Source organism: Hemitrygon akajei, unplaced genomic scaffold (genome assembly GCF_048418815.1).
Source record: "Hemitrygon akajei unplaced genomic scaffold, sHemAka1.3 Scf000065, whole genome shotgun sequence".
Classification (NCBI taxonomy): Eukaryota; Metazoa; Chordata; class Chondrichthyes; order Myliobatiformes; family Dasyatidae; genus Hemitrygon; species Hemitrygon akajei.
This window is the reverse complement of record NW_027331951.1, coordinates 2457920-2584600: the sequence shown is the minus strand read 5'-3', so window position 1 is coordinate 2584600 and position 126681 is coordinate 2457920. Positions and strand designations below refer to the sequence as shown.

General features: G+C 47.5%; 3 protein-coding genes across 3 annotated transcripts; 2 read left to right on the top strand and 1 right to left on the bottom strand.

Moving 5' to 3' along the window:
• Positions 1–27303: 27303 nt before the first annotated feature.
• LOC140721949 (uncharacterized) lies at positions 27304–87484 on the top strand. The gene is made up of 7 exons (XM_073036774.1): positions 27304–27372; positions 34247–34501; positions 41805–42052; positions 85002–85115; positions 85772–85870; positions 87118–87260; positions 87464–87484. The coding sequence occupies exons 2-7, from the start codon at positions 34428–34430 to the stop codon at positions 87482–87484; spliced, it is 699 nt and encodes a 232-aa protein (XP_072892875.1). The 5' UTR covers positions 27304–27372; positions 34247–34427.
• LOC140721938 (uncharacterized) lies at positions 52444–62942 on the top strand. Its single transcript, XM_073036760.1, has 9 exons — positions 52444–52557; positions 53793–53922; positions 54144–54215; positions 55435–55554; positions 59602–59718; positions 60277–60354; positions 61044–61186; positions 62095–62159; positions 62482–62942. The coding sequence occupies exons 1-9, from the start codon at positions 52444–52446 to the stop codon at positions 62669–62671; spliced, it is 1029 nt and encodes a 342-aa protein (XP_072892861.1). The 3' UTR covers positions 62672–62942.
• An 18996-nt stretch (positions 87485–106480) lies between the features above and the next one.
• LOC140721958 (C-type lectin domain family 9 member A-like) lies at positions 106481–117605 on the bottom strand. Its single transcript, XM_073036783.1, has 6 exons — positions 117499–117605; positions 110795–110962; positions 108883–109025; positions 108388–108452; positions 107184–107378; positions 106481–106538 (listed from the first exon to the last, which is right to left on the bottom strand). Exons 2-5 carry the CDS (start codon positions 110895–110897, stop codon positions 107189–107191), a joined length of 501 nt encoding a protein of 166 aa, XP_072892884.1. The 5' UTR covers positions 110898–110962; positions 117499–117605; the 3' UTR covers positions 106481–106538; positions 107184–107188.
• Between the last annotated feature and the right edge of the window lie 9076 nt (positions 117606–126681).

The window sequence follows — 126681 nt, the reverse complement described above, 5'->3', positions numbered from 1 at the left end:
AATAACACGTGACCCATTCAGACTGACGTCTCTCTGACCTGTTTGCGAAGTGGTTGACAACCCCGCCGGGTCCCGAGGAAATGGGAGGATCTTCGTTTCATCGATGCGGGGTTCCTCTTTCCGAAAGTTCAGCTCTGAGTAGGTGGAGTTCAGACCGTCTGGAAGAGAGAGAGAGAGAGTGAGAGAGAGAGAGAGAGGGAAGAGGAGAGAGAGAGAGAGAGAGGAGAGAGAGAGAGAGAGAGAGAGAGAGAGAGAGAGAGAGAGAGAGAGAAGAGAGAGAGAGAGAGAGAGAGAGAGAGAGAGAGACGAGGAGAGAGAGAGAGAGAGAGAGAGAGAGAGAGAGAGAGAGCCCAGATAAGAAAGTGTGCGAGGGGTAGAGAAAGGGGGAGCCAGTCGGGGAGAAAGAAAAGCGAGGGGGTTAGGGAAGAGAGAGAGATTAGTGACGGGGACAGAATGGGTAAGACAGCGAGAGAGGTGAGGAAGAAGAGGAGGGGAGAGAGGACAGAGACGTGGAGACTCAGAGAGGCCGAAAATGATGGACAGGGAGATGAGACTGCGATGTGTGCAGGAAAATGAGAGAGAGAAATGGGGAGAGAGAACTGGGGGAGAGAAGGGACAGAGTGGGAGAAGGGTGGGGGAGGGGGGAGAGAGTATTGCGAGGTGTGAGAGATGAATGTACAATGTACAGGGAGGAGGTCAGACACCTAGAGAGTTGGTGCAGTGACAACTACTTGATGCTTAACGTCACCAAAACCAAGGAGATGATCGTCCCTCTTAGTCGGTCTCAGCCTGAGCACACACCCCTCAGCATCAGCGGCTCCACAGTGCAGAGAGTGGAAAACATCAAGTTCCTAGGGGTGCAGATCTCGGACAATCTCACCTGGTCCAGGAACACCACTGGGATTGTGAAACGGGGCCCAGCAGAGATTGCACTTTCTGAGGAAACTTAAACAAGCATCAGTCCCCACTAACATCTTAACTACATTCTACAGAGGCGTGGTTGAGAGTGTGCTGACCTTTTGCATCACAACCCGGTACTCCAGCTGCAGTGCTGCCGACAAAAAATCCTTGCAGAGGGTGGTTAGGGGAGCAGAGAAGGTTATTGGGTTCTCCCTACTTTCTGTCCATGACCTCTTTCAGAGTCGATGCCTCCAGAAGGCACGGTACATCAGTAAAGACCCCTCACACCCCTCTCCATGAACTGATTGATCTGCTGCCATCAGGTAAACGTTACAGGAACATCAAACAAAACCCACAAGGCTACTGAAACAGCTTCCTCCCACAGGCAGTCAGACTGCTAAATAGCTGCTCTACCGGACTCTGCTTTGGACTCTTATAACTTGAGTTTAACCGATATGTAGCTGTTGTGTTTTACTATTTGTTGTTGCGTTTGTTAGGTTATGATTACACTTGCCCCTGAGAAACGCTGTCTCATTCTGCTCTGCAGAGCTGATGCACGGTTAGAATTACAATAAAGATTTTGAATCTTGAATCTTGAATGGAGGGGAATGAGAAGAGAAAGGGAGGGAGGGTGGAAGTGGGAGAGGGATGGCGAAGCGAGAACAAGAGGATTTCAGAGAGAGGGGAAAGAGCGAGGGGGGAGAGCGTCGGGGAGCGGAAGAGAGGGTGGATAGAGAGAAAGAGAACACGTGGAGGGGAGATGAGCGGGAACCCCAACGACTGAGAGAGGTGGCAAGTACGCGCGGGGGTTCGGGGGTATGAGAGTGAAAAGAGAGAGAGCGACAGAGTGCCGGTGGAGACTGTGATTGTGATAGATAAATGGGACACAGAGGTGGCAATGAGATAGGGCGAAAAGAAGGATACAGAGGGAGATTGCAGGGGAAATAGTGTGAGGGAGGGACAGGGGAGGGAGCGGGAGGGGGGACGGGGTGAGAAGGAGAAAGGGGAAAAGAGAGTGGAGTTAGAAAAGAGAAAGAGCGGTTAAAGATTTAAACCGCAGTCCCTACTCGCCGTCTCTCCAAATGTACTCCTCCTCACGTCACCAACATGGCGCTAACTCATCTCCAATAACCCTACCCCACAGCGTTCGCTCCTCATCGCCCCTTACCATGCCATCTTCTCACAGCACTCCCTCCACACTCCATCCCACGGCGCTCCCTCTATTCCGCCCCCTCCCCAGGGCGAAAACACTCCGCATCGACCACCAAAGAGAATTCCCTCCTCTTCGCATCTCTCACGTGTTCCCTCCGAGTTATTCCCAAACAGGGAATCATTAGGGTCAACTCTACGTTTGCCCAGAGATCTCCCAACAGGATTGGAGACGTCAACTAAACAGGGACAAAACAACAAAGATGAAACTGACCTCGGTCTGTCCGGACCCGGGGCGCCGAGAGGGTCTTGAAATTAACTTCAGCGTACGGTACATCAGGATCAGCTGGGGACAGAAGACGGAGGGTCAAACACAGAGTGAAGCTCCCACCACACCGCCCCAATAGACACTCCCGGGGTCAGGCAGAGTCTGAAGATCCCATCACACACTACCGGGGGTCAGACACAGAGTGAATCTCCTCCACACAGTCCCATCACACACTCCCGGGGTCAGACACAGAGTGTATCTCCCTCCACAGCGTCCCGTCACACACCTCCCGGGGTCAGACACAGAGTGAATCTCCTCCACACCGTCCCGTCACACACTCCTGGGGTCAGACACAAGAGTGAATCTTCCTCCACACCGTCTCATCACACACTCCCGGAGTCAGACACATAGTGAATCTCCACTCACACCGTCTCATCACACACTCCCGGGGTGTGACTCGTAGTGACTCTCCCTCAAAAACTCCCCAGCAGTGATCCTGGAGTCAGACACAGATTGAATCTCTCTCCCACGTGTTTCTGCCCCCTTACATCGGGAGGAAGACCGTGAGTCAGTTTTAGTAAACACATTCATGTAGTCCCGCTGTCGTCCATGCTGTCGAGCATCCTCTGCGTCTCTGAGCTCAGAAAGGGGAAGTAACCGTTGTCAAAGGAAGCCTTTCTTGATAGGGGAGTTAGAACGACAGCAACAAGCACGATAGAAAGGGAAGAGAGGGAGAGATGAGTGGAAGAAGGAGATTTGAGAGGGATGCAATGAGTGAAGAAGGAGTGAAAGACTGAGGGATATGTGACACTGATGCAGAGCCTCTATTGTTCGAGAGAATTGTATCCCCACCACCACTTCCCCACCCCCACCAGCGGTTGGTTCCTGGTTTGACCGTCTGACCCTCCCACTTCTCTGCTCATCGCCGGGGATTCAGACCCTCTGTGCGCGGGAAACCACGACCCCAGGGACAAACACCCAACACCCACTGAAGCAATAGAGCCCCCCTCTCTCCGAGTGAAATGAACAACTCCTCACAGTCTCTCCCTCAGTCTCTCAAATCTACACGAGATTCACAGCGGAAGATAACGCTAACAACAGATTGCCATTTTGGACTCTGTAGTGCTTATCACAGAAAATGGACGTGTGGATATTGAAGTTTACAGGAAACCAGCGCACGCTGATCGGTATCCGCGGTTTGACTCGCCTCTCCAATTAGAACACAAGTTGGGGGTTATCAGTTTTTATTTCAGAGAAGTCATGAACGCGTTCAGCTACACTGACTGGGCCTTCGTCAAAACCACTGTCCCCTAATTATCTCCACAAATGTATCCAACCCGGTTCAATTTCGCTCCACTTTCCCGCTCCCTTCCTCTCTCTCCCCTCTCTCCGTGTGCCTTTCTGTCTCACTTTCCTCCTCACTAAGCCTCCTCTTACAGTCTGCCGACATTCTCTACCCCTACTTTCATTCTTCCCAATCTCTCCCGCTCATACTGAATGATCACCTTCACGGAAATATAGCCGGGATGTCTCCAGGAAAGGTGCCGCCCGCTGGGCACCGGATTGGTTACATTCTCTCCGGAAAGTAAGGGGCGGAGGCGAAAGGAGAAGGGGCGGCTTTGGAAATGAGGAGGGAAGGGGGAGAAGAGAATGGTGCTATGGGTGGCGATGTGCAGGAGCGGCTGAGTGTGTGTGTGTGTGTGTGTGTGTGTGTGTGTGTGTGTGTGTGTGTGTGTGTGTGTGGGTGTGTGTGTGTGTGTGTGTGTGTGTGGGTGTGTGTGTGTGTGTGAGTGAGAGAGAAATAGAAAGAGAAAGGGAGGAGAGCGAGAGATGAGGGGGAGAGAGAGAGAGGGGGGAGAGAGGGAGAAGGTCCCCACCGTCACATTCCGGGGAGAGACACATTGAAGCTCCTTCCACACCACCACATCACACATTTATTTTCGGAGTCAGACACAGACTGAAGCACCACCCACAGAGCCCAATCGCAGACGCAAGGAGTCAGACAAAGAGTGAAGCTCACTTAACACCACCCCAACACACACTCCAGGGGTTAGACACAGAGTGAATCTCCCTCCACACCATCCGATCACAAACTCCCGCGGTCATTCACAGAGTCAGGCTCCCTCCACACGGTCCTAACAGACAGTCCCAATGCCAGACAAAGAGTGGAAGCTCCCTACAGTTAGTCCCATCACTGATCCCGGGGTTAAACACAATGCAAATCTCCCTCCACACCCTCACATCACACACTCCCGGGGGTCAGACACAGAGTGAATCTGCCTCCACTCCGTCCTATCGCACACTCCTGGGGTCGGGACACAGAGTGAATCTCCACTCACTCCGTCCCATCACACACTCTCAGGGTCAGACACAGAGTGAATCTCCCTCCACACCGTCCCATCACACAATGCCGGGATCAGACAAAGAGTGAATCTCCCTCCACTCCGTCTCATGACACACTCCCGGGGTCTGACACGAAGTGACTCTCCCTCAAACTCCCCAGCGGAGATCCTGGAGTAAGACACAGATTGAATCTCTCTCCCCACGTGTTTCTGCCCCCTTACATCGGGAGGAAGACCGTGAGGTCAGTTTTAGTAAACACATTCATGTTGGTCCCACTGTCGTCCATGCTGTCGAGCATCCTCTGCGTCTCTGAGCTCAGAACGGGGAAGTAACCGTTGTCAAAGGAAGACTTTCTTGATAGGGGAGTTAGAACGACAGCAACAAGCACGATAGAAAGGGAAGAGAGGGAGAGATGAGTGGAAGAAGGAGATTTGAGAGGGATGCAATGAGTGAAGAAGGAGTGAAAGACTGAGGGATATGTGACACTGATGCAGAGCCTCTATTGTTCGAGAGAATTCTATCCCCTCCACCACTTCCCCAACCCCACCAGCGGTTGGTTCATTGTTTTGACCGTCTGACCCCTCCCACTGCTCTGCTCATCACCGGGGATTCAGACCCTCTGTGCGCGGGGAAACCACGGCCCCAGGGACAAACACCCAACACCCACCGAAGTAAGCGAGCCTCCCTCTCTCCGAGTGAAATGAACAACTCCTCACAGTCCTCTCCCTCAGTCTCTCAAATCTACACGAGATTCACAGCGGAAGATAACGCTAACAACAGATTGCCATTTTTGGACTCTGTAGTGCTTATCACAGAAAATGGACGTGTGGATATTGAAGTTTACAGGAAACCAGCGCACGCTGACCGGCATCCGCGGTTTGACACGCCTCTCCAATTAGAACACAAGTTGGGGGTTATCAGTTTTTTTTTCAGAGAAGTCATGAACGCGTTCAGCCGCACTGACTGGGCCTTCGTCAAACCACTGTCCCCTGATTATCTCCCAGAAATATATCCGACCCCGGTTCAATTTCGCTCCACTTTCCCGCTCCCTTCCTCTCTCCCCCCCTCTCTCCCGTGTGCCTTTCTGTCTCACTTTCCTCCTCACTAGCCTTCTCTTACAGTCTGCCGACATTCTCTACCCCTACTTTCATTCTTCCCAATCTCTCCCGCTCAGACTGAATTATCACCTTCACGGAAATATAGTCCGGATGTCTCCAGGAAAAGCGCCTCCCGCTGGGCACCGGGATTGGTTACATTCTCTCCGGAAAGTAAGGGCGGAGGCGAAAGGAGAAGGCGGCTTTGGAAATGAGGAGGGAAGGGGGAGAAGAGAATGGTGCTATGGGTGGCGATGTGCAGGAGCGGCTGAGTGTGTGTGTGTGTGTGTGTGTGTGTGTGTGTGTGAGTGAGAGAGAAATAGAAAGAGAAAGGGAGAGAGCGAGAGAGAGGGGAGAGAGAGAGAGGGGGAGAGAGGGAGAAGGTCCCCACCGTCACATTCCGGGGAGAGACACATTGAAGCTCCTTCCACACCACCACATCACACATTTATTTTCGGAGTCAGACACAGACTGAAGCACCACCCACACAGCCCAATCGCAGACGCAAGGAGTCAGACAAAGAGTGAAGCTCACTTAACACCACCCCAACACACACTCCAGGGGTTAGACACAGAGTGTATCTCCCTCCACACCATCCGATCACAAACTCCCGCGGTCATTCAGAGTCAGGCTCCCTCCACACGGTCCTAACACACACTCCCAGGGCCAGACAAAGAGTGAAGCTCCCTACAGTTAGTCCCATCACTGATCCCGGGGTTAAACACAATGCAAATCTCCCTCCACACCCTCACATCACACACTCCCAGGATCAGATACAGTGTGAATCTCCCTCCACACCGTCCCATCACAGATTCCCGGGGTCAGAGACAGAGTTAATCTCGCTCCACACTTACCCCTCACACACTCCCGGGGTTAGACAGAGTGAATCCCCCTCCAGACCGTCCCATCACACACTCCCGGGGTCAGACACAGAGTTAATCTCCCTCCACACCGTCCCATCACAGAATCCCGGGGTCAGTCACAAGAGTGAAGCTCCCTCCACACCGACCTATCACACTTCCCATGTCATAAAGTGGGCGTTGGGAATGGACTCAAAAGTAAGACACAGACACTGAACGACCAGGAACAGGACTAGGCGTGAGGAGGTAGCAAGGGAATTAAGGAAGAAAGGACGCTGGACATGACACAGGCCCCGGACGAGACAAGGATTCCGGGCCTGGGCTAGGACTTGACGAGGATAGCGGAACCAGGACATGGAACTGGGAACTAGGAGCCTGGGCTTGGACTCCGAGCCAGAGACTGAACAAGGACCCAGAACCTGAGTCTTGACTCGGGTTCGGAATCCAGAACCAGGCGAGGGCAAGTCCTGGGTCCAGGACGAGGAGAGGCAACAGGACTGGACGTGAGACAGGACAAGGGAACCCCAGCACAGGACAAGGGAATCCCGGCACCGGGCTGGGCATGGTAATCCTGGGCTGGGTGAGAAGTGGCTACAGGACAGTGACCTTGGACGGAACTATGACTGGACGAGACCCCGAGGCCTAGACCTGGTCGAGGAAGAGACAGGAACGTAGAGCCCTGATCGAGGGAGAGCAGTAACGCAGAACAAAGAGCCTGGGTCGAGGGAGAGACAGGAAAATGGAACAACTAGCGGGGACCCCTCCGTGGGTACAGGACGTAGGGCCGGGACTCCTGACACAGAACGCTGAACACGACGAGACGGTTCCCAACGCTAGGGAGCGGAAAAACAGCCGGCCCTACCGAGCGAAGGCGTGGACACAGACAGACAGTTCCAAACAGGGCGAGGCTCCAGACAGAGGCAAAGCGAGGCAAGTCTCCCGGCAGGAAGGTGAAGGGAGGGATACAGATGGGGGGGGGTGGGTGACGTTATGGACAGGAGCAATCGGACATCCAGAGGCTGAATCCTGAAGCTATTTCTGAAGCCAGCCCCAAACAAGAATCACCTTCCTCAACAGAAACTGGTGAAACCCGGAAAACCTGGAATGCGCATTTTACGGACCGGACCATAATATGCCGGGGTCAGACACACAGATAATCTCCCTCCACACCGCCCATCACACGCACTCGGGAACAGACACAGAGTGAATCTCCCTCCACACCGTCCCATCACACACTCCCGGGGTCAGACACAGAGATAATCTCGCAACACACAGCCCATCACACGCACCCGGGAACAGACACAGAGTGAAACTCCCTCCACACCGTCCCATCACACACTCCCGGGTCAGACACAGAGTGAATCTCCCTCCACACCGTCCCATCACACACTCCCGGGTCAGACACAGAGTGAATCTCCCTCCAGAACGTCCCATCACACACTCCCGGGTCAGACACAGAGTGAATCTCCCTCCACACCGTCCCATCACACACTCCCGGGTCAGACACAGAGTGAATCTCCCTCCACACCGTCCCATCACACACTCCCGGGTCAGACACAGAGTGAATCTCCATCCACACCGTCCCATCACACACTCCCGGGGTCAGACACAGAGTGAATCTCCCTCCACACCGTCACACCACACACTCCCGGGGTCAGACACAGAATGAAGCTCCCTCCACACTATCCGATCAACCGCTCCTGGGGTCAGACACAGAGTGAAACTCCCTGCACACCATCCTATTACCCATTCTCGGGATCAGACACAGAGTGAAACTCCCTGCACACCATCCTATTACCCATTCTCGGGATCAGACACAGAGTGAAACTCCCTGCACACCGTCCAGCACACAGTTCCGTGGTCGTACACAGAGTGAAACTCCCTCCACACCGTCCCATTACCCACTCCCGGGGTCAGAAAGAAATTGAAGCTCCCTCCCTCCGTCTGTGCCCCACTCACTTCCCGATGGAGACCGTGAGTCCGGTTTTTACGAGCTTCACATTCACGTAAGTCTCGTTGTCGTCCATCCTGTCGAGGATCCTCTGCGTCTCTGAGCTCAGCGAGACAAACAAACACCAGATGAGAAGCTGATAAAGAGAGGAGCCGAGAGCAGAAACCTTGACATTTAGATATTGAAGTTCACAGGAAACCAACACACGCTGCGCGGTGTCTGAGATTGGACTCTATTCACCCATTGGAACATAAGCTGGGGGTTGTCAGTGCTTCAGAGAAGTATTGAAAGCGTGCGGCTACACTGACTGGGCCATCATAAAGACAGCAAAAAATAAAAATAGCAGGGACTACAGCCCGACAGACGGAGTTCTGGAGCTCTCTGAAAAACACTCCATCACCTGTCTATCACTTTCTCTCTCTGCATCCCTCACTCTCCCCTCACTATCTCCCTATTTCTCTCCCAGGAATGCCTTTAAACCGCAACAATTTCGCCCCTGTCTCCAGCTCTCTCCTTTTTTCTCCGCTCCCTCTCTTTCTGCCTTCCTATTTCACTGCCCACCCTCACCAAGCATTCTCTTTTTGTCTCCCCACCCTCTATACCCCACTTTCCCTCTTTCTACTCTCTCCCCCTCACAGTGAACGTTCATCGGACTGAAATGTGATCGGGCCGTCTGTACCGTTCCCGGGAAATGGACAATGGGGATTAGTTACATCCTCCACAGTAAGCAAGGTGACAGGCGACAGGAAATATTGGGGGGGACAGTGGCTAAGGGAGTAGTGGTGCGGGATGCGTTGTGCTTGTGCGGCTCTGCGTTTGTGGTGTGTGTGTGTGTGTGTGAGAGATAGAGAGAAAGAGAGACAAAGCACAAAAATACAACTGCAGATACTGTGAATCAAAGAATACGAACACAACGCTGGAAGAACTCAGCAGGTTCAGGCAGCATTCGGGAGAAAAGAGTAGCCAACGTTTCGGGCCGAGACACTTCATCAGGAATAGTAGGGAAGAGAGGGCCGAAGCACAGTAATAGAGATAAGGGAGGGGGAAGGGGTAGTGGCGCAAGGTGGAAAACAAATCAGAGGAATGATAAAGGGGGAGGGGGAGGGTATAAGCATGAAAGAACTGTAGAGATAAAGGAGGAGGAAGTAGAAAAGGGAGAGAGGCAGAGAGGGACTGGGATGGGGGAGGGGGAGGGAATGACCGGAAATTGGAGAATTCAATGTTCATACCACCAGGCTGGAGGCTACACAGACGGTAGATGAGGTGTTGCTCCTCTAACCTGAGTTTGGCCTCATCATGGCAGTAAAGGAGGCAATTTATGGACATACCTAGATGGGAATGAGAGGCAGAGTTGAAGTGGGTGGCAACGACGGAAGTCCTGCCTATTGTGACGGACACACCCGGGGTCAGACACAGAGTGAATCTCCCACCACACCGTCCCATCACACACTCCCGGGGGTCAGACGCAGAGTGATGCTCCCTCCACACTGTCACATCACACACTCGATAGGGTCAGAAGCAGAGAGAAGCTCCCACGCATTTTCCAATCACACACTCCCGGGGTGAGGCACAGAGTGAATCTGACGCCTCACTGTCCGATAACACAACAAAGATTCAGAGACAGACAGAATCTCCCTCTTGACTCCCCCTCTCACCAATCACCAGAACTTTAGCGTTCCTGTAGTCTGTAACAGTGTCTGGGAGGCAAACGTTTGTGTGAGACCAGAAGTAGAACTAAGGAGGGAGGGGGAGGAGCCAGAGGACTGTGGTGGGGTGTTGAGTTTGCAGTCACAGGGCGGAAGTGGTGTGGAACCACACGACTGGCCTGTACAGACAGAGACGCAGAGAAGCTGTGAACCGAGAGATCGATATCCTGTGGAAGTGACCAGAAATAGCAACAACGGTGTGGAGGGTGCTGCACTCTGTGTCTGACCCCGGGAGTGTGTGATGGGACGGTGTGGAGGGAGATTCACTCTGTGTCTGACCCCGGGAGTGTGTGATGGGACGGTGTGGAGGGTGCTGCACTCTGTGTCTGATACCGGGAGTGTGTGATGTGACGATGTGGAGGGAGATTCACTCTGTGTCTGACCCCGGGAGTGTGTATGATGAGACGGTGTGGTTGGAGCGTCAGTTTATGTCTGACCCCTGGGAGTGTAATAACCCCCAACTTGTGTTCTAATTGGAGAGGAGAGTCAAACCGTAGATACCGATCAGCGTGCGGTGGTTTCCTGTAAACTTCAATATCGAGACACCCATTTTGTTTGCTAAATACCGCACAGTCTAAACATGACATTCTTGTTTTCGCGACTTCTGCTGGTGTAAATTTGGTGTAGATTTGACAGAGATAGAGAGAGACTGTGAGGAGTTGTTCATTTCACTCGGAGGGAGGGGGCTCTCTTGCTTCGGTGGGTGTTGGGTGTTTGTCCCTGGGGCCGTGGTTTCCCGCGCACAGAGGGTCTGAAGCCCAGGCGATGAGCAGAGAAGTGGGAGGGTCCGACGGTCAAACCAGGAACCAACCGCGGGTTGGTGGGTGGCAAGGGGATACAATTCCCCCGGACAACAAGGCTCAGCATGAGTAACACATACCCCTCCGTCTTTCTCCCCTTCTCGACTCATTGTATCCCACTCTAATCCCCTTCTTCCACTCCTTTCTCCCTCCCTTCTATTTCTATCACCCTCCATCATCCCTCCACTGCATCCCTCCTCCCTGTCTGTAGAACACTCTGTTCTCCCTCTAATACTCTTCCCTCCTCCATGTCCCTCTCTCTCGCTTTCTATCTCATATTCCGTTATCATCTCGCCCTCTGCTTTTTCCCTCTCACTCCTAAATTTTCTTTAAATATCCCCCACCGTTTCCCTCTCTGTATATCCATTCTCCTCTACATCTGACGTACCCCCTTTTGATCTCCACTCTTCCCTCTCTGCCCGTCACCCAGGTCTCCCTCTCCGAACTCCCCCATACTTCCCCTATTCTCCGCTTCCCCTCCTTCTCCCCACTCTCACAACTCCTCTCCCCCGCCACTCTGACCTATCGAAAACACGCACTTTCACAAGCTCATTCCCCCTCAGGCCCGGCACCTCCTCACCCTGCTCTCGGCCTCTCCCTTTATCGGCCCTTGATCGGCTGTTTGTTTGTGTCGGTCCAACTCCCCTGTAAACACAGACTTCCTTTAATAACGGCTGCTTCCCCTTTCTGAGATCAGAGACGCAGAGAATCCTTCACAGAATGGACGACAGCGCGACTTACATGAATGTGAAGTTTACAAAAACGGATTCACCGTCTCCTTCCCGAGGTAAGGAGGTAGAAAGATGGGCGGAGAGAGATTCAAGTTGTGTCTCACCCCGGGAGTTTTTGATGGGACGGTGTGGAGGGAGGTTCGCTCTGTGTCTGACGGCGGGAGTGTGTGATGGGACGGGTTGGAGTGAGATTCACTCTGTGTCTGACACCAGGAGTGTGTGATGGGACAATGTGGAGGGAGATTCACTCTGTGCCTGACACCGGGAGTGTGTGATGGGACGGTGTGGAGGGAGATTCACTCGGTGTCTGACCCCGGGAGTGTGTGATGGGACGGTGTGGAGGGAGATTCACTCTGTGTCTGACCCCGGGAGTGTGTGATGGGACGGTGTGGCGGGAGATTCACTATGTGTCTGACCCCGGGAGTGTGTGATCGGACGGTGTGGAGGGAGATTCACTCGGTGTCTGACCCCGGGAGTGTGTGATGGGACGGTGTGGAGGGAGATTCACTCGGTGACTGACCCCGGGAGTGTGTGATGGGACGGTGTGGAGTGAGATTCACTCGGTGTCTGACCCCGGGAGTGTGTGATGGGACGGTGTGGACGGAGATTCAATCTGTGTCTGGGAGGGACGGATTAGAAGGAGCGGTGGGATGGTAGGGAGGTAGTGTTGTGTGAAAGATCGGCGAGTAGAGATTGCATGGGTTGGGCCGTGTGGAGGAGTGGGTGATGAGGAGCGAGCGCCGTGCGGCTGGGGTAATGGGGATGTTAGCGCTGTATAGTCGTGGTTAGGAAGGAGGACAGTGGGAGAGACGGTGAATAGGGAGCGCGTTATAAAACCTTTACCCTCTCCCGTTTCTAACCCCACTTTCTTTTCCCTTTTCCCCTTCTCTCACGCCGTCTCCCCTCTCCCTCGCTCCCCGTCCCTCCCTCACAATATTTCACCTGCTGTCTCCCACTGTCTCGTTCTCTTCGCCCTCTCTTATTGCTCCTGTCTCCCCGCTATTACAGTCACCGTCTCTACAATTCTCGGTCTCCCACTCGCTATTTCCCTCTCTCTCTGCTCACACTTATACCCCACCCCCGTCGACTACCCTTCCCGCTCTTCCCACCTCTCTCTGTCCCTCAGTTTGCCGCTTATCTCCCCTCCACGCCTTCTCCTCCTCTATCCACCCTCTCTCTCGCTCCGAGAGGCTCTGCCCCCTCGCTCTTTCCCCTCTCTCTCTGAAATTCTCTTGTTCCCTCTTTCCCAACCCTCTTCCACTTCTCCCCTCCCTCCCTTTCCCTCCTCAATCCCCTCTCCTCCCTCTCTCACTCCTCTCACTCGTTTCTCTCCCGACACAGTCTGCCCCCTGTCCCCATTCCCAGTTCTCTCTCCCCATTCTTTTTCTCACATTTTCCTTCCCAATGCCCACATCACTCTCTCCCCTCTGTCCATTATTATGACCTTCTCTCGGTCTGCGCGTCTCTGTCATCTCCCCCTTCTTCTCCATCACTCTCTCTCTTGCTGTGTCACCCCTTCTCTCCCCCTCACTTATGCCATTCTTTCTCTTCCCTCTCCCCCCTCTCTCTTCTCTCTCTCCCTGACTCCCTCCCCCATTCCCCACCGTTCTCACTGGACAAACAGGTCAGAGTTCACAGTGATGACATCATTCTGGAAAGGTCACATGTGATGCTCCCAAGTGTCTAGGTTTAAAATGCATCTGTCTCGACCACTTCCTCTGTCAGCTCGTCCCATAGACTGACCACAATCTGGGTAAAGAAAGCTTGTCACTCGCTCCCCTATTAAATCCCTTGCCCCTCTCACCTTGGACCTCTGTTCTCTGCTCCTCAGTTCTCAAAGTCTAGGGACAATAACTGTACGCATTCACCGCTCGTGATTTTATACGCCGTTGCAAGTCACCCCTCCGCTCCAAGGAACAATGTCCCAACCTGCCTGAATTCTCTCTGTAAATTAGTCACGAAACAGTGTCGATGAGCAGAAGATCTTGCAGTCTACGTTCATAGCTCCCTGAACGTGGCTGTAGAGTTTGGTGGGATGGTTAAGCAGGTATTTGGCATTCTTGCCTTTATTATTCGGGGCATTGAGTACAAATGTCATGGAGTTATGTTACAATTTCATAAAAATCACTAGTTAGGCTGTATCAGGCGTATTGTATACAGTTCTGGTCACCCCATTATCGGAAGGATGTCGGGGCGTTGGGGAGCTTCCGGAGAGGTTTAACAGGACTCTGCCGGGATTCAGTGGCATGTGTTACAACGAGAGGTCAGACACCTGGGTCGCTTCCTCTGGAGCGGAGGAGGCTTAGGGAAGATCTGACTGATCTCTGGAATCCGTCAGACACCTGCCAGCCTTTGCCAAGTCAAGGAATTTGGACTCTCGGCGATGACGGCTGAAAGTAGATGAGATTGAGAGAGGGAGGGGGTGATCGTGGTAGAAGGAGAGAGCACGGATGGTGGGTGGGAGGGAGACTCAGTGGGTCACGGCTGAATTCACGCACACGCTGAATGGTCTCTCTTTAGGTCAGGATAAACAGGAACCGAAGCAGAACATCGGAAATAGATCGTGCTGTAAGATCTGCCTACTCTGCCTGGTTATGTTCGCCCTCGTCGCGATAGTGGCCGGGCTTTCGATCTATGGTGAGTCGAACGGGCTCCGGGTGGAGTCAGGTCAAGAACAAGCAGAGTGGAATGAAATATTAGCGCAAAACCTCAGCGTGACACGGACTCGCCCTTCACTGTGACACCGATACACTCTCGCCGTGACATCGAAACGCCCCTCATGGTGACACAGACGCGACCCTCAACGGAGCGTAGATAATACCCTTACCGTTACAATGTCAGTACCCTCACACCGTGCACGACAATGCAGTCACATTGCACTGATACACCTTTCATTGTGACACCGACACTCCTCTCACCTTGACACTGACACTGCCTTTATCGAGACAGTTACACACCCCTCACTGTGACAACGACACTGCCCTCTCCGTGATATTAACACTCAACCTCCTGTGACACCAACATTCCCCACACTGTATGACCGACACTCCCAGCACCAAGACACCGTCCAGCCCACACCACTACAGCAACATTACACTCACCCTGACACTTACACAACTCACATCGTAAGACTGAAAGTGCCCTCACAGTGACGCTGTCACGCCCCTCACCGTGACACCGTCTGTCCCCAGACCGCGACATCGTCACGCCCCTCACTGTGACACTGACCCGCCCCGTCACGGTGACATGGACGCTCCCCCTCCCACTGACACCGACGCTGCTCTCTCCTTGACACTTACACTCCTCACACCGTGACATCACGCCCTTCACCGTGACCGACACCTCACTCACTATGACCACGACACAACCCTCTCTGTCATACTGATACGAGGCTCACTGTGACACTGACACACCCTTCACTGTAACACTGAACCATCCCTCTGCGTGACACCTACACTCGCAGCACTGTGACACCGGCAAATCCCCCTCCGTGACACCAACACACCCCTCACTTTGACACTGACACTCCAAACACCGTGAGGGCTGTCATGCCCTCTCTATTATACCGGCACTCCCCTTACCGTGACACTTACACACGCAACACCGTAACACTGACACTAATCACATAGTGACAACGTCACGCCCATCACCGTGACCCCGGCACGCTCCACACTGTGGCATCATCACACCCATCACCGTAACACCGACACTCCCATCACTGTGAGACCGAGGCTCTCCTGACCGTGACACTTATACACCCGACCCCATAATATCAACACTCCCTTCACCGTGACTCCAAAACTTCCCTTACTTTAACAGCGACACAACCCTCTCCGTTACACTGATACAGCCCTCTGCGTGACACCAACAAGCCCCACATTGTGAAACCGACAGACGCCACACCGTATCACTGACACACCCCTTATTATCACTCCCAGTATCACAGACACGTCGGTCTCTAACCACCTCCGAACAAAACTATCAGAGACTTTGGGAAGAACATCAGGAGAAGAACAGGACCCAGCACCAATGTCAACAGCAAGTCCATGATTTGAACTCAACCCTTGAATCCAGGACACCTGAGAATTCCCGCCTGGAGATCTCCCAGCTAACCTGTCGGAAGAATCTTTCCGCCCTCAACAACAACGTATCCAATCTTGAAAACAACATTTCCGTCCTCAACTACAATCTCTCAGAGCTGAATAAAACGCACACCGATCTCCGCCATCAATTCAAACAGCTCGAAATGAAGGAGAGAATCATCACCGAAAGACAAGCTCAGTTGTGCCAATACCTCACCAGCAGAAGAGGTGAAACAATATCTCCTGCTTCTTATCACGGGGGGGAGGGGGGGTGGTTTGAGAGAGGGGGAGGGAGGAGGTGGAGACTTACGCCGCGACTCTTACGCCGCGAGTGTGTGTTTGGACAGGCTGTGGGGAGTCACTCTGTGTTTTCCCCCCGGAGTGTGTTTTGGGAAGGTGAGGAGGAAGGTTCACTCCGTGTCTGGCTGTACGAGTGCGTGATGGGATGGTGTGATAGCAGCGACACCTGCTGTCTGAATCCGGGTTGTGGAGGGAGGTTGACTTTTTTCTGATACCAGTCGGCGCAATGGGGGTTCTGGAGGGAGATTCACTGTTTGTTTGTTCCTGATTTGCAGTGCAAACGTGCCCTCAGAACTGGATGGAAAACGAAGATCGGTGTTACTTCATATCCAACTTGGAGAAACCTTACGATGGAGCGAGTGAACATTGTTCAAACTTTAATTCAAGGCTTCTCGAAATAAATTCAAGCGAGGAAGAGGTAAGTGACTCCCGGAGTCTAACAGAGATTGAACCATTCCACACCTTCCCATCACACAATCCCGGTTGTAGACACAGAGTGAAACTCCCACTAGAAGCAGAATCTCAACCAGGTTTATCACTGGCATGTGACGTGAATTTTTTAACTTAGAAGCAGCAATTCAATGCCATACATAAACTAGCAGGGAGAGAGAAAAAAATAATAATACATAAAATAAAACATAATAAAAAAATAAACAAGTAAAGCAATCACGTTTACTGAATAGATTATTTAAAATGTGTAAAAAACATTGTGTGCATTATAATAAGTGACGTAGTGTCAAAAGCTTCACAATCCATTCAGGAATCGAATGGCAGAGGGGAAGAAGCTGTTCCTGAATCGCTGAGTGTGTGTCTTCAGGCTCCTGTACCCCCTCCCTGATGGCAGAGGGGAAGCTGTTCCTGAATCGCTGAGTGTGTGCCTTCAGGCTTCAGTATCTCCTCCCTGGTGGTAACAGTGAGAAAAAGGGCATGCCCTGGGTGCTGGAGGTCTTTAATAATGGACGCTGCCTTTCTGAGATATTGCTCCCTGAAGATATCCTGGGTACTTTGTAGACTCGTGCCCAAGGTGGAACTGACTAGATTTACAAACTTCCGCAGTTTATTTCGGTCCTGTGCAGTAGCTCCTCCATAGCAGGCAGTGATGCAGCCTGTCAGAATGCTCTCCACGGTGCAACTATAGAACTATTTGAGTGTGACGGAATTAAGTCCCTCCACACCGTCCTGTCAAAAACTCCCGGGAACAGGCAGAGAGTGACACTCCATCTACACCGTCCCATCACACTTCACTGGGAGCAGGTACTGGGTGATTCCATCTCTGTGCCATCTCTTCACATTTTCCCGCGGGCAGGTATGGAGAGAGGCTAAATGTAACCCTCACGTTCGACCAACATGCATTTCTCTGGGGGTCGGTGGCGGGGTCGATTCTGCCTCCGGCCCGGCCAAACTGAGAAATCTCGCTTGACTGGATGTGTTGGCCGTTTACAAATCGATCCCACGAAATAACGAGCAGTACACCAAATGCAATTAAACGATTGGGCTTATGATTCTTCATTTGACTACAGGGTTAGTACAGAAAACAAAGAGAAAAAGGGCCCATTTTAACGAAATAGTCTAATGTGCTCCTTGGAGCTCACTGTTTTCCCGTCAGTCCGTTCTCCATCGATTTCCCCCGGGCGTGGTCGACTCCCGACCCCATTCCAAGTCCACTCAAGCCTGTAGTCTCCGATTTCCCCATTCTGGCATCTTCTGTCTCCATCTACTGCCGAAAAAAATCCCGCGAATCCCTCGCTCTCGGGATGACAGGAAGGAGAACCCCTCCCGTCATTGGACGCCACCCATTCCTAAAGCCCCCGTTATTTCAAACACACTTCTGCAACAGAGAAACCATTGCATTAGCAGAGAAACATTTCCTAGGGCGTTGCTTGTACATTAATCAAAGGGATTTAATTTCACAGGAATTTCTTTCCATCTCTATCGGCGATGTATACAGAACTTACTGGATTGGAAAATGCAGAGACGGGTGAGGTTTGGACTGTTACAGGTCGGTGGTGTGGGAGGGACACGAGGCCGTGGAGAGAGAGTAGGGCAGTGGGATTAGTTTGCGTACTGACATTGATCTGTGGGGAGAGAGTGGGGCAGTGGGATAAGTTTGGAGACTGAGACAGGGCCGTGGGGAGAGACTGGGGCTGTGGGATTAGTTTGAGTACTGACAGAGGGCCGTGGGGAGAGAGTGGGACAGTGGGATTAGTTTGGAGACTGAGACAGGGCCGTGGGGAGAGAGTGGGACAGTGGGATTAGTTTGGGTACAGACAGAGGGTCGTGGTGAGAGAGTGGGACAGTAGGATTAGTTTGGAGACTGAGACAGGGCCGTGGGGAGAGAGTGGGTCAGTGGGATAAGTTTGGAGACTGAGATAGGGCCGTGTAGAGAGACTGGGGCTGTGGGATTAGGTTGGGTACTGACAGAGGGCCGTGGGGAGAGAGTACATCAGTGGGATAATTTTGGAGGGCGGTTAGCAGAGTGGGACAGTGAGATTATTTTGTTGTCTCATGCAGGGTCGTCGAGAGACGGTGGGGAAGTGTGATTAATTTGGGAACTGACACGGTATTGTAGGGGAGAACGGTGTAGTGGGATTCGTACGGCCCGGAGGTGCGAGGAGAGCGCGGTATCATGGGATAAGTTCAGAGTCTGACAAGGGGCTGTGGGGAGAGCGCAGATTAGTGGGATGAGTTTGGCGACGGTCTCCGGTTGTCTGCTGGATCTGTTTTGTCTCTATTGAAATTGTCTAACCCTCTTTGATAGGAATGTGGCCTCTTATCTTCTGTACAAGATGTACTATGGATCGCCCACCTGCAGTAAGTGTGACTCGTACAGTTACAATGACAATTGCAAAAGGAAACACAGATTCATCTGCGAGAAAAGGGCTCATTTATACCCGGATATTCCAGAAGATATCCGAGGTCTCTGTCAACAGCCTCTCGGGCCGACTTCAGTCAAGTGACTACTCCCCACTTCTCCCCATTCAATCTACCCCACTCTCACTCCTCCATCATTTCACCCCTTAACACCCTCATCCCTTCTTTCCTACCCCAATTTCCTCCTCTAATCGCATCCCCATTCTCCCCCACTACTCTCCCTCTCCCCCTCTGATCCATACCTCCCTCCCCTGCCCTGCTCTCCCCTCTCGCTCCCAGTTACTCCCTCTTTCTACTCCTTTTCTCTTTTCTCCATTCTTCTCCCTAACCCATTCCTTTTCCACCCCACCTCTCCCCCTTGGACCACATTTTGTGCCTCTCCTCTCTCCCATCTCTCCACACACTCTCAACTCAATTCTGTGCACTCTGGCTTTCAATTCCCCAAACCAGGGGAAAAGATAATGCACATTCACCCTATCTGTGCCTCTCCTGGCTTCATACCCACGCTCCAAGGAACAAAGTCCCATTCTTCTTGCCTTCTCTCCATAACTCAGACACTCGAGTCACGCGACATCCTCGTAAATCTCCCCCCGCACTCTTTCCAGCTCCACGGCATCTTTCATTGAGCAGGGCGACCAGAACCGAACACCGCCCTCCAAGCGCGGCCTCACCGACGCCTTCTACAACTTCCAGATAACGTCAACACGGTGCAAGATGTAAAATTAACGTAAATTGTGAGATTTAATAAATACTGCAAAAAAGGTGAATACCGACGGAGTGTTTAAGTGTTCAGGGAGCTTTCGCAATATGATCGTGGAGGGGAAGCAAGTGCTCGTAAATTGTTGAGGTTACGGGCTCCTGTACCCACTCCCCGATGGTAACGATGAGCACAGGGAATTTCCAGGCTGGAGGGGTTCCTCACTGATGGATGCGGTCTTCCCGAGGCATTCCTGCTTGAACATGTCCCCGATGGAGGGGAGGGTTGTGCCGGTGATGGGGTTGGCTGTGTCTAGAACCCTCTGCAGCCTCTGGCGACCCTCTGCGTTGCAGCCCCCACACCAGGCGGCGATGCGACAAGTCAGAACGCTCCCCACAGTACATCCGGAGAAATTCGCCAGTCCTCAGTGACAGACCACATCCCCTCAAACCCCTAACCTTGCAATCCCCTCTGTACCGACAGAGATATGGATGGTGGAGAAGGCAGGGGCCGAATAGAGTCTAGAATACACTCCGGCTCAGACTCGAAATAAACAAGACCACAGTGATGGAATCCAAAGATAAAGTCACAAATTGCAGTACAAGAAATGGATCCCGTACGGTTGAGCATTGAGTGCTCGGCGCGAGGCCTTCACCGACAGACATTCCATGAGGAACATTGTCAGACAAGGCATTTTGTGCCTTAAACGGAAGGTGACAGCCAACCACACCGGGGAAATGGGAGTGCCGAAACTTGGATTCCTGCCGCTGTCCAGTCGGCAACATGGCACATTCCTAGTGTTTGAATGAATGTGTTATCTCCACACAGATGTATTGAACATTCTGCCCTTAGATCTGATATTAACCCCCACTATCACTCTGATCTCATCCTTAATTAAGAGTGCTATCCCAGCTCTGTGACCTTCTTGCTTATCTTTCCGTGTTACCCGATATCGTTGGATTGTCACGGTCCGGTCCGGTGACTCCGCACTTCAGTTAATTTCCGTTTTCCCCGTGTTGCACTGGGCTCCTTGATGAGGGCACCTTATCCTCATTCGAACCGGCAGCATAAAAAATCCAGATTACATCTACTCGCTGCTGGTTGGTCACTTCAGCAGGGAGTCTATGCTCGCACTGGTCCGCAGAGAACGAGTCTTGTGGAGACCTGTTATCCGCGGTTCCTGGGTCCAGTCCAGAACCTGCCGTCCGCGGTTCCTGGGTCCAGTCCAGAGCCAGCCGTCCGCGGGCCCTGGGTCCAGTCGATAGCCTGCCGTCCGCTGTTCCTGGGTCCAGTCGAGAGCCTGCCGTCCGCGGTTCCTGGGCCAGTCCAGAGCCTGCCGTCCGCGGTTCCTGGGTCCAGTCGAGAACCTGCCGTCCGCGGTTCCTGGGTCCAGTCGAGAGCCTGCCGTCCCCGGTTCCTGTGTCCAGTCCAGAGCCGGCCGTCCGCGGTTCCTGAGTCCAGTCCAGAGCCTGCCGCCCGCGGTTCCTGGGTCCAGTCCAGAGCCTGCCGTCCGCGGTTCCTGGGTCCAGTCGATAGCCTGTCGTCCGCGGTTCCTGGGTCAGTCCAGAGTCTGCCGTCCGCGGTTCCTGGGTCCAGTCGAGAGCCTGCCGTCCGCGGTTCCTGGGCCAGTCCAGAGCCTGCCGTCCGCGGTTCCTGGGTCCAGTCGAGAACCTGCCGTCCGCGGTTCCTGGGTCCAGTCGAGAGCCTGCCGTCCCCGGTTCCTGTGTCCAGTCCAGAGCCGGCCGTCCGCGGTTCCTGAGTCCAGTCCAGAGCCTGCCGCCCGCGGTTCCTGGGTCCAGTCCAGAGCCTGCCGTCCGCGGTTCCTGGGTCCAGTCGATAGCCTGTCGTCCGCGGTTCCTGGGTCAGTCCAGAGTCTGCCGTCCGCGGTTCCTGGGTCCAGTCGTGAGCCTGTCGTTCGGGGGCCCAGGGTCCAGTCGAGAGCCGGCCGTCCAGCTGAGTTTTGCCGGACGTTTGCCGCTATTCCAATACGCCAAACGAATTGTCTGCCGTTGTTTGTTTCGTCGTCTTGTGTCCGGCAGAGTATAGCAGACCGTATGCGGCTGCTCCGAGACGCGGTCCGACTGAAACATAGAAACACAGAAACCCTAGAGCACAGTACAGGACCTTCGGCCTACGAAGTTGTGCCGAACGTATCCCTGCCTCAGAAATTACTAGACTGACCTATAGCCCACTATTTTACTAAGCTCCGTGTACCTATCTAAAAGCCCCTTAAAAGAACCTGTCGAATCTGCCCCCACCACCATTGCCGGCAGCCCATTCCACGCACTCACCACTCTGAGTAAAAGAAAAACTTAACCCCTGACATCTCCTCTGTAACTACTCCCCAACACCTTAAATCTCTGTCATCTTATGGCAACCATGTCAGTCCTGGGAAATAGACTCTGACTGTGCACACGATCAATAACTCGCATCATCTTGTACACCTCTATCAGGTCACCTCTCATCCTCCGTCGGTCCCAGGAGAAAAGGCCGAGTTCACTCAACCTGGTACCACAAGACATGTTTCCCAATCCAGGCAACATGTTTGTAAGTCTCCTCTGCACCATTTCTATGGCTTCCAGATCCTTCCTGTAGTGAGGCGTCCAGACCTGACCACAGTCCTTCAAGTGGGATTTGCCCAGGGTCCTATAGAGCTGCAACATTACCTCTCGGCTCCTAAAATCAATTCCCCTATTGATGAAAGCCAATACACCACCTGCCCGCTTCATCACAGTCAACCTGCGCAGCTGCTTTGAGCGACCTATGGCCTCAGACACCAAGATCCCTCTGATCCTCCACACTGCCAAGAGTCTTACCATTAATACTATATTCTGCCATCATATTTGACTTACCAAAATGAACCACTTTACACTTATCTGGATTGGTATCCATCTGCCACTTCTTAGCCCAGTTTTGCATCCTATCAATGTCAAGCTGTGAACTTTAACAGCCCTCCACACTATCCACAACACCCCTAACCAGTTGTGGATCCACAACGCAATGTCCCCTTGGATCCCATCCTCTTCCCTTTCTCGTTAATCCTTGAATTGGGTAACTGTATCAAATGCCTTGCTGAAATCAATACAAACTACATCTACAGCTCTTCCTTTATCAATGTGTTTAGAAACATCTTCAAAGAATTTAATCAGGCTTGTAAGGTACGACCTACCCTTGACAAAACCATGCTAACTACTCCTAATCAAGTCTTCATAAATCCTGCCTTCAGGACCTTCTCCATCAACTTACCCACCACTGATGTAAGACTCACTGGTCTATAATTTCCTGGGCTATCTCTGTTCCATTTATTGAATTAAGGAATAATATTCGCAACTCTCCAATCCTCCGGAACCTCTCCCGTCTCCATCGATTATACAAAAAGCATCGCTAGAGGCTCAGCGATCTCCTCCCTCACCTCCCACAGTAGCCTTGGGTACATCTCATCTGGTCCCGGCGACTTATCTAACTTGGTGCTTTCCTAAAGCTCCAGCACATCCTCTTTCTTAATATCTAAATACACAAGCTTTTCAGTCTGCTGCAAGTCATCACTACAATCACTAAGATCCTTTACTGAAGTAAAGTGTTCATTAAGTACCTCTGCTATATCATCCTGTTCCATACACACTTTCCCAATGTCATACTTGATGGGTCCAATTCTTTCACGTCTTATCGTCTTGCTCTACACATACTTGTAGAATGCCTTGGGTTTCTCCTTAATTCTGGCCGTTAAGGCCCTTTCATGGCCCGTTTTCGCTCTCCTAATTTCCTTCTTAAGCTCCTTCTTAGTAGCGTTATAATCTTTTAGATCAATAACATTCCCTAGCTCTCTGAGCCTTCTGTAAGCTCTTATTTTCTTCTTGACTATTGTTTACAGCCTTTGTACACCACGGTTCCTGTACCCTACCATAAATTCCCTGTCTCATTGGAACGTACCTGTGCAGTCTCTACACGAATATCCCCTGAATTTTTACCACATTTATTCCGTACTTTTCCCTGCATACACCGGTTTCAAACTTCAGGTTTCTATTTCCTCCCTGATAAGCTCATCATTCACCTTACGCCAATTAAACTCTTTTCTAAATTGTCTGTTCCTATCTCTCTCCAATGCGTTTGTATAGGAGTTAGAATTATGATCACTATTTCCAAAATGCTCTCCCACTGGGAGATCTGACACCTGACCAAGTTCATTTCCAAATACCAAATAAAGTACAGCCTCTTCTCTTGTAGGCCTATCTACATATTGTGTCAGGAAACCTTCCTGAACACACCTAACAAAGTCCACCCCATCTAAAGCCTTTACTCGAGAGAGATGCCAGTCGATATTTGGGAAATTAAAATCTCCCATCACGAAAACGTTTATAATTACATCTTTCCCGGATGTGTTTCCCTATTGGCATTAGTAGGCGGTCTATATAAATACACGCAGTAAAATTATTGACCCCTTCCTGATCCTAACCTGCACCCACAAAGACTCCGTAGGCAATCCCTCCACGGCGTCCACCTTTTCTGCAACAGTAACACAATCTCTGATCAACTGTGCGACGCCCTCATCTATTTGCCTCCCTGCCTGTCCTTTCTGAAGCATCTAAAACCCAGCTCTTGAAGTAACCATTCGTGTCCCTGAGCCATCCAAGTCTCTGTAATGACCTCCACGTCATATCTCCAAGTACTGATCCACGCTCTAAGCTCATGCACTTTATTCACAACACTCCTTGCATCAAAATAGCCGCATCTCAAACATTCGGTCAGAGCGTATCTGCCCTCTCGCACTGCCTCCAAGCTTTCTCTGTTTGTGAGCCAACCGCCTCTTCCTCGGTGTCTTCAGTTCGGTTCCCACCCCCCAATAATTCTATCATGTAGAGAGGTACTTACACCCAAGGTAAACTGGATGACAATCACGAAGGTGAAACGGGTTAAACTGCCAGAGCCAGTGCAGAGACCTCTTGTGGCCAAACCGCTCAATAACAGGTAGACCACTTCGGGCACTTATGGATGGGAGGAGACAGGTACAAATGACCAATCAGGGGAAAGTCTCACCGTTCAGGGTTCTGGCACTGATTATGGTTCTGTGGATCAGAAAGCAATAGAGGGTGGGAAGGTGGAAGTTTGGTGAGTCGTTGCGATAGGATTTCCTTTTGTTAGAGGTACGGAATAAAAGAGTTTCTGTGAACGGGAACGAGACTCCTCGGTGGTATGTGGTCCTTATGGGTACCACTAATATTGGTAGGAAGAGGAAGGCGGGTGTGAAAAATTATATATGTGCAGGTGTGGCCAGAAAGGAAAATAAAAGCAACATTCAGTTTAACACGTGACAGGGAGTTGGGGTCGGAACAAGGGCTGCAGATATGTGGATCACGGGGCTCTCTTACAAAGAATGGACGGCCTTTACAGACGAGACAGTTTCAGTTCATTTCAATTCAATTCAAGTTCAGCTTCATTGTAATTCCATCGTTCTTGAATACAGCCAGGACCAAGCTGAAAAAGACAATACCAGTAGTCACACACGGCAGAAAGCACAAACAATATGCACAGGAGAGAAAGGTAGCAAGCACATGCTGAACATCAATAAAACATTTACACAATAGGTCTACACACAAGCTCACACACACGCGCACGCGCACACAGACCCACACACACACACACACAGACACAGACACACACACACACACACACACACGCACGCGCACACACACACACACACACACACACACACACACACAGACACACACGCACACACACACACACAGAGGAATGTAACGGTCAGTGAGGTTTCACTGCTAATGTGCTGTGAGAGAATTCTTGTTTCTTTCCTGTGTGCATGAGAGGAAATATTCGCTGGCTTTTAGGTGAGAGATGACGAGAGAAGACATGAGAGGAGTGAGCTGGGAGAGCGCAGGACGGAGTGGACTTGGAGTGCGGGTGCGGGAGTTGACGACGATCGGAGGAAATTGATGTGGAATTCAAGGACGGAGAACCGTAAAAGGGGAAGATATCACGCAGTACCCACGCAAACGAGACTTCATCAGCTTGGCTTGTGGTGGGTGGAGGGTGAGGCGACTGTCTTCCGCTAGTCTAACGCAGCCCGCCGAACCTGGGGTTACACATATATCCCCACTGACATCCAAAATTGACCAGAACAGAGTTGTATTCTGCTGAGCAAACACTAGGGGGCACCGCAGACGCCTGCCTGGAGACCGCGCCACACCGCCCTCACGATGCTCAGCTCCTTCATTTCCTCTCCTATGAGCAACTCTCAGTTTACACCTGAATTTGAGTGGAACTTGTATCCCAGCGGGAAGTTTTGCCATCAGAAAGGGGGAGTGTTGGGACTTAAACAAGAGTTGCAGGGGGATGAAGACCAGAACGCCTGAACAGATAGTGGAGTGGTTGTTGGAACAGATGTTGTTCCGACCTCAGATAATGTTGAGTAGCAGAATGTTGAGTCTGCTGGGACTCATGTCTGAGCAGCGTCCGTTTCAATGCAGGAAGTATTGTACAGAAGGTTGACCAGCTCAGGGCAGGGGCCAACGCCTGGAAGCATGATATTTCAGCCAGGCGTGAGAGTCGGTTGCAGGACGGGCAGGACCGTTCACTCAGTATTCCCCGGTATCGACTCTTTTAGTCGTACTAATGCGGGAATAATTGAAGGGCGGTGGAGTTTCTTTTCTCCAGAGCGGGGGAGTCTGAGGGTACACCTGACAGCTGTTTTCGTCATTAAGAGAGACACAGACTGACCAGACAGCGGGTGTTTTTACCCTCAGAGTGGGAATCCCTAATACCGGAGGGCCCGCTTTAAAGTGAGAGGGGGTAAGCTGAAGGGAGATGTGTTTGGTACGTTTCTGTTGTCAAAGGGTTTGGTGAGTGATTGGAACGTGCTGCCAGCGCTGGTGGTGGAGGGAGATCCACAGAGGCGTTTAAGGCTGTTTAACAGGCTCGTTGGTGTGCAGGGAATGGAGGGAGACTGACATGGTGTCTGCAGAAGGGATTTAGTTCATTTGGTATATCACAAACTTTTGGTCCGAAGGGTCTGTTCTGCTCTGTTACTGACGTTCTCTGCTCTGTAGAAAATAGCAGAGAGCTGTTTATATTCATCCGGTGGGAAGAGATCAAAGAATCTGGGGAATCTCCGTCAAACAGACCCTCTCCTACACTGCACCCGTCTCCGTCACCCCTCCATCCCTTGCAAGCTCCCCCGTCACCGTGAACCATTCCCTCACTTCGCCGTGTCCCTCATCCTCTACCTTCCCTATGGCTCACCCACTCTCTGTGACACGCTCTATCCTCTAAAACCCTCACAATCTCCGTCGCCCCCTCCCCTCTCTGTGCTCACAGGCAACTGTGGTGACTATGAGTGAGAGAAGGCGTCTGGTGCTACACCTCCCTCCCCCCTTCCACCGGATATCTGTCACCAGTTTCTGAGCCTCTCCACAGCTCTACATGCACAGACCGGTCACGTGGTTCCACCATCAGTGGCTGTAGCCCCACCACCCTTTCACTGGCCTCCTCTCTCCTCCCCTTCCTTCCTTTTCTGGCAGCATGCCATCCGGTCACACAGACACACACAGCATCTGCGAGAGACACACACAGTTCGAGTCTGCTGGAACGCCGAAGTGCTCGGTATTGGTGAGTGGGGAGACCGGGGGAGAGAGGGAGCTGCGCACATTTTCTGACTCCAGTAGACTGCGCTGCGATGGTGCGGGGGGTTGTTCACATGTCTGACACCAGGCGTGTGATGGGTCGGTGTAGGGTCAGTTTCTGTCTGTGTCAGACGCCGGGACTGTGTGATGCGAAGGTGTGGAAGGGGTTTCTGTCTGTGTCTGAACCCGGGGGTGCATAATGGGAGCAGTGTGGAGGGAGATTCACACTGTGTCTGACCCCGATAGTGTGTGATGGATCCTTGCGGAGGGAGCATTACTCAGTGTATGTTTCCAGGAGTGTGCGATGGGATTGTATGGAGGGATTCTCGCTCTGCCTCTGACTCTTAGTCATGGGTCGGTGGATTCCAACGTTTAAGCTGACTCCAATTAGAGATAGGGAGCAAGAAAATGGTAGCTCACACGTTCTGCTCTAACGGCTGCAATCTGAACACCCTTTCTGTGGCCCCACTCTCCGCCCCTTCCTTCCTCTTTTCTCAGCACACCATTTCTTCTCTTTGATTCTTAAGAGGCTGAGTGAGCAGCATAAATGTACAAATAAAATCGGTATGTATGTGAAGGTGGTTTTGCAAAATGAGGTCAGGGATTTAGCTATTAAATTAAAGGACAGGACCACCACCCGTCCCAGTGTTTCCAGACCGAGGAAGGCCAGACAGTTTAGCACGTAGCTCAAGTGCTGGTGTCGGTGGGAGGGCTCCAAAAACTTCGGAATCACTGTATTTTTTCCAAGGAAGGTGGGACGTGTACAAAATAGATAAACTGGCGGGGAACTGATATCCTGGCGGGAAGGTTTGTCAGCACTGTAGATGAGAGTTTTTGGGAGAGCTGTTGAACTGGATTTGCAGGGGGATGGGATTCAGAGTTCGAGAGCAGACAGCGGAGTCAATATGGAGACAGATGTTGTTGAGACCTCAGAAAAAGTCAGGAATCGAAAGGCTGTGCATCAAGCGACTGGTGCCCTGAGCTCCGTATATTTCAATGCAGGAAGATTTAACGAATGGCGGGCGAGCTCAGGGCAGGAATCAACACAGTGGATTATGATATTGTAGCCGTTATTGAGAATTGGGTGTAGGAGGAGCAAGCAGGACAGCACGATTTTTCGGGGGTCCCTATTTTTAGACGTGAGAAAGCGAAATGAGTTACAGGGGGAGGGGTGACATTACAGGGCTGAGAAAATGTCACCGCAGAGCACAGTCAGAACAGACAAGCGAGCTCGTCAAACTGAGCCTTTATGGATGGAAACATAGAAACATAGAAAACATACAGCACAACACAGGCCCTTCCGTCTACAAAGTTGTGCCGAACATGCCCCTGTCTTACAAATTACTAGGTTTACCCATAGCCCTCTATTTTTTCTAAGCTCCGTGTACCTATCAAAACGTCAATAGACAATTGACAAAAGGTGCAGGCGTAGGCCATTTGGCCCTTCGAGACAGCACGGCCATTCAATTTGATCATGGCTGATTATTCACAATCAGTACCCCGTTCCTGCCTTCTCCCCATTTCTCTTGACTCCGCTATCGTTAAGAGTTCTATCTAAAAAATCATGAAAGAATCCTGAGAATTGGCCGCCACTGCCTTCTGAGGCAGAGAATTCCATAGATCGACAACTCCCTGGATGAAAAATGTTTTTGTTCAACTCTGTTCTAAATAGCCTACCCCTTATTCTTAAACCGTGGCCTTTGGTTCTGGACTCCCCGAACATCGGGAATATTTTTCCTGCCTCTAGCCTGTCCGATCCCTTAATAATCTTATATGTTTCAATCAGTTCCCCTCTCATTCTTCTATATTCCGGTGTATACAAGCACAGTCACTCCAATCTTTCAACATATGACAGTCACGCCTTTCCGGGAAAGAACCTCGTGAACCTACGCTGCACTCCCACAATAGCAAGAATGTCTTTCCTCAAATTTGGAGACCAAAACCGCACACAATACTCCAGGTGTGGTCTCACCAGGGCCCTGTACAACTGCAGAAGGACCTCTTTCCTCCTATACTCAACTCCCCTTGTTATGAAAGCCAACATGCAATTAGAGTTCTTCACTGCCTGCTGTACCTGCATGCTTACTTTCAGTGACTGATTAACAAGGACACATAGATCTCGTTGTACTTCCCCTTTTCCTAACTTGACACCATTCTGACTTCCAGTTCTTGCCACCAAAGTGGATAACCTCACATTTATCCACATCAAACTGCATCTGCCATGAATCTGTCCAATCTCTCAGCCTGTCCAAGTCACCCTGCATTCTCCTGACACCCTCCTCATATTTCACACTACTACCAAGCTTTGTGTCATCTGCAAATTTGCTAATGTTACTTTTAATCCCTTCATCTAAATCATTAATGTATATTTTAAGTAGCTTCTGTCCCAGCACCGAGCCTTGCGGTACCCCACTAGTCACTGCGTGCCATTCTGAAAAGGACCCATTAATGCCTACTCTTTGTTTCCTGTCAGCGAACCAATTTTCTATACATGTGAGTACCCTACCCTCCGTACCGTGTGCTTTAATTTTGCCCACTAATATTCTGTGTGGGACCTTATCAAAGGCTTTCTGAAAGTCTCTTAAACTGAACCACTTCAAATTTATCTGAGTTGAAGATAATCTCAACTCAATTATCTACTTGACAGATAGACCTCAGTATGTGCGGTTGGGAGGCTGTAGGTCTGACACGGTGGTCAGCAGCACAGGAGCGCCGCAGGGGACCGTGCTCTCTCCGGTTCTGTTCACCCTGTACACATCAGATTTCCAATATAACTCGGAGTCCTGCCATGTGCAGAAGTTCGCTGATGACAGGGCCATAGTGGGGTGTGTCAGGAATGGACAGGAGGAGGAGTATAGGACACTGATACAGGACTTTGTGATATGGTGCAACTCAAACTACCTGCGTCTCAATATCACCAAGGCCAATGAGGTGGTGGAGGACTTTAGGAGACCTAGGCCTCATATAGAGCCAGTGATCATTAATGGAGAATGTGTGGAGCAGGTTAAGACCTACAAGTATCTGGGAGTGCAGTTAGACGAGAAGCTAGACTGGACTGCCAACACAGATGCCTTGTGCAGGAAGGCACAGAGTCGACTGTACTTCCTTAGAAGATTGGCGTCATTCAATTTTTGTAGTTAGATGCTGAAGATGTTCTATAGGTCAGTTATGGAGAGCGCCCTCTTCTTTGTGGTGGCGTGTTGGGGAGGCAGCATTAAGAAGAGGGACGCCTCACGTCTTAATAAGCTGGTAAGGAAGGCGGGATCTGTCGTGGGCACAGAACTGGAGAGTATGACATCGGTAGCAGAGCGAAGGGCGCTGAGTAGGCTACGGTCAATCATGGAAAACCCTGAACATCCACTGCATAGCACCATCCAGAGACAGAGAAGCAGCTTCAGCGACAGGTTGCTATCGATGCAATGCTCCTCAGACAGGATGAAGAGATCAATACTCCACAATGCCATTCGAGCTTTACAATTCAACCGCCAGGGGTAAGATATGTTAACGTGCCGGGGTTAGGACTCAGCTTAAGTTACCATTCAATGTATTTTAGTAAACTATTTAAGAACTTTTTAAAAGCTATTTATTAATGCTTTTTGAGAGGGTGATTTTAGATGCATATCATATTTATACTGAGTTAATTATTGTATGTAATTAGTTTTGCTACAATAAGTGTATGGGACATTGGAAAAAATGTTGAATTTCCCCATGGGGATGAATAAACTATCTATCTATCTATATATCTATCTATCTGCATCTGCCACTTTTCAGCCTGGTTTTGCATTCTATCATTGTTTCGCTGTAACCTCTGACAGCCCTCCACACTATCCAGCAAACCTCCATCCTTTGTGTGATCAGCAAACTTATTAACCCAGCACTCCACTTCCTCACTCAGGTTATTTATAAAGGTCACACACAGTTAGGGTCGGAGAACAGATCCCTGAGGCACAGCACTGGTGAACGACCTCCACGCAGATTATGACCCGTCTACAAACACTCTTTGCCTTCTGTGGGTAGGTTAGTTCTACATACACAAAGGAATGTCCCCTTTAACCCATGCCTCCTTACTTTCTCAATAAGCCTTCCATGGGGTACCTTATCCAATGCCTTGCTGAAATCGATGTACACTACATCTACTGTTCTTCCTTCATCAATGGAAATGAGGAAATGAGGAACAAGAAATTAATGGCCATGAGATTGGCACTACATTGTAGAACAGCCAACGGTCCTTTGGATTAGGAAGAACAAATCTGTAGAGAGATCGTAGACTGTTGCAGGAAATATAAGATTGTGATAGCAGGTCATTTCAGCTTTCCACCTTTTGACTGAGACGCATACAGCAAAAGGACCTGTGGGATAGAGTTTGTCAAAAATGTTCAGTTCAGGTAAGATTCCTCAATCAGTACGAAGAGAGAGAGAAGGAGAGAGGAAGAGAGAGGGAGAGTGGGAGAGAGAGAGAGAGGGAGAGAGAGATAGAGAGAGAGAGAGGGAGAGAGAGAGAGAGAGAGAGAGAGAGATAGAGAGAGAGAGAGGGAGGGAGAGAGATAGAGAGAGAGAGAGAGAGAGAGAGAGAGAGAGAGAGAGAGAGAGAGAGAGAGAGAGAGAGAGAGAGAGAGAGAGAGAGGAGAGAGAGAGAGAGAGAGAGAGAGATCTGCTACTGTGGCATGAGATAAGGCGGGTGTCAGAGTTTTGTTCAGGGGCACACTTTGCATCTAGTGATCAGGAAGTCATTAGTTTCAAGTAAAATGTCGGAAACGGCAGGACGTTCCTCAGGTTTAGATACTAAATTGGAGCAAAGCCAAGTTTGCCTTGGATGAGAAAGGATCTGGAATGTGTGGATTTGGACAAGATGTTCTGCGGCAAAGGTGCTCTTGGTAACTTGGAATCGAAGCGCTTTTTAATTTGCTGCAGCAGGGATCGACCTGGACTGTGAACAGTGGGAAGTGTTGAAGGAGAGAGGGATTTTGCTGTGCAAGGCTGGGGAATACACAGCGTGAATAGAGGGACCCCTCCCGTCACCTTCACTCTTCCCGCCCTTACAAAATTCCATGCCTCCGTACCCAGTTCCCTACACCACGCTCTTCTTCCTATGCAGCACACCGCACTCCCCTGCACCCCTCCCCATGTCCGTCTTCCCATACCTCCCCTACTCCCCACAGTATATCTGTACCTCACTCCGCCACACACCATCATCTCTGTGATCAGAGGGATGTGTGAGGAGGAAGGGGAATACTGATGCCTCTTGTCACATCTCCCCCTTCCCACAGAATATTGACCTCTCGGTTCGGAATCTCTCCACAGCTCTCCCTCTGGTACCCTCCATATCACCAGCAGTATATTCCCATTTCGGCTTCTACCCCCACACACCCCTTACACACTTACTCAACCACACATTTCGGATGCAGTTTTGTGTGTGTGTGTGTGTGTGTGTGTGTGTGTGTGTGTGGTGTGTGTGTGTGTGTGTGTGTGTGTGTGTGTGTGTGTGTGTGTGTGTGTGTGTGTGTGTGTGTGTGAGAGAGAGAGAGAGAGAGAGAGAGAGAGAGAGAGAGGGTAATATGGGTAACAGACGGAGACACTGTGGAGAGAAGGAGAGTCCTGGATGGTATGTTGCTGGGACCCATGTTCCGAGTTGTGTAGTTTTCATAGAAACTTAGAAAACCTACTGCACAATACAGGCTCTTCTGCCTACAAAGTTGTGGCGAACATGTCTCTCTATTAGAAATGAATAGGCTTACCTATAGCCCTTCACTAAGCTCCATCTACCTATCTAAAAGTCTCTTAAAAGACCCGATGGTATCCGCCTCCACGACGGTTGCCGGCAGCCATTTCCACACACTTACCACTCTCTGTCTAACCCACAGACAAATCCTTTGTATTTGCTCCCCACTTCCTTAAACATGTGTTCTCTTGTGGCAACCATTTCAGCCCTGGGGAAAAAAGCCTCTGACTATCCACGCGATTAATGCCTCTTATCTTATTTTCCAACTCTGTCAGGTCACCTCTAATCCTCCGTCGCCCCAAGGAGAAAAGGCCGATTTCACTCAACCTATTCTCAAAAGGCATGCTCCCCCATCCAGGCAACATCCTTGTAAGTCTCCTCTGCACCCTTTCTATGGCTTCCACATCCTTCCCGTAGTGAGGCGACCAGAACTAAGCACAGTACTCCAAGTGGTGTCTGGTCAGGGGAATATATAGCTGCAACATTGCCTCTCAGCTCTAATTTGAATTCCAACACTGATGAAGGCAAATACACCGTACTCCTTCTTAACCACAGATTCGATCTGTGCAGCTGCTTTGATCGTCATTTGGATCGGATCCCAAGATCCATCTGATTCTCCGCACTGCCAAGAGTCTTAAAAACACTGCTATATTCTGCCATATTAATGGTGTATCAAACTAAAGCACGTCACACGTATCTGGGTTGAACTCCATCTGCTACTTCTCAATCCAGTTTTGCATCCAATCAATGTCCCGCTGTAACCTCTGACAACACTCTACACTGCCCGCAAAACTTCCAAACTTTGAGTCATCATCACACTTACTAACCCGTCCCTCCACTTCCTCATCCAGGTCATTTATTAAAATTGTGAACGGTGAGAGTCCCAGAACAGATCCCTCAGGTAGGCCACTTGTCACCGACCTACATGCAGAATATGACACATCCACACCCACTCTTTGCCTCCTGTGGGCAAGCCAGTTTTGGCTACAAAAGGCAATGCCCCCTTGTATCCCATGCCTCTTTACTTCCTCAATAAGCCACCCACGGGGTACCTTAACAATTACCCTTATAATCCTCGAGATCTCTAACATTACCAAACTCTATGAAACTCTTTCGTAAGCTTTTCTTTTCTTCTTGACAGAGATTCGTCACTCTCCGATCGCTTCCGACCGAGACTAGAAGACTCTTTGGGATCAATATCAGGAGATGGACAGGAACCCGCTGCCAATATCGTCGAAATGTCCATGAGTTGCATTCGATCGTTGATTCCAGGATAACCGCGAATAACCTTCTGGTCATCTGGCAGACCAACTGTCTCAAGTATGCTGACAGCCTTAAAAAATTCTCTCTATCCTCGAAAGCAAATTCTTCTGCCAACTGTTGTCCAGCAGGAAAGGTGAGGTAAAATCCTGCGTCCCCCGCTCCTAATCTTAAAGGGAGGGAGGGAGAGAGAGAGAGAGAGAGAGAGAGAGAGAGAGAGAGAGAGAGAGAGAGAGAGAGAGAGAGAGAGATCGAACCCCGGGTGATGTGTGGGGGAAGGGAGTTTCACTCTGTCTTAATGTCTGTTTCCCGAACACTCTCCCTCTCTCCCCTTGTATTCCGACTCTCTTGTCTTTTGCCCTGCCGCCTCTGTTTCACACACTCCCTCTACCCCCTGTCATATGCCGTATTTTCCCTCCGCCTCTCTGCGTCTCAGTGAAGCTGTCCTGCCACTAAACCATTACAACACGGAAAAAGGCCATCTTGGCCCTTCTCTTCCGTGCCGAACGTTTATTTCACCTGGTAATTGATTCCATATCCTCCCTACTTGTTTCCGTTATCTTACACAATTCAAGATACATAGAGCATAGAATAGTACAGCACATTACAGGCGCTTCGGCCCACAATGTTGTGCCGACCCCCAAACCCTGCCTCCCATATAACTCCCCACCTTATATTCCTGCATATACCTGTCTAGAAGTCTCTTAAACTTCATTAGTGTATCTGCCTCCACCATTGACTCAGGCAGTGCATTCCATGCACCAACCACTCACTGATTGAAAACCCTCCCTCTGATATCCGCCTTCAACATCCCACCCCTTACCTGAAAGACATGTCCTCTGGTACTTAGCAGTAGTGTTCTGTGGAAGAGGCACAGGCTGTCCACTCTGTTTATTCCTCTTAATATCTTGTGCACCTCTATCATGTCTCCTCTCATCCTCCTTCTCTCCAAAGTGTAAAGCCCAAGCTCCCTTAATCTCTGAGCATAATCCATACTCCCTAAACCAGGCAGCAACCTGGTAAATCTCCTCTGTACCCTTTCCAATTCTTCCACATCCTTCCTATAGTAAGGCGACAGAACTGGACACATTACTCCAAGTGTGGCCTAACTAGAGCTTTATAGAGCAGCATCATTACATCGCGTCTCTTAAACAAGGGAACAACATTCGCCTCACTGCAATCCTCCGGTACCATTTCCCTGGTCATCGAGGACATAACGATCCAAGCCAGTGGCTTGGCAATCTCTTCCCTCGCCTCATGGAGCAGCCTAGGGAATATTCCTTCAGGTCCCGGGGACTAATCCATCCGAATGAATTTTAACAACTGTAACACCTCCTCTCCCTTAATATCTACATGCTCCAGAATATTAATCTCACTCATATTGCCCTCACTGTCATCAATTTCCAAGGCCTTCTCATGTCCCCTTTTTGCTCTTCTCAGCTCCTTCTTAAGCTCCTTTCTTGCTACCCAATATTCCTCAATAAAGCCATCTGACACTTGATTCCTAAACCTCATGTATGCTGCCTTCTTCCACCTGACTAGATTTTCCACTTCACTTGTCACCCTTGGTTCTTTCACTCTACCATTCCTTATCTTCCTCACCGGGACAAATTTAACCCTAACATCCTGCAACAGCTCCTTAAACAGCGACCACATGTTCATAGTACATTTCCCTGCATAAACATCATCCCAATTCACACCCGCAAGTTCTAGCCTTACAGACTCATAATTTGCCCTTCCCCAATTATTTTTTTCTCTCCTCTCTGATTCCATCTTTTTCCATGTTAATACTAAAGGCCAGGGAGCGGTGGTCACCGTTCCCCAGATGCTCACCCACTGACAGATCTGTGACCTGACCCAGTTTATTACCTAATACTAGATCTAGTATGGCATTCCCCCTAGTCAGCTTGTCAACATACTGTGACAGGAATCCATCCTGGACACACTTAACAAAATTTGTCCCATCTAAACCCTTAGAAGTAATCAAGTGTCAGTCAATATTCGGAAAGCTAAAATCACCCATGATAACAACCCTGTTATTTTTGCACCTTTCTAAATCTGCCTCCCAATCTGCTCCTCGGTATCTCTGCTGCTGCCAGAGGCCCTATAGCATACTCCCAGGAGAGTAACTGCTCCTTTCCTGTTCCTGACTTCTAACAATACTGACTCAAAAGAGGATCCTGCAACATTATCCACAGTTTCTGCAACTGTAATACTATCCTAATCCAGTAATGCCACCCCTCTTCTGTATCCCTTTTAAAGCACTGAATTCCAGGAATATTGAGAATCCATTCCTGCAATGGTGCCAACCAAGTTCTGTAATGGCCACTACATCATAATTCTATGTATGTATCCAAGCTCTCAGTTCATCACATTTGTACCTGATGAATCAAGCATTGAAAAAACACACACTTTAGCCCTTCTACCTTACTATCTTTACACCCTTTATTCTGCTTCTCTTTCCTCAAAGCCTTTCTATATGTTAGATCTGGCTATACTCCATGCACTTCTTTCACTGCTTCTCCTTAGTGAATATCCTTCTCCTCAGTGAATGCCGAAGAAAGCTCTCCAAATCTCGGTCTCTCCCCACCCCCCAGCTCTCCCGACTCTCCTCACTCTCTGAGTCACAGGCAATTGTGGGGAGTATGAGGGAGAAATGACGTCTTGTATTACACCTCCCCCCTTCCACTGGATAACTATCAAAAGTTCTGAGTCTGTTCACACCTCTGCGAGCACAGGCCGGTTGTATGTTTCCAGACCACTTGCTTCAGTGTCTGCAATCTTAACACCCTTTCTCTCGCCTCTACTCTCGTCCTCCTATTTCCTCTAACCGCAGCGCACCATCCGCTCACACAAACACACGCCATCTCTGAGAGGCACACTCAATTTGAGTCAACAGGAGTGTCGACATACTGGGTTTGGTGAGTGGGGAGATCGGAGGAGGGGTTGCGCACTTTTTCTGACTCCATTAGAGTGTGTTGTGATGATGCGTGAGCTGATTCTCTGACCCTAGAAATGTGTTCGTTCTGTGTGGAGGAAGTCAGCGGGACTGTGTGATGTGACGATGTGGATGCAGATTCACACTGTGTGTATCCCCGGGACAGTGTGACGGGGCGATGTGGAGGGAGATTCACCCTGTGTCTAGCCCCGAGAGTGTGTGATGGGACGATGTTGAGGGAGATTCACTCTGTGTCTGACACCGGGAGTGTGTGATGGGACGGTGTGGACGGAGCTTCACTCTGTGTGTGACCCCGGAGTGTGTGTTGAAACAATATGGAGGGAGTTGCACTCTGTGTATGATCCCAGGGCTGTGTGATGGGTCTTTGTGGAGGGAGCGTTACACATTGAATGTTTCTAGGGGTGTGTGATGGGATTGTATGGAGGGATTCTCTCTCTGTCTGTGACTCCTGACCCTGGGTCAGTGGATTTCGGCGTTTAAACAGACTCCAAACAAAGACAGGGAACAAGAAAATGGTGCCTCACACGTTCTGCTCTACCGGTTGAATCTGAACACCCTTTCTGTGCCCCCACTCTCCTTCCCTTCCTTCCTCTTGTCAAAGCACACCATTCCTTCTCTATGATTTTTTAATAATATATTTTGCTGAAGGAACGACACAATATAGAAAACATAATGGATTACATCTTCCTCCATTTTGCTTTTGTATCTTATACCTAAACAAATCTCTCACCCGCCCACCCCGAACATACAATGACAGCTAATGTATTTACAATACAACACTTCAGAAATACAAGTACGGACATTTCCCAGCCATACCCCCACACTACTTCAAGACGAATTCCCACACACATCTACAACATCTCAGATGATCCAGAATACACTCATATTACAATTCACCAAGCGCCCTGTGAGTTAAACCATATGCGTGTTAAAAGGGAAACAAATTCCCAAGTACAATCAAATGCCCTCAACTAGCAGGTAATTCCTTAACACTCCCAAAATATGACAAGAATGGCCCCCATTCCGAATAGAACTTTCTCACCGACGCCCTCAGAGTGAATTTAATCTTTTATAATTTCAGAAAAAAAACATTACGTCTTCTAACCAAGCAGCAGCAGATGGGGTGTGGCAGATTTCCGGACCAGCAAGATTGTCCTACGGGCCAAAAGCGATGTTAGTGAAATGATATCCGACTGGTTTGCATTTAAACCCTAAACATCATGTGCCACAGCAAATACAGATATAAGCGGGCAATTCTCAGTGTCACCCCCCGAAACCTCACTGATAATTTTGAAAACCTGGCCGAGGGCAGGACCAAAATGCATGCACTAAACCAACCGGAGAGAAGGAACACCTGTCACAGCCAGCGTCTGTCCCAGGATATATGTCAGCACGCCCGGCTTTACTTAAATGTACAGTGTAAAACTTTAAATTGTATGAGCCCGAGTCTAGCACATGATGACGAGGAATGAACCCTATTGAGTGTTTTTGCCCAATATTCCTCAGCCAGATCCACACCAAGGTCATCCTCCCAGCTAGTCGTAGTTTTGTTTAGATCTTGAACTCCCAAATACATCAGCTGCGAGTATAGCACAGAGATCAGCCTTTTATTACTAAAGCTAAGTGTGAGTTTGTCAAACAACATAGCAGGTGGTAGTTCAGGAAAAGAGGGAAGTTTTTCCTTGACAAAGTGGAGAATTTGCAGGTATTGAAAAAAATCATTATACGGAAGGCCATATTTACTGCACAAGTTATCAAAACTATTAAATATATTATCAGTGCACAAATCCTTAATGCGCATAAGACCATTCAAACCACATTGTCTAAAAACTAAATCGAGTGTGGAGGGAAGAAATTGGTGGTTTCTATGAATGGAACCCAAAACCGAACTGATGAGAACCTATAATGGCAGCGAAATTGATGAAAATTTTTGAGAGTGGAGAGCACAACAGGGTTAGGTGTGAATTGAGAGGATTGCAATGGTAATTTTCTGCGACCCCTCTCCTAACACCTTGAAATAATGTAGTTGACTTAAGTGCAATAGAAAGAGGCTCAACTGCAAATGCAAATGATTCTATGATCCTTAAGTGAGTGAGTGAGCAGCTCGACGTATGGGTCCATATATGTACGAATGAAATCGGCATGTTTGGGCAGGTGGTTCTGCAAAATGAGGTAATCAATTTAGTTATTTAACTAAAAGACAGGACCACCACCCGTCCCAGTGTGCCCAGACACAGGAAGACCATACAGTTCAGCACGTGGCTCAAGCTACGGTGCAAGTGGGAGGGTTTCAGAATTCATTGTGTTTATTCCAAGGAACGAGGGATGTCTACAGAAGAGATGGAAGACGGTTTACACATAAACTGGAGGGGAACTGATATCCTAGCGGGAAGGTTAGGCAGTACTAGGGTTGAGAGTTTTCGAACTCGATTTGCAGGGGGATGGGATTCAGAGTTCATGAGCAGATAGCGGAGTGGACATTGAGACATGTTGTTCAGACTTAAGAAAAAGCCAGGAAACAACAATTTGTATATGATGCGACTGATGCCCTGAGCTCCATATATTTCAATGCAGGAAACTTCTCAGAAGCGCAGTTGAGCTCAGGGCATGAATCAACACAGTGAATATGATAGTGCACCCATTATTTGGAATAGAGTAAAAGAGGAACAAGCAGGAATTCACGATTTTTCGGCAAGCAATCTCTTCCCTCCCCTCCCATGTTAGCCTGTAGTACATCTCATCCGGTCCCGGCGACTTCTCCAACTTGATCTTTTCAAAAGCTCCAGCACATCCACTTTCTTAATATCCACATGCTCAAGATTTCCTGCTGCAAATCGTCACTAATATCACCAAGATCCTCTTCCATAGGGAATACTGAAGCAAAGTTCCATTGCACTTTCCCATTGTCACACTGGATACGTCCTATTCTTTCACGTCTTATCCTCCTACTCTTTACATACTTGTAGAAAGCCCTGGGGTTTTCCTTAAACCTGCCCGCCAAGAATTTCTCATTACACTTTCTGGCTCTCCTAATTTCCTTCTTAAGCTCATTCCTGTCAGCTTTATAAGCTTCTAGATCTCTAATATTACCTATCTTTCTCAACCTTTTGTAAGCTTTTCTTCTCTTCTTGACTAGATTTATTACAGCCTTTGTACACACGGTTCCTGTACCCTACCATAACATCTCTGTCTTATTGGAATGTACCTCCGTACTTTCCCCTGAGAACATCTGTTTCCAAATTGAGATTTCAGTCTCCTGCCTGATAGGTTCATAATTCCCCTTACTCCAATTAAACGTTTTTCTAACTTGTCTGTTCCTTTCTCTCCAATGCTTGTAAAAGTGATAGAATTATGTTCACTATCTCCAAAAAGCTCTCCCAGTGAGCGATCTGACTCCTGACCAGGTTCATTTCCCAATACCAAATGAAGTGCAGCCTCTCCTGTCATAGGCTTATCTACAAATGGTCAAGAAACCTTCCTGAACACACCTAACAAATTCCACCACATCTAAACCCCTTGCGCTACAGAGGTGGAATATCTAATCTCCCATCACGACATCTTCGTTATTATTACACCTTTCTATGATCTTTTCCCCTATCTTCTCCTCGATATCCCTGTTACTACTGGGCGGCCTATAAATAAGCACCCAGTAAAGTTATTGACTCCTTCCTGTTCCTAATCTACACCCACAGAGACACCGTAGAAAAATCCTCCATGGCGTCCACCTTTTCTGCAGTTGTGTCACTATCTTTAATCAACAGTGCCACGCCCACAGCTCTTTTACCTCCATCCCTGTCCTTTCTGACACATTAAAAACCGGCAGTTGAAGTAACCACTCTTCTCCCTGAGCCATCCAAGTCTCGGTACCGACAACCACATCATACCTCCAAACGAGACAGTGATCACAATCCTATATCCTGTACCATAGCATTGGAGAGGGATAGGAGCAGATAAGTTAGCAAAGCGTTTAATTGGAGTATTGGAAAATATGAGGGTATCAGGCAGGAAGTTGAAAGCATAAATTGGTGATGGGCAATAGACAACAGGTGCAGGAGTAGGCCATTCGGCCCTTCCATCTAGCACCCCCATTCACTGTAATCATGGAGCAATTATTAATCCCCACATGCTCAGGCTTTCCAGTCTGCTGCAAGTCATCACTACTATCACCAAGATGCTCTTCCATAGGGAATACTGAAGCAAAGTATTCATTAAGTACCTCTGCTAATTCAACCGGTTGAATACTCAATTTCCCACTGTCATCCTTGATGGGTCCGATTCTTTTAGTATTATCCTCTTGCTTTTCACATACTTGTAGAATCCTTTGGGAAATTCCTTAATCTGCCGGACAAGGTTTTACATGGCCCTTCTGGCTCTCCTTATTTCCAACTTAAGCTCCTTCCTATTCGCCTTATAATCTTCAAGATCTCTAACATTACTCGCTCTATGAACCCTTCGTAAGCATTTCTTTGTTTCTTGACAGAGATTCTTCACTCTCCGATCACTTCCGACCGAGACAGAAGACTCTTTGGGATCAATATCAGAAGATGAACACGGACTGGTCACAGTATCGTCTAAATGTCCAGGAGTTGCATTGGAACGTTGAATCAAGGATAAACGCGAATTCCCTTCTGGTCATGAGCCAGACCACCTGTCTCAAGAACGCTTACACCCTCAACAAAATCCTCCCTATCCCCGAATTCTTCTGCCAGCTGTTGACCAGCAGGAAAGGTGAGGTAAAATCCCCCATCCCTCGGTCCAAAACTTAAGGACTGAGAAAGAGAGAGAGAAAGAGAGAGAGAGAGAGAGAGAGAGAGAGAGAGAGAGAGAGAGAGAGAGAGAGAGAGAGAGAGAGAGAGAGAGAGAGAGAGAGAGAGAGAGAGAGAGAGAGAGAGAGAGAGAGAGAGAGAGAGAGAGAGATGGAGAGCGAAAGTCTCTGTGTCTGACCCCGGGAGTGTGTGATGGGACGCTCTTAATACAACCCCTATGGAATGTGATGAGGATGGGGGGTGGGAGATGGACTTTCCTCAGCCTTCGTAAAAAGTAGAGACGCTGCAGGGCTTTCTTTGCTATGGAGCTGGTGTTGAGGGATCACGTGAGATTCTCCGTCAGGTGAACAGCAAGAAATTTGGTGCTCTTGACAATCTCTACCGAGGAGCTGTCGATGCTCAGCTGGGAGTGGTCGCTCCGTGCCCTCCTGAAGTCAACAACCATCTCTTTTGATTTGTTCGCATTAAGAGACAGGTTGATTGCTCTGCACCAGTCTGTTAATTGAAGAATATCTTGGGGTTTACCTTTAACCTGCTCGCCAATGCTTTTTCATGTCCCCTTTCTGCTCTTCTCAGCTCCTTCTTAAACTCCTTTCCTGGTACCCTATATTGCTCAATAGAGCCATCTGACCCTTGTTTCCTAAACCTCATGTGTGCTCTTTTCTTCCACCTGACTAGATTTTCCACTTCACTTGTCCCACATGGTTCCTTCACCCTACCATTCTTTATCTTCCTCACCGGGATAAATTTACCCCTAACATCCTGCAAGAGATCCTTAAACATCGACACATTTCCGTAGTACATTTCCCTGCAAAAACATCATCCCAATTCACACCCGCGTTCTAGCCTTAAAGCCTCATAATTTGCCCTTCCCCAATTAAAAAATGTCCTCTCCTCTCTGATTCTATCATTTTCCATGTTAATACTAAAGGCCAGGGAGCAGTAATCACTGTCCCACAGATGCTCACCCACTGACAGTTCTGTGACCTGACCCGCTTCGCTACCTAATACTAGATCTAGTCTGGCATTATCCCTAGTCGGGGCCTGTCAACATACTGTGACAGGAATCCATCCTCGACACACTTCACAAAATCTGTCCCACCTAAACCTTTGGGACTAATCAAGTGTCAATCAATATTCGGGAAGTTAAAATCACCTATGATAACAACCCTGTTATTTTTGCACCTTTCAAAAATCTGCCTCCCAATCTGTTCCTTGGTATCTCTGCTGCTGCCAGGTGTCCTATAGAATACCACCGGACAGTAACAGCTCCTTTCCTGTTCCTGACGTCCAACCATACTGACTCAAAAGAGGATCGTGCTACATTCCCCACCATTTCTGCAGCTGTAATATTATCCTTGACCAGTAATGCCACTCCTCCTCCCCTTTTTCCCTCTCTGTATCCCTTTTAAAGCACTAAAATCCAGGAATATTGGAGAATCCGTTCCTGCCTGGTTTCAGCCAAGTCTCCGTAATAACCAGTACATTATAATTCCATGTAGGTATCCAACCTCTCAGTTTCCCACCTTTGTTCCTGATGCTTCTTGCATTGAACTACACACACTTTAACCCTTTTACCTTACTACCTTTACACCCTTTCTTCTGCTTCTCTTTCCTCAAAGCCTTTCTATATGTTAGATCTGGCTATACTCCATGCACTTCTTTCACTGCTTCTCCTTAGTGAATATCCTTCTCCTCAGTGAATGCCGAAGAAAACTCTCCAAATCTCGGTCTCTCCCCACCCCCCCACCTCTCCCCAAGTCTCCTCACTCTCTGTGTCACAGGCAATTGTGGGGGGAGTATGAGGGAGAAATGAAGTCTTATATTACACCATCCCCCCTTCCACTGGATATCTATCAAGAGTTCTGAGTCTGTTCACACCTCTGCGTGCACAGGCTGGTTGTATGTTTCCAGACCACTTGCTTCAGTGTCTGCAATCTTAACACCCTTTCTCTCGCCACTATTCTCCTCCTCCTATTTCCTCTACCCGCAGCGCACTATCCGCTCACACAAACACACGCCATCTCTGAGAGGCACACTCAATTTGAGTCAACAGGAGTGTTGAAATACTGGGTATTGGTGAGTGGGGAGAACGGAGGAGGGGTTGCGCACTTTTTCTGACTCCATTAGAGTGTGTTGTGATGATGCGGGAGCTGATTCTCTGACCCTAAAAATGTGTACGTACTATGTGGAGGAAGCCTCACTCTGTGACTGACCGCGGGATTGTGTGATGGGACGGTGTGGAGGGAAATTCAATCTGTTTCTGAACCCGGAGCTGGGAGATGGGACGGTGCGGAGGGAGATTCACACTGTGTCTGATCCCGGGACTGTGTGACGGGGCGGTGTGCAGGGAGATTCGCTCTCTATCTGACACTGAGAGTGTGTGATGGGACGGTGCTGAGGGATATTCACTCGGTATCTAACATCGGCAGTGTGTGATCTGACGGGGTAGAGGGAGCTTATCTCTGTGTCTGACACCGGGAGTGTATGGACGGAGCTTGACTCTGTGCGTGTTGAAACAATATGGAGGGAGTTGCACTCTGTGTTTGATCCCGGGGGTGTGTGATGGATCGTTGCGGAGGGAGTGTTACTCAGTGTTTGTTTCAAGGAGTGTGTGATGGGATTGTATGGAGGGATTCTCTCTCTGTGACTCCTGGCCATGGGTCAGTGTATTTCGGCGTTTAAACAGATTGCCATCAGAAATAGGTAGCAAGAAAATGGTGCCTCAAAGTTCTGCTCTAACGGCTGAATCTGAACACCCTCTCTGTGGCCTCCACTCACCTCCACTTCCTTCCTCTTGTCACAGCACACCATTTCTTCTCTATGATTCTTTTTTCATAATATATTTTGCTGAAGGAACGGCACAATATAGAATACACAATGGATTACAATTTTCGTCCATTTTGCTTCTGAGTCTTACCCATAAACAAACCTCCCCTCACCCGCCCTCCCCGAACATACAATGACAGCTAATGTATTTACAATACAACATTTCACAAATACAAGTACGGACATTTCACAGCCATACCCCCACACTACTTCAAGACGAAGTCCCACGCACATTTTCAACATCTCAGATGATCCAGAATACACTCATATTACCATTCATCAACCACCCTTGTGAGGTAAACCATATGCGTGTTAAAAGGGAAGCAACTTCCCAAGTACAATCAAATGCCCTCAACTAGTAGGTAATTCCTTAAGACTCCAAAATACGACAAGGAAGGTCCCCATTTCGAATAGAACTTTCTCACAGAGTGAATTTAATCTTTTCTAATTTCAGAAAAAATAAACACATTACGTCTTCTAACCAAGCAGCAGCAGATGTGTGAGTGGCAGATTTCCAGACCAGCTAGATTCCCCTACGGGCCAAAAGCGATATAAGTGAAATGATATCCGACTGGTTTGCATTTAAACCCAAAACATCATCTGTCACAGCAAATACAGATATAAGCGGCAAGGTCTCAGTGTCACCCCCGAAACCTCACTGATAATTTTGAAAATCAGGCCGAAGGCAAGACCAAAATGCATGCACTAAACCAACTGGAGAGAAGGAACACCCACACACAGCCAGCGTCTGTCCCAGGATATATGTCAGCACGCCTGGCTTCACTTAAATGAACCATGTAAAACTTTAAATTGTATGAGTCCGAGTCTAGCACATAATGACAAGGAATGAACCCTATTCAGTGCTTTTGCCCAATATCCCTCAGCCAGATCGACACCAAGGTCATCCTCCCAGCTAGTCGTAGTTTTGTTTAGATCTTGAACTCCCAAATACATCAGCTGCGAGTATAGTACAGAGATCAGCCCTTTATTATTAAAGCTAAGTGTGAGTTTGTCCCACAGCATAGCAGTTGGTCGTTCAGGAAAAGAGGAAACATTTTGCTTGACAAAGTGGAGAATCTGCAGGTATTGAAAAAAAATATGATGCCGAAGGCCATATTTACTGCACAGGTTATCAAAACTAATTAATATATTATCACTGCACAAATCCTTAATGCGCATAAAACTGTTCAAACCCCATTGTCTAAAAACTGAATCGAGTGTGGAGGAAAGAAATAGATGGCTTCTATGAATAGAACCCAAACCTGAACTGATGTGAACGCATAGTGGCAGCGAAATTGATGAAACATTTTGAGGGTGGAGAGCACGACAGGGTTAGATGTGAATTGAGAGGATTTCAATGGAAATGTTCTATGACCCCTCTCCTAACACCTTGAAATAATGTAGTTGACTTAAGTGCAATAGAAGGAGGCTGAACTGCAATTACAAAAAGATTCCATGATTCTGAATTGGGTGAGAGAGCGGCTCGACGCCCTGGTCCATATACGTACCAATGAAATCGAAGATGTATGTATGGGAAGGTGTTTCTGCACAGTGAGGTCAGGGATTTAGCTATTAAATTAAAGGACAGTATCACCACCCGTCCCAGTGTGCCCAAGACCTAGGAAGATCGTACAGTTCAGCACGTGGCTGAAGCTACGGTGCAGATGGGATTACTTCAGAATTCATTGTGCTTATTCCAAGGAATGTGAAATGTCTACAGAAGAGATGGAAGACGGTTTACACATAAAGTGAAGGGGAGCTGATATCCTAGCGGAAGTTTTCTCAGTACTGTAATTGAGAGTTCTTAGGAGAGTAGTTGAACTCGATTTGCAAGGGGATGGGATTTAGAGTTTGAGAGCAGATAGCGGAGTCGATATGGAGACAGATATTGTTAAGACCTCCGAAAGATGCAAGAATCAAACGGTTGTGCATCAAGCGATTGGTGCCCTGAGCTCCGTATATTTTAATGCAGGAAGTTTCTAAGAAGCGCAGTCGAGCTCAGGGCATGAATCAACACAGTGGATAAGATATTGCAGACATTATTGAGAATGGGGTGTAGGAGGAGCAAGCAGGACAGCACGATATTTCGGGTTTCCCTATATTTAGACGTGAGAAAACGGCAGAATTACAGGAGGAGGGGTGACATTACAGTGCTGAGGCAAATGTCACAGCAAAACACAGTCAGAACAGACAAGACAACTTTTCTAAGTGAGGCTTTATGGATGGAAATACAGAAACATAGAAAACTTATAGCAAAATACAGACCCTTCGGCCCCCAAAGTTGCGCCGAACATGTCCCTACCTTAGAAATTACTAGGCTTACACATAGCTCTCTATTTTTCTAAGCTCCAGGTACTTATACAAAAGTCTCTTACAAGAACTTATTGTATCCGCCTCCACCACCGTTGCCGGCAGCCCATCCCATGCACTCACCAGTCTCTGCGTCTAACGCTTACCCCGACATCTTCTGTGATCCTACTCCCCAGCACCTTAAACCCGTGTCCTCTTGTGGCAAACATTTCAGCCCTGGAAAAAGCCTAATGATTATCCACACTATCAATGCCTCTCATCATTTTATACACCTCTATCAGGTGACCTCTGATCATCCGTCGGAGAAAAGGAGAAAAAGGAGAAGGAGAAAAGGCCGACTTTACTGAACTTATTCTCATCGGGCATGCTCCCCAATCCAGGTAACATCTTTGTAAATCTCCTCTGTAATCTTTCTGTGGCTGCCACATCCTTTCTTCGGTGAGGAGACAACAACTGAGCACCGTACTCCAAGTGGGGTCTGACCACGGTCCTATATAGCTGTAACATTACCTTTCGGCGTCTAAATTTAGTTCCACGATTGATGAAACCCAATACGCCATGCGCCTTCTTAACCACAGAGTCAACCTGCGCAGTTGCTTTGAGCGTCCTATGGACTCGGACCCCAAGATCCCTCTGATCCTCCACACTGCCAAGATTCTTACCATTAATGTCATATTCTGCCATCGTATTTGACCTAGCAAAATGAACCACTTTGGGTTGATATCCATCTGCCACTTCTCAGCCCAATTTTGCATCCTATAAATGTCCCGCAGTAACCTCTGACAGCCGTCCACGCTATCTACAACACCTCCAACCTTTGTGTCAGCAGCAAACTTACTAACCCTACCCTCCATTTCTTCATCCAGGTCATTAAAAAAAAAATCACTAAGAGTTAGGGTCCCAGAACAGATCCCTGAGGCACTCCACTGGTGACCGACTTCCATGCAGAATATGCCACGTCTAAAACCACTCATTGCCTTCTGTGGGCAAGCCAGTTTTGGATGCACAAAACAATGCCTCATTGAATCCCATGCCTCCTTACTTTCTCAATAATCATTGCCTGGGGTAAGTTATCAAATGCCTTGCTGAAATCCATATACACTACATCTACTGCTCTTCCTTCCTCAATGTGTTTAATCACATTCTCATCAAATTCAATCAGGCTCGTACGGCACAACCTGCCCTTGACAAAGCCATGCTGACTATTCCTAGCCATATCATACCTCTCCAAATGTTCATAAATCTTGTCTCTCAGAATCTTCTCCATCAACTTACCAACCACTGAGTTAAGACTCACTGGTCTATAATTTCCTCGGCTATCTCTGCTCCCTTTCTTAAATCAAGGAACAATATTCGCAACTCTCCAATCGTTCGGAAACTCCGTCGTCTCCATTGATGATGCAAATATCATCACAAGAGGCTTAGAAAGCCGATCCCTCGCCTGCCATTGTAGTTTGGGGATAATCTCATCCGGGCCCGGAGACTTATCCAACTTGATGATTTCCAAAATCTCTAGCACATCCAGATCAAAGCCTCTCATCATCTGATACACATTATCAGGTCGTTTCTCATCCTCTGACTCTCCATGGAAAAATGGCCGAATTCAGTTAACCTATTCTCATAAGGCATGCTCCCGAAACCAGGGAACACCGTTGCAAATCTCCTCTGCATCCTTTCCATCGTTTCCACATCCTTCCCTTAGAGAGGCGACCAGATCTGAACAAAGTCCTCCAGGTAGCGCCCTATAAATTAGTAACATTGCCTCTCTGCTTGTAAACTCAGTCTCACGGTTTATGAAGGCCAATACACCGTATGCTTTCTTAACCACAGAGTCAACCTGTGCAGATGCCTTGAGTGTCCTATGGACTCGAACCCAAACATCTCTCTGATCCTCCACACTGCCAAGAGTCTGACCATTAATACCATAATACCATATTCTGTCATCATATTTGACCTACAAATGTAAAAGCCTGACGCTTACCTGAGTTGAATTTCAACTCCCACTTCTCAGCCCAGATTTGCATCCTATGAATGCCCCGCTGTAAGCTCTGACAGACCTAATAATTGGGGGTATCTACAACACCACGAACCTTTGTATCATCCGCAAATTTAAGAACCACAGCTCCAGATCCCGATCCAGATCATTCATGCAATCACGTAGAGTTGAGGTCCAAGAACAGATCGCTGAGGAACTCCACTGTTCACGGGCTCCCATGCAGAATATGACACGACTGTAACCTCTCTTTGCCTTCAGTGGGCAAGCCAATTCTGGATCCACAAAGCAATGTCTCTGTGGGCCACGTGTCTCCTTACACGGGATACATCATCAAATGCTGGGTGAAATCAAAATGCAGTACAACTATTGCGCTACCTTCATCAATTCGTTCAGTCCCATCCTCGAAAAAAAATCAGGCTGGTAAGACACGACCTGCCTTTGACAATTCCATGCTGAGTATTACCAATCATATTATGCCTCTACAAATGTTCATAAATCCTGCCTCTCAGGGACTTCTCCATCAACTTACCAACCACTGCAGTAAGACTCAATGGTCTATAATTTTCTGGTCTATCTCTACTCCCTTTCTTTAATAAGGGAACAACATCCAGAAACCTCCATTCCTCCGGAATCTCTGCCATCTTCATTGATGATACAAACATCATCGCCAGAGGCTCAGCAATCTCCTCCGTCGGTTCGCACAGTAGTCTGGTCTTCCTTTCCCCGCGACTTTTGCAGATTGATGCTTTCTAAATGCTCCAGCATATCATCGTTATTAATATCTACATGCTCAAGCATTTCAGTCCGCTCTGTCATCCTTACAATCGCCAGAATCTTTTATTCAGGTGTATACAGAAGCAAAGTATTCATTATGTACCTCTGCTTTCTCTTCCTGCTCCATACACACTTTTGCACTGTCACACTTGATTCGTCCTAAACTCTCCAGTCTTATCCACTTGTTCTTCTCATACCTACAGGGTGTCCTGCAGTCTACCTTCATCCTGTCCTGCCAGGCCTTCTTATGGCCCATTCTGGCTCTCCTAATTTCTTTCTTAGGCTCCCCCTGTTAGCTTTATAATCTTCTAGATCTCTGTCATCAACTAGTCTTTTGAAACTTTCGTAAGGTCTTCCTTTATTCTTGACTAGATTTACAACAGCCTTTGTACAGCACGGGTCCTGTACCCTACCCGCTTCTCCCTTTCTCATTGGAACATACATAAGCAGAACTGCACGCAAATATCCTTTGAACATTGCCACATTTATTTCGAACATTTTTGAGAGCAATTGATCACAATTGAGCCATAACCACAGTGAATGGCGTTGCTGGCTCGAACGGCCGAATGGCCTACTCCTGCACCTATTTTCTATTGTCAATTTATGCTTCCAACTTTCTGCCTGATAGCCTCATATTTAGTCCTACTCCAATTAAACGCTTTGCTAACTTATCTGTCCCCATCCTTCTCAAATGCTATGATAAAGGAGGTAGTGTGTGATCACTATCTCCTTAGGAGATATGAAGTTGTGGCCATTACAGAGACTTTGATGGCTCAGGGACAGGAACGGTTTCTTCAAGTGCCGGGGTTCAGATGTGTCAGAAAGGACAGGAACGGAGGCAAAAAAGAGCTGTGGGCGTGGCACTGTTGATCAGTGATACTGTCAGGGCTGCAGAAATGGTGGACCCTGTGGGTTTTTTTTTTAATGAGTCTCTGTGGATGCAGGTTAGGAATAGCAAGGGGTCAATAACTTTACCGGGTGTTTTTTTAGACCGCCCAATAGTAACAGGGATATCGAGGAGCAGATTGAGAAACAGATCCTGGAAATGTGTAGCAATAACAGAGATGTCGTGATGGGAGATTTTAATGACAAAAATATCAATCGGCATCTCCTCAGAGCAAGGGGTTTAGATGAGATGGAGTTTGCTAGGTGTGTTCAGGAAGGTTTCTTGCAACAATATGTATATAATCCCACAAAAGGAGGGGTTGCATTCATTTGGTATTGGGAAATAAACCAGGTCAGGTGTCACAATTCTCAGTCGGAGAGATTGTTGGAGATAGTGATCAGAATGCTATCTCATTTACAATAGCAATGGAGAGAGATAAGAACAGACAAGTTAGAAACGCTTTTTGTTGGAGTAAGACGAATTATCAGGCTATCGGATAGGAACCTCCATGCTTAAATTGAAAACAGATGTTCTCAGAGAAAAGACGGCAGAAATGAGGCAAATATTCAGAGGATATTTGCGTGGAATGCTGCATAGGTATGTTCCAACGTGACGAGGAAGTTATGGTAGGGTACAGGGACCGTGGTGTACCAAGGCTGCACTAAATCAAGTCAAAACGAATAGTAAAGGTTACAAAAGTTTGAGAGAGATAGGTGATGTTAGAGATCTGGAAGATTATAAGACTAACAGGAAGGAGTTTAAGAAGGAAATTAGGAGAACCAGACGTAGCCATGAGAAATTCTTGACGGGGAGGAATAAGGAAAACCCCAAGGCTTTCCTCAAGTATGTGAAGAGTAATAGGACCAGATGCGAAAGAATAGTACCGATCAAATGTGTCAAGCGGAAAATGTGTTTGGAACCGGAGGAAATAGCAGAAACTTAATGAATACTTTGCTTCAGTATTCACTATGGAAAAGGATCTGGGTGATAGTATCAATCACTTACAGCATGTTGATATTAAGAAAGAGGGTGAGCTGGAGCTTTTGGAAAGCATCAAGCTGGTAAGTCGCTGGGACCGGATGAGATGTACCCCAGGTTACTGTGGAGGTGAGGGAGGAGATTACTGAGCCCCTGGCGATGATGTTGGCATCATCAAGGGGGACGGAAAAGGTTCCAGGGGATTGGAGGGTTGCGGATGTTGTTCCTTTATTCCACAAATTGTTCGAGATAGCGCAGGGAATTATAGACCAGCGAGTGTTTAGTAAGTGGATGGAGAAGATCCTGAGAGGCAGGGTTTATTAACATTTAGAAAGGTTTAATATGATTGGGCATAGTCAGCATGGTTTTGTCAATGGAAGGCCGTGCCTTTCAAGCCTGATTCAATTTTTTGAGGATGTGACTAAACACATTGACGAAGGAAGAGCAACAGATGTAGTGTATATGAATTTCAGCAAGGAATTTGATAGGGTTTCCCTGGAAGTAATATTGAGAAAGTAAGGAAGCATGGGATCCAAGGAGGAAGGAGAAGTGAATGAATAAGGGAGTTGGATGAGGAAATATGTGGGAAGAGGAGGAAATAAAGCGGTTAAGTTCGGATAAAGAAAGAAGATGTCGAGGAGAGAGGAAGTGGAGAGGGAAGGTGCGTAATAGCGAAGTCGTTGAGGTGGGGCAGGTGAGTGGGGCAGAAGGAGACAGTGCCATGCGAGGATGGGAGGAAGAGAGTGATTGAGGAAAACGAAAGGAAGAGGAAGACTGGGACATGGAAGCAGGAAGGTGTGGTGGGAGAGAATGGGAGGCTCGGAGACTGGATGGGAGGAAGGGTGGAGACGGGAAGGGGAGATGGGCCGAAGGGACGGGGGAAACAGAAAGCATCTGTGGGTGTGTAAGCACATTTGCGTGTCAGGGCTAGAGGAGTATTGGTCGTGGAGAGAAGAAAAAGTGAGGGGCAGATGGGGGAGAGACTGGAATAAGATAATGGGGAAGAGGAGAGTGGCTGAAAAGTGGGAGAGAGGAGGTAGTTAAAAGAGCAAAGGTTGAAGAGGGGAGGAAGATAGGATAGAAAGAGAGAGAGAATGGTGGGAGAGAAAGGGAGAATGAAAAGGGGAGAGTTAGAGGGCCTATGGAGGGCAGGAATTTCGTGGAAAGCTGTTCACCTCACTCGGAGGGAGGGGGTTCACACATCGGTGGGTAATGGGTGGTTCCCCTGCCGCCCTGCTTTCTCGCAGACAGGGAGTCCGTAGCCCCGGTCATGAGCAGAGGCAGGGGCAGCGTCCAATCGGTAAAACAGGAAGAATCTGCCCCGGATATATGAGGCTCTATATGAGTGAGAAAATTCCTCGGACGTTCCCTCCTTCCTCCTTCCTGCCCTCCGTCTCAACTCACCTCCACCAAATCCTTTCCTTTCTCTGTTCCTACTTCGATTCCATATTCCCTCAGTCCTCCCAGAATCCCTCTTCTTTCTCCAGCGCGAACTTCATTCTTCATCTCCTCCTCTCCGCTGCCTTGTTCCATCCTGATCTCACACTCTTACCTCCGTTCACCGACCCTATCTCCCCAATCAGTCTCCAACTCTCCCGCCTTTTTCTCCGTCTCACCCTCTCCGCTCATTTTCCCCATCTCCATCACTCCTTCCGACCTCCTCTGTCCAAATACCCCTTATCACGCTCCCTTCTCCCCAGTCTGTCCATTGTCACTCACCTCTCTATCTCTACCCGACCCACAGTCCTCCCCTCTTTCTTCCCACTCTCATTACTCTTCCCCCAACCACTCTCATTTCTCACGACCACCCTCTGCAATACCCCCGATCTCTCTGTTCCCCGCACTTCCTACCCCTACACTCGGTTACTCAATTAATCAGCTCTTCATCCGGCGTTGGTTGGTACCGGTCTAACCCACTTGTTAACACAGGCTTCCTCTGACAACGGTTGCTTCCCCTATCTGAGCTCAGAGACGCAGAGAATCCTCGGCAGGATGGACCGGAGCGAGAGTTACATGAACGTGAAGTTGGGAAAAGCGGACTCTCGGTCTCCTTGCCGAGGTGAGTGCAGCAGAGACAGGCGACTGATGTGTTCTGCAGCTTATCCTGGTGTGTGTGATCGGACGGGTGGAGGGAGTTTCACATTATGTCTGCCCGGGAGTGTGTGATGAGTGAATGTGGAGTGAATGTGGAGTCACTCTGTGACTGACCCCGGGCGTGTGTGATTGGACGGTGTGGAGGGAACCTCATTCTGTCTCTGACCTTCGCTGTTTTGTCCCCAGCTGAACCTGATGTATTGTACGCGAAAGTTAATTTCAAGACCCCCTCGGCGCCCCGGGTCCGGGCAGATCGAGGTCAGTTTCATTTTTTTTTTATTTCACCCTGTTCAGCTGATACGGCCAATCCTGTCGAGAGATCTCAGGGAAAACGTTCCTAATGATTGCCTGTTTCAGCATAAGACGGAAGGAACGCGTGGGAGAGACGATGGGGGGGGGGGGGGGGGTGGTGTGAACGTTGTGGGAGGGACGGTGCAGAGGGTGCTGTGAGGAGTGAGCAGCCTTGGAGGGGCGGTGTAGAAGGAGCGCCGTGGGATGGTTTGAGGAGAGTGGGCTGTGAGAAGGGTCGGTGAGGAGAGATAGCATGGCATGTGCCATCTGGAGGAAGTGGCGATGAGGACAGAGCGCTGTGGGATGGGGTTGCGGAGATCAGTGAGCGCCGTGTCCGTGTGGTGAGGAAGGTACGCGGTATAAATCCATAACCGCTCTCTCACTTTTCTTAACCCCACTCTCTTTTCCTTTCCAATTCTCCCCCTCCCTCACCTTCTCACGCCCTCGCCGCTCTCTGTCTCTCCCCTCCTTCCTCTCCCCGTTATCCTCACTGTCACTCAATGTCCCGTTCTCTTCGCCCTCTCTCATTATCCCCTCTCCCTCCCGTCTCGCCTCTATCACAGTCACCGTTTCTACCACTCCCCGTCTCCCCCTCGCGCTCTTAAACTCTCTCTTCGCTCCGTCTCATCCTTCCGCGTCCGCCCGTCCCGGTCTTCCAACCTCGCTCTGTCCCTAAATTTGCCCCTCAATCCCGTCACGCGCTCTCCTCTTCTCTGTCCACGCCTCTCTTCCTTTCCCGGGCGCTCTCTCCCCTCGCTCTTCTCTCTCTCTCTCTCAAATTATCTTCTTTTCTCTTCGCCATCTCTCTCCCACTTTCTCCTCCCCTCACTCTCGCTTCTCAATCGCCCTCTTTCACCCTCTCTCACACCTTTCCATGCCCTCTCACTTTTTCCGACTCTCTCCCTGTCTCCTCTATCTCCGCCTCTCTCACCCTTTTCTCTCTCCTCATTCTTTCTCTTACATCTTCCCGCCCATTGCCCTTGTAGTTACCTTCCTCACTCTGCTGATCGCTCTCCTCTGCTGCCTCCTGTTTCTCTCCTATCTCTACCCCTCTCCCTCACTCATATTCTCACCCCTTCTCTCTCCCTCACTTGCCTCCCTCTCTTCTCTCTCTTCCCGACACCCTCCTCTATTCTCTACCGCTCTCAATCTCTTCCTAATCTGCCTGTCCGACTCTCTCCCCCAGGCGGTCTGAACTCCACTTACTCAGAGCTGAACGTTAGGAAAGAGGAAACTCGCATCGATGAGGATGAAGATTCTCCGATTTCCTCGGGACCCGGCGGTCTGCCAACCACTGCACCACCAGGTCAGAGTTCACAGTGATGACGCCATTATGGATTGGTTATGTGTCATATTCCCAAGTTCCCAACTTTCTAATGTATCTGCCTCGACCACTTCCTCTGTCAGCTCGTCCCATAGGCAGACCACAATCTGGGTAATAAAAGGTTGTTAGTCGTCTTCCCAATTGCATCCCTTTCCCCCCTCACCACAGACGTGCGTTCTTGTCCTCGGTTCTCCAAGTCTACGGAAAATATCTGTACGCACTCACCGCCTCTCTAAGGTCACCCTCCAAGGAATAAAGTCCCAACCTGCCCCACATCTAAGTTAGTCCCACGAGTCCGGCAACATCCTCGTTCTGCTCTTTCAGTTTGCTCGACTCACACTCCCTAATCGTCCCACCCTACCCCACCCCACTGTCTCTGCCCCTCTCCTACCGGAATCTCGTCCTCTACTAGGTTCCCGACTCTCCCCAACCACTCTTCTAAAAATCATTCGCCGCCTATGACCTTCTTTCTCAGAAACTCCCCAGTCTTCCCCCTCCGTCCCTCTCTCCTCCCCTGTTCCCTCCCCCTCCCTTCCTTTTTCCCCCTCTCTCGTCCCTGTCTATCTCCTTCAAATCTAACAGGCCCTCCGTCCCTCATCTGTTTCCCTCCACGTTATCGACTCTCACCTCAATCCTGTGCCCTCTGTTTCCCGATACCCCGGACCGGAGGAATGTCTGTGCTCTTTCACCCTGCTTGCGCCCCTCGTAGTTTTATACAACAGAGGTAAGGTCACCCTTGCGCTTCAAGGAATAGTCTCGAACTGTCCGACCACTCTCCATGCCTCACTCCCCCGAGACCAACATCCTCGTAAACTTCCCAGCACCGTGGCCTTTCCTAAATCAGGGCGATCAACACTGAACAAGACCGGCGTCACTGTACATCTACAACGTGACCTCCCGACTCCTGTACCATCACCTTCCAGAGCAGTGTACCATCTGTGACCATGTTAATGTCTAGGTAGATTACATCTGCTCCCCGTACCTGATCAGTCCTTCCGATTCAAATTAGCCAGACTACTCCCTCTGTATCTCAGTCATTCTAATATCTCTCTCCCTCCTCCATCTTCCACCCTCCCTACTCCCCCATTCCTCCCTCTCTCTTTCATCAATCAATTCTTTCTCCATTTCTCCCTACCTTCCTCTCTTCCATCTGCCAGAGTGATCTACCAAATGGGATCCTGTGACTGTACTTGTTAAAGTCATTGTACATTTTAAACTCATTTTACGCACTCACCATTCCCTGTGTGAAAAACTTACTCTTTACATCTCCTTTCTACCTACTTTCAATCAGCTTAAAACTATGCCCTCTCGTGCTAACCATTTCCACCCTGAGGGAAAAGACTACACGATCTACACGATTAATGCCTCTCACCACCTTGTACACCTCTGTCAGGTCACCTCTCATCCTCCGTCGCTCCAAAGAGAAAAGGCGGAGTTCACTCAACCTATTCTCATAAGGCATGCTCCCCAATCCAGGCAACATCCATACAAATCTCCTCTACACTATGTCTATGGTTTCCACGTCCTTCTTGCCGTGAGAAACAAAGGAACATAGAAAAACAAGAGCTCAAAGTTGAGCTGAACATGTCCCTGCTTTACTAGGCTTACCGATAGCCCTATATTTTTTCTAAGTTCCAAGCACCTATCCAAAAGACTCTTAAAAGCCTCTAGCGTATCCGCTTCCACCACCATTCCCGGTAGCCCATTCCATCACTCACCTCTCTCTGCTTAACTTAAAAAACTTAACCCTGACATATCTCTCTGTATCTGCTCACCAGCACCTTAAACCCGTGTCCTCTTGTGTCAATCATTTCATCCCGGGCAAAAAAACAAACAAACAAACTTCTAACTTTCCACACGATCAATGCCTCTCATCACCTTATACACCTCTATTTGGTCACCTCTCAACCTCTGTCGCTCCAAGGAGAAAAGGCCGACTTCACTCAACCGATTCGAAGAAAACACGCTCCCAATCCAGGAAACCTCCTTGTAACTATCCTCACACTAGGGAGATTCCTACAATAGTTGGGAAAGTAAAATCTCATAACAAAACCCTGTTGTTATTACTCCTTTCCAGAATCTGTCTCCCACTCTGCTCCTCGATGTCCCTGTTACTATTGAATGGACTGAGAAAAATCACCCAGTAGAGTTATTGACCTCTGCTTATTCCTAACTTACACCCACAGAGACTCCGTCGACAACCCTTCCATGTCGTCCACCTTTTATGCAGACGTCACAATATCCATGATCAACAGTGCCACGCCCTCACCTTGTTTCCTTCCTCCCAATCCTTTCTGGAACATCTAAGGCCCGGCATCTGAAGTTGCCATTCCTGATCCCGAGCCACCCAAATTTCTGTAATGGCCACAACATCATAGCTCCAAGTGCTAATCCACGCTCTAAGCTCATCCGCTTTATTCATGATACTGTTCCAATTAAAATAGACATATTTCAAACCATAGGGCAGAGCGCGATCCTTCTCTATCACCTGTCTATGCTTCGTTTCGCACTGTCTCCAAGCTTTCTCTATTTGTGAGCCAACCTCCCTTTCCTCTGTCACTACAGTTCGGTTCCAAACCCCCAGCAATTCCAGTTTAAACTTTCCCCAGTAGCTTTAGATAACCTTCCCGCCAGGATATTGGTCCTCTTCGGATTCAATTTCAACACATCCTTTTTGTGCAGGTCACTCCTGCACCAGAGGAGGTCCTAATGATCCAGAAACCTGAACCCCTCCCCACTGTCCCAATCCCTCAGCCACACATTTATACTCTATTGTATACTCATTCTATTATTTTCCTTACCGTCACGTGGCACAGGCATTAACTCCGAGAATACTACCTTTGAGTTTCGGCTTCTCAACTGTTTTCCTAACTCCCTGTAGTATCTTTTTAGGACCTCCGTCCTTTTCCTACCCATGTCGTTGGTGTCAATATGTACCACGATCTGTGGCTCTTCTCCTTCCCACAACAAGATATCGTGGACGTGATCAGAAATATCCCGGACACTGGCACCTGGGAGGCAAACTACCGTTCGCGTTTCTTTCTGCGTCTATCCGACCCCCCACCTACAGAGTCCCCTATCGCTGCTGCATTCCTCTTCCTTTCCCTACACCCCGAGCCACGGGACCAGACTCTGTTACAGAGGCGAGAAATGTGTTGCTTCCTCCAGGTAGCCGTCCCCACCCAACAGTAATCAGGCAGGAATACTTATTGTTAGTGGGCACAGCCCCTGGGGTACTCTCTAATACCTGCTTCTTGCCCTTCCCTCTCTTGATGTCAGTAGGGTTAGTAGGTTTGCCGATGATACGAAGATAGTTGGTGTTGTGGGCAGCGTTGACGACTGACAGATAATTCAGTCTGGAAAAGTTTCAGATAGGGTTTGAGGAACTGGCAGGTGGAGTTTAACACTGACGGACGTTAAATGATGCGCCTTGGTAGGTCAAATGAAGAGATAGCACCCTATCAAAGACACGATTCTAAACAGTGTTGATGAGCAGAGGATCCTGGGGTCCATGTTCACAGCTCCCTGAACGTGGCTGCACAGTTTGATGGGATGGTTAAGAAGTCCTGTGGCATTCATCCCTTTAATAGTCGGGGCAAATATCAAGGAGCTATGTTGCAACTTTATAAATACCACTAGCTAGGCTGAATCAGGCGTATTGTATACAGTTCTGGTCTCCCCATTATCGGAAGGATGTCAGGGCGTTGGGGAGCCTCCGGACAGGTTTAACAGGACTCTGCCGGGATTCGGTGGCATGTGTTACAACGAGAGGTCGGACACCTGGGTCGCTTCCTCTGGAGTGGAGGAGGCTCAGGGGAGATCTGACTGATCTCTGGAGTCCGTCAGACACCTGTCAGCCTTTTCCAAGTCAAGAAATTTGGGCTCTCGGTGATGACGGCTGAAAGTAAATGAGATTTAGAGACGGTGCGGTGATCGTGGTAGAAGGAGAGAGCGCGAATGGTGGGTGGGTGGGAGCAACAGTGGGGGTCACGGCTGAATTCACACACACGCTGAATGTTCACTCCACAGGTCCACATACAGAGCAGCCGAAGGATAAAATCAGTAATAAACCGTACCGTAAGATCTGCCTACTCTGCCTAGTTACATCCGTCATCATCGCGATGGTTGCCGGGCTCTCGATCTATGGTGAGTCGAACGGGCTCCGGATGGAGCCAGAACGTAAACTAACAGAGTGGAATGAGAGTTAGCGTAAAACCTCACAGTGATGCCGACACGCACCTCAACGTGACACCGACACACCCCTTAACCGTGATAGTAACACGACCTGTACCGTAACATAATCCAGTCTCATAGTGAATCAGACATGCCATTCACAATAACGCCAACAATACCTTCACCGTCGCGCTGACACACCTCTGTACGCGACACAGATACACTCCCAACCACGACACGAACACAACCCTTACCGTGACACAGACATGACACTCACAGTGACAGCAACGCACCCCTCACTGTAACATCGACATGCCCCTGACCCTGTGACTGATACACTCCTCAAGGCGACACCGGAACACACCTCAGAGAGACACCGACACGCCCTTGAAAGTGACACTGTGTCACCACTCTCAACATGAACCGTACCGTACCGTGACAACGACACACCACTTACCGTGGCCGCGCGGCACCGTGACAATGTCTCACACGTCACTGTTAAAGCTAAACGTCGTTCTCCATCTCTCTCAGTATTACAGAATCGTCAGTCTCAAATCACCTGCGACCAAAACTACCAGATATTTTGCCAATTACTGACCAGTAACAGAGGTGAGGTAACAACGGCCTCCTACCTGTCACGGCTTCACAGGGTGGAGACAGAGAGAGAGAGAGAGAGAGAGAGAGAGAGAGAGAGAGAGAGAGGAGAGAGAGAGAGAGAGAGAGAGAGAGAGAGAGAGAGAGAGAGAGAGAGAGAGAGAGAGAGAGAGAGAGAGAGTTTCATTCTGTGTCTGATTCCAGGAGTATGTGATTGGACTGTGCGGAGGGACATTCACTCTATGTCTGACGCGGGGGGTGTGTGATGGGACGGTATGGAGGAAGATTCAGTCTGTATTTGACCCCGGGAGAATGTGATGGGACGGTGTGGTGGGAGAATCACTCTGTGTCTGACCCCGGGAGTGTGTGATGGGACGCTGTCTCAACTCGGATGTGCGTGACGCGACGCGGCGGAGATAACTTGACCCTGAGTCTGAGACTGATTGAGCGATTAGATCGCGCAGCGTGGGCTTCACTCTGAGTTTGACATAGTCTGGTTGAGACAGCATGGACGAAGCGAGCGTCGCTCTGTGATTGAACTCTTGTATGAGTAACCTGAGAGTGGAAAGTGAGCTTCGCACAGTGCTGACCATCGGAGTTTGTCATGAAACGGTGTGGAGGGAGAGTCACTCTGCGTCTGACCGGAGGAGTGTGTGATGGGACGTTGTGCTGGGAGATTCACTTCTCTTGTTCCTGATTTCCAGAGCAAGAGTGTTCCCAGGATTGGATCAGAAATGAAGAGAGGTGTTATTTAATATCCACGTTGGAAACATCTTACGACGAAGCGAAGAAATATTGTTCGAGCATTGATGCAATGCTGCTGGAAATAAATTCAGAAGAACAGAAGGTACGTGTCACACTGAGAAAAACGATTTCCGCAACAATCATAAACTCAGGGCAGTCATGATTATGTTCAAAGTTAGTTAATACCATAGAGGGGCAGCTGAATCTCACTCCAAGCCTTCCCGTCACATAATCCCGCGGTCAGAAACAGAGTGAATCTCTCTCCACACCGTCCCATCACACACTCCCGGGGTCAGAAACAGAGTGAATTTCCCTCCGCACCGTCCCATCACACACTCCCGGGGTGAGACACAGAGTGAATCTCCCTCCTCACCGTCCCATCACACACTCCCGGGGTCAGAAAGAGAGTGAATTTCCCTTCACACCTTCCCATCACACACTTCCGGGGTCAGAAAGAGAGTGAATTTCCCTTCACACCGTCCCATCACACACTCCCGGGGTCAGACATAGAGTGAATCTTCCTCCACACCGTCCCATCACACACTCCCGGGGTCAGACACAGAGTGAAACTCCCTCCACACCGACCCATCAGACACTCCCGGGGTCAGAAAGAGAGTGAATGTCCCTAAACACCGTTCCATCACACACTCCCGGCTTCAGACACAGAGTGAATAACCCTTCACACCGTCCCATCACACACTCCCGGGGTCAGACACAGAGTGAGTCTCCCTGCACACCGTCCCATCACACCCTCCCGGGGTGAGACACAGAGTGAATCTCCCTCCACACCGCCCCATCACACAGTCCCGGGGTCAGACACAGAGTGAATCTCACTCCACACCGTCCTATCACACACTCCCGGGGTCAGACACAGAGTGAATCTCACTCACACTCCCTGTCTCTGCCAAAGTGATGCTCCTTCTTTCTGAAGACCAACATACATGACACTCTCAGGTTCCGGCATTGAGAGAGTCTCCTTCTTACCATTAATTAAAGAATTTAATTTCGCAGAATGTTGTTTCCAAATCTCTCGTCGATCCATTCAGAACATACTGGATTGGAAAATGCGAAAACGGGTGAGATTCGGATTCTTTCTGTATTGTGACTTGTGACCAGGTCAGGATGATTAATTTGGAGACATACCATGGCTTGGGAAGTGAGGGGATCACGATCGTAGATTAGATTCTGACACGGCTGTTGGGGAGAGTGTGAGGCAGTCGCATCTTTTTGGAGAGTGATACCATCTGTAGTGAGAAAGTGGGTCATGGGGGTTAGTTTGGATACCGGACACGGGGCTTTGTGGAAAGTGCGATGCAATGGGATTAGTTTGGTGACGGTCTTGGGTGTCCTCCTGGAGCTGTTTTGACGCTGTTTAAATTGTTCAACCTTCTTTGATAGGAAAGCGGCTTCTAGTCTTATGCACAGGGATGACACTGGAAGGTCCGCCTGCGGTAACTGCAACTCGTACGAATGGAATACCAATTGCCAATATCAACACCGTTTTATCTGCGAGAAGTCTGCACATTGGTTCACGGATATTCCTGAAAAGATCCTGGATCTCTGTCAGCAGCCCCTAGAACCAAATTGAATCACATTACAATCCGTTTTCCTCCCCAGTCTATCTTCCCCTCTCTTATCCACCTCATCCTCACATTCCATCTTCATCCACTCTGTCCCCCCAACCACTCTCACTACTCGTGACCTCTTCCACCAACACTCTCCTGTTCCTCTTTCCCCATCGATCTCTTTCCTTCTCGTCATCTTTCGCACTCTTCATCCCTCCCTGCACCGTTCTCCACACCTCCTTCTCTGTTGTCTCACTCACTCCTCTCCACCCACTCTCACCTCACTCCTGTCCACTCTGCTTCACAGATACCCCACCCTGGGTTAAAAGACTGTGCGCATTCACTCTATCTATGCCCCCCGGGGTTTTATACACACCTCTATAATGTCACCCGTCCTCCCCACAGAATAAACTCTTCACGCCAGCCCGGTCTCCACAGCTCAGCCACTCGAATCCTGGCAACATCCTCGTAAATCTCCCTCTGCACCCTTTCCAGCTCATCTTTCCTACAGCAGGGAGACCAGAACCGAACACAGTCCTCCAAGTGTGGCCTCACCGATGTCTTGTACAACTGCAATGTGACCTCCCGACTCCTGTACTCAGTGAAGACCAGCGTGCCACATGTCCTGTCTATCTGTATCGCGTGCTGGCCACCGGAATCACCATCTTATTTATTGTCTGTGACTTATACCACCTGAGAGTTGATCATTTTTACAATCAGTACTGCGCAAAGATGTAAATTTAATGTAAGTTCCAAAAATTAATCAATACAGGAAATAGGGGAATATCGAGTGTGCTCATGGGTTCGGGAAGCGTTAAGGAATCTGATGGTGGAAGGGAAGTAACTTGTTTCAAATGGTTAAGTGCGGGTCGCCAGGCTCCTGTACCTCCTCTCCGATGGTACGAATGATGACAGTGCATTTCCCGGGTGGTGATAGTCCTCAGTAATGGATTACTTCTCGCAATTTGCATGACCATACACTTCCAGGCACTGTATTCCATCTGCCAGTGCTTTGCCCATTTTTCCTCTCTGTATAAGACCTGCAGCCTCTCTGCTACTTCAACACTACCTGTAGATCGGAAATGTTATGACCGATCTGCACGGAATGTGGTTTCACGATGAGGATGTTAAATATTATTTTGCAGAGGGAGCTGTAACGGTTCAGAATGTGGAGCTTGTTTGCTGAGAACTGAGGAAATGACTGTGCTGAACGCTGAGCTGTTGCCAATAAACCGCAGCTTGAATTATCATTGCTATTGTCCAGATGGTCCAAGGCCCAGAGCAGAACAAGTCAGATGGTGATCCTTGTGGGTATCAATGCCATGAATAGGACGCATGAGGAGGGAGTACAGCGAGTTAGGTTCTGAGTTAATGGGCGGGATGTCCGGGGTATTCATCTCAGGATTGCTGCTTGTGCCGCGTGCTAGTGAGCCCAGAACCAGGAAAACTGTACAGTTGACAGTCATCGGTTTGAACCAGTTGCAGAGGGATGGGAGCCAGATTGCCAGAACAGATTATGGAGAATTTGTGGAGGCAGATGGTTGTAACACCTCAGACGATGTTCGGAATCATATGGTTGAACACAGTGTAACGCGTGTCCTGAGCAGCATAGATTCCAATGTAAAAAAAAAAACATGTAGGGAAGCCGATAATAGTGCTGGCGATGAGGTAACTGGTTTACGAACAGAGGCAGTGAGTGGTAAGGAGAGACTATTGATTGGTGGAAATGGCAGTTAATCGGATGAGCTGCAACGTATAAGGTGGACAATATCGAAAAGGAAGAATACAGGTCAGAAGGTGTTGAAATTGAATGCACACTCTAACTAAAACACAACGATGAACTTGCAGCACGGTTGCAGATTGGCAGGTCTGATGTTACAGGCATCACTGAATCATGGCTGAAAGATTGTAGCTGGAAACTTGATGCCCAAGGATACACGTTCTGCCGAAGACACAGCCGGGAATGCAGAGAGGGCGTCTGAGCTCTGTTGGTAAAAATGGAATTATGTCGTAAGAAAGAGATGTCATCCAAGCAGCAGACACAGTGCTGGAAGAATTCAGCAGGCCAGATAACATCTATGGGAAAGAATACAGACGACGTTTCGGGCCAAGTCCATTCATCAGTAACCGAGGGTCTCTAGGTGTTGGATCATTGAGGGTAGGGACACGGAAATGCTCGGGTAAAAATATCTGATCAGAATTGTATACAGACACACAAACAGTGGTAAGGAAATGGCCTCCAAAGCATAACGGGACGCAGAAAGCACATGCCAAAAGGGCAACGTTGCAATCGACATGGGGGAACTACGATATGTAGGTTAATTGGGAAAGTCAGGTTGGTGCCGGATGGCAGGAGGGGTATTTCCAGACTGCGGACGATTTGGCTTTTCAGAGCAGCCCGTGGTTGAACCCAACTGGGGATCAGCTATTCTGGACTGGATGTTTATCTGATTAGAGAGTTTCAGGTAGAAGGACCCTCAGGGTCAAGTTGCTCCCTTTCTAATGACATTTCAAATATTTCCGTCAGAGCCCCTGCTATACCTACACTAACATCCCTCAATGTCCCAGGGAATATCCTGTCAGGACTTGGAGACTCATCCACTTTTATATTCTTTAAAAGCGCCAGTACTTCTTCTTTAATCATCATAGTTTCCATAACTACCCTACTTGTTTCCCTTACCTTACACAATTCAATATCCTACTCCTTAGTAAATGCCGGAGAAAAGAAATTGATCAATTTCTCCCGCATCTCTTTTGGCTCCACACACAGCTGTCCAATCTGATTCTCTAACGGACCAATTTTAACACTCACTATCCTTTTGCTATTAATATAACCGTAGAACCCCTTTGGATTTATTTTCACCTGACTTGCTATAGCAACCTCGTATCATCTTTTAGCTTTACTAATTTCTTCATTAAGATTCTATTTACATTCTTTATATTCCTAGAGCACCTCATCTACTCCATGCTGCCTATATCTATAGTACATCTCTCCCCTTTTCCGAATCAATTTTCCAATATCCCTGTAAAACCATGGTTCTCACAAACTTTTAACCTTTCATTTCAACCTGACAGGAACATAAAGATTCTGTACCCTCAAAATGTCACCTTTAAATGACCGCCATTTCTCTATTACATTCATCTCATAAAACAAATTGTCCCAATCCACTACTTCTAAATCCTTTCGCATCGCCTCAAAGTTAACCTTTCTCCAATCAAAAATCTCAACCCTGGGTCCAGTCCTATCCTTTTCCATAATTATTTTGTAACTAATGGCATTCTGATCACTGGACCCGAAGTGCCCCCCAACACATACCTTCGTCACTGGACCTATCTCCTTCCCTAACAGGAGATCCAACACTGCCCCTTCTCTAGTTGGTACCTCTATGTATTGCTGCAAAAATCTATCCTGCACGCATTTTAAATTCTCTAAACCTTTTACAGAATGGACTGTCCAGTCTATGTGTGGAAAATTAAAATCTCTCATAATCACAATCTTGTGCTTACAACAAATATCTGTTATCTACTTAAATATTTGCTCCTCCAATTCTCGCTCCCCATTAGGTGGTCTATAATACACCCCTATAAGTGTTACTACACGTCCCATTCCTCAGTTCCACCCAAATAGCCGCTCTAGCCGAGCCATCTAATCTACCCTGCCAAAGCACCGCTGTAATATTTTCTCTGACAAGCAATGCAACACCTCCCCTTCTTGCCCCTCCGATTCTATCACACCTGAAGCAACAAAATCCAGGTATATTTAGTAGCCAATCACACCCCTCCTGTACCGATGTTTCACTATTAGCTAAAACATCATATTTCGAGGTATCAATCCATGCTCTAAGCTCATCCACCTTTGTTACAATGCTCCTAGCATTAAAATAGATGCATTTAAGAAAATCTCTACCTCTTACTCTCTCTTTATCCCTTACTGTGCAAATAATTTTATTATCTTTTTCTTTCTTCTCTCCTACATTTTCGGTCTTAGCCCTCACCATCTCTGTCACCTGTCTATCCCCCCTCACACACTGTCTATTAACTTTCTCTATTTGTGAACTTACCTCCTCTCTCCTAGTCTCTTCAATTTGATTCCCACCCCCAACCATTCTAGTTTAAAGTCTCCCCAGTTTGTAAGAACTGGAGTTTGTTTTTTAAGAACTGAGGAAATGATTGTGCTGAACGCTGAGCTATGGCCAATAAACCGCAGCCTGACGTAACTATTGCTGTTGTGCAATGGTCCACGACACAGTGGAGAGCAAATGAGATTGCACCCGTTCTGGACCTATGGTGGAGAGATACAAAGTGCAGCTGGTCAACGTTCTGGGCCCTGTGTAGATCCTCTGAGATGCTAACATCCGGGATATTCCAATAATTCTAGAGGCTTTCCGGGTGATAGGTAGGGCATATAGGAAGGTAGTTATACCCAAGGTGGAGGACACACGAAACTGGGTGACAGCGAGACAGGGAAAAGCGGTTAATGAGCCAGTGCAGTGTAGCCCAGTGGTCATCATCATTAGTAGAATGTATAACACTTTAGATACAGTCGCGCATACAAACTAACAGAGAGAGGTCCCAGTGGTCGGCCGTTTAGTAGTGAGTCTGCCTCTTGACTCAGAATGGAAGGGGGAAGAAGAGACACGCTGTGGTGAGAGGGGATGCGTTAGTTAGGGGAAACAGACTGGAGGCTCGATGTGCCACATTCATATTCCCGGATGCCAGGATGTCACCCGCGTGCCAGGGTCCGGGATATCTCAAACCGAGTCCTCAGCATTCGTAAGTGCGAGGGTCAAAAGCCAGAAGTCTGTTCACTGAAGAGGTATGATTAAATTCATTCTGCAGTTGGTGAGGGAGAAGCATACGTCACATGCATTAGTCTCTCAATGGAATAATGGGGTTTAGAGAACCATAAAAGTGGACCCTTTTGCAAGACTCCCAAAAGTTCATTTTACAGGTTGAGTCTGGGATAAGAAGGCAAATGCAATGGGGGCATTTATTTCAAAGGCAAATGAATAAAAAAAAACAATGATATAATGCTCAGGCTTTATAAGGAATACACGAAGGCCACAGTTGGAGTATTGGCAACAGATCTGGGCCCCATATCGCATAAAGGATGTGTTGTCACTGGAGAGAGTCCAGACGAGGTGAACGAGGATAATTGTGGAAATGAACAGGTTAACATATGAGGAGCGGTCGGCAACTTTGAGCGTGTACGCATTGCAAATTAGAAGACAGCGTGGTGATAGAACCGGAGAACCACAGAGCATTACAGCACAGAAACAGGCCCTCCGGCCCTTCTTGTCTATGCCGAACCATTTTTCTGCCTAGTCCCACTGATCTGCAACTGGAACATATCCCTCCACACCCCTCTCATCCATGTACCGGTCCAAGTTTTTCTGAAATGTTATGAGCCTGCATTTATAACTTCATCTGACAGCTCATTCCACACTGCCGCCATTCTGCGAGTGAAGAAACCACACCACAATGTTCCCTTTAAACTTTTCCCCCTTCACACTTAACAGATGTCCTCTGGTTTTTTTCTCGCCTAGCGTCAGTGGAAAACGCATGTTTGCATTCACTTTACCTATTCACATCATAATCTTATATCCCTCTTCAAATCACCCCTCATTCTTTTACGCTCCAGGGAATACATTCTTAACCCATTCAACCTTTCTCTGCAACTCAGTTTCTCACGTCTCAGCGACATCTTTGTAAACCTTCTCAGCTCTCATTCATCCTTATTTATATCCTTCCTGTAATTAGGCGACTAATACTGCACACAATATTCCAAATTCTGCTTCACCAATATCATATATAACCTTACTATAACATTCCGTCTCTCATACAGATTACTTTAATTTATAGAGGCCAATATCCCAAAAGCTCTCTTTACGACCCGAAATACCTGTGACGCCACTTTTAGGGGATTTTGTATCTGTATTCCCAGATCCCTCTGCTCTACTGCACTCCTCTTTGCCCTATCATTTGCCTTGTATGTTCTGCCATGTTTTTTTTCTTCCAAAGTGCAATATCTTACACTTGTCTGTATTAAACTCCATCTGCCATTGTTCAGCCCTTTTTTCCAGCTGTTCACATCCCTCTCTAAGCTTAGAAAACCTTACTGACTGTCCACTACATCTGCAATCTTTGTATAATCAGCAACTTTGCTGATCCAGTTTAACACATTATTATCCAGATCATTGATAGAGATACCAACTAACAATGGACCCGGCTCTGATCGCTGTGGCACACCACCAATCCTTCACTACCACTCTCTGACTTCTCCCATTGAGCCAATGTCTCATTCAATTTACCTCCCCACCATGTTTACATAGAAACATAGAAAATAGGTCCAGGCCCTTCGAGCCTGCACCGCCATTCAGTATGATCATGGCTGATCATTCAACTCAGAACCCTGTACCTAGCGACTGAATCTTCCTAGATAACCTCCCATGCGTGACCTTCTCAAAGGCCTTACTGATGTCCAGGTAGAAAACATCCACTGTCTTCCCTTCATCCGCTTTCCTGGTAACCTCCTCGAAAAACTCTAATAGATTGTTTAAACAATCTTGTGATCTTGTTGAACCTACCGAATGTTGAAAGTGCTGGGTGCGGTGGGTGTGGAAGGGATGTTTCCTGTGGTGGGGATATCCAGAACGTGAGGGCACATGCTCAAAATTAGGGGGCGGCCTTTCAGAATGGAAGCAAAGAGGAGTGCGTGTTGCCAGAGAGAAGCGAATATGCGGAACGCTCTACCACAAACCATGCAGGAGGCCAAGCCCGTGAGTAGAGTTAGGCGGAATATGACAGTTTTCTGATTGGTTAGGGCCTCAGAAATAGGCGAGAATGTAGGTTGAGTGGGAACTGGGATGAACCATGAATGGAATAGCAAATCAGTTTGATGGGCTGAATAGGCTTATGCTTCGCAATGTCTTCTGGTCGTATCAAGCCCAATGTCAGCAAATCCATTATTTACTAAGGCGACCCACATTGCCCATAATACATCAAATGTGACCTCTCCAGTGCCTTGTAAAGCCCAGAAAATAAACCTTTACTCTTATACTCTGGTCATCTGGAAATCAATGTGATCATTGCTTTTGTCTTCCTCACCACCGACTCCACCTGTAAATTAACCTCGAGGGAATCCGACACCAGGACTCCCAAAACACTTTGAGCCGTAGTTTGTTGTTGTTGTTGTTTTTTTTAAGAATGTAGTTCACACTTTTATTTCTTGGGGGAAATTGCATGACAGGACACATCGGGGCACTGTATTCCATCTGCCAGTACTTTGACCATTTTCCCTATCTATATAAGAACTGCAGCCTCTCTGCTACTTCAACACTACCTGCAGATGGGAAATGTTATGACCGATCTCCAAGGACTGTGGTTTCACGATGAGGAAGTCAAACATTATTTTGCAGAGGGAGATGCAACGGCCCAGGATTTGGAGCTTGTTGATTCGAACTGAGGAAATGACTGTGCTGAACGCTGAGCTGTTGCCAGTACACCGCAGCGTGACGTAAGCATTGCTATTGTCCAGATGGTCCAAGGCCCAGTGCAGAGCAAATGAAGTCCTGCTTCTTGTGGGTCCCAATGGCATGGATAGGACGTATGGGGAGGAAGTACAGGGAGTTAGGTGCTAGGTTAAAGGGCAGGTTGTCCAGGGTAGTGATCTCAGGACTGCTGCTCGTGCCGCGTGATAGTGAGCCCAGAACCAGGAAAACTGTACAGCTGACAGTTTCGGTTCGAACTGGTTGCAGAGGGATGGGAGTCAGATTGCCAGGACAGCTTATGGAGAATTTGCGGTGACTGACAGATGATGAAAGGCCTCAGACAATGTTCGGTATCATATGGTTGAGCTCAGTTCAACTCGTGGCCTGAGCTGCATAGATTTCAATGCAATAGAATTGTCGGAAAAGCCGATAATAGTGCTGAGGGTGAGGTAACTGGTTTACAAACAGAGGCAATGTATACTGAGGAGAGGTTGATGACTGGGGGCAATGCAATCAATTGGCTGAGCTGCAACTTACAATCGAAACGTATACATGAAATAAAAAAGAAGGGTGAATACGGAATGAATGTGTCACCTCTTTGCTCAACTGCTCCCTTCTCCCTCATTCCCAACCTCCACGACACAACTCTCTTTTTGCGTGTACCGGTCCATCAATAGCAGACCTACACATCTCTGACCCCAACCCAAGCCCCTCCTCTGCAGATCTCCTTCTCTCTATTCACGGGGATTTGTGAGGACGATGGGGGAAGAGTTGACGCATGGATTTACTCCATTGCCCTACCGACATTGGTCTCTCGGTTCTGAGCCTCTCCACAGTTCTGTGTGGATCGTCCTATCATGTGTTTCCTGTCGTTTGTGCAATCTCACCACTCCGTCCCTGCCCACTCCTCGCCTCCCCTTCCTTCCTCTTCCGGATACAACACAGCGGCTGTCAGACACATACACACACACAGAAACACACAGTCTTGCGGAACGGCTGGAGGTAGGAAGGTGGTGGGGAAAGGTGGGAGGGAGAAAAGAAACGGGTGAGGTGTGAGGGTGGGATTGAGGGAGACGGATGAAGAGGAGTGGGGGGATGGTTGCGAGGGGTACGAATTCCGAGGGTAGTTGTTTACCCTCACTCGGAGGGAGGAGCGTCACTCACCTCGGTGTGTGCTGGGGGTGTGTCTCGCAGACAGATAGTCTGATGTCTGAAGCACTGGAAATGAGCAGGAGCAGTGGGGCCTAAAACCAGGACCCAAGCGGGGTGGGGGAAGGATGGCGTGAGGGTGGGGCCTAAAACCAGGACCCAAGCGGGGTGGGGGAAGGATGGCGTGAGGGTGGGGTCTGAAAACCAGGACCCAAGCGGGGTGGGGGAAGGATGGCGTGAGGGTGGGGTCTGAAAACCAGGACCCAAGCGGGGTGGGGGAAGGATTAGGTGAGGGTGGGGTTAAAAATCTTCAGCACAATAGTGGCTATCTATGGATGATACAAATATCTTCGTCATTCCCTCGTTTCTCACCCCTGCCGTCCCCCTCTACACCCTCCTTCCATTCCTTCCCTCCCTCCCTCCTTCCATTCTCTACCCTCTTCCCCAATCACTCTACAAATCTCTACTCCCCTTCTATTTCTTCCCCTCCCGTCACTCTCATCTCTCTCGACCGCCTTCTCGCACGCCCTCAATCTCACTCCTCCCCGCACTTCCTCCCCTGCTCTTAGTCCCTCTCTTCATCCGCCTGTCATCAGGTGTTTGCGGACGACGGCCTGCCGCTACAGGTTTCCTCTATCGACGGTTCCATCCCTTTCCTGAGCTCGGAGACCCGGCAAGATGGCCGAGAACCAGACCGACGCCAACAGGCAGTTCACAGGAATGGATTCACAGGCTAATTTGAGAGGTGAGTGGAGCGGAGAGTGGGAGGGAGCTTTGCGCTGTGTCTGATCCCGGCAGTGTGTACTGGGATACTAAACATTATACACTAGAATACTACAGATGAGTACAGGCCCTTCAGCCCTCAATGTTGTGCCGGCCCACACATTCCAGAAAGAAAATTACTGAACCCACACTACCCCGGAAACCTCTATTTTTCTTTCATCCATCTGCATATCCAAGAGGCTCTAAATACCCCTACCATCCGTGGCAAGTGCTTCCAGGCCCCCACAATCCTCTGTATAAAAACAACTTACCCCTAATGTCTCCCCTAAACTTCCTTCCGTTAATTTCGTACATATGCCCTCTGGTGATTGAATGTGTGCAGGATAGTTTTTTGCAACAAGACAGAGACGTACCAACTAGTGAAGGGGCAGTGTTGGATCTCCATTTGCGGAATGAGATAGGTCATGTAACGGAGGTATGTGTTGGGGAGCTCTTCGGGTACAGTGATCACAATGCCATTAATTTCATTATAATTATGGAGAATGATAGGACTGGACTCAGTAGTAGAGAAATGGAGGGCATTTAAATGTGAAATTTTGAGGGAACAGTATCTTTATGTTCCTGTTAGGTTGAAAGGAAAGGTTAAAAGTTGGAGAGAGCCATGGTTTTCAAGGGATATTGGAAACTTGGTTCAGAAAAAGAGAGAGATCTACAATAAATATAGGAGCATGGAGTAAATGGGGTGCTCGAGGAATATAAAGAATGTAAAAAGAATCTTAAGAAAGAAATTGGAAAAGCTAAAAGAAGATACGAGGTTGCTTTGGCAAGTAAGGTGAAAATAAATCCAAAAGCTTTCTACAGTTATATTAATATCAAAACGATAGTGAGGGATAAAACTGGTCCCTTAGGGAATCAGAGTGGACAGCTATGTGTGAGCCAAAAGAGATGGGGGAGATTTGAACAATTTTTGGGAGAAGAATATAGAATTTTGTAATATAAGGGAAACAAGTAGGGAAGTTATGGAAACTATGACGATTAAAGAGGAGGAAGTACTGCCCCTTTTAAGGAATATGTAAGTGGATAAATCTCCGTGTCCTGATAGGATATTCCCTAGCACTTTAAGGGAACGTAGTTTATAAATAGCAAGGGCTCTGACAGAAATATTTTGAAATGTCATTAGAAACGAGGATGGGGCCGGAGGATTGGCGTATTGATCATGTTGCTCCATTGTTTAAAAATGCATTCTAATAGTAAACCTAGCAATTATAGGCCTGCAGGTTTGACGTGAGTGGTGGGTAAATTAATGGAAAGTATTCTCGGAGACGGTATATTTAATTAGATGGATAGACAGTGTCTGATTAGGAACGGTCAACATGGATTTCTGCGTGGAAGGTCATGTTTGACAAATATTATTGAATGTTTTGAAGAGGTTACTAGGAAAGTTGACGAGGGTAAAGCAGTGGATGTTGTCTATATGGACTTCAGTCAGGCCTTTGACATGGTACCGCACGGAAGGTTAGTTAGAAAGGTTCAATCTTCAGGCATTAATATTGAAGTTGTAAAATGGACTCAGCAGTGGCTGGATGGGAGATGCCGGAGAGTACTGGTGGATTAATGAACTGGATAATGGGATTGTAAACAGAATTAGTAGGTAGGCAGATGATACGAAGATAGGTGGCGTTGTGGATAATGAAGAAGGTTTTCCAAGCTTGCAGGGAGATTTTTTATATAATTTTTATTCAGTTTTTAAGGTAATTACATAGAATGAATAGAATATTAGAGTATAATATCAGCCCTCCTCTCTCCCCTTAACCTTTCCCCCCTTAACATCCCCATCTGAAAAACAAAAGAAAAGTGGAAAAAAAAGAAAAAAAAAAGAAAGATTTCCTGGATACCGGAAACCCCACATGCTCCATGGAATTCAAAACAACTTTAATATTTACAGTACACAATGTAACTCGGTTACTCAGCATAATTCATTTGGCACAAAAGAGGGAGGAAATGAGCTGGCAGTTGCTTTGGATGCAGAAAAAGCATTTGATAGATTAGAACCGGACTTTTTAATGTAAGGTATTGGAAAAATATGGGTTAGGAAAATCTTTTATAAACTGGATTAAAACCTTAAATACTAGTCCCAAAGCTAAAATAGTGACAAATGGCCAAATGTCAACATCATTCCAGTTAGCAAGGTCAACTAGACAAGGCTGTCCATTATCACCTGCCTTACTTGTATTGATAATAGAACCATTAGCTAAATTAATTAGAAGTGATTCAGATATTACGGGCTTTTGAGTTAACCGGGAGGAATATAAGATACATCTATTTGCTGATGATGTTCTGATTTATCTAACAAACCCATTGCATTCGTTGCATAAATTATCTTTTAGATTGGAAGAATATGGGGAAATATCAGGGTGTGAAGTAAACTAGGATAAAAGTAAAATTTTACCCCTTACTAAAGGAGATTATAGTCAATGTCGATTAGTAACTCATTTTAAATGGACGATGAATGCTATCAAATATTTAGGTATAAGAGTTGATAACGACATAAAGAATTTATGTAAATTAAATTATTTGCCATCATTGAAAAAAAATCAAGATCTTGATAAATGGATGATGTTACCAATAACATTAGTAGGCAGTGTTAATGCTAGAAAAATGAATATATTTCCTAGATTGTAGTATTTATTTCAAACATTACCAATGCAACTACCGCAGAAGTTTTTTTTCAAGAGTTGAATAAATGTGTGAGGAAGTTTCTTTGGACAGGTAAGATGCCAAGAATATCGTTGGAAAGATTGACATGTAAATTTGACAACTCCCAAATTTTAAGAATTATTGTAAAGCAAATCAACTGAGATTTATTGCATCTTTTCTTGATGAAGATAAACCGGCATGGATTAGAATAGAGTTTGATAAGATCGGAGAAAATATACCAGAAGATTTTATATATAAATGGGAATCCAAATGGATACGGGAAAAGAAAGAGTCTCTTATATTAAAACATTTGATATATTTATGGAATAAGATAAATGTTGATGAGATAAAGAAATCTTTATTAGTAAAGAGACCCCTAATTCAAAATAGACTCATTCATTTTACAATGGATAACCAACATTCATATGACTGGTTTCAAAAAGGGATTAGATATATAGGTGACTGTATTGATGGAGGTAAATTGATGTCGTTTGATCAACTAAAGAATAAATATAAAATATCAAATTACTCTCTTTTTTGTTATTTCCAATTAAGGGCTTATTTAAGAGATAAACTGGGTCAAACAATGTTAATGCCGAAGCCTAGTGAAATAGAAATTTTAATTCAAAAAGGGAAAAAAATAAAAAATACTTCTGTTATGTACAATTTGATTCAAAAACAGACAATTAAATAAGTAATTCATAAGTCAAGACAAAAATGAGAACATAATTTGAATATTAAAATTGATGAAATAAGTTGGTCAAGACTATGCCTTGACAGTATGATAAATACAATAAATGTCCGACTTAGATTAGTACAATACATTTTTTTACATCAATTATATATTACACCACAGAAAATAAATAGAGTAAACCCAAATTTATCTGATCAATGTTTTCGATGTAATCAAGAAATTGGTACTTTTTTACATTATACTTGGTCTTGTTTTAAAATTCAAACTTTTGGGATAAATTTAAGAGTCTTATTGGGACAAATTATTGGAATGCAACTTCCACATAACCCAATATTATTTTTACTAGGTGATATTGAAGGGATAACGCCGAAACATAAATTGAACAAATATCAGAAAAACAATTATGAAAATTGCAGTGGCAGTAGCCAAAAAGGCTATTGCAGTTACTTGGAAATCAGATTAGTACTTAACTATGGACCGATGGAATGATGGAATTTTCAGCCGCATTCAACTTGAAAAAATACTTGTAAGTTAAGAAATGACTATGACATATTTCTGAAAATTCGGTATCCTTATTTACGAAAGATAGCACTAAATATATAGACACTTTGAAGATTAAATATGTATATTAAAGCTTGCAGGGAGATTGTGGCCAGTTAGAAGAGTGGGCTGAAAGATGGCAGATGGAGTTTAATGCTGATAAGAGTGAGGTGTTACATTTTGGTAGGAATAATCCAAATAGGACATACATGGTAAATGGTAGGCCATTGAGGAATGCAGTAGAACAGAGTGATCTAGGAATAATTGTGCATAGTTCCCTGAAGGTGGGATCTCATGTGGACAGTGTGGTGAAAATAGCTTTTGGTATGCCGGCCTTTATAAATGAGAGCATTGAGAATAGAGGATGGGATGTAATGTTAAAATTGTACAAGGGATTGATGAGGCGAAATGTGGTGTACTGTGTATAGTTCTCGTCATCGAATTAGAGGAAAGATGTCAACAAAATAGAGAGAGTACAGAGGTGATTTACTGGAATATTTATTGGGATTTAGCACCTAAGTTACAGAGAAATGTTGATCAAGTTAGGTCTTTATTCTTTGGAGCGTAGACTTTTCAGGGTGTACGTAATAGAGGTATTTAAATTATAAGGGGGATCGATAGAATTGACTTGGATAGGCTTGTTTTTCCATTGAGAGTAGGGGAGATTCAAACAAGAGAACACGAGTTGAGAGTTGGGGGAGATGTTAAGGGGTAACACGAGGGGCGGATTTCTTTACTCAGAGAGAGGTATCTGTGTGGAACGAGCTTCCAGTAGAAATAGTAGAGGCAGGTTCGATATTGTTATTTAAAGAAAAATTGGATAGCTATAGTGACAGGAAAGGATTGGAGGATTATGGGCTGAGTGCAGGTCGGTGGGGCTAGATGAAAGTAAGCTTTGGGCACGGTCTGGAAGGGCCAAAATGGCCTGGTTCTGTGCTGTAGATGTTATATGGTTATATGTTTTGCTATTCGTGCTCTGGGAGACAGGCACTGGCTATCCCCTTTTTCTATGCCTCTCATAATCTTGTAGACCTCTATCAAGTCCCCTCTCATCCTTCTACGCTCCAAAGAGAAAAGTCCCAGCTCTGCTAACCGTGCCTCATAAGACCTGTTTTCCAATCTGGGCAACATTCTGATAAATCTCCTCAACACCCTCTCCATAGCTTCCATATCCTTCCTATAGTGAGGTGACCAGAACTGTACACAACACTCTCAGTGTAGTCTCACTGGAGATTTGTACATTTACAAGCTGACCTCTCTACGCTTGAACTCAATCTCCCTGCTAGTGAAGCCTAGCATTACCTACTAACTACCCTATCTGCCTGTGCAGTGACCTTGAGGGATGCTTGGATTTTAACCTCAAGGTCCCTCTGCTTATCCACACTCTTAATTAACCCTCCATTAACCCTGTCCTGTACTCAGCCTTCAGGTTTGTCCTTCCAAAATGCATCACTTCATATTTATCCAGATTGATCTCCATCTGCCACATTTCTGCCCAACTCTGCATCCTGTCTATATCCTCTTTTAACCTTCGACAATCCATAGCTCCATCCACAACTCCACTAAACGTCCGCAAACTTACTAAACCAACCTTTCGTCTTTCATCCAGGTCATTTATAAAAGTCACAAAGAGCAGGTGTCCCAGGACAGATCCTTGCCGAACCCCACTAGTCACCGACTTCCAGACAGAATACTTTCCTTCCACTGCTACCCTGTGCTTTCTTCCTGCTTTATATCGAAACAGTCAGGGTTCCACTGATCCCATGCCTCATGACTTTCTGTATGAGTCTGTCGTGGGGGACCTTGTCAAATGCCTTGCTTAAATCCATGTAGACCACATTTACCGCACTATGCTTATCACTTTCTTTTGTTACCCCTTCAAAACACTCAATTAGGCTCCTGAGGCACGACCTTCCCTGCACAAAACCATGTTGACTACCCTGGAGTAGACTGTACTTCTCCAAAAGCTCGTAGATCCTAACCTTAATAAACCTTTCCAAAAGTTTGCAGACCACTGATGTAAGGTTCAACGGTCTATGGTTCCCAGTATTCTCCCTATTAACTTCTTTAAACAAGGGAACAACATTGGTTATTCTCCAATCCTCCAGCACCACCCCTGCTGCCAAAGAGGATTCAAAGATCAGAGCTACTGCTCTAGCGACCCAGCACACTTGGTCCCTAAACTTACTCCACATTACTTTTGTGCTCTCGCCCTTGAGTATCTGTCTCTCGCTATTTACTGCCTCATCCTTTCATATTTAGCCTTTCCCCAGTTAAGTACTTTCCCATTATGTCTGTTTTTATCTTTTACCACAGCTATGCTGAAGCTAAGGGGGTTGCGGTCACTCTCACCAAAATGCTCCCCCACCAAGCGGTCTGCCGTCTGACAAGGATTATTGCCCAGAACTAGATCCAATATGGCTTCTCCTCTCGTCAGCCGGTCCACGCAGTGTGTCAGGAATACTTCTTGAACAACCCTGACAAATTCAGCCTCATCTATACCCCTTGTAGTCAGGAGATGTCAGTCAATATGAGGGAAGTTGAAATCACCAACAACAACAACCCTGCAATTCCTGCACCGTTCTAAAATCTGCCTGCTTATCTGCTCCTCGGTGTCCCGAGGGCTATTTGGGGGCCTATGGACTACTTCCAGCACAGTGCCTGATCCCTTCCTACGACTGACTTCGACCCACACCAACTCAGTGCACACTCCCCATGCAGCGTCATCCATTTCTATAGCCGGGAGACCAGCCCTGAACAGTAATGCTACTCCCCAACCCCTTTTCTACCTCCCATTCCATTCCTTTTAAAAGACCTAAACCCCGGTACCTGCATCAGCCAACCCTGCCCTTCCACCAGCCATGTTTCACTAACGGCCACATCATCGTCGTTCCATGTACTGATCCATGTTCTCAGTTCATCCCCTGTATTCCCAATACTCCTCGTGTTGAAATAGACCCATTTCAAACCCTCTAAATGGCTACATTTATATTTTGTCCCCTGCCTGTCCTTCCTCACCAACTCAGAACACATAGTATCATTCCCTTGTCTTTTACCCTAATCTCTGCACTCACATATGATTCCCACCCACCTGCCAAACTAGCTTAAAGTCTTCCCAATAGCTCTAGGAAACCTGCCCAACAGGATATTGATCTATTTCCAGTTCAGGTGCAGCCTTTCCTTTTTGTACAGGTCAGACTTTCCCCAGAAGAGATGCCAACAATCCAGATATCTGATCCCCTGCCCCCTGCACCAACTTATCAGCCACGCATTCACATGCCATAACTTACTGTTCCCACCCTCTGTCTCTCTCGTGACACAGGCAGTAATCCCGAGAATTCCATCTCTGAGGATCTGCTTTTTAACTTAACTCCTTACTCACTATATCCCTTCTTCACGACCTCATCCCTACAGACATCTATGTCTTGGGTCCCCACGTGGACCACGACTTCTGTCTGCTCACCCTCTCTCCTGAGAATGCCGAGAACTCGCTCCGGGATATTGCGGACCCTGAGGGTGAGTTTCTCGAGTGCCTATGAGATTGCTTTTTAAACAGCTCGTTGTTAAGGCCACGAGGATATCAGCTATTCCGGACTGCGTGTTGTGCAATGGCCTGGAATTTATTAGAGAGCTTAAGGTAAAAGTACCCTAAGGAGAGTGGTCATAGTGTAGTCTAATTCACCCTGAAATTTGAGAAGGAGAAGCTAAAATGTGATGTCTTACAGTGGAGTAAAAGGAATTAGTGTGGCACTAGAGAAGAGTTGGCCAGAATTGATTGGAAAATAACACTGGCACAGGTGACGGCAGAGCAGCAATGGCTGGAATTTCTGGAAGAAATCCGGAAGTCACAAGCTATATAAAACCCAAAGATGATTGATGTTGTGTACTTGGATTTTCAGAAAGTCTTTGACAACCACATGAAGATGCTTAGCAATTTTCGAGCCTATTTTATTACAGGAACAAGAATAGCAAGTATGAACTATTAGCTGATTGTCTGAAGTTTAAGAGAGGGAATAAAGGAAGCCTTTTTCTTGTTGGCTACCAGTGATTAGTCGGCCCCTATTGAGACAGATTTTCTTGACTTTAAAGGTCAACCACCTGAAATTAGAACATAGAACATAGAATAATACAGCACAGTATAAGCCCTTCGGCCAACAATGTTGTTCTGAACCTCAAACCCTGCCTCCCATATATCCCCCCAAATTAAATCCCTCCATATACCTGTCTAGTAGACGCTTAAATTTTACTGGTGTATATGCCTCCACCACTGGCTCAGGCAGTGCATTCCACGCACCAACCACTCTCTGAGTAAAAAGAACCTTCGTCTAATATCCCCCTTGAACTTCTCACCCCTTTCCTTAAAGCCATGTCCTCCTGTATTCAGCAGTGCTGCCCTGGAGAAGGGGCGCTGGCTGTCCACCCTATCTCTTCCTCTTCATATCTTGTACACCTCCATCATATCTCCTCTCATCCTTCTGCTCTCCGAAGAGTAAAGCCCTAGCTCCCTTAATCTCTGATCGTAATCCATACTCTCTAATCCAGGCAGCATCCTGGTAAATCTCCTCTGTACCTTTTCCCGTGCTTCCACTTCCTTCCTATAGTGAGGCGACCATAAATAGACACCGTACTCCAAGTGTGGCCTAACCAGAGTTTTACTGAGCTGCATCATTCCATCTCGTCTTTTAAACACTATACCTCGACTTATGAAAGCTAACACCCCAGAAGTGTTCTAAACTACCCTATCTACGTGGTAGGCAACTTTCAGGGATCTCTGTACATGTACCCCCAGATTCCTCTGCTCCTCCAAACTAGCAAGTATACTGTCATTTACTTTGTACTCTGCCTTGGAGTTTGTCCTCCCAAAGTGTACCACCTTACACTTCCCGGGCTGAGCCAGATCTGCCATTTCACAGCCCACTTTTGCATCCTATCATTGTCTGTCTGCAATTTTTTACAATACTCTACACTATCCACAAGAACACCAAAATTTGTGTCGTCTGCAAACTTGCTAACCAGATCTTTAATAAAAATCACGAAAAGTAGGGGTTCCAGAACCGATCTTTGTGTGACTCCATTAGTCACAGCCCTCCAATCCGAATGTAATCCCTCCACCATGACATTGTGCTTTCTGCAGGCAATCAAATTCGGAATCCACCTGCCCAAACATCCCTGGATCCCATGCCTTCCGTGCGAAACCTTGTCAAATGCCTTTCTAAAATCCATGTAGATCACACCCATTGCTCTACCCTCATCTATATGCTTAGTCACCTCCTCAAAGAACTCTAACAGGTTTGTTAGAAACGATCTGCCCTTCACAAAGCCATGATGACTGTCCCTGAACATAATTCTCCAAACACCCATAGATCCTAACCCTAAGAATCTTTCCCAAAAGCTTTCCCACCACAGACGTAAGGCTCGCTCTCAATAATTATCCGGACTATTTCGACTAAACTTTTTTGAACAAGGGGACTACATTCGCCTCCCTCCAATCCTCCGGTACTATTCCCGTGGACAACGAGGGCATAAAGATCCTAGCCAGAGGCTCAGCAGTCTCTTTCCTCGCATCGTGAAGCAGCTGGGGAATATTCCGAGAGGGCCCTGGGGCCTCTCCGTCCTAATGTATTTTAACAAATCCAACACCTCCGCTCCCTTAATATCAACATGCCCCAGAACATCAACCTCACTCATACTGTCCTCACCGTCATTAAGTTCCTTCTCAGTGTTAAATATCGAAGACAAACATTCATTGAGGACCTCGCTCACTTCCACATCCTCCAGGCACATCGTCCCCCCACAGTCCTACCTTCGCTTCTGTCATCATTTTGTTCTTCACATAATTGAAGAATGCCTTGTGGTTTTCCTTTACACTACTGGCCCAGGCCTTCTCATGCCCCTTCTTGCTCTCCTCAGTCCCTTCTTACGCTCCTTTCTTGCAACCCTATATTCCGCAATAGACCCATCTGATCCTTGCTTCCTAAACCTCATGTATGCTGCCTTCTTCTACCTGACTAGATTTTCCAACTCACTTTTCACCCATGGTTCCTTCACCCTACCATTCTTCTTCTTCCTCAGCGGGGCAAATTTATTCCTAACATCCTGCAAGAGATCCTTAAACATCATGGAACACATGTCGATAGTACACTTCCCTGCAAAAACATCATCCCAATTCACACCCGCAAGTTCTAGCCTTATAGACACAAAATTTGCCCTTCCCCAATTAAAAACGTTCCTGTCCACTCTGATTCTTTTCTTTTCCATGACAATGCTGAAGGCAGGTTGCCGCCATGGTGAAACTGGGAAATGCAGCGTTAACATTCATTTCAAGAGGACTAGAATAACGAAAGAAAGGATGTAATGCTAAGACTGGTGAGGCCTCAGTTGAAGGGGCAGAGAGGATGAGCATCTGGGGGACAGTGACCACCGCTCCCTGGTATTTAGCATTGTCATGGAAAAGTGGGGGAAGATTCACTCTGTGACTGACTCTGGGAGATGAGCGATGGGACGTTGTGATGGAAGCTTCACTCCTTCACTGACTCTCAAATAGTGTGATGTATCGTGCTTCGGGAGGTGTATGATGGGATGGTATGGGGGGAGCTTCCTTCTCTGTCTGGCAGACGGAGTAATAGACTCATATACCTTTGGCGGTGCAAACAGCCTCCAATCAGAGATCGGGAGCGGGGAGAGCAGCCAATCGGGGAAGCGGATTGATTAGCCAGGGAAAATGAAGCGAAGACAGGGACAAGCTGTTCGTAGGTTTGTTTTTCGTCCTCTGCCATGAGCAACAGTCTCGGGTTACCCCTGAAATAATATCCCGGCGGAAAGGGCCATTAAAAAGGGGGAGTGCTGGAGTTGCAGTGAGAAGAAAACAAGAGCGCCATAGCAGATAGCGCGATGCTTGTTGGGACAGATGTTAATAAGTCCTCAGACATAGTCAGGAAGCAAAGGTTGAGATTGCTGGGACTTATGTTATAAGCTGCGTACGTTTCAATGCAGGAAGTATTGTACGAAAAGCAGATGAGCTCTGTGTAGGGGTCAACGTCTGGACAATAGACAATAGACAATAGGTGCAGAAGTAGACCATTTGGCCCTTCGAGCCTGCACCGCCATTTTGAGATCATGGCTGATCAACTACTATCAATACCCGGTTCCTGCCTTGTCCCCATATCCCTTGATTCCCCTATCCATAAGATACCTATCTAGCTCCTTCTTGAAAGCATCCAGAGAATTGGCTTCCACTACCTTCCGAGGCAATGCATTCCAGACCCCCACAACTTTCTGGGAGATGAAGTTTTTCCTTAACTCTGTCCTAACTGACCTAGCCCTTATTCTCAAACCATGCCCTCTGGTACTGGACTCTCCCAGCATCTGGAACATATTTCCTGCATCTATCTTGTCCAATCCCTTAATAATCTTATATTGTAACCATTAGTGAGACTTGGTGTCAGGAGGCGCAGGTCAGTTAGCTCAATATTCCAGTTAGCCGCTGTCTTAGTCCTGCCAAAGCGTCATAAATTCAAGAGTGAGGGGCGGCTTTACTAATCTGGGAAAATATCACTTGTCTCGGCGAGGGTTTAATAGCAGAACCGAGGATCAACTTCGGTATGAACTCGTTCAAGGGGCTACGTGATCGATCACCTGACAATCCTGGGGATTGAGAGGAACACACCTGTGGAGAGCTCGCAGAGTGTTGCAAGAAGCAGAAGGTCGTGATCTTTGGTGGTTTTCACTTTATCGGTATTAACTGTGAGTCCCATACTCTTAAAGGACCACTGTGATATTTTATGAAGTGTTTGGAAGAAAGTTGCCTGAATCAGTACGTATGAAGTCCGAACCAGAGAGTGCCATACGGGATCTCCTCCTACGGAATGGGACAAGGCAGGGAACAGAGGTTTGTGTAGGGGACCACTTTGTATCTAGATGATAGGTCTGACCTCGGGTATAGTTACTAATTTAGAGAAAGACCATCTTTACAGAGGCCAGGAAGGATCTGACAGGTGGGGATTCGGCCAGGTTGTTTTCTGGCATTGGTCCACTTGGTAAGTTGGAGCCCAAGCGTTGTTTAACTTCAGTGTAAACGGGTATGGCTGATACCGTGACCAGTTGGAGGTGTTAAAGAAGAGAGAAGTTTAAACGTGGCAGTTTGGGGTAGACACACATTGAATGGGGGTGTGACGTTTTCGAGTTCGCTAGTTTTGTCGGGTCCTCCCGTCAGAGGAAGCGAGTGGGGGTCTTTGGAGTGGATACGGAAGAGATTATGTTTCTGGAGTAGAGAGTGTTAACTATGTGCAGAGGTAAATTTGTGTTTCCTTTCCCTGCAGCGACTGAGTATTTGGGACACAGATAGACAGGACTATGAATGAGAAGGTGGGGGAGGAGTGACGAATCACCCAGCGTCGACTTAGGACTGGGTGTGAAGTTTTCGAGTTCACTCATTGATGTCAGCTCGCCCCGTTACAGGAAGAGTGTGGGAGTCGTTTGAGAGGATACAGAGTAGTTTCTGTATCTGGAGTAGAGAGTATTAACTCCGTGCAAAGGTCGGAAAATTTGTGTTTCCTTTCCCTGTGGGGGTGAGGGGAAGGCTGCGGGAGAGAAAGGATACAGGTCAATAACAGTACCTGGGACAGAGATGCACCAGATAGCCAGTGTATATCTCCACCAGGAATGAAGTCACCAATATCAGAGGTTAAGATGAGAGGGGGGACGTTGACAGGAGATGTGTGGGGCGGGATTTTGTTTATACAGAGAGCGTGGGTGACTGGAATGTGCTGCCAGGGCTGCTGGTGGAGGCAGATCGATAGCGGCCTTTAAGCAGAGGGTTCTCACACACGTCAAAGTAGAGAGAATGGTGGGAGATGGATGTCGGTAGGCAGAAAGTGTGTCGTTTCAATAGAATGTTTGAAAACTGTTGGCCGGATGGTCTATTATGTTCTATGACTTACGTTGACTTCTGAGCAGGAGGGGAAGGAAGTGATTGAACTCAGAAGTTGGGAAGAGCAGGGGAGGGGTAGATCAGGGAATATGACGATGGATTGACAGAGACAAGGAACGATTTTCCCACAGACGGCATGGGCAGTGAACGACCCGCCAGGAGAGACCGACCAGACTCAAGCATATGGCTCATCTGCGTTTTAACAGCGACACTCATTATCACGGGTATCTGCTGGAGGATTCATGGTGAGTTTAACACTGGTCGGAACAACCAAGCCGCAGAGGATAAAAATGGCCAGCGGCACATTCCCAACATTACCGCAAGACACCCTTCATCGTGAAACCGACACACCACTCACTGTGGTCCTAAGGGGCCCCTCATCATGATCACGGTGAACTCCTTACCGTGAGCCCGGCAGAGACCCCACCAACACATCCCACATCATGATATGACAAATCCCTGAACATAATATCGACACACTGTACTGTAATAACGATTCACTGTGACTCCGACAATCTCCTCGCTGTGGCACGGACGCATCCTTCACTAAACCAGAGACACCAACTGGGACCAAAGCACGTTCTTCACCGTGACACCGACACATCTCTCACCGTGAGACCAGCACAATCACCAGTGTGACAGCAAACCCCTCACCAGGACACAGAAGCTCCAATCACTGCGACCACGACAAATCCCTCACCGTAACACCGAAATTCACCTCACCGTGAACCGGAACACACCCCATCGGGTCACAGAATCATCTATCACAGTGACACCTATACGGCCCTCACCGCAATAACGACATGTTCCTGACTGTGACACGGAGTTAACCATCACCATGACACTGACGCCGACTCAAACGTCACTGTAAACGCTAAACATCCTTCACCGTCTCTCTCAGTATTACAGATTCGTCAGTCTCAGATCAGAGCCGAGCCAACCTATACCCTGCGATGGAGAGAGTATCAGGATATCTGCGGATTCATTACCAGTATCAGAGGTGAAACAAAATCACCCTCTTACCCCGCTCCTCATCATTGAGAGGGAGAGAGAGATCGGATGATGTGGGAAGAATTTCACAGTAGAATTTCTCTACTGCTGTGTCTGACCCCGGGAGTGTGTGATGGGACGGTGTGGAGGGAGATTCACTCTGTGTCTGACCCCGGGAGTGGGTGATGGGGCAGTGTGAGGGAGATTCACTCTGTATCAGACCCTGGGAATGAGTAATGGGACGGTGTGGAGGGAGATTCACTGAGTGTCTGACCCCGGGAGTGTATGATTAGACGGTGTGGAGGGAGATTCACTCTGTGTCTGACCCCGGGATTGTGTGATGGGACGGTGTGGAGGGAGATTCACTCTGTGTCTGACCCCGGGAGTGTGTGATGGGACGGTGTGGAGGGAGATTCGCTCTGTGTCTGACCCCGCGAGTGTGTGATGGGACGGTGTGGAAGGAGATTCACTCTGTGTCTGACCCCGGGAGTGTGTGATGGGACGGTGTGGAGGGAGATTCACTCTGTGTCTGACCCGGGGAGTGTGTGATTGGACGGTGTGGAGGGAGATTCACCCTCTGTCTGACCCCAGGAGTGTGTTGTGGGACGGTGTGGAGGCAGCTTCCCTCTATTCTGACACTCCTCTTTGCGGTGTGCTGAGAAGCTGTAGAGGGAGAATCACTCTCTCTGTTGCATTTGTCTTGTGCGCTGAGGGAATTTATTTCCGTCTCTGACAGCTGGAGATGTGTGGTGGGGCCGTGGAGATAAAGATTCACACTGAGTCTGACCAAGGCTGAGTGTGACTGGACTTTGTGGAGGGATCTGAAATCTGTTTGCTGAACCAGGGTGTGTGTGAGCGGCGGTGCTGAGGGGATTCACCCTGTGTCTGACCCCGGCAGTGTGTGACGGGACATTGTGGAGGGAGATTCACTCTGTGTCTGACACCAGGAGTGTGTGATGCGACGGTGTGGAGGGAGATTCACTCTGTGTCTGACCCCAGGAGTGTGTGATGTGATGGTGTGGAGGGAGATTCATTCTGTGTCTGACCCCGGGAGTGTGTGATGGGACCGTGTGTTTACACTCTGTGTCTGACCCGGGGAATGTGTGAGGGGACGGTGTGGAGGGAGTTTCACTTTGTGCCTGATCATAGCAGGAGCGAATGGAAGGAGTAGAAAGAGCTTCACTCTGTGTCTGACGCGGGAATGTGTGATGTGATGGTGTGGAGTGTGATTCACTTCTTCTTGTAACTGATTTGCAGATCAAGCCTGTTCCCAGGACTGGATCAAAAATGAAGACCGTAGTTATTTCTTATCCACCTTGGCAACGTATTATGATAAAGCGAAGAAACATTGTTCAAACCTTCATGCAAAGCTGCTGGAAATAAATTCAAAACAAGAGGAGGTATGTGTCACACCGAGAGAAGAGAAACTTAAAACAATCAGAAACTCTCTGGGTCAAACACAGAGTGAAGCTCCCACCACACCGTCCCATCACACATTTCCGGGTTCGGAAATAGATTGAAGCTCCCAGCACACCGTCCCATCACACACTTCCAGGGTCAGGCACAGAATAAAGTTCGCTCTCTCTCGACCATCGCATCCCAGACTCCTGGGTTCAGGCATTGAGTGAGGTACCTTCTTAATATTAATTAACTACTTTTAATTTCGCAGAATGTTGTTTCCAACTTTCCCCTACGTAAACACAGAACATACTGGGTTGGAAAGTGCAAAGACGGGTGAGTTTCGGACGTTTCCTGTATTGGGACTGGGTCAGAGCGAATAGGTTGGAGAAACACCGGGAATGTGGGAAGTGAGGGGGTTAGATTCTGACACAGGGCTGTGGGGTAGATGGTGGGGCACTGCCATCAGTTTGGGGAGTGATGCGGTCTGTGGGTAAGGTGGGTTAGTTTGGCGACAGACACGGAGCTGTATGATCAGTGCCAGCAGCGGGATTCGTTTGGTGAATGTCTCGGGTCTCCTCCTGGAGCTGTTCGGCACCTGTTGAAATTGTTTAACCTTCATTCATAGGGAAGTGACTTCAAGTCTTATGTTCAGGAAAGCTAATGGAACGCCCTTCTGCGATAACTGCGACTCGTCCACCTGGAGGAACCACTGCAATCGTCAACACCATTTCATCTGCGAGAAGTCTGCAAATTTGAGCACGGATATTCTTCAAAAGATCCAGGATCTCTGTCAACAGCCCGTAGGGCCAAACTGAATCACATCACAAGCCGCTTCCCTCCCCCGTATCTCTTCTGCACACTTATCCACTTCCAATTTTTTCCCCCAAATTTTATCTAAATTCCCACTTCACCCACTCTATCCCTTCCCCAACCATTCTACTGCATGTCACGGGGTTTCTTTCTTACTGCTTATGTTAACCAAAATGGCTTATTTGGTTTTTTTTTTAAGTCGAAATGCTTCTTTGTTATGATAGGTGCTTTCTCTCGCAGTTTGTTTGGGTTTAGAATTTACTGAAAACGAGAATTGTATTCATTTGTTAACCAATTGTGATTAATGTTATTCTATCTTTTCTGAGTCTGTAAGCTATTGCTAGCGGGCTTTTGGGGGGGTCGGCACGAGGGGGTGAGAGACAGGGGACGCGGTGCTGTAAACGATGGAACAGACCCCGAGTGGGGGGGGGGGCGGTGGTTGATCCGAGGCGAGGAGGTTCAGTGAAGAGAGGAGACGAAGACAGACGTGCCGGGGGTGCTTGGTTGATCACCTCCTGTGGTCCTGAGCAACGATTCGAGGAGGTCTGAGAGGATTGAGCTCCAATGGTTGTGCACGAAGTGGTTTGGACTTTGATAGGTTTGGCGTCTTTTCTTTATTTCCTTTTCCTTCATATATACTGTATCGTTATTAACCACTTAGTTCCAGTAATCTCTATAAAGTGTAATCATTTAATCGCATATGGTGTACTGTCTGTTATTTGTCGGGGCGGGGACATCACACAGCATCCACATAAGCTCATTTTCCAGTTTGGCGGGGCCGAAGGTCGCTCCCCCGAGACGGAAGCGAGCTGAGTGAGCCTGAGGCTAGCCAGAGGGCAAAATGTGGGGGCTCGTCCGGGATTGAAATTCCCGTGGTTTTCTGTGTGATTGCCCTCTTTAAATTATGCATGCTGCGGGGAGGGAATGCTGGCGTGTCTCTGCTGTTGTGCGATTGCTGGTTATCTCTGCATGCGTGTTGGGTGGGGTGGCTGCTGGTACCTTGGAGGTCGTTGTTAAGTTCAGACAAGCGCTGACGAAGTGGTGGTGGTTGTACCATGGGTTTTCCACACTGTTAAAAGAGCGGGGAAGGACTGGTGGGTATGTTCCAGCTATGGTGGGCTCCGCCCGGTTGTTGGAATTATGTCCATCCATAAAGGGGCTGAGGCGTGTGGGGAGCGGACCTCTCAGTTGTTAGGTGAGCGAAAGCGTCAGGGACTGGTTGGAAATTTGAGTATGCGGGCTAGTGATGTTGTTAGAACTATCTGGTACAATTACCTCGAAGTGACAGCTGCCAGTTATGGGTAAGTATGAGAAAATGCATTTGGTTCGACGGGAAGTCAAATGCCGCAGCTGGGGTGCTTACCATATCTGTGGCAGTAGATTGGTAAAAAGTTTACAGAGTATCTTCTTTAGCTAGGGCGGTGATCTGATAGGTGTCGGTCAACTTAGAGAAGGCCCAGTGGGTGAACGGCCTGGGGTCTAACAAGGGAGCACGTTCCGATCAATGTACTAAGGAACAGCCTAAAGGAACAAACCTTATTCCTGAAAGGATAGAGGGACCAGGCACTCAGGTGTCGTTACGGATGGATGGACGTCTCGCTAAAGCCATTCTCGACACCGGGGCGTAGGTCAAGTTGCTGTATAGTACGTTTTACAACCGGTATTGGAAGCATTTACCCTTGACGACATTGAGGGCACTGGAGATTTGGGGTACTAGCGTCGGTGATTATCCAGACGACAGTTGTTGATCAGTGAAAATGGGGTACTCAGAGGCCAATGTCGGGGTGCCTGAGGTTCGTGAATCGTTAATGCTGATGTGTCCAGACAGCGTTTCGAGTCTGAAGGGGACCAACAGCCTGCTGTTGAAGAGGCGCCTGGGGGCCTTGCCAGAGGAGGCGGGAGAGCGCTGTTTGGAGGTATTGTCGATGCACCAAGAGTTTCGAGCTGTTTGTGAGGACGTGTGTAGCAGCATTGGGCCGATACCGAATTTAAACGAGAGCCGGTGGTGGAACGGCCTTGGCGGAAGTGTCTGAGAGTGAGACCCTCTTAGTGGACACTCCGAAATACCACGAGGGAGGGGAGTTGACCGCTGAAGACACCTCGGTGAGAGAGAGGTTGCGACGACTGGCCCCTGAAGCCGTGGAAGACGTAGGCAGCGTGTGTGTGGATTATAATGCGCTGAAGAGGCGCACTGTCAGTGAACAGAATATGGCCCTGAGGGCCGAAGAGGCGACGGCCTGTCTGAGTGGTGCAAAGTGTTTCAAAGTGCTAGATCTGAGGAGTGGATGTTGCCAGATCCCAATGAGTTGGGCCGACAAGGAGAAGACTGCAGTTATAGGTTACCTAAGATTCTTCCGGTCCGAAAAGCTACCACAGGGCATACCCGGAGACCTTGCAACCTTCCCGCGGGGCATGTGGAAGACCATGGGGCATGTGGAGGTTTTTGGAGTTTTGGCGGATGTGGATGATCTCATGGTATTTGGATTTTCCTCCGGAGATATATGAAGTGAGGTTGTTTTAGGAGCGGCTGAGAACTACAGAGTTAAAGTGTTCTCCGGACACGTGCCAAATCTGGCGAAAGTCGCAGCTCGTGAGTGACTATCTCCAGTTTGAAATGGATACGGAGAGGCTGGAGAGCGTCATCCAGAACCAGTGGGAAGACTTACCAGTTGGAGTAAACGAAGAAAGTTGTCTGACTGAGGGCAACAGCAAACCGAGAGCCAGGAGAGGGCAGTTTGCAGAGGTGAAGCAATTGCGGACAGATCTCGGCAGAGCGAAGCGGAAGCTGGAAGGGAACCTGAAGATGACCATCGACGGTCTAAATGAAGTGGAAAACCTGAAAGTTGGCCTGAAATAAGTCATGAGGAAGAAAAAGCTAGAGATAAGTGCGGTGAATACTGAACTGGAGGCGGACAAATCTTCAGATGCCAGCATCTCAGAGGATCTACACTGGACACAACACGTTGGTCCGCGCCAATTCCTCTCTCTCCACAATAGGTCTATAGCGGGTGAAATTTCACTGGTTCTGCGCTGGGCTTTGGACCATCTGGGCAAAAACAATACGTTCGTCAGGCTACGGTTTATTGACAACAGCTCTGCGTCTAAACAATCATTTCCTCAGTTCTAACGAATAAACACCAAATCCTGTGCCAGGGTACAACAGAATGTTTGACTTCCGTTTCGGGAAAACACAGTCAGTGTTGATCGGTCATGACATTTCAGATCTACAGGTGGTGTTGAAGACAGTTTAGGGAAATGTGCAAAACAGTGGCAGATGGAGTATAGTGTGGGGAAGTGTACCTTTGTACAAGAAATAAAAGAATTGAAGATTTTCTAAATGGGGAGAAATATTAAATATCTGGACCGCAAAGGGATTTTGGGATCCTCGGCCTCGATTCCCTGATGGTTAAAATACAGGTGGATTCGGTAGAGAGGAAAGTAAATAGAATGATCCGATACATTTGCAGAGGACGAAAATTTAAATTCGCTCGCACGAGAGGGTATGTTTATAAGGTGTCTCTATGTAGATACAGAGTAGATGACGGGGAAAACTATCTGTTCTCTTTTGAGTCATAGAGGTCACCTCTCCAACAGTGTCCAAAGTGGTTTACCTGCTGTTGTGGGGGATGGTCACACGGGTCCTCTTCACTGGCTTCTGAACTGTTATCCCCCGTCTGGCTGTTACCTAGTTTGCTGTGTCCGGCACCTTTCAATATGTCCTATCTATCACCCCTCAGCCTCTTGAATCACTTGTTCCCTTTGTGGTAGCATCTCAGGAGATCTATATTGGGCCAAGTACATGGACACGCTAAAATTCATCTCTCGCCACAGTGGACGTCGAGCGGGTGCAGTCTACCTTGCTCTTTACTGGGCCCTGGACCATCTGGACGATCGCAATACCTACGCTGTGGTTTATTGAAACAGCTCAGAATTCTGCACAGTCATTTCCTCAGTTCTAATCAACAAACTCCAAATCCTAGGCGGTTGTATCTACCTCTACAACAGAATGTGTGCCTTCCTCATCAGGAAACCACAGTCAGTGTTGATCGGTGATAAGATTTCCGATTTACAGACAGTGTTGAAGTAGCAGAGAGGCTACAGAAGGGCTTAAACAGATCAGCAGAACGAGCAAAGAAGTGGCAGGAGGAATACAGTGCCGGGAAGTGCATGTTCATGTAACTTTGTGGAAGAAATAAAAATGTAGACTGTTTTCTAAATGGAGAGAAGATTCAACAATCTCCGGCGCAAAGGGATTTGGGAGTGCTCGTGCAGGATTCCCTCAGTGAATCTGTAGATGGAGTCGGTGGTGAGGAAGGCAAATACAGTGGCAGCTTTCCTTTCCAGAGGACTGGAATATAAAGGCAATCATCACATCTTCAGTCTTTTTAAGAACTAAATCCAGGGTATTATGAGCGGTTTTAGTCACTTATGTAGGGAAAGATGTGTCGACATTGAGGAGCGTTAAATGGGGGCTCACGAAAATGATTCCGGGATTGAAACACTTATCACATTAGGATCATTTGATGAATCTGAGACTGTACTCAACTGAAAGTCAGAAGAATGAGGGGTGACCTCATTGAAAACGATCTAATGTTGAATGTCCTCGATAGAGTGGGTGGGGTGAGAAGGCTTCCAATGGTGGGGAAGACTAACCACAGCGGGGGCAGCCTCTCAATACAGGGGTGACAATTTAGAACGGAAATCAGGAGGAAGTTCATCAGCCAGAGAGGTATAAATTTGGGGAATCAGTAGCAGCAGTCGGTTGTGGAGGCTAAGTCACTGGAGATATTTAAGAGATCGGTGGAACGAGGAAAGAGGTTCTGCTGAGGGAACCTGAGCCGCTGGAGACTGAAAAAACAGACACGAAAAAGATGTACTTCTGGATTACTGACTCAACCACATGAAAATTGGCGTAAGCTACAGAAGAATAGAGAGTCAAACACCTGGCTCAGGATTTGAGTTCATGGGATATGGGTCCTAGTAATAGGGAAGGAGGGAGCTGCTCCAATGCGACAGGCTGCATCTGAACCGTGGCTGGACATGGATCCTAGCAAATCACTTAACTAGAGCTGTGGATAGGGGTTTAAACTAAATAGAGGGAGGTGTGGTGTGGTCTTCGCAGATTGAAAAAGTAAAGATAAAGTACAAGAGAAAAGATTGGATAAAGATAAATTAAAATCAACAAATATAAACGAGAAAATAAGAGTGGAGTGAAATGAAGACAACGCGCTATCTTAGATCCGTTCTTTGCAATGAGAGAGGGAAAATTAGTGATCTTGTAGTTAGGGGTCCTCTTGGAAAGAGTGATCACAGTATGACTGAGCTCCTCATGGAAATGGAGGGTGCAACAGGTTGGTTTGAAACCAGTGTATTGTGCCTAAACAATGGAGACGACAATGGGACGGTGTGGACTGGGAACACAGTCTATATGGTGGGACGTTTGAGGATCCGTGGAAGACCTTCACAGAGAATTTTCATGGTGCTGAACAGAAGTACATTCCTGTTGAAAGCAGTGAGAGTAAGAGTTTGGAGAGCCAGACGTGGATAACTCGGGAAATGAACGAAGGCATCAAATTAAAACGCTCGTGCATACAACGTCGCCAAGAGTGGCGGTAAACCAGAATACTGGGAAATGTTTAAAAAGGATCAGAGAACTGCTAAGCGAGCAATTAAGGAAGATAAGCTACACTATGAAAATCAACCAGCACAAAATATAAAAACTGACAGGAAAACGCTTTCTAATTAAACAAAGCAAAAAGGCTAATGTGAACGTGCATCCAAGTTTCGGCACGCCCATTCTCCGGAGTGTGGTGAGCTGTCACTTTCCCTTTAAGTCTCAGGCTGCTAATTTTTGCCCGCCACATTCCTTCCTGGAATGCCTGTAGTTAAAGGGATCCTCAACCAGAGGAGATCCCTTTCTGGGACCAGTGTTTGTGAATTGGTCTTTGGTTTTCTTCAATGTGTTCTTGTTTATTTCGCATCTGAGTCTGAGTGTATTCTACAGCTTGCTCTGCACTCACCTTCGCCACCATCCACAGCACTCAGATACCGAAGGGATGACAACTGCAGGTGTCTGGGGATCTGTCGTCTCTCGCTGAAGATTCAGAAATTTCTCCAGAGGTACAGTGGAGAGGATCAGGATCTGGTCTGGAGCCTGCAACTCAGAGGGTCGCAAGAGGCTGCAGAGGGATGTAGCCACAACCAGCTCTATCATGACGAACACTCGCCTCCATGGCTGTGGGCTGAATTTGAGAGGATGGGAGGGTTGAATGAAATCCTTTCTGGCATCACAATGTCCATCTCCCTCCATTCCCTGTACATCCACGCGCCTGTCAAAGAAGCACTTAAACACCTCTATCGATCTGTCTCACCCACAAACCCTGGCAGCACATTCCAGTCACCCAGGCTCTCTGTGTAAACAAGAGCTTGCCCATCACAGCTCCTATAAGCATAGACCCCCCACCTTAAACTCTGCAGCATTTGAAATTTCGATCCTAGGGGAGAAATGTACAGGTAATCTCGTCTGTCTATGTCTTTCGAAATGAGAAAGACCTGTATCTGCCCACCTCCCACACTACGCCGCTCCAGGAAAATGTACCGGTTGTCTGGTCTATCTGTGTCTCTCGTAATAAAGTAGAATTTAGCCCCAAGGAAATGGTCATTTATTTTTTATTCCTCATTTCCACGCATAGGGCCTCACTTAGACGCGTTCTCATGTCCGTCGTGACTGAGCAGGGCGGTGACATTTTCTCTGCCTAGGATTTTCACCCCTCCTCCTTTAATTCCTTCCACTTTCTGATGTCTAACGCTGGAATTGAATTGAATTGAAATGCAGTGAAACTGTCTCGCCTTTAGATGGCGCACATTCCTTGAAAGATCCCACTGCGATTTTCCATCATTCGGTCACCTCTCCGACAGTATCCACAGTAATATAACTGTTGCTAAGGGTGAGAGATATCCGGTGGAAGGCACGAGGTGTAGCAACAAACATCAGCTCTCCCTCATAGACCCCACAATTGCCTGTGAACACAGTAAGGGAGGCGAATGGGGCGGCGACCGAGACAGGGATAGTTTTAGGGGATTGAGGAGGTAACGGAGACGTGGGAGGTGCCACAGGAAGGTGGGTGTGCAGGGGAGGGAATAGGTCACGGAGACGTGGTAGCCTGTAAGGGAAGGGGGCTGAATGAAAGTGAATCGGTGTTGTGTGAGGAGTGTGTAACAGAGACAGGGAGCAGTGCAGGAGAAGGAGAGGTTGACGAAGACGGGTTCGGGTTTAAGTGATGGCGTTGGTCACGCGGACGGTGACAGGCGTAGTGAATGTTAGGAATGACCCGGACGGAGAATGTGCGCAGGGTAGGGACTGTATCAGGGAGAGAGGGTAGCTGGTAAGGGAGGGACGGATGACGGAGACTGGAGTGGGGTAGTGGAGGGAATGTGTGACGGGGACGAGGAGCAGTGTTGGAGAGGGCGTGTTTTACGGATTCGAGGAGGGGTATTGTGGAGGGTGGGTGTTATGAGCGAGGAGGTTTCCTTGTTGCATTGCAGGGTCTGTCAGTGTGTGGGTGTCACTGTGAGGGTCGAGTTCGTATCACGACGAGTGTTGTGTCGGTGACACAGAAACACTGTAAGGGGTATTTAAGTGTCCCTTTGAAGATGGTGTCGCTGTGTGTCTTTTTCACGGCTTATGTCATCTGCGAATTGGTCACTCCCTCTGATTGTCAATAAATCGTCAAGTTCCTTGTTATCCCCATCCCCCTGCTCTTCCCACCCGATGAGCTCAAATCACTCTGCTCTTTCTACAGAGCAGAGAACGTAAATCACACAAGAGATCCCCTTCGGTCCAAGAGTTGTGATATACCAATTCTGAATTCCTTCTGCCGGCACAACATCCGCCCGCCTCCAGTCCTGCCCACCCGCGTGCCTGTTAAAGAGCCACTTAAACGCCTCTATGGATCTCCCTCAACCACGAGCGTTGCCAGCACTTTCCAATCACCCGCCAGTCTCTGTAACAACAAAAACTTGTCAAACTCATCTCCTGTCAACCTACTCTCTCTCACCTTAATGCAGGTCCTCTGGTATGAGACATTTCCACGCTGGGGGTAAATGATACAAGCTATCTGGTCAACCTGCGTCTCGTATTGTTATAAACCTCAAAAATAAACTTAACTCGAGGTTACACCTCTCCTTTTCCGTAATTACCCTGTTTCTAATGGCATTACCACCACTCGATGCAAAGTGGTCCCCGGCACAAATGGTGTGTCCTGTTCGATAGGATGAGATCAAGTACTGCACTCTCTTTGGGACTTTCCGTCTACTGATTAAGGAAACTTTCTTAACTGCTTAAGAAAACTGTCCAATGTTTCTTTCACGGTATGAGGCTCAGAGACAATACCAAAAAATGTTAAAGTCACCCAATGACACAACCTGATGTCTCTTACAACAGACTCCGAACGCTCCACAGATTTGTTCCTCTAAATCCCCAGACTGTTCGGTGGTCGATAATAAGCTCCATGAACGAGTTCATATCTTTCTTATTCCTCAGTTCCACCTTTAAAGCCTCGCCTCAGCCTAAATTATACATACATTAGCACGGCAAAAACAGCGGTAAACAGGACGTTTGAGTTAACAAACCTGCCCCTCCTACAACCAAGTCTTACTGATGGCTAAACTACCCTAAAATTCATGCGAATATCATACCTGCGGAGAAACAAACTTCCACATTAGATTATCCCAGAGGAAGTATCATTTAAAATACTTCACGTCAAATTTCAAATTAAATTCATTATTCACGTGATCGAAATGAAACAACTTTGAGATTCGGCACACCCCAAAACCGCAGACACCTCAAATATGTGAGAAATCCGTGTGCATCTCCAAATGCAAATGCATCCCCACAATTTCAAAACCGTAGACACACACCCGCTAATTAGGTTATCTCAAAAGAATAATTTCAGACATTCACAAGATGACAAAATCTGTGTACAAAGAGCCTCACAAATGAATGTGGGGGTTTCAGCGTGTTTGGGCTGCGCATGGTGATGCGCACCAATTTGACGATGCACATGGTGTTCTTTGCTGATTTGGGTTGCATTTTCGATCACGGGACACACATAGATTTGGTGAATTGACGGATCAAAATTTGAGTGCGGATTTTTAATGTCAAGGCTGCCATTTTTCTCAATTGTTTTTTATTGATTGTTGCTCCGGGAAAATCTGATGTACAAGTGGCGGAGTCCGGGGGTTTAGGGTGCGCACTGACCTTGCGATTGCGCAATTTTATTTTTTGTCGTCGAATGTGGGTTGCACACGGTCTTCTGGTTCATATGGATCTAGGGTTGTTCATGGATTTAGGAGCGTTCTCTAATAAAGGGTTGCAAACTGATTTAGGGGAGTGCTCCGATATAAGGGTGCGCACCTTTATAGGGATAGCAAATTTAGGGTCGTAGTCTTCACGTTTTTGTGAGTGCATATCGATTTGGTGACGTACGTAGGGACTTTGGGGTACGTGGTGGTTTTTACCAGACAGCCATTTTGTGTTTGCAATGATTATCCGTCTGGGTCATCTAATATGCCTGTGGGGTGCTCTCGTATTTGAGGATGTGCGCAGATGTGGGGGTGCGGACGGATATTAGTGATCAGTTAGGGATGTAGTCTTGAATACGAGGCTGCACACGGATTTGGGTTGACACGCTGATTTGGGTGTGTCGCCGATCTGCAAAAGGATTTTGGCGCACATATGGCTTGCTAACCTCGAGACGATCATTCTCTGAATTGACTGAAATGTTGCTTTGTCTGGGATAATCCATTATGCCTCTCGGGTGTCAGAGGGTTTGGGGTGCGCACCAATTTTGGGTTTGTGCAGATTTAGGGCTGCTTCGGCATATTTGGGCGACAACCGATTTGCGATGCGAAAGGATTTAGTGAAATCAGCTGATTTGGGGGTACACATAGACGGTCTCTTTAGGGGAGTTTCGGCGAGTACGTGTGCACAGTGACGGGTGGATTTGGAACCACAAACGTATCTGATGGTGCTTTCTGATTGGGATGTTGCACAAGATTAGAAATCAATAATCACAGGCCGTCAGTACGGATTTAGGGTGCACACGGGTGCCTGACGATTGGGGATGATCAGGTTTAGGTGCGCGTCGGCGCGTATGGGTGCACATGAATTTGATAGTGTCGGTCGATTTGGGGTTGTGGTGAATCTCAAAGTCATTTCATTTATAGTGTCTTTAATAATAGCTGCACTGTGCCGTCGCGATTTCTTTAAGGTGACTCTTCCTTTGGGAAAATAAAATGTGTACACGTGAGTATCAGCAGGTTTGGTGATGTACACGATCTTAGATGCTCCCGGATTTGGGGTCCTGACAAATCTCACGGTTGTTTCATTGATAGGTACTTTATTAATAAATACACTTCCAGTTTTCTACTCTGCTCTTGCAGTGATTTTTAAGTTGGAAGTTCCTACTTTCTGAACTATTTGAAATTATTTCTCCTCTCGGATAATCTAATCTGTAAGTGGGAGGTGTTGACAGGTTCGGAGTGCGCACCCATTTGGGTATGCATATGGATTTGGGAGTGCACGTGGATTTTGGATGTCGGAGGAATTGGGTATAATGCCAAAATTCAAATTGTTTCTTTTACAGATACTCGGATAAATAATGCACTTTAACGTTGAGCCTTGTTCGTGCTATTTTTTAAAGTGGATTAAGCTATCTTGTGAAATGTTTGAAATGTTTCTCTTTCTAGGATAAACAATTGTACATGTAGAGGCGGACTCGGATTTGGGGGTTCTCAGAGATTTTGACATGTGCGCGGCGAGTTTGTGTACGCACGGATTTGGGTGTGTCAGTGGATTGGGGGGCGTGACGAATCACAAGTTTGTTTCACTTATAGATACTTTAATAATAGAACTTGGATGTTTGTTTTAGTTCTTTGAACGTGAAGCTGTTTTGTGAACTGTTTGACCTGACTCGTGATTTCGGATAATTCAGCGTGCATGTGGGTTTCTCGTCAGGATTGGGGTGCATATGGATTTAGGGCGAGCTCTTACTCGGTCATGCGCACAGATTTATGGTTGAATACTGACTTGGGAATGTGCGCAGATTTAGGCGTCTGTTGTCTAATATGGAGGTGCACATGTTACACCCAGATCTGTGTGTGTCAAACGATCTGGAATTGCAGATGCATTTCGGGATGCGTGCTGATTTTAATGTCGAAGCAGTCATTTTCTGATCGATTTGAAATTATTCCCGCTCTGAGATAATCTATTATGTTGGTTGGGGAGTCAGCGTGTATGGAGAGAGAACACTGATTTTTGGGATTACGCAGATTTAGGGTGGCGTCGGCAAATACGTCCTCACACACTAATCTGAGGATGCGAACAGATTCAGTGATTTGGAGTTGTTAGATATCTGAAGGTTGCTTCATTCATATATAATTTCAGAACCAATGCTCCTTAAACCTTTCACTAGTATTCTTGTAAGTTTATGCTGGATGCAGGCCTTTTGTGAAAAGTTCGAGATTATTCTTGCCCTGTGATACTGTATGGGGCATGTAGGGGTGTCAGCGGGTTTGCGATGCCCATTGAATTGAACATTACACAGAGTTAAGGCAAGATAGTCAAACATGTAATGCCTTTGATGGCTGGATCTCAGAAGAATGAGGGGGCGGATGTTGTTGTTGGAAATGATCGAATGTTTAAAGGCATCGAAAAGTAGATGTGGAGAGAAGGTTCCCCGTGGCGGGACAGTCAATACCAGCGGACCAACATCGGAATGGAGGTCCGTCCTTTCAGAACGGAGATTGGGAGTGTCAGGTACACGGAAAGGTGTGTGATAAAACCATCAGCAGCAATAGAACAGACCTGGAGTCTGGTTTTGCTGTTAGCAAACATTATTCAATTAGCAACCACTTAATATAGCATCTTAAACCAGGTAAATCGAAAGTTAGCAGAGTTATGCTGATATAGGCGAATAAAATATAGTTCCAAACTCGTTCAAGTTCGGCAGGCAAGAGTTACAGTCTGACGATGGTCTGTAAGAAAGTTCAGTTCAATCCACAGAATTCAGCTGGGAGAGAGGTATTTGTAATCTGAAAAAAACAGGGGTTGTCGGTCTTGCCGTTCTCCTCTAAATTCTTCAAGTTAGTCAAATGTGACTCCACTAAGGGGACCGTCTTCAGTGGAAAATCTACTAACCCAGGCCAGGGTTAGACACACCGGTAGTTTGCACAGCGTCACCCTTGCACTCACTGTGACGGCCTCTGATCAATCTCACTTGATCGATCCTCAACTCACCCTCGTGTGCACTCGAAAAGTTCATCCAGTGACTCCTTCGTCACCAGCCTCTGTGAGTCTCTTCTGTTTGTCTGCCAGAAAGACAGTCGACCTTACACACGCTGAACATCAGCTGTCCATCATGTAACTCCTCCTCTCTCTCCATAGCAACTCGGGCAGCAGCAGAAGACAGCTGCTTTTCGTAACACTGTATTCAGTCTCTCTCTCTCTCTCTCTCTCTCTCTCTCTCTCTCTCTCTCTCTCTCTCTCTCTCTCTCTCTCTCTCTCTCTCTCTCTCTCTCTCTCTCTCTCACTCTCTCTCTCTCTCTCTCTCTCTTTCCCTCCCTCTCTCCTTAAAGGCACAGTCCATAGCGAATGAAACATAAGATCCTATCACAGGAGGAATTTATTTCCTCACAGTGTGGTAAATCTGTGGAATGGGTTACACAGGCGGCTGTGGAGTCTGTCTTTAGATATATTGAAGTCAGAGATTGACAGATTGTTGATTACTCAGGGCATGAAGGAATACGGTTAAAAGACAGGAGATTGGGGCTGAGGGGGACCTGGATCAGACATGATGAAATGGCGCAGCAGACTCCATGGCCTAATTCTGCTCCTATATCTCCTGGTCTGATTTTAGTTTCCTGTGTTGCCGGGTGTCAGCATCTCAGTGGATGATGATCATAAATGATCTGGATGATAGGGTGGTAAATTGGATTAGTAAGTATGCTGATGATACTAAGGTAGGAGGTGTTGTGGATAATGAGGTGGGTTTTCAAAGCTTGCAGGGAGATTTATGCCGGTTAGAAGAATGGGCTGAACGTTGGCAGATGGAGTTTAATGCTGAGAAGTGTGAGGTTCTACATTTTGGCAGGAATAATCCAAATAGAACATACAGGGTAAATGGTAGGGCATTGAGGAATGCAGTGGAACAGAGAGATCTAGGAATAACAGTGCATAGTTCCCTGAAGGTGGAGTCTCATGTAGATAGGGTGGTGAAGAAGGCTTTTGGAACGCTGGCCTTTATAAATCAGAGCATTGAGTACAGAAGTTGGGATGTAATGTTAAAATTGTACAAGGCATTGGTAAGGCCAAATTTGGAATATTGTGTACAGTTCTGGTCACCGAATTATTGGAAAGATATCAATAAATTAGAGAGAGTGCAGAGACGATTTACTAGGATGTTACCTGGGTTTCAACACTTAAGTTACAGAGAAAGTTTGAACAAGTTAGGTCTCTATTCATTGGAGCGTAGAAGGTTGAGGGGGGATTTGATCGAGGTATTTAAAATGTTGAGAGGGATAGATAGAGTTGACGTGAATAGGCTGTTTCCATTGAGAGTAGGGGAGATTCAAACGAGAGGACATGATTTGAGAGTTAGGGGGCAAAAGTTTAAGGGAAACACGAGGGGGTATTTCTTTACTCAGAGAGTGATAGCTGTGTGGAATGAGCTTCCTGTAGAAGTAGTAGAGGCCAGTTCAGTTGTGTCATTTAAGGTAAAATTGGATAGGTATATGGACAGGAAAGGAGTGGAGGGTTATGGGCTGAGTGCGGGTAGGTGGGACTAGGTGAGATTAAGAGTTCGGCACGGACTAGGAGGGCCGGAATGGCCTGTTTCCGTGCTGTGATTGTTATATGGTTATATGGTTATATGGATCTGTCTTGAGACCAACCGAGAGTGTGGGAGAAGGAGAGATTGACAGAGACGCAGGAGAGGAATAGTAGGAGAAGTAGGAACAACTGAAATTAGTAGTGGTGCACAGTAAGGGGGAGTCACGGAGTCGGGGAAGGTTTTAGCGGATGGATGGGGTAACATAAAACTGTTCGGATGTCGGAGAGGGAGGAGAAGATGGAGACGAAGAAGGTTGTAGTTGAGTAAGTATTCGAGTTGAGAAGTCTCCTTGCTGTTGAAAAAGACGTTCGAGAGGGGCACCAAGTTCGGCTCTGCTCGCCCCCTTCTTTTCTGTGACCTCTGCCTCGAAGGCCGATGTAAGAATCATCCCTCAGGTGACTGACCTCTCGCAGGTCATCGGGTTCCGAAAGTGTACCTGGTAGGTCACTGAAAACCTTTGTCACCAACAGGCTGGATTGTTCAAGGACTCTGTGGTGAGGAAGGCTAATAAAAGGCTCGCATTCATTTCCCGGGCAAGGATTTAATTTTAAGGCTCTGGTGTGGCCTCATTTGGAGTGTGCTTCGCTGTCACTTTAACTTTAAGACTCGGACTGCCAATTATTGCCAGTCGCATTCCATGCTGGAAAGTTTGTAATTCAAGAGCTCGTGCAGACCACTCAGTGCCCAACCGTAGGGAATCAATTTCCAGCACTGTTGGTTGTGATCCGACACCTCCCAGTATTCTTATGAAACAGCGCTTGGGCTCCAACTTAGCAGCTTCATCTTTGCCAGAAAACAGCCTGGCCGAATCCACAGTTGCCAGATCATTCCTGCTGCCAGAAATATCAGCCTTCATTCAATTTAGAACTGAACCCGATGTCATAAATACCCTTTTCCATTATCACCTTGAATCTGATGGCAATATCATCACGAGATGCAAAATGGTCACCTGCACAAATTTTTGTCCCCTGCCTTGTTCCATTCCGCAGGAGGAGATCCAGTATTGCACTCTCTAGTTGGAATTATCTACCTACTGATTAAGGAAACTTTCTTGAAAACATTTGAGAAGCTACCCCACTGGTCCTTTCACGGAATGGGGCTCACAGATAATACCTGTTAAAATCACCCAATATCACAACCTAATGTTTCTCTACAGGTTTGTTCCTCTGAATCCCCGGGACTATTAGGTGATTGGTAATATGGCCCCATGATCGAGTTCATACCGTTCTTATTCCTCAGTTCCTCCCAAAAAGCCTCACCGGGACGGGTTCCCCAGTCTGTCCTGACTGAGTACCGCCGTGACATTTTCCCTGACGCAAAGCTGCCCCTCATGTTTGCATTGTTTGCGCATTAGCACGACTAAATCAGCCGAATCTCAGAATATTAAGCTAACGGTCCTACCTCTCCTGCAACAAAGTCTCACTACTAGCTACAATGCCATACTTCCAGACTTTGACTCCCCGCCCTGAGCTCATCTGCTTTTCGTGCAATACTTACTGCATTGAAACGTAAGCAGCTCAGAACATGAACCCCAGCAGGCTCAACTTCGTCTGAGGCCTTAACGACATCTGTCTCAACAACCTTTCTTCTATCTGTGATGGCATTACGGTTTTCACCCTCCTGTAACTCTAGTTTTATGCCCTCTTTTATGGCAGGAAATCCCGCTGAGATATTATTTCAACTCAAGTTGTTGTGTAAACTGAGAGAGTTGCTCGCTGGCAGAGGAAGTGGAGGAGCTGCGCACGGTAGGGCGGTGTGGCGTGGCCTCCAGGCAAGAGTCTGTGTTGCCTCCCGGTGTTCGCTCGGCAGAAGACAGGCTCTGTTGTGGTCGACTGCAGATATCAGTAGTATTCAGTTGACCCAAGGCCTCAAACTGCGTTGGTAGTTTTTTTTTTCTATTTTATACATATTTTTGTGCTTTCTGCCGTGTTTGAATGCTGACAATGTGTTTTGCACCTTGTTTCTGGAGTAACGCTGTCTCGTTTGGCTGTATTCATGGATGTTCTTGTGTCGTCCTGACCTGTGAGACATATCTCCACTTGGCTATTTTAACCCGTCTATCCCGACCAGAGGCATACAAACTGGTGTGCCTGCTATTGAGACGCTTGGCCACAGGGGGACGCTGTACTGCGCCTGGATGTTTAACCCCTTTGAATCTCCGGACCGTCACCCAGTTTCCTGCGAACTGAACATTCGGTCTATTTTCATTCCAATATGATCTGACAGAGAGTCATCGTATAACGACAAGATGATGAGAGGCATTGATCGTGTGGATAGTCAGAGGCTTTTTCCCGGGGCTGAAATGGTTGCCACAAGAGGACACAGGTTCAAAGTGCTGGGGAGTAGTTATACAGGAATGGCAGTGGTGTCTTTTACTCAGAGAGTGGTGAGTGCGTGGAATGGGCTGCCGGCAACGGTGGTGAAGGCGTATACAATAGGGTTTTTTAAGATACTTTTGGATAGGTACATGGAGCTTAGAAAAATAGAGGGCTTCCGGTAAGCCTAGTAATTTCTTTAAGGTAGGGACGTGTTCGGCACAACATTGTAGGCCGAAGGGCCTGCATTGTGCTGTAGGTTTTCTATGTTCCTATGTTTCTATCTTTATTTTCTCTTGCTGATGAACCCGCCTTGCGGATTGGTTGTTGTTCAAACAAACGCGAGGCACTGGTTTATAATGCACACATTTCCTCGCTCCCAAACTCTAATTGGAGGCTGTCCCAAGGGGAAAATATATATGAGTCTCTGACACCGTCAGTCAGACCCTGAGCGAGACTCCTCCATACCATCCCATCATACACACCCGGAGTCAGACGCTGAGAGAAGCTCCCTCACCAACATTACATCACACAAGGTCCGGGTCAGACAAGGATTGAAGCTCCCTCCGCGCTGTCCCAACGTTTTGGAAAAGGAGTGAAGCTCCCACTCACAGTCGTATAACGCAATTCCGGAGTCAGTCTGTGAATGTAACTCCCTCCACAGTGTCGCATCACGTGCTATCGGGGTCAGACACAGAGTGAATCTCCCTCCACACCGTCCCATCATACACTCCCGGGGTCAGACACAGAGTGAATCTCCATCCACACCGACCCATCACACACTCCCCAGGTCAATAGGAGAGCTAAACCCCCTCCATCCTCCCCTCTGCACTCTCAGCAATCCCCAGCACTCCGCCGTCCCAGTCGTCTGGAATTCTGTCCCGGATACTGTGAGTGCGCGTGACAGGATGTGGATTATTCAGCACGCACGTGCTCCCAGTTTCAATCACGGACTCCAAATCCCGTACTGGGGCCCGTCCCTCTGCAACGGGAAGATAGACTCCCTCATCCGGAAACCACAGTCGGTAGCAACGTTACCGAGCGACAGGTTGTATTGAGGACACAGGGTGGCTGGTGAAGGGCTCAGACAGATTAGGAGAATGAGGATAGACGTGGCAAATAGAATACAGTGCCGGGAATCGTATGGGCATGCAATTTGAAAATAAGAAATAAAAGCGTAGACTTTTCTAAATGGAACGTTTTTTTTTTCAATCCTAGGCAACCTGTTCTTATTCTATGCCTTCATAGAATGGTCTGGGTCAATTATTACCTACCCAAGAATCCCCTCATAACAACTGTCGAAACAAACTTTGAACCGCAGATCTATTTAGAATGTATAAATAGCCTATCTGACATTAGTAAGTGGGTGATTAATCCTGAATCAATGTTTCAGAAATCTGAAATCCATTTCAGTAGGTTCGGGTCAAATTTGACCCGGAGCAGCCTCAATGTACAAAAATTTGTAGCACCTGTAAAAAATTTAAGATTTTTAAATATTTCCATGTTTGGGCATTTTGGGTAACTTCAGGAAAAGTCATCAAATTTCGGCTAAAATTGGCATTTGGGCTGTTTTTACTGTTGTCAAATTTCAAAATGGGTCAAACATGACCGGCAGAGTATGTAAGGGTTAAAAACAATCTGCGGTGCAGAGGGATTTGGGAGACTTCGTGCAGCTTTCCCAGAAGTTTAACCTGCAGCTTGAGCCGGTGGTGAGGAAGTAAACGCGATGACAGCATTCATTTCGAGAGGACTGGGACGTGAAAGCAAGGACGCCATTCTCAGGCTCAATACGTCACAGGTGAGGTCACATTTTGAGTTTTGTGAGCAGGTCTCGATCGCTTATCTCACAGGGGATGTGAGACATTGGAGATGGTTCACGGGAATGATAACGGGATTGGACGTGGTATTATAGGAGGAGTATTTGACAGCTCCGGGAGACAGAACACCCACACACAGCGATTCAGGAACAGCTTCTTCCCCTGCCCCATCACATCTTTCAACGCATCAGCAGGAACTCGACATTTCTGCGGTGTTTATTAATATTTGCAATTTACATTAATTGTACATCTTTGCGCCGTGTTGATGCTTCAAAATTACAAATTCCAGGGGTTATAAGCTTCAGATGATAATTGAAATAGCGATTCTTGTGGAAAACATCCGATAGGGTGGACAGGACACTTGGCCCGCTGGTCTTCACCGGTCACACTCAGTACCGGAGTCGGGAGGTCACGTTGCCGTGGTACAAGACGTCGGTGAGGCCGCCCTGCTTTAGGAAAAAAAATGTCAGTGAACTGGATATATTGTACAGGGAGTTCTACGGTGAAATTGTCGGAACTCGGAGGACTGAGTTATGTTGGGAGGGAGGGAAGGTTGGGACTTTATTCCCTGGAGCGTAGTTATAACCTTACAGAGTTCCATAAACCCGAGAGGGGCACAGACAGAGGGAATGCGCACAGACTTTCACCCAGGGTTGGGTTAACGAGAACCAGACGGCACAGGATTGAGGTGAGAGTGAGTGGAAAACAGAAAGAGAGAGAGATCAGGGAGACCGAGGGTTTAGAGAGAACGGGGAAGGGAGTTAGAGAGTACCTGGGGGAAGGAAGGGAAGTGAGGTGTAAGAGGTGGGTAGAGGGAGCAGAGAAAGTGCGGGCGGATAATGTTCGTGAGAATAAGGAGAGCTGACGGGTAGAGAGGAAGGTAGAGTGAACTAGGAAGAGCGGGACGGGGGTAATGGCGAGAACGAAGTGGATAGACGGCGAGAGAGGTTTGTCGCTGTCTGTTGGAGATAATATGATGGCGCCGAGTAGGAGATGTAGGAGGGAGGGGCGGAGAGGATGCTGAGCGAATTTGTAAGGATTTAGGAGTGACAGTGAAGGGGAGAGAAGGAGGAGAAAATATGGTGGGTCACTTGATTCATGTCGACTCCACTGGCTGTTGGCACAGACCCTGGATCTTTTCAGGAACATCCGGGAACAAAGGTGCCGATTTCTCGCAGATGAAACGCCGATCACGATCACAAGGGCTACCTCTTACGTACGAGTCGCAGTCTCTGCAGACGGACGGCCCCGGGGACTCATTGTACAGGAGGGCCAAACCCACATTCCTATCCAAGAGAGTTAAACAATTTCAACAGAGACAAAACTGCTCCAGCAGAGAACCCGAGCCGAGACCGTCCACAAGCTAATCCCATGAAATCGCTCTCTCCTAACAGCCTGTCAGTCCCCAAACTCATCTCACTGAACCAGTCTCTCCCCACAGCCCCGTGTCAGTACCCAGACAGATAGCCAGTTCCAATGTCTCCCCACAGCCCTTTGTCCCCCAATATAATCCCACTGAACCGCTTCTTCACCACAGTCCACTGTCAGTCCCCATACGAATCGAACAGGCCCACCCGCTCCACTCTGATCTGTCTCAGTCCCCTAACAAACCCCACAGTCCCACCGTCTCACCGCAGAGTTATGTCTGTCTCGAAATGAATCCCACTGTTCCACACTCTTCCCTCAGCCCTGTGACGGACCCAGGTTAATCCCGTTGCCCCTTCCTCTACCCAGAGCTTCTTGTCTGTCTCCTAACATATTCCAGTACACCGCGCTCTCCCCTCAGCCTCTGGTCCGCCTCCAGACTTACACCACTGGCACCCTCTCCCCCACATCCTTGCGTCAGTTCGCAAACTAATCCCGTTAACCAACTGTGTGCCACCGCCCTGTATCGGTCTCCAAACTAATCCAGTTTTCCTTCTCTCGCCCCTCAGATCTAAGTCACTCACTAAACTAATCCCACTGTTGCTCGCTCTCCTCACAGCCCGGCGAATATCCCACTGCACCGAGCCCTCTTCAGCGACATGCGTCAGTACCAGAATAATCCCTGTGTACTGATCTCTCCACACTGCCACTTGACAGTTTCCGAAATATTCCCACTGCCCTGTCCTTCCCCGACAGACTTGCGTCGGCCCCAAAATGTTCCCATTGTACCATCCTACCCCGGTGAATCACACAACCCTATACCTACGTCAATCTACAAACAAATCCCAAAGCGCCTCCCTGTTCCCACAAAACCACTTCATTAAGTAAACAAACCCCATCCCCCACCCCAGAGATCAGTTCAAATCTCACCCGACTTCGCATTTTCCAATCCAGTATGAACGGGTTTTATACAAAACTCTGTGCGATACAAAGCTCTGGGAAAATAAATTTATTTCATTAATGCCAAGAATTGAAAATTATCTACGTAGCTTCTCTCTGTTGATTACAACAGGAATCTGTGATGGTTGGTTCACTCTGTATCTGACCCTGGGAGTGTGTGATGCGACGGTGTGGACGGAACTTCACTCTGTGTCTGACCCTGGGAGTGTGTGATGGAAAAGTGTGAAGGGAGATTCGCTCTGTGTCTGACCCCGGGAATGTGTGATGGGACGGTGTGGAGGGAGATTCTCTCTGTGTCTGACCCCGTGAGTGTGGGCTGCGAGTGTATGGTGGGTATTCCTTCTGTGTCTGATTCCGGGAGTGTGTGATGGGACGGTGTGGAGGGAGATTCATTCTGTGTCTGACCCCGCTGGTGCGTGATGATTCTTGTGTTACTGTGCGATTTTCTCGCTCTGTGACACATACCGCTTCATCCCTTGAATTGATTTCCAGCAGCCTTGAATCACGGTTTGAACATTCTTGAATCGCTTTGCGGAAAGATGTTTCAAACTTGGATGCGTAATAACACCGGTCTGTATTTGGGACCCAGTCCTTGGAACACGTTTGCTCTGAAAATCAGGAACAAGGAACGGTGACACACCCGGCTGACACACAGAGTAAATTTCCTTCCATGCGGTCCCATCACGCACACCTGAGGTCAGGCACAGAGTGAATCTCCACCAACACCGTACTATCGCACAAATTACAAGGATCAGGCGGAGTGAAGTTCCCACCAAACCATCCATCACGCACTTCCGGTGTCAAGACACAGAGTGAATTCCGTGCCACACTGTCTTATCGCACACGCCCGGGGAGAGACACAGAATCTCCAGTCAGGCACCGATTGAGGCTGCCTCTACCCCTCCGCTGAAACACTCTCAAACTGATGCTCGCTCCAAACCGTCCTATCATACTCTCGGTGTGTCAGAAACACCGTCCAATCACAGACCCCTAGATCAAACACGGAGTTAAGCTCACTCCACTGCGCCTCGTCACGCAGCCTCTGGGTCGGACACAGAGTGAAGTACCCTCCACACTCTCCCATCGCAGACACCCGGGGTCAGACACAGTGAAGCTAGCTCTCTCTCTCTCTCTCTCTCTCTCTCTCTCTCTCTCTCTCTCTCTCTCTCTCTCTCTCTCTCTCTCTCTCTCTCTCTCTTCTCTCTCTCTCTCTCTCACTGACTCTGTCTCTCTCCACGGCCCCATCAGACGCACATGGTTTCCGACTGCAGGCTGCTCACTGTCAAATGATACGCTCTTGTGGACAGACACAGAGTGTAGCTCGCTCCGCACCGTGCCATCACACACTCCCTGGGTCAACCGACAACATTTATATCCCTCCACAGAGTCCAATCACACACAGCCTTGTCAGACACAGTGTGAATCTCTCTCTCTCCACTGCCCCATCACACACTTCAGCGGTAAGACACAAAAAGAAACTTCCTCAGCACACACGGCATATTCTCCCTCTGCAGTTTCCAATCACATCACAGAGCAGAGTGAAAAAACACAGAGGGAAGCTGCCACCACTCGGTCTCATCACACACTTCCGAGTCTAGCACGAGTTCCCCTCCTTACGTCCCATCGCACTCTCTGGCGAGTCGCAGAATGTAGCTCTCTCTGTACCGTCTCACAACACCTCCCTGTGTTCACACACAAAGTGAAGTTCACTCACGGGGTCAGACTCCCTCCTCAACATTCAATCACAGAATCCGGTGTCACATAGAATGAAGGTTCCTTTGCACTGTCCCTTCACAAAAACCTCGAGTCAGACACAGACGCTCTCTATCCCTACGATCCCATTACACACTCTACGAGTCAGATGCAGAGTGAACCTCCCTCTGCACCGTCCCATTACTCACTCTCGGATTCAGTCACAGAGTGAAGCCCCTTCTGTTCCGTCCCGTCACACAGAGTGAAACTCTCTGTGCACGGTCCCATAACACATTTCAGAGTTCAGACATGGGGCGAATCTCTCTGGCCACTTCCCATCACACGATCCCGCTGTCAGACAAAGACTGACGTTGGATCCATACCGTCCCATCAGACATTCCCGGAGTGAGACATAGTGTGAAGCAGCAATGTTATGTCTCACAAGCCCATGTTCGAAAACAGAGTGAATCCACCTCCACAACGTCCCAGCACACTTTCCTAGATTCAGTGACAGAGGGGAACTCCCTCCACGCAGTCCCATCTTTCTCGCCGGGTCAAACACAGAGTGAATCACCCTCCACACCATCTCATCACACACTCCAGATGTCAAGCACAGAGTGACGCTTCCTCTGTCCATGCCTGCCCTGTGATGAGGTGCGGGTGAAAGAGGGGGATGATGTCTCACCTCTTCTGCTGGTCAACAATTCACAGATTTGAGCCTTGGCTTCTTTGACAGATCTGTACTTCGTTTCCATCTCAGTGAGCTGGTGACGGAGATCGCTGTTCATTTGTTTAAGATCGGTCAGATTAGAGTTTCGGTGACATGTTTCGTAAGAATGTCGAATCTGTGACACTGAGAGAGATGGTGAAGGAAGTTTAAAGTTTACAGTGACACGTGAGTCAGCGTCACGCTACCGAACGGGTCACAGAGAGTGTTGTGTCAGTGTCACGGTGAAGGGTGTCACAGTGAAGGATGTGCTGGTGGCACAGTGAGAGACGTCGGCGCCACCTTGAGCGGCGTGTCTGTGTCACGCTGAGGGGTTATCAATGTGATAGGAGATTCTGTGCCCGGGCGGGAGGTGTGCCGGGTCACAATGAAGTGTATCTCGATGTCAAGGCGAGGAAAATGTCTAGGTGAGGGGTCTTGTGTTGTCGCCGTGGGTGGAGTATCAGTGTCACGGTGTGGCATGTGTTGGTCTCACCGAGAGGCGTATGTCTGTGTCACGGTGAAGGATATGTCCTGGCCACGGTTTGTGTGAGAGGGTCACGCCGAGGTGTGTGATGGTGTCACAGAGAGTACTATGGCGGTGTCATTGTGAATTTAAGTGTTGGTATAACGTTTAGGGGTTTGCCTGTGTCAAGGTGAGGTGCGGGTAATTGCCTCAGTGAGCGGTGCATTTGTGTAATGTTGAGGGGAGATACCGTCACGGTATGGGCTGTTACAGTGACCTCTGAGTCTTTATCACGGTGAGGGGCGAAGCTGATCACTTTGAGGAGCGTTAAATTGTCACGGTGTACGGTACTTCAGTGTCACGGTGAAGGTCGTGTCATTGTCGCGAATAGGAGTTTATCTGTCTCTCGTTGAAGGTCGTTACCGGGCTATGGTAACAGCATTGTTGATGTTGTGGTGAATGGCGTGTCGGTGTCAGGACGAGTCTTGATTGTGTTACGGTAATGGCCGTGTTTATATCACGGTTACTGTGTGTCCGTCTTATGGAACATAAAACATAGAGTAATACAGTACAATCCTTTCGGCCCACAATGTTTTGTCGACGCTTAAACCAAGCGTCCCATATTAACCCACATTTCAAGTTCCTCCATCTACCTGTCAAGTCGTCTCTTAAATTAAACTCGTCTATCTGCCTCCACCACTGACTCAGGCAGTGCATTCCACTGGCCAAACACTCTCTGAGTAAAAATCCTTGCTCTGATATCCCCCTTGAAATTCCCACCCCTTACCTTAAAGCCATGTCTTCTTGTATTCAACAGTGGTGCCTGGGGAAGGGTCGCTGGCTGTCCACTCTATCTATTCCTCTTAATATCTTGTACACCTCTATCATGTCTCCTCTCATCCTCATTCTCTCCAAAGAGTAAAACCCAAACTCTTTTAATCTCTTATCATAATCTCTTATCTCTAAACCAGGCAGCATCCTGGTAAATCTCCTCTGTACACTTTCCAATGCTTCCACATACTTCCTCTAGTGAGGGGACCAGTACTGGACACAATACTCCAAGTGTGGCCTAACCAGAGGTTTATAGAACCGCAGCATTACCTCGCGATTCTCAAACTCTATCCCTCAACTTATGAAAGCTTAACTACCCTATCTATCTGTGAGGCAACTTTCAGGGATCTGTGGACAGATACCCGCAGATCCCTCGGCTCCTCCAAAGGACCAGGTATCCTGCCATTTACAATATACTCTGCCTTAGAGTTTGTCCTTCCAATGTGTACCACCTCACACTTCTACGAGAGGAGTTGCATCTGCCGCTTGTCAGCCCACATTCTGCATCATGTCAATGTCTCTCTGCAATCTTTGACAATCCTCCACACGATCCACAACAGCACAAGCCTTCGTGTCGTTTGAAAACTTGCCAACCCAGACTTCTACCCCCACATCCAGGTCGTTAATAAAATTCACGAAAAGTAGGGGTCCCAGAACCGACTCTTGTGGGAAACCACTAGTAACAGCCCTCCAATCCGAATGTACTCCCTCCATAAACACCCTCTGCTTTCTGCAGGAAAGCGAATTCTGAATCCACTTGGCCAAACTTCCCTGGATCGCATGCCTTCTGTCTTTCGGAATAAGCCTACCGTGTGGTACCTTATCAAATGTAGGTTCCGGTAAGTTTTGTTTCGTTAGTTTAGAGTAGAGAGAATGCCAGGCAGGATGTTGGAATGCTCGTCTTGCAGGATGTGGGATGTCAGGGAGAACTCCGCTGTCCCTGACAACGACACCTGCAGGAAGTGCATCCAGCTGCAGCTCCTAACAATCCGCGTTAGGGAACTGGACAGGAGCTGGATGACCTCCGGTTCAATCCCGAGAATGAGGAGTTTATAGATAGTGGTTTAAGGGCGGCAGTAGCGGCAACGAAGCAGGACACCGGTAATTGGGTTATCGTCAGGCGAGGGAAGGGGGAAAGGGCAGACAGAGCAGGGATCCCCTGCGGCCATTCCCCTCAACAACATGTATACCGATTTGGATGCTGTTGGGAGGGATGACTTACCTGGGACAAGCTGCGACTGCCGGATCTCTGGCACTGAGTCTGGTTCTGCAGTGCAGAAGGGAGGGGCAGATGAGGAGAGCGGTAGTGATAGGAGACTCGATAGTTGCAGGTACACACAGGAGTTTCTGTAGTCGTGACAGAGACTCCCGGATGGTTTGTTGCCTCCCGTGTGCCAGGATCAGGGATGTCTCTGATCTCGTGCACAGCATTCTGAAGTGGGAGGGTGAGCAGCCAGATGTTATGGTTCTCGTCGGTACAAATGACGTTGGAAGAAAGAGTGAGGAGGTCCTGAAGAGTGAGTATGGAGAGTTCGGTTGGAAGTTAGAAAGCAGGACCTCGAGAGGAGTGATCTCAAGATTGCTTCCTGTGCCACGTGCCAGTGAGGGTAAGTGAAAGATGATCTGGAGGATGAACACGTGGTTGAGGAACTGTTATAGGGGGTACGGTTCCAGATTTTTGGATCTTTGGTATCTCGTCTGAGTTGGTGGGACATTTACAATAGAGATGGGTTACACCTGAACTAAAGGGGGACCCATATCCTTGCAGGGAGGTTTGCTAGTGCAATTGCGGATGGTTTAAATTAGATTTGCAAGGGGATGGGAACCAGAGTGCCAGAGCAGATAGTGGAGCGGGGGTGAAAATATATGATGTTAAAAGTTCATGAAAAGTCAGAAATAGAAGAGCTGTGTGTGGTGGCAATAATCTTCTGCGGTTTGCCTATTTAAAAGCGAGGAGTATTTTGAGGACGGCAGACGAGCTGAGGGCGTGGATTAACACATGGAATTATGACTTCATAGCCATTAGAGAAACTTGTCTATAGGAGGGGCAGGACTAGCAGCTTCATGTTCCTGGGATACGAATTTTCAGAGTTCGTAGAGACAAAGGGATGAAGGGTGTGTGTTGGAATTGCTAGTCAAGGAAAATTTTACAGTAGTGCTCAGGCAGGATAGATTAGAGGGCTTGTCTACCGAGGTCATCTGGGTGGAACTGAGAAACAGGAATGGTATGACCACATTAATGGGATTGTATTTCACAACACGCAATAGTCAGTGAGAATTGGAGCTGCAAAACTGCAGAGAGATAGCAGACAACTTCAGGAAACATGAAGTTGTGATGGTAAGAGATTTTATTTTTTCCACATATTGTTGGGGCTCCCATACTGACGGGTCAGAGTTTGTAAAATGCGATCAGGAAAGTTTTCTAAATCAATATATACAGGTACCAACTGGATAGGATGCAATAGTAGATCTCCTACCAGGAAACGAGTTAGGACAAGTGACGGGAGTGTGTGTAGGGGAACACTTTGGGTCTAGTGATCATAACACCATTATTTTCAACTTGGTCATGGATAAAGATAAATCAGGTCTTCGGGTTGAGGTACTGAACTGAAAAAAGGGGCAATTTGAAGAAATGAGAAAGTATCCAAAAAGTGTGGATTGTAAATCTGATAAAGAAGAAGAGAGAGATGTATGAAAGTTATAGGCAACAAGGAGTATTGGAGTATAAAAGTTGCATTGTTTGCTGTGTAACCAAAACGATGTAGTCATCTTTGAACTTGTTATTTGCTAGAGAATGAAATCTTAAGAATGTAGAAGACAATGGTGTGTTAATAAGAGGAAGCTAAGAGATGTGGATTATTTAGTCTGAGTTTGCTATTTGCTATGCATGTATCCAATTGAATGTAGAAAACAATGGTGTGTTAATGAGAGGTAGCTGAGAGTTGTTTTGCTTTGAACTTGTTTGCTGTGTAACCAAAACTATGTAGTCAGCTTTGATGTAGATTATGTAGTTTGAACTTGCTATTTGCTATGCATGTACCCAATTTAGTAGGAGAATGAAATCTTAAGAATGTCGAAGGCAATGGTGTGTTAATAAGAGGAAGTTAAGAGATGTAGATTAGAACATGATTAAGTCAATAGGTAGAAACAATAGTGGCGGATGTACTTGTGATACGCACCTATAGACTGATGGGATATGCTAATGCAACTAAACCAGGAGATTGCTATAAAAATGCTATGTACAATGATCGGTGGGCAATCAGCGACTAGCTCACTGACTGTCTCAGCTTTGATTTGCAAATTAAAGCTTAATACTTCTTGAAGAATCTTCTGCGTCTGGTCGTTTGTGGGGCACGAGAAACCACAAGAGCAAATAAGGTGCTTGAGGAGTATAAAATTGAAAGATAAAATTGGTCCTCTTGAAGAACAGAGCATTCGGCTATGTATGGAACCAAAAGAAATGGCGGAGATTTTATTTGTTTTTTTTTGCATCTGTATTTAGTAAGGAATTGCAAGGAGCCTCTGGAAATAAGGCAAACAAGTAGTGAGGACTCGGAACCTCAACAGTTAAAGAGGAGGATGTGCTTGCTGTCTTGAAGCAAATCAGAGTAGATAAATTCCCATGAGCAGACAGAGTATTCCCTTGGACCTTGAAGGAGAGTAGTGCTGAAATTTCTGGGGCCCTGGCAGATATATTGAAAATGTTTGTATCCACGGGTGAGGTACCGGAGAATTGGAGGGTAGCTCATGTTGTTCCGTTGCTTAAAAAGCTGTAAATGTAATCCGGGAAATTATAGGCCGGTATGTTTGACGTCAGTAGTAGGTAACTTATTGGAAGGAGTACTAAGAGATATGATCTACAGGCAGGAACTTATTAGGCAGAGTCAACATGGCTTTGTGCGTGGTAGGTCATGTTTAACCAATCAATTAAAGTTTTTCGAGGAGGTTAACAGGAAGGTAGATGAAGGGACGGCAGTGGATGTTTACTATATGGACTTCAATAAGGCCTTTGACATGGTCCCGCAAGGGAGGATAGTTAGGAAGATTCAGTCGCTAGGTATACATGGTGAGGTAGTAAATTGGATTAGACATTGGCTCAATGGGAGAAGCCAGAGAGTGGTAGTGGAGGATTGCTTCTCTGAGTGGAGGCCTGTAACTAGTGGTGTGCCACAGGGGTCAGTGCTGTGTCCATTGTTATTTGATCATCTATATCAATGATCTTGACGATAATGTGGTGAATTGGATCAGCAAATAATACAAAGATTGGAGGTGTAGTGGACAGTGAGGAAGATTTTCAAAGCTTGCAGAGGGAATTGGACCAGCTGGAAAAGTGGGATGACAAATGGAAAATGGAGTTTAATGCAGACAAATGTGAGGTATTGTACTTTGGAAGGAAAAAACAAGGTTGAACATACAAGGTAAATAGTAGGATAGTGAGGAGCGCAGTAGATCAGAGGGATCTGTGAATACAGATACATAATTTTCTAAAAGTGGTGTCACAGGTCGATAAGGTCGTAAACAGAGCTTTCGGCGCATTGGCCTTTATAAATCTAATTATTGAATATAAGAGTTGGAATGTTATGGCGTGGTTTTATAAGACATTGATGAGCCTGAATTTGAGTGTTCCGTTTAGTTTTGGTCACCTACTTAGGGGAAGGATATTAATAAGGTTGAAAGAGTGCAGAGAAGGTTTACAAGGATGTTGCCGTGACTTGAGAAACTGAGTTACAGAGGAAGGTTGAATATGTTAGTACTTAATTCCATGGAGCGTGAAGAATGAGGGGAGATTTGATAAAGGTGTATAAAATTATGTTGTGTATAGACAGAGTGAATACAAACAGGTTTTTTCAACTGAGTTTAGGGGAGAAAAAAGAAACGACGAACATGGGTTAAGGGGGAAGGGCGAAAAGTTTAAAGGGCACATTTGTGGGGGCTTCTTAACACAGAGATTAGTGGGAGTGTGGAATGAGCCGCCATTTGAAGTGGTGAATGCAGGCTTACTTTTATCATTTAAGAAAAGCTTGGACTGGTACATTTATGAGAGGGGTATGCAGGGATATGGTCTAGCTGCAGGTCAGTGGGACTAGGCTGTAAAAATGGGTCAGCACAGCCAAGAATTGCCAAAAAGCGTGCTTCTGTGCTGCAATGTTCTATGGTTGGCAGTTGGGTGTCGGTATCACGTTGAACTCTGTGTTGATGGGCGTAGTGTCGGGGTCGCTGTGAGGGATGTGTCGTAGTCATTATAAGTGGCCCGTCACAACCACAGGGATGGGTGCGTTGATATCACAGTAAAGGGTGTTTCTGGGACATGTTGCGAATGTGTCGATGTCAAAGTGGCCATTTTTATTCTCTGCGGTTTGGTCATTCCGACCGGTGTGAAACTCACCATGAATCCTCCAGCAGATACCCGTGATAATAAGGGTCGCTGTTAAAAGGCAGATTAGCCATATGCTTGAGTCTGATCGGACTCTCCGTGTGGGTCGTTCACTGCCCATGTCGTCTGTGGGAAAAAAAATCGTTTCGTGACTTTGTTAATCGTCATTATCCCTGATCTAATCCAACCCCTGCTCTTCCCACTCTCTGAGTTCAAATCAGTCCCTGCCATCCTGAAAGCAGTGAAAGGAAATGACAGAAAAGAACAAACCCATCCTTTCTACAGACGCAATGTCCATCTCCCTACAATGCCTGTCACCGCTCCATAGAAATAAACCGACTGTCTGGTCTCCCTGTATCTCTCATAATGATATAGACCTGTATCTCCTCCCACCTCAGTCTCCACCGCTCTAGACTAATACACCGTCTGTCTGGTCTCCCTGTATCTCTCATAATGATATAGACCTGTATCTTCTCCCACCACAGTCTCCGCCGCTCTAGACTAATACACCGTCTGTCTGGTCTCCCTGTATCTCTCATAATGATATAGACCTGTATCTTCTCCCACCACAGTCTCCGCCGCTCTAGACTAATACACCGTCTGTCTGGTCTCCCTGTATCTCTCATAATGATATAGACCTGTATCTTCTCCCACCACAGTCTCCACCGCTCTAGACTAATACACCGTCTGTCTGGTCTCCCTGTATCTCTCATAATGATATAGACCTGTATCTCCTCCCACCTCCGTCTCCGCCGCTCCAGACTAATACACCGACTGTCTGGTCTCCCTGTTTCTCTCATAATGACATTGACCTGTATCTCCACCCACCTCAGTCTCCGCCGCTCTAGACTAATACACCGACTGTCTGGTCTCCCTGTATCTCTCATAATGATATAGACCTGTATCTCCTCCCACCTCCGACTCCGCCGCTCTAGACTAATACACCGACTGTCTGGTCTCCCTGTTTCTCTCATAATGACATTGACCTGTATCTCCACCCACCTCAGTCTCCGCCGCTCTAGACTAATACACCGACTGTCTGGTCTCCCTGTATCTCTCATAATGATATAGACCTGTATCTCCTTCCCCCTCCGTCTCCGCCGCTCTAGACTAATACACCGTCTGTCTGGTCTCCCTGTATCTCTCATAATGATATAGACCTATATCTCCTCCCAACTCCGTCCCCGCCGCTCTAGACTAATACACCGACTGTCTGGTCTCCCTGTTTCTCTCATAATGACATTGACCTGTATCTCCACCCACCTCAGTCTCCGCCGCTCTAGACTAATACACCGACTGTCTGGTCTCCCTGTATCTCTCATAATGATATAGACCTGTATCTCCTTCCCCCTCCGTCTCCGCCGCTCTAGACTAAAACACCGTCTGTCTGGTCACCCTGTATCTCTCATAATGATATAGAACTATATCTCCTCCCAACTCCGTCTTCGCCGCTCTAGACTAATACACCGTCTGTCTGGTCTCCCTGTATCTCTCATAATGATATAGACCTGTATCTCCTCCCACCTCAGTCTCCACCGCTATAGACTAATACACCGTTTGTCTGGTCTCCCTGTATCTCTCATAATGATATAGACCTGTATCTCCTCCCACCTCCGTCTCCGCTGCTCTAGACTAATACACCGACAGTCTGGTCTCCCTGTTTCTCTCATAATGACATTGACCTGTATCTCCACCCACCTAAGTCTCCGCCGCTCTAGACTAATTCACCGACTGTCTGGTCTCCCTGTACCTCCCATAATGATATAGACCTGTATCTCCTTCCCCCTCCGTCTCCGCCGCTCTAGACTAATACAACGTCTGTCTGGTCTCCCTGTATCTCTCGTAATGATATAGACCTGTATCTTCTCCCATCACAGTCTCCCCCGCTCTAGACTAATACTCCGGCTGTCTGGTCTCCCTGTATCTCTCATAATGACATTGACCTGTATCTCCTCCCACCTCAGTCTCCGCCGCTCTAGACTAATACACCGTCTGCCTGGTCTCCCTGTATCTCTCATAATGATATAGACCTGTATCTCCTCCCACCTCAGTCTCCGCCGCTCTAGACTAATACACCGTCTGTCTGGTCTCGCTGTATCTCTCATAATGATATAGACCTGTATCTCCTCCCACCTCAGTCTCCGCCACTCTAGTCTAATACACCGTCTGTCTGGTCTCCCTGTATCTCTCATAATGATATAGACCTGTATCTCCTCCCACCTCAGTCTCCACCGCCCTAGACTAATACACCGTCTGTCTGGTCTCCCTGTATCTCTCATAATGATATAGACCTGTATCTCCTCCCACCTCAGTCTCCGCCGCTCTAGACTAATACACCGTCTGTCTGGTCTCCCTGTATCTCTCATAATGATATAGACCTGTATCTCTTCCCACCTCAGTCCCCGCCACTGTAGACTATGACACCGTCTGTCTGGTCTCCCTGTGTCTCTCATAATGTGACCCTCACCACCTAGAACCTAACCCTTTAATTGCTTTGTTCCGTTTTTTGGGTAAGACAGATTTACGTCTGAGTTCGACTAAGTGTCGAATATTATCTTTTGCTTCTCTCCTGGCCAGACGTTTAATCCTCCTTAGATGGAGGGATGTTGCCCCGCCGACGCATGCTCAATGGCTTAATGATATTATGTCCTGCTTAGACCTTGAAAAAATTCATTATTCAGTTCTTAATTCGGATACAAATTTCCATAAGGTCTGGGGACCTTTTATTGAGTATATTCATAACCTTTCTCTTAACTAAGGTTTTTTTTTCGGTCCCTTGCTTTCAGCTCCTTTTTTGTTGGTAGTAGGCATTAATATCTTCTGTTGCTAAGTGTATTTATAGTTTTGGGGGTTTGAATGTCCTGATGTATACTCTCTGGTTGTGGTGTGGTTGGTCTGGAGTTCTTTGTTGTTGCGGGGCTTGGGGAGGATACTAATTTTACATTTCTTCAATTTGGGTGCTTTCTCAATTATCTTCTTTTGTATTGTATTATTATTGTATGTTTATTTTTGCACTGTATTAATTTTCTTCATTTCGATCTGGGGTTTTTTATCTGTAGCGATGTAGAAAATGTATAAAAAAAAACAAATAAAACGAAATAATGATATAGACTTGAATCTCCTCCCACCTCAGTCTCCGCCGCTCTAGACTAATACACCGTCTCTCTGGTCTCCCTGTATCTCTCATAATGATATAGACATGCATCTCCTCCCAACTCAGTCCCCGCCGCTCCAGACTAATACACCGTCTGTCTGGTCTCCCTGTATCTCTGTGTCGAGTGGGACGTGTGTCAGTCCCTTGGCACTCCTCACCATTCACGGTGTGTGTACCCCAGACTTGTACACCAAAGTCCCTCTCTCCTTCAACACTTCCCACTATTCAGAGCATAGGCCATTCACCTGAACACTGAGATGAAACTGCACTAGGGATGTAAATTACCAAGTGCACAATCACCAGACAGAAAAATAAAATAACTTGTCCAAATCCACACTTTCCCGATCCATTCTGATCTAAGGTAAAATCGGCCTTGTTCCAATTTAGAATCCAAACCCGAGGACCGGACCTCTCCTTTTTCATAACTACCTTGAGACGAATGGTATTTTTATTAATAGATGAAAGATGTTCCCCTGAATAAACCTCTAACACCTTAGTATTCCCAGTATTCTCAAGAGGGAGGGTGAGCAGCAGATGTCGTGGACCGTGTAGGGACCAATGAAGTGAATAGGAAGGAGGACGATGTCCTGCAAAGAGAGTTTAAGTAGTTTGGTGCAAAGTTGAAGGACAGGACCTCCAGGGTGGCTGTCTCAGTATTGCGAACCGTGCCACGTGCTAGTGAGGCTATAAATAGGAAGTTAATGCAGCTAAATACGTGGCTAAGGAGTTATTGCAGGAGGGAGTGCTTCATGTTTCTGGATAATTGGGCATGGTTCCAGGGAGAGGTGGGACCTATTCAGAGGGGACGGGTTGAACCTGAACTGGAGGGGGACTAATAGAATCATACAACCACGGAACATTACAGCATAAAAACATGCCTTCTGGCCCTTCTTCGCTGTGCCGAACATTTTTTTTCTGCCTAGTCCCACTGATCAGCAACTGGGCTGTATCCCTCCATACACCTCCCATCCATGTACTGTGCAAGTTCATTTTTTTATTAAATGTTAACAGTAAATGCATTTACCACTTCATCTGGCAACTCAGTCCACACTCCCACTACTCTCTGTGTGAAGAAGCCCCCCGCCCCTTAATGTTCCTTTTAAACTTTCCCCCCTTCACCCTTAACCAATGTCCTTTGTTTTTCTTCTCCCCTAGACTCAGTGGGAAAAATGCCTGCTTGCATTCACTCTATCTATACCCATCATAATTTTATACATCTCTATCAAATCTCTCCTAATTCTTCTGCGCTCCAGGGTATGAAGTCCTCAATTATCCAACCTTTCTCTGTAACTCAGTTTCTCAAGACCCGGCAACATCCTTGTAAACATTCTGTGCACTCTTTCAACCTTATTAATATCCTGCCTGCAATTCGGTGACCAAAACTGTACACAATACTCCAAATTCGGCCTCACCAATACCTTATACAACCTCAGCATAACATTCCAACTCTTATACTCCATAGTTTGATTTATAAAGGGCAATGTACCAAAACCTCTCTTTACTAACTTATCGACATGTTATGCCACTTTTAGGGGATTTTGTATCTGTATTCCTGGATTCCTCTGTTCTACTGCACTCTTCAGTGCCCTACCATTTACCTTGTCTGTTCCAGCTCGTTTTTCCTTCCGAAGTGCAATACCTCACACTTGTCTATATTAAACTCCATCGTACTCTATCAGCACTGTAGGAAAGTAATGTGACAAATGTTCAGGGCGTATTTGCGTAGAGTTCTGCATAGGTGCGTTCCAATGAGAAAGGGAAAGGTTGGAATGGTACAGGAACCGTGGTGTACAAAGGCTACTATACATCTAATGAAGAAGAAAAGAAGGCTTTACGAGAGGTTCAAAACACTACTTGATGACAAAGATCTAAATGATTATACAGCTAGCAGGAAGGAGCTTAAGAAAGAAATTAGGAGAGCCAGAAGGGGCTATAAGAATGCTTTGGAGGATAGGATTAATGTAAATCGCAGGACATTATATAAGTATGTGAAGAATGTACCATCAATGGGGAGGGAGGAATTCCGGAGGATTGGAGGGTTGTGGATGTTGTTCCTTTATTTTGGAAATGGAGTAGAGATAGCCCTGGAACTTACAGACCAGTGAATAGTACTTCAGTGGTTGGTAAGTTGACGGAAAAGATCCTGAGAGTCTGGATTTATGAACATTTGTAGAAGCATATTTTGATTAATATGATCAGTAAGTCATAAGGATTTGTAAAAGGCAGGTCGTGCCTTCCAGACTGATTGAATATTTATCGGGATGTGACTAAAACAAAATTGATGAAGGTAGTGCAGTAGATGAAGTGTATATTGATTTCACCGAGAATTTGATAATTTGATGGAAGGCTTATTGAGAAGGTAAGGAGGCATGGGTCCCGAGGGGGCATTGCTTTGTGGATCCAGAACTGGCTTGCCCACAGAAGGCAAAGAGAGGTTGTGGACGGGTCATATTCTGCTTGGAGGCTGGTGAACAGTGGAGTTCCTCAGGGATCTGTTCTAGGACCCCTACTCTTCCTGATTTTATAAAAGACCTGGATGAGAATGTGGAATTGTGGTTTCTTAAAATTCGGATGATAGAAGGGTTGGGGCTTTTGTAGATACCCCCAATTTTGACGTCTGTCAGAGCTTACTGCAGGACGTTCATAGGATGCAAAATCGGGCTGTGAAGTGGCAGATGGAGTTCAACCCAGGTAAGTGTGAGGTTGTTCATATTGGTTGTTCATGACCCGAATGAAGCCACGAACCGAACCTGTGATTGCATTCCCACTATTTTTTATTTTCTTGTAAGCCCTTTCTTTAGCGTTTACAAGAGCTTTGAGTTCCCTTATCGGCCAAAGTTGAATACTTCTTGAGTACTGAGAACTTCTTCATTTTTGGAATACACATGTCCTGCACCTTCCTCATCTTTTCCTGGAAACGAAAGCAATTGCTGCTCTGCTGAAATCCCTTGCAGATGTGGTTGGAGAAATGGCAGATGGGTTCAACCCGGGCAAATAGAAAGATATAGCAGACGATTAAAGACAAGACAGTGTCGTAGAGCAGAGGGATTTTACGGTCAGTGTATGTAGCTCCATGAACGTGGCTCCACAGTTTGCAGATGATATGAGGATAAGTGGAGGGGCAGGTAGTTTTGAGGAAGTAAACGGGCTACAGAAGGACTTAGACAGGGCAAAGGAATGGCAGATGTACTGTTGTGTTGAAAGATGCATGGTCATGCAGTTTGGGAGAAAGTAATATGGTTGACTATTTTCTAAATGGAGTGAAAACAGAAAAAAAATCGGAGATTCAAGGGGACGAAAGCCCTTGTGCGGGATTCCCTAATGATTAATTTGCAGGTTGAACATAGAAATCTACAGCACATTCCCGGCCCCTCAGCCCACAATGTTGTGCCGATGATGTAACCTTCTCAGGTTGAGTCTGTGGTGAGGACAAATGCATGTCAGCATTTCGACTCGAATATAAAAGGAAAGGTGTGATGCTGAGACTTTATAAAGCACTGGTGAGGCGTCACGTGGAGTATTGTGAACAGTTTTGGGCCTCTTATCTTAGAAAGATGTTGCTCAAAGTGGAGAGGGTTCAAACGAGTTTCACAAAAATGATTCCCAGATTGAAGGCTGTCATATGAGAAGTGTCTGATATCTCTAGGCCTGCACTCACTGGAATTTAGAAGGAAGAAGGGTGACCCCATCGAAATCTATTGAGTATTTAAATGCCTTGGTCGAATGGGTGTGGAGAGGATAGTTTCTATGGTGGGGGAGTCGAAGACCAGAGGACAAAGACTTAGAAGAGCGGCGCGTCCATTTAGAACAGAGACAAGGAGAAATTACTTTAGCCAGAGTGTTTTCAATCTGTGGATTTATTTGGCACAGGCGGCCGTGGAGGACAAAGCTTTCTTTTTTTTTACATTTATGGCAGAGGTTCTTGATTGGTCAGGGCTTGAAGAAATACTGGAAGAAGGGAGGGGATTGAGGCTGAGAAGTATATTCGATCAGGCACGATGAAATGGTGGAGCAGACTAAACTATTTCTGCTTCTAAATCCTACGTTCTCATGATGAGTTACTTTGTCTGAATGTGAAAAAAAATAAATGCTTTTACCAAACTGTACTGGCTGAAGACTGAGGTCACGAAGGTCACAGGATAAGATGCAGAGACTGCCTTGCTCGTGCGAGCTGACAAAAGCTAGCAGCATTTCATACCAAGAATGAGGTAGTGTTAACGTTTGTCCAACACTGTCTTAGTAAAAGAGGAACTGACTGCAGACGTGCAGTTCTAATTTTGTACACCGACCAGAAGCATTTGTAGACTGTCTGATATCCAACAAGTGCTTCTTGAAATCGCTTACTGAATATATTTGGCTGTTGGCTATTGCCTAAAATTCACAGTATAAATTTAAGACATAAGCTGACATTGGCGGAGTCGTAAGACAACGTGATCACCTATTCAACGATTACCCGTACACCGGTGTCTGTGTCTTTATTTCTGTTTGATCCCGGAATAAATTCTTTTACAGTCCAATTCGGTAAAACAGGGCAAAATCTTCGGGAGTAATGATGTGGGACACAGGGAGAGATGACCGGCTGATTTGATTGTGTAGGACCCTTTTTTTGTATTGGTATTTGTAATAAACATAGACATGTCCATTAAGAATATCCCAGATGGTGGATGCCCTAGGAGGTGGAAGATTGGGAAAGACGGACATGAACTGTAGTGGTGAGAGAGGGAAAGTGAAGCGGAGATTGGGAGCGTGGAACATTGAAGGGGGAGGGAGGTATCAGATGTCGTGAGACGCAGGGAGAGTTGTCGGTCTGATTTGACCGGGGAAGGTAGATCACGCACGAATAGTAGATGTGTCTTTCATGGAATTTAACAAGGCTTTTAACAAGGTCCAGTTTGCAGACTACATTGGAGGATGATGTGAAACCCGCGAACACCTCTCTGAGCAGTTTGATTGCGTTCAGCTATAGGGCAGTTTGCATGAGTATGTACAAGGAGCTGTTAATAACTTTGCCGAAGAGAGTAATGTTGGTGGCGTTGTCTCTAACTATCCACACGATCAATGCCTCTCATCATTTATACACCTCTATCAAGTCACCTCACATCCTCCGTCCCTCCAAGGAGAGAACTCCGAGTTCACTGAAACTATTACTAGAAGACATGATCCCCAATCCGGGCAAAATCCTTGTAAAGTTCCACTGTGCCATTTCTATCGGTTCAAAATAATTCCTGTTGTCAGGTGACCAGAACTGAGCACAGTACCCCAAGTAGGGTTTGACCAGTGTGCTATAGGGCTGTAACATTACCTTTCGCTGTTGAACAGAATTTGACGGTTGATGATTACCAATGCATCGTATTCTTAAACACAGAGTCAAACTGCGCAGCCGCTCTGAGTGCCTGATGGACTCGTACTCCAAGATCCCTCTGATCGTCCACACTGCAAGGTTTACCATTAGAAATATATTCTGCCATTATATTTGACCAACCCAAATGAACAACCTCGCACTTATCAGGGTTGAACGCAATCCGCCTTTTCTCAGCTCGGTTTTACCTCCATAAGATCATAAAATAATAAGACTAAGCGGCAAAAGTCGGCCATTTGGCCCGTCGAGTCTGCTCCGCCATGTTATCATGAGCTGATCCATTCTCCCATTTAGTCCCACTCCCCCACCTCTTCAGCATAAACTTTGATGCCCTGGCTACTCAGAGACCTATCAATCACTGCGTTAAATACAGCCAATTATATGGCCTCCACTGCTGCCCGTGGGAACAAATTCTACAGATTTACCACCCTTTGCCTAATAAAAAAAAATCTTCACATCTCTGTTCTGAATGGGAGCCCTTCAATCGTTGAGTTATGCCATCTCGCACTAGACTCCGCCACCATGGGAAACAATTTTGCCACATCCACTCTGTCCATGTCTTGTAACATTCGAAATGTTTCTATCAGTTCCCCCCGCATTCTTCTAAACTCATACGAGTACAGTCCAAGAGCGGTCAAACGTTCCTCATAAGTTAGCCCTCTCATTCCCCAAACATTCTACT

Excerpts from the sequence above, each read along its gene's own strand:
- LOC140721949 (XM_073036774.1), top strand. The coding sequence starts at position 34,428 with ATGCTGACAGCCTTAAAAAATTCTCTCTATCCTCGAAAGCAAATTCTT. Across the intron at positions 85,116-85,771 it reads TATCTGCTGGAGGATTCATG|TATTACAGATTCGTCAGTCT; the intron begins GTGAGTTTAACA and ends CGTCTCTCTCAG. Across the intron at positions 87,261-87,463 it reads TAAATTCAAAACAAGAGGAG|ACTCCTGGGTTCAGGCATTG; the intron begins GTATGTGTCACA and ends ATCGCATCCCAG.
- LOC140721938 (XM_073036760.1), top strand. The coding sequence starts at position 52,444 with ATGTGGGAAGAGGAGGAAATAAAGCGGTTAAGTTCGGATAAAGAAAGA. Across the intron at positions 53,923-54,143 it reads CTCTCGGTCTCCTTGCCGAG|CTGAACCTGATGTATTGTAC; the intron begins GTGAGTGCAGCA and ends TTTTGTCCCCAG. Across the intron at positions 61,187-62,094 it reads TAAATTCAGAAGAACAGAAG|AATGTTGTTTCCAAATCTCT; the intron begins GTACGTGTCACA and ends TTAATTTCGCAG.
- LOC140721958 (XM_073036783.1), bottom strand. The coding sequence starts at position 110,897 with ATGAACAGCGATCTCCGTCACCAGCTCACTGAGATGGAAACGAAGTAC. Across the intron at positions 108,453-108,882 it reads TCAATTCAAGGGATGAAGCG|AGCTTTGTATCGCACAGAGT; the intron begins GTATGTGTCACA and ends TTATTTTCCCAG. Across the intron at positions 107,379-108,387 it reads ATTGGAAAATGCGAAGTCGG|GAATGTGGGTTTGGCCCTCC; the intron begins GTGAGATTTGAA and ends TCTCTTGGATAG.